Source organism: Monodelphis domestica, chromosome 2 (assembly GCF_027887165.1).
Source record: "Monodelphis domestica isolate mMonDom1 chromosome 2, mMonDom1.pri, whole genome shotgun sequence".
NCBI classification, from domain to species: Eukaryota; Metazoa; Chordata; class Mammalia; order Didelphimorphia; family Didelphidae; genus Monodelphis; species Monodelphis domestica.
Genome location: NC_077228.1, coordinates 280,291,913 through 280,436,091, shown reverse-complemented (window position 1 = coordinate 280,436,091; position 144,179 = coordinate 280,291,913).

The following is a 144,179-nucleotide window of genomic DNA, read 5'->3' as shown; positions in this document are numbered from 1 at the left end:
GAAATATTTATATTTTTACCTACTGTGTGTAATGCACTCGATAGTCTTTGACAAGAAGACATAAAGTATAGATAAAATCTAGCCTCTTTATATGTTGTCTTCATAATAAAAATGTAAACTTCTTAAGGGCAAGGATTGTTTCACTTATGTCTTTATAATGCCAAACCCTAGCATAGTGCCTAGCACAGAGTAGTTTAAGAGATAATTGTTGATTGACTATAGTCTAGTAGAGAGATAAAGCATCTTTATAAAAATATTTCACCTTATCACAAAAATAATTATAATATATACTAATAATAACCTGGCTAAATCAGGTTGAAGGTAGACAACAGACCTTAAACCCATCATTGAATTAGTGGGATGCCTATCCAAAGCATGTGAAGACCCTTCACTGGCAGAATGGGTAGATGCATATAATTTTTTTCCAAGACCATGAAGCCAATACTGTGGAGCACTTGGTCAGACATCAAAGACACCAAAGTCATTCACTGCAAGACTTTTGTCTGGTCACTGGACCACAATGACTCTGGGAGAAAGAATGAGCCTGAAACCTTCGGGCAACTCTATCTTATTTAAATCTAATTCATACTGTGGAAAGGAAAACTGAAGCAAGTTTTGGACTTTCTGCCACTCAGGTGGAGCAAACAGCAGTTGGAATGTTAGAGAGAAGATATTAACAAGAATGACAGTTGGTGGGGGAGGGGCAACTGGGAATGGCAGTTGGTCTCGTGGCTCTCACTTCCTAGCCCTTGGACTAGAAGGAGTCTCTCTCCCTGTCTCGGGATAGAAGTACCTCTATTCCTGATTTTCCCAGCTGTGTGCTCTGCCTAGATTTCTGTGATCATGTCATCGAACAAAGGGATTTAAGGGGAGCAGTTTGAACTATAAGGCCTGTCTTTTAGGGCATCAGCCTGAAGAGACAGGTCCAACAACTTTGAAGGTCAGAATCTTTCCTTCCTCTTACTGGCTACTGCTAAAGACTTTGAATTTAAGAAAGCTAGTACAGATTAGCATAGACAGGAATAAAAGAAACCCTCCACCAGTCTGTGAGGCCTGGCCTCAGCTCAAAACCTGAGAGAGACTCAAACCCAATATAGGGAAATCCTGATTCCCTCTTCCCTGATACCTCCCCAATCCAAACCTGTTATTAAATTCATCTTTATTTAAATAACCCACAGTCAGATAAGAGGGCTATCATTTCAGGTGGACATAGAGGAAGTAAAACTCAAAGACAACCATTCAACCATAAATGGTCCTTATTGGACCCCTGCTGGGTGACCTTAGTTTGGGGGGAGGCTTGTCCCTCAGGGGTATCTGTGCTTACCTCCTCTGGGTATCTTCAACATCAATCAATAGAGTAGACATCCCCTCAGGATATCATAGGCGACCCATTTCTTGGGAACCCCAGTTTTCAAAGATAGCCTCTCAGCAAGGGAGTATTTCCTTTTACCTCACCAGGAGCCATATTCCCTTTCTCCCTTCAACTCCTTCATTCCTTGTTACAAAACCTTCATACTCCCTGTACCTCTTCAATTCCTGTAATTCCTTTAAATATAACAAGTCAAAACATCATTCTGTAATGTCATTGGTCCTCATTAAAAATGAAGAATGAACAATATAGTCTAGCAGGGAGATCAGACATTAAAAAAAGTTTGACCTATCTTATCATGAAAAATAATTATAATACACACGAATAATAATGTATATTTATATAGTACTTTGCCTACAATACATTTTACATGGATTACATATGTCATTTGATCTGCACAACTACAGGCACTCTTATTCCCATTTTATTTGTACAACAGTCACAAAGAATTGTCAGTTGCCCAAGTGCACACAGCTAAGAAGTATCAAAGGCAAGATTAGAACCCAGGTCTTTACTGATTCCACTTCTGGTTCTCTTTCCCCTGTATGTATTGACTTTCACTATTATTTAAGGGATTTCAAAGCTTCAAAGGAATGGGCAACATGTGGTATGAGGCAAAAAATAACTTATTGACTGGTAATATCAGAGAAGACTGTCAAAGAGGGAAGAGATTTGATTGAGTTAAATTTCAAAGAATGGGTAAGACTGCAGCAAGCAGAGAGAGAATATTCAAGGCATGGGAAATAGCATGACAAGGAGGCAGAAAAGTTGGGTGGAAAGTCCTTCTACTGACAGATGCTGGAGGTGTCTGTCTTCTGTTAATAGCTGGCTATAGATTTTCTTGAGTGTCGATCATCCTTATTGTAACTCTCCCTTGTCTGACCACCACCCACAAGGTCCTGTTGTAAAGTTTACAAGAAGAAGACAAAAGTAGGAAAGCACAACACTAAATTCTTTCTAGTTGAAGGAAGAAAGGCCACAAATGCAAGTAAGGTAAGTTTTGGTTGGTAAGGATTGGAAAGGGACTTAGCCTGGTATTTGGAATTAGGATAATAATGATTCTCTCAAGAATTCTATCCTTGATGAACAAGAATAGTCGCAAGTCCCCTTGTTATGAAGATATGTATGTTCAGCAACACTTGATACTTCTTGTGTCCCCTTGACTAGTAACATCATGTCAAAAATAAAATTCACAGGACCAGATGGATTTATAAACAAATTCTAGCAGACATTTAAAGAACAATTAATCCCAATGCTACCTAAAATACTTTTTAAAAAATAGGTAGGGACAGCTAGATAACTCAGTGTATAGAGAACCAGGCCTAGAGATAGAAGATCCTGGGTTCAAATGTGACCTCATATACTTCCTAGCTATGTAACACTGGGCAAGTGTCAATTGCCTAGACCTTACCATTGTTTTGCCTTGGAACTAATATTTAGTATTGATTCTAAGACAGAAGGTAAGGGTTTAGGAAAAAATAGGTTAAAGGAGTCCCACCAAGTTCTTTCTATGACACAAATATGGTTCTGATACCTAAACCAAGGAATGAAAAAAAAAACAGAAAAAGAAAACTATGGACCAATTTTGCAAATGAAAAAATTTAATAAAATACTAGTAAAGTTACTGAAGCAATATAATGCACCATGACAAAGATAATGCACCATGACCAGATGGGATCTGTACCAGGAAAAGCAGGGCTGGTTGAATATTAGGAAAATTATAAGTAGAATTGACCATAACAATGACAAAAACAACAAAAATCATAAGATTCTTTCAATAGTCACAAAAAATCTTTTGATACAATATAGTACCTATTCTTATTAAAAACTCTAGAAAGTATAGGATCAATGGAGATTTTCTTAAAATGATAAGTAATAGCTATCTAAAACCAAAAGCAAGCATAAAATGGGGATAAACTAGAAGCCTTCCCAGTAAGATCCAAGGGGGGAAAAGGATGCCTATTATAACCATTATTATTCAGTATTGTACTAGAAATGCTAACTATAGCAATAAGACAAGAAAGAGACACTAAAGGAATAAGAATGGGTATTAAGGAAACAAGGCTATCATTTTTTGCAGATTATATGTTGGTGTACTTAGAAAACTCTAGAGAATTAATGAAAAAACTGGTCAAAAACAATTAACAACTTTAGCAAAGTTGCAGGATATAAAATTAGCCAATATAAACCATTAGTATTTTTACATATTACCAACAGGAGAGAAAGAGAAATTATTTTTTAAATAATTGCAGACAGTATAAACTAACTTCTTGGGAGTCTCCCTGCCAAGATATACATAAAAAATATGAACATAATTAGAAAACACTCTTCCCGTAAATAGACAGATTTAGAAAATAAGAATCATATTAATTGCTTATAAGTAGGCCTAATTAATATAATGAAAATGAAAATACTATGTAAATTAATTTATTTGCTTAGCATCATGCATAATAATTATTGTATAGAGCTAGAATGATTAAAATTCATCTGGAGGAACAAAAGGTCACAAATATCAAGAGAATCGATAAAAAAAAAAGGAAAGGAAGGCAGCCTAGCATTACTGGATCTCAAACTATATACTACAAAGCACTTATCTAGTACTTGAAAAGAAATGAGTAGTTGATCAATAGAACAGATCAGGTACAAAATACACAAAAATAAATGACCAAAGTAACCTAGTACTTGCTAAATCTAAAAATCCTACCTACAGGGGCAAAAACTCGTTATTTGACAAAAATTGCTAGGAAAACTAGAAAGCAATCTGACCCAGAAACTAGGCATAGACCAACATCTCACATTGTATGCCAAAATAAGATCAAAATGGACATATACTTCAAACACAAAGGGTGATATCATAAGCAAATTAGAAGAAAATGGGAAAAAATTACCTGTCAGATCTATGGATAAAGGAAGAATGCATGACCAAACAAGAGATAAAGAAGATTTTTAAAAAATACAGTCAAAATTAGAAAGAAAGTAGAAAAAAACTGGGTATGGGACAGGATGTACAGCAAGTTTCTCTGACAAAGGTCTCATTTCTCAGACATAGTGAACTGAACCAACTTTGTAAACAAATAAGAGCCATTCTCCAATTGACAAATCAAAGGTTATAAATAGGTAGTTTTTAGAAGAAATCAAAAGTATCAATAATCATATGAAAATGCCATAAATCACTAATTAATTAGAAAAAAAGACAATTTAAAACAACTCTAAGGTACCACCTCACATTTCTTGGATTGACTAATATGAAATGAAAGTAAAATAAATGCCGGAGCAAGCGTGGAAAATGGGTACATTAATGCATTGTTGGGGGAGCTGTGTACTACTCCAACCATTCTGGAGAACAATTTGAAACTATATCCAAAGGACTATAAATATATGCATACTCTTTGACCCAGAAATCCTACTACTAGGTCTGTATCTCAAAGAGATCAAAGAAAAATAAAAGACCCACATGTGCAAAAGATTTCTAGTCACTCTTTTTGTGGTGACAAAGAATTGGAAACCGAGGGACTGACAATCAATTGGGCACCTGAACAGGTTGTGATATACAATTGTGATGGAATACTATTGTACTGTAAGATATGACAAAAGAGACAATTTCAGAAAAATCTGAGCTGTGAAAAGGGAAATGAGAAGGACTAGGAGAACATTGAACATAGTAACAGCAAAATTTTAATAACAATCAACTGTGAAAGACTTAGCTACCCTGATCAATATAATGCTCCATGGCAATTCCAGAGGAGTCATAATGAAAAATACTATCTATTTCAAAAAAACTAATAAATTTAGAGAGTTCAAACTGAAGCATATTTCCTTTTATTTTCCTTATTTTCCTTTTTTTTCCCTCCCCACAACATGAATAATGTGGGAAAATGTTTCATATTACTTCATGTGTATAATGGGTATTCTATTTCTTGTTTGGTAGGAGGTGGAGTAAGGAAGTGAATTGGGAACTGAAAATTAAAATTTTAACATTTAAAATTTTAAGAGTTAAAAAAAATAATTGGTCACTGAGCTAGGAAGAACCACCTACCTTGTGATTTGCAAGAATTAGAGAGCCAAATTCGAGAATCATTCAGAAATCAGGCTCTCTGGTGTTATGCAGATAATGCCAGCTTCTTTTACAGGAGCCACTGGTTAATTTTGTCCTTAAGCAAGAAGACAGAGCCTATAAGCCCACTGGAAGCAGGGCACATGCACAATTTCTTCATCCCCACTACACTAGCAAGAAAGCTCAATGATTCCCAGGATTGGGATTGAAGGAAGAAATTCTGTTCTTAACTCGAGTTTGCCACTGTCTCTTAATAACCTGTGACACCTCTCTCTCTCTCTCCTCTCTCTCTCTCTCTCTCTCTCTCTCTCTCTCTCTCTCTCTCTCTCTCTCTCTGTCTCTCTCCCCTTTTATCTCTGTCTCTTCTTTCTGCCTCTCTCTGTCCTTATCCTTGTCTGTCTGTCTTCTTGTCTTTATCTGATTCTCTCTGCCCTTCTCTCTCCCTGTGTCTCTTCTTTATCTGTACCTCTCTGTCACTCTGTCTCTATATCTTTGCCATTCTCTCTGTCACTCTCTTTGTCTCTGTCCCTCTCTGCTTCTTTCGATCTTCAGCTCTATCTCTCTATCTGTGACTCCTTATCTTGATCTGTGCCTTTCTCTCTCTCCCTGTCTCTCACCCTACCTTTCTCTCAATCTTTTTCTGTCTTTCTGTCTCTCTGTGTCTCCCTCCTTCTCCCTCTACCCATCTCTCTCTCTCTCTCTGTCTCTCTCTGTCTCTCTCTCTCTCTCTCTCTCTCTCTCTCTCTCTCTCTCTCTCTCTCTCTCTCTCTCTCTCTCTCTCTCTCTCCAAGTTGCTTCCTCTATTTGAATCTGTTTTCTTGTCTGTCTGTTTCTCCAGTCTCTGTCTCCCTCTCTCCCTCCTCCCCTTCTCTCACACACATACACACATACACACACTTTTTTTCTTTTCCTATTCCTCCCCTACCCTTGCTAAATCTTTCTCAATTAAACAATAGAAAAAGCGATCAAGAATCTTCTCTCCAGAACTGGCAAGATTCTTCTTGAATGTCTTCTCTGTGAATCTCGCTGTTTTCAATTACCTCCTAACACACCTCTGGGGAGCTGGGCCAAGTGGGAAGATTAGCAGAATAATGAGTTTAAATTATTTAGCTTCTCTCTGTCTCCCTTCTCTCCTTTTTTTTCAGTGGCAATATTGTACCTAATCCAGGTCCAGATGCACTGGATAATACATGACAGGTTTTAGCTAATGACATCTTTTCAAATTAATATGTGGATTTCCGCTGCCCCTCTCAATAGAGGAACAATAAAAAAGGAGATTGGTGGGAAGAGTAAAGAGAAAGTATATGAGTATTTTATTTTCATCAGAGTTAAAGTTTAATTTATAAATAAGTGGAGAGCAGGACATGCTGGGATGGAGAGATATTTTCAGGAATCATCAAGGGATTCACCCCAGTTTCTAAAGATTAAACAGAAGCCTTACAAATGTACTTATATATTCAGAATCACAGCATATTGGACACTAGAGCTAGGAAGGACTTAGAGGCCATTAATCTCCCTTTACAGATAGGGAAACTGAGTCCAAGGGAAAGGAAGCGATTTTCTCAAAGTCACAAAGCAAATTTGTGACCAAGCTGAGATCTGGATTGCATGTGTGGCTACTTTTGACACCACTGTGTCACCACTGTTTACAACAAAGATGGGGAGACAATAAAGTGCATTTGGAGGTGGCTCCTGCTAACTGAAGATCAATCAGAAATAAAGCTCTCTGAAATGATTGGCAATGAAAACAGAATTCAATTCACACCCAGCTCTTCAAGAACTCTGGTCTGCTCTGTCAACGAGCTCTGCTGGGCAATCTACTCTTTGATTATGCACATCCACAGGAGGGGGAGCCGTGGGAACAGATAATTAAAAACAGCAGATGTCAGTAATAACAATCTCTTACATTTGTACAATACATTATACTTCCCAAAACGCTTTCAAGGGTCTTGTCTCCCTTGACGAGTTGGAAGAGATGATCCCCACCAAATCCCTCCCTGCTCTGACAGTCCATTGTCCTATGATCTTGGAGCACATCAATCTCACCACACCACAACTGTGAGCAGGTGGGTGTGAGGCAATAGTCCAGACAGGCAATGAAGGAACAACACTGACAGGCAATCTCCTTGACTCCCCTATTGGAAATTTTTATTTCTCTCTCTATTGGCTCAGTGGCCCCGAATAGAGGTGGCAGGGGGAAGAGGGGCTCCTACCACAGAAGTTTCCACTAGTCCTCGCCTAGCCTCAATTTCTGCTAATTCTCAGCTCCTCGTAGTCCTACTCCCAGGACGGGGCTAAGGTCGCTAATACTGAAACCTGCAGAAGGATAACAGGACTTTGACCAGAGTGCCAGCATCCAGAGGTGTGTGCTTCTTCCCTGAAATGAGGACAATAAACATGCAATTTCCTCCCAAATTCTGTCCCACACGCCTTGCTTTGTTGTTCTCCAGTGTGCAACCCAGTTGTGCCTGTTCCCTTCTAGAGTTTGCCCACTGTGAGGTTGAGGGGTGAAGCTCCCTAGAGAGGGGGTGTCTTTTCTCCCAGTGTGTAGTCTTTGTTGCTCCTCCCACTTATCCCTTATCTGAACTTGCCCCACTAGTTTTGGCTCTGGGATTTCACCTCCTCGCTCTGCCCCAGGTGGTCTGTGATGCTAAATGAATTCTGCTAGAGGGGCAGCCAAGATGTTTTAATGAGTTGGAGGCCAGAATGTCAGTGAGTACAAACCCAGACCAAGAAATGGACAGACAAGTTGTGAAATGGAAAGGGCTAGAGGTGAGCAGACTGTCTGAAGTGGAAACAGGGTCAAATTAAGTAATCACCACAGTCCAACAGAAGGACAGCAAGAAGTGAAGTCCAGGATTCAGGCTGAAAAGTACGTGTTCAGCTAGAAAAAGCATCTTTTCAATTTGCTGCAGCCACTTCGTGGATGTGTGCATGTTTTTTACAACTAGCCCAAGTGTGCTCCCAGCTTGTACTTAAGCTCCTTTAGCTAGAGAGTCCTGCCTCCATCATCTAACATTTTTCCCCATGTCAGCCTTCACCTGTGACCTTAGGCCTTCCCCTTCACCTTCACCTATTGGCCTCAGTTTCCTCAGCTATAAAAAGAGCACTAGATCATCTCTAGAATTCTGTCCAGCTCTAAATCCTATGACCTTATGATCTTATGAGCTGAGTCCTCATACTAAGAACTGTCTATGAACAAGTTCTTTCTCCTGACTCAATGAGGAAAAGAGCTTTTACTAGGTAACTAAGAATTAAAGTAAAATAAAACAAAGCATCAAATTTAGCCTCAGACCTATCCTAGCTAGTCACCCCAGTTGCCTAGCCCTTATTGTTATTCTGCCTTGGAACTAATACTAAGTATTGATTCTAGGATGGAAAGTACAAGAGGAATGTGAGAGGTGTTTTTTTTTTTTTTTAAGCAGTGAGTTTTGTCTTTTTTTAAAAATAAAGTAAGGTAAGATGAAGTATCAAACCAGAGGAAGGACAATCAGTGGTGTAATGATAATGTTTAAAATCCTGTTCTAAAAAAAAAAAAACAAAAATTAAAGAAGACTTACTTTAAGTTTTAATATTCATTATTAACACTTCATCATTTTCTTAAGTTTAAGCAATCAATAAAACAATAAATGATCCTGATTTATAGCATTTGTCGATTTTTCAAGGCAAAAATTAACAATCCGCTCTTGAGAGCTATCTCTAGCACACCGCTGGAGAGAATACAGGACTCTCGTCCTATGACAAAGTTATAGCTGGTTGACATAATTTAAAGAGCCCAACAGTCCCAATTTCCTCTTCTTTTGTACGGATTCTCAATTACATTGGTGTATGGGAACTCTGTGTGGAAAATCAGTCCACCAATGCAGATCAGCAACTTAACTATGATTTATCAGAGAATTTCCTAAGGTCCTGAGAAGTTAAGTGAATTGTACATGACCATATCACTAATATGTGTGAGGGGCAAGACCTGATTCCAGTTCTCTATCCCCTGTGAAATAAATTATTTCTCTTTTGTAGTGCTACAATCACAAATGCTGGTCATTTGCATCCAACAAAGGTTGCTCTTCTTCAGATGAGTCCTCAAATTCCTCCTTTTTGTTCTTGTCAATTAAGCCTTCCCTTCACCTATTTGATCCCAAAGATTCTTCTATCCTGCTTCCATGCTATTTCATATTAACCTTGAAGAGAATTCATTTGTCCTTCTTTTGGAGGTCTCTGTGGCCCATGCTCCCAAGAGATTTGTCCAGTTTCTAATTTGGGGAGAGTAGTTTAAAATAAAGCCATTAGCCCATTGTTAAGGTCTGATAGCCTTATTCCTTGAGCTAATTAGGCTAGTCATTCTATTGTCTTCAATAAAGTTCTTCACTAGTTCTTTTGAGTTCAGTTTGAGCATGACTGCTCCATCAATCAATCAACAAATATTTATTAAGCACTTACTCAGACCAAAAGACAAGCTTTCTTTTCTTGTTTTAAAACTCTTGCCCCTTCAGTTACTTCCCACGGGAAGAAAATGAGATCCAGAGAAGGGAAATGATTGGCTCAAGGTCATATGGGAAGGACAAAGGAAAGTCCTGGGTTGGGGAATGAGTCTAAATTCCCACTTATTGGAAGTCATAATGATGCCCACATCCTGAATCTAGTGATAACCATTTATACCCTTCCTAGACTGAGTTACCCACACTACTGATAGCCCATGTGTTATTTTAATGCTTATCACCTTTGAGCATTGATTTTCTTAATTTCACTATATGAGTAGCCTAAGACAGTGGAAAGAATATTCACTTTGGATTCAGAGGTCTTGGGTTTAATCCCAATTCAATCATTTGTTATATAACCTTAGGCCAGTGACTACCCTTTCTTGGACTTTGGTTTCCTCATCTGTAAAATGAGAGGTTTGGACTAGATAGTTTCTTTTTCTTTTTTCTTTTTTTTTAATCTCTTACCAGATATTAGTTCTAAAGCAGAAGGGTGGTAAGAGCTAGGCAATGGAGGTTAAGTGATTTGCCCAGGGTCACATAACTAGGAAGAGTCTGAGGTTAGATTTGAACCCAGGACTTCCTGTCTCTGGACCTGACTCTCAATCCACTGAACCACCCAGGTACCCCTGGACTAGATAGTTTCTAAGGTTCCTTCAAGCTCTAGATCTATTATTCTATTGTTACTCAGTATTATATCATGAATACTATAAATACAGTACAACAACAGGAATGGGAAAGAAGAGAAGGGGGAGAAAATGGAAAGGGGACGGGAACCATAATTTATATTGCACCTACTATGTGTCAGGCACTGAGCAAAGTGCTTTTACAAATGTCATCTTGTTTAGTCCCACACAAAAACCTTGCAAGTTAGATGCTATTATTATCCTCCCTTTAACATTTTAGGAAATTGAATAATAATACAGTCCATTAATGTTAAAAGAAAGGCCATTTCATCAAAATTTCCCCTTCTGAATCACAAAACATAAGATACATCCCATTTCCTTGTTAATTATATCTTAAAGCCCATAGTCTTTGCATTTATACTTTAACTGTCTTGCAAGGGCCAATTCAAAATTCAGTTCCTCTGGAAACAACCCATCCCCAGGTTGATAATGACCTTCCCTTCCCTTCAGATGTCACAAAGAACTTTGTTTTGCTCCTCTGGAACAAATGTTGATCATGCAATGTCATGTGCTATAATGCTCTATTTGTAACTAATCCTCCTAATAATGTACAGTCTCTTTAAGATCAAGGACTATGGCATTGAAACTTTGAATCTCCATTAGTACTTAAGATGCTGCCATTGTTGTTGTTGCTGTTCAGTTGTTTTAGTTGTGTCTGACGCATCATGACCCCAGCTGGAGTTTCCTTGGCAGAGATACTAGAGTGGTTTGCCATTTTCTCCTCCAACTCATCTTATATAGATGGGAAACTGAGGCAAATGCAGGATTAAGTGATTTTCTTAGGTTCACACAGCTAATAAGTATCTGAGGTTGGATTCAGACTCAGGAAGATTAGTCTTCCTGATTCCAAACCCAGTGTTCTATTGACTGTGAAACCTAGAATAAATGGTAATAGCGATCACAGCTTTAGGGCTAGAAAAGACTTAGATGTCATTTAGTCCATTCCTCTCATTCTACAGAGAAAGTAGTTGAAGTCCTGAAAACTAAATTACTTGCCCAAGATAACAAACAGAGGGAGCAATAAAGCCAAAAATTGGACCTTTGCCCTCAGAGCTTTATCCCCTATGCCATGTCTATTGATATTATTGGCAAATTCTGACTCTTCTTTGTCTTCACTTCTCAGTTTGAGTTGTATCTTGCCAATCAACAACAAACAGGACATTGGTCTCCTTCTACTTCTCCTGGTTTCAACAAACAAGTACAAGAAAAAAAAAAGAAATATTCCTCAGAGAAAACAGAGTTTACAGACAACAGCTCTGCACAGACATAATCAAAGGCAATTGATGTCTTTGATTTTTTTATTGATTCTATTTGATGTTTTTATTACAACATCACTCAGAGAGACTAAACATCTCCATTCTAAATTACGTGGAGGGCTTGTTCCTAAATACTAGGGAAAAAATAAAGATTGAATGACTGGCACATCTAATTTTTCTGGTCCCAGAAAAGAACCCTGGTATCTTCCTTCCCTGAAACACTGGCTGTGAATTTGTTCCTCTCCAGCAAAAGGTCATAATTTTGACACTTGCATAAGAAGAATAATCTCTTTTCCAATCCCAAGCCAACAGGCTTTTACCAAGAACCTACTAGTACTATTAGGAAGGCACAGTCCTAGACAATAGAGATACAAAGATAAAGTTTTTTTAAGGAGCTTACATATTACTGGAAGGTAGGTTGTTGCATATAGATAAAGATAAAAAAGATAATTTGAGGAGGGAGAGAGAATTAACTTATAGGAAAATCTTCCTGTAGGAAGAGGCAAATAAGTTTAACCTTGAATCAAGCAAGTGAGCCTAAGAAGCACATGATAGAGGTATAAATGTCAAACAGGAGATACAGCTTTTACAAAAGCATGGAATCTGGAGATGGGAAATTGAGTTAAGGGAGGGGCAAGTAGACCAATTTGGGTGAAATAAAACCAGCTTCATACACTCACTTTTCTCTCCTTGGGAGCCGCTTAGGTGGCTCAGGAGCCAGGGTTAAAAAAAAAGTTTCTTTCCTTACCATCTCAGGGAGAATAAAGCTTAGACTCTATGAGGGGCACAGAATGTAATAATAATCATGTCTGAGCCAGAGACTATAGCCTGAAGCAATATATATGCAACTTAAGAAGGAATTAGTTAAGCCTGAACGTTCAATGACAAGATTTTGGAAGCCTCTCCTGTTCCCCCCACTGCCCACCTCACCCAATACTCCAGAGGTAGGGTATTCCGAATTAAAGATCAAGATGACCAGTTTCTCAGGGTGAGACCCAGCCTTAGACTTTTCTGTGCTGACTTTGACCTGCAAAGCTCTGTTGATAGATGGAGCCATTCTACTGTATTGAGCTGACAGCTATGTCTGTTTTTGTCTCACTTTGATGTGGCCAGGTATTTAGGAGATCAGTGAGAGTTACAATGACTTGGATTCATGCCCATCAGGGCTGCTATGACAACCCTTCAGAATGACAAGCTGAGCTCATAACTCCTACTGTTTCTATGCATCCATGACGGCACTGACTTCTCTCCCTACACATTCTTCCCTTGTTATTTCTTGGGGAAAAAAGAAAAAATCCTCAAAGTCAACTTTCAGGAAAGCCTGAGTTTCCTAGCTGCTCATACCTTCCTCTATGAAATCATTTTCATTTATTCTATATTTGTCTTACAGGTATTATGGGGTACTAGCCAATAGAGAAGGTAAAAATAATAACTAACGTTCATGTAATATTTACTGTGTCAGGCACTGTGCTAAGCACTGTACAATTATTATCTCATTTGGTTCTTACAGTTCTAGGAGGGAGAAGCGATGTAGCATAGTGGACAGAATATGAGGCCTGGAATCAAGAGGAACTGGGTTCCAATCTTGCTTTAGACACATCTTAGTTGTGTGACTCTGGGCAAGTCACTTAACCACAATTGCCTAGTGCTTGCTTCTCCTCTTTCTTAGAAATGATGCTAAGAAAAGAGGTAATGGTTCAAAAAAAAAAGAAAGAAAACTCTATGAGATAGATGCTATTATTATCTTCATTTTATAGATGAGGCAAATAGAGGTATGGAGATTGGATTTAGCTATCTCCTGATTGTAACAATGAAGATACTTAGTTCTTCCTTTATTGTGAAGATTAAATTATAATCCCCTGATTGTAACAATGAAGGTGCTTAGCTCTCCCTTTATTGGGAAGATTGAATTGTAATCCACAATCTATTTTTAGATTTTAACCCAAAAGGTGATAACGCATTATTTTAAGTAGATCTACCCATTTTAACTACAAAAGGGTGTTAAGTAACTATAAAAGGTGAACTAACCAAGGTGTTAAGCAACCCAAAAAGGTATAATCTAACCAAAGAAGGTGTGAACTAAAGAGTGGGAAGTCCTGGAGAAAAGAGTCTGCTGTGATTGGTAGACATGAAATTTAGGGGAGGTGACACAAGAGAAAAAGATCAGATGAAGATATATTCGATTGGAGATTCGATTTGAGGAGATCGAGGAGATCTCTGACTCAGAGTTGGACTGGAGGAACTGGACCCCTGGAGGAACTTGTGCAGGAGACCTCAGACTGCTTTCCTTTTAGATGCTCACCATCAGTAAGTGAAAGGCTGACTTAATGACATGAAGCCTCCAGGAAAGGCCCATTGTCTTGAGACTCTCTTCCCCTGATTGGGGCTTAGAAATTCTATCTGGTATTAGTGGAAGCCAGAGCTCTATCTCTCTCTCTCCCCTTTTCTCTCTTCCTTAAAATTTCCCCTCTATTGTAAATAAACTACCATAAATTTCATTTACTTTAGTAATTCATTTTGGGATTTTAGAAATTAAATACCTGGTGACCACCCAATTAAATATATTCAAGTCTCACCCACAAATAAATTTAACAGAGGTTGAGTGGTTTGATCAGGGTCACACAGCTAGTAAATGTGAGACTATATTTGAACTTAAGTCTTCCTGACTCCAGGCCAACACTCTATCCTACACCACCTAGTTCCATGTTGGCAAGCCTATAACATGTCATAGGGGACTGCTCCCCTCCCCATCTCCATTGTGCTGGAGAACATTTTTCACATCACCCTCCCCTCTGCCCTGAAGTCCAATGGGACCACTTCCTCCCTCCCCTGTTTGGGATAAGGGGGCAGCTGAAATGCAATGTGAGGGTTTCAGTTTGGGCACTCAATCTCTAAAAGTTTCACCATCACTGACTTTTGAGCATATACAATGTGTTTTGTCTGCTGCCAATCCATGTGGATGCCTACAAACCTGCTATCAGAAATACATGATGACTGGTAATAGATGAGCCCTAACTCCAATTGAGAGCAGGCTAAGATATTCTGTCACTGTTCCTTGTCTATATACTGAATGATGAACAAAAATTAGTTAATGGATTAGAACTGAGTGTGCATATAAAAGACACAAACAGGCAAAATTAGGGACTCTTCTGATGGTGACAAGAGGCAAAAAATGCTTCCAGATGAGGAAAGAGGTATCACTCATGGCCTATATTCTTCCCACCTGGGCTGACATGTGGCCATGAACATATGGAGCCTCCATTGCATTGCCTCTGCTTTTGTTTTCCTGCCCCTGGGTGAATAAGAATTGAGATAAAAGACCAGGCGGTGATTCTGTTAGCCTTAAAAGATCAGAAGAGCCATCAGAGGACCAGTGAGAACAGGCCATGGCAGAGACTGTGGGAGCTGCCACATTAGAGCTAATAAGGAACCAGAACAGCCCAAAGAGCAAAGTGAATGACCTACCCCAAAAAGCAAGAGGGTAACTCATCCTTCAGCTAGATGGCATTCTGAAGTAAACTTTGTGGGAGGAAGTTTGTAGCAACTGCTGTAAATTTAAGTCCACTGTCTTTAGGGACCAAGGGAGTAAAGGGAAGAGTGTACCTATTTTCTGGAGAAGGTGTTTGCACTTCTATCCTTCCTTTGTAAATGTCCCTTTGTTAAAATTAATTAGCATTCATTTCTTATTGATGGTATCCATTGATATTTCCTATTAAATGATACTGGAGTGTATGGGGTGTTCAGGGAGAACTGCTGAGCCTTCTGTATTAATAAGAATAACTAGGTCTTCCACAGTTGATTATCTTTAAAATAATACTATTACTGTGTACACTGTCTCCCTGGTTCTTCTTTCTACACCTTGCATCAATTTGCTGTTGAGGTCCAGCCTCCCACAGGGTCTTGGAGGCGGGATGGTGTCAGTGTTGGCAGAATGATGAATGGGACACAGCTTTTGTATTCAATCTACAGCACAGGTTTCACAAGATAAACTGCTCCACCTTGGCTGAGGCTTGGCTTTATTTTATACCCTATGATCACACATCTACTTGGCACACAATTTCATTCTCAACATACATGTTTCCACAGTTCCTAACAACACGCGTGAAGCCTAAGGAGATAGTCAACAAAACATTGTTGCTAAGTGTGGGGTCAGAGGATAGAATCAACATGACCCAGATTTAGGTTGGGGAATTCTGAGCACAGATTTGCCAGAAGTTTTAAGCCTAGAAAAGAGGGTTCTATCTAAGTGGGTACATGAGAATCCTTAGGTTTAATTTTGTGAGTGGGATCTCCTGGTGATATTCTGGGGGAGCAGAGTGGGACATCTGTATTAATCCTGCAAGCATGTTACTCTCATCTATTTTTCCTGGGGAATAATCATAGCAATTCCAATAATAAGGGGATGTTAATAAAGAAAGTCACTCAGGAGGAGGGGGATTTCAGTGGATATTTCCATCCTTCCTAGGAGCCACTTTGTGACCTTCTAGTTTCCACAAGTGACCATGTCAAAACATCATGGCTTAATGGCTCCTGGCATCAATTCATGCAAGTTTTCTCATATTTTTCTGAAACCATATCTCTTGTCAAAAGTTTAATCTTTGCTTAACATCATAAAAATTGTAATTAGCAGAGAAAAGATTTGAATTCATATCCTCTGCTTTGAAATCCAGGGCTCTTTCTATTATACATACCACTCTGAGTTGAATACACAATGGAGAGTAGACCTCCATGCACAAAGTCAGGGATCATTCATTGAGTGTTGTCCAAACCATCCACATGATAGATCATACAAAATCCATGGTTTCTTTAGTAACCTATCAGATAGCTAAGTAGAAAAATGGAACGAGCACCAGGGCTAGAGTCAGGAAGACTTCATTTCAAATCTAGTCTCAGACATATACTAGCTGTATGACCATGGATAAGTCATCTAACCTCTGATTACTTTCCTTATATGTAAAATGGAAATAATAATACCACCAATCCCCTTAGAGTTGCTGTAAGGTCAAAGTGGGATAAAAATTGTAAAGTACTTGGCATAGCACATGACACATAGTATTATATAAATGTTATCTATGATTAATATAGAGCATTGGACTCAGAAAGAACTGAGTTAAATTTGGCCTTAATCACTTTCTAGTTGTATGACTCTAAGCAAATCACTTAATCTCTATTGCCTTAGTTTCCTAATATGTAAAAAGAGAGTAATAATAGCACCTACTTTTCAGGGTTACTATGTGGTGCAAATGAGAAAAAATCTGTAAAGTGCTAAGCACAGTGTCTGGCACATAGTAAGCATGTAATAAATGTTTTTTTTCTTCCTTCCTTCCTTCCTTCCTTCCTTCCTTCCTTCCTTCCTTCGCTCTTTTCTTAGTTAAACTGAGACAAATTACTTTATTAAATGATCATCACCAGAGATCTCTCTGATGATGGTTCCCATTTTATTTTTTGATTCAGTCCCATAAGGAATTCCTGGTAAGGAAACTCCCTCTCTCAATGCAATTCACTCATCACTCTAGAACTTTTAGAGACATGGAGAGGTCTAGTGGCTCCCCTAAGGTCAAAAGAACAGTATGAGTCAGAAACAGAACTTAAACTCATCTGAAACCTCTATATCTGCTATGTCATGTTATTTCAACTAATTCCTACCAACTCCCATACTGCTTTCTATCGTCTGGAATTTTTCTATGAGGACGCCCACTGAGGAGAACAAAATGCAGCTGCAATGTCTAAGGGGTTATACTACAGTAATATCTGTTAACCTTTAACATAGGCCTTTGTTAATTATAATTACATTGTAGACCTGACTTTCATTGAGTTCAAGTCAAGTCAAGTTGACAATTATTTATTGTTAAGTATTTTCAGTCATATCCAACTCTTTATGGCCCCATTGGGGTTTTCTTAGAAAAGATACTGGAGTGGTTTGCCATTTCCTTCTCCAGATCATTTTGCATATGAGGAAACTGAGGCAAATAAGATTAAATGACTTGCCTAGAGTGACACAGCTAGAAAGTTTCTGGGGCCAGATTTGAACTCAGGAAGATGTCTTTCTTAGTCCAGGTTCAGTACTCTTATCTACTGTACTACATTAATGCCACACATCCCTCAAGCAATTATTAAATAACTACAATAAATCAGGTGTTATGGTAAATGTTGAGAATGCAAAGAAGTGGAGTGATCAGTCCTTGCTTTCACAGATCTCCAAGTCCAAAAAGAGAGATGACATTCAAACAAATATGTATAAACAAGAAATACACAAGATAAATTGGAGATAATAAACAGTGGGTAAGTCAACTTTAAGGGAATATGGAAAGGTTTTTTATAGAAGCTGAGATTTTTATCTGGGACTTGAAGGAAACCAAGAAATCTAGGAGGTTGAGATGAGGAGGGAGAGAATTCTAGGCTTAAGACAATAACCATCAAAAATGGGCCGAGTTCACAGGTATTTGTTTACTCTTTGTCAGAATCTGCTTCTGAGGACTTTGGAGTGATCCTCTGTTGTCAACTGTGATCTATTTGGATCACCAGTAGCAACTCTCGACAGTAATTGCTTCAATTTCTCTTTAGAGCTCCAAGGAATTCACCATTTCATTTTGTTGACCTTAGAGCAAGAAAAGGTCACAAAGAGATTGGATATACCATCATCTCCCTCTCCTGCTTAACTACATCCATTCTTTGAGACTTTTGGTCATCTAAAGCTATGGGTAATTTACCTTCTAACCTAACTTCAGCCAATCCAGAAAGCTCTTCTTCTGCCTTTATCAGGAACAAAAAAAAATTCTAAAGAATGAATTCCCCCACCCCAATGTAACCATACAGGGTGTCAAGGAATTCTACACTTCTTTCTCTGTCTTCTTTGAGTTCTATAGGAGCCAAATCTCTAGGCTATTGAGCTATTGAACAAATGATTGACACCAGGGCTTCTTCTAGACCTCCTGTCAGTGTTACCTGACCTCTCACTACTGACTTCTCACTTTATCATTCCTTATTATTATTGTTGTTAAATCATTTTCAGTTATGGACACTTCTTCATGACTACTTTTAGGACTTTCTTGGAAAAAATACTGAAGTAGTTTGATATTTTCTTCTCCAGATCATTTTATAGATTAAGAAGTTGAAGCACATAAGGCTAAATGACATGCCCAGGGCCACATAGCTAAGACTGGATTTGAAATCAGATCTTCCTAACTCTGGGCTAGCTGTGCTTATCATTCTTAGTCCCTTCATTTTTAATAGCCATATGCCTACAGGTTTCTTGGTTCCTTGATTCTTTGAGAGCCAAATAATTCTCCAGCAGTATGTATATCTCTTGGTTCTGCTCACCAGTACCATGTTGGCAGGGATCTTGAATGCCTTTGTCACACTCTTCTGTTCTCTTGTCCTACCTACTGCCTCTGTCATATCTTGAGAAACTTTAAGCTTCAGATGAACAGCATTCCCACTGAGTCCATCACTGGATGACCAGAGTCCCTGACACAGCCATTCCCTTATGATGAGGAATTTGGAACAGAGAGTGTATTCTCAGGGAAGCTACATGATTTGACTCTGGCCTTCTTTTGTCAACATACTCCCATTGCTACATGCAGGTTTAGAATCACAGACTTAGAGGTGGAAAGAAATTTAGAGGTTATCTAGTCTAACTTTCTCTTTTTACAGATAAGGAAACTGAGACCTCTAAATGTAGTGACTTATCCAAGGTCACTTGGTCACAGTAAATACTAAGGGAGAGAGCTTAAATTCAAACTCCTCTGAGCCCTGGCAGTAGATGAGAGACATATATAAGGATGTTAAATGTATTTATTTATATCCCTTATATAAATGAGTATAAATATTACCACCATCCCAGGCAACATTCCCAAAGAGAAAGCAACCAAGAGAACACATGAAATTTGCCATCCACAAAAGGCACATCTATTGAATCACATCCCCCCGAGGCTTGGAGAGAGAGAGAGATGGGGCTTACAACATGTTAAAGAAAGGGAATAAGCTCCATGGTTTAATGTGGAAACATGAAAAGAAAGTTTTGACATGTCAAGTTGGAATTTATAGGACTAGTCAAAGAAAAGGACCTAAACAGTAAAGTCACCGTGTCAACAAGCATTTAAGTTCTTACACACCAGGGTCTATGCTAAAGATAGAAGCAAAAAAGAAAGATAATTTCTTAATTTAAGGAATACACATTCTAATGAAGAAAGACCATTATCTTTATAAGAAAAGGTGAAAAATGAAAGTGGAGGAGATATCTGGTGAGATTGCAGAGAAAGACTCTCAAGAGTAAAGAGTAAAGGGGAATGAAGGAGGGAACACAGCTGGCCTGGACTTTTCCTTTAAAAGGAGGCTCTAGTAGGACCTAAGCAATCTGAGGAAGGGACCTCAGGGATGGAAGGATATTCCAGTGTGAGAAGACTGCTGTACATAATGTTGAAGGCATCTTCAAGTGTGAGAAGTCTACTGAAGAATCAAAGAAAATGAAATCTAGAAATTGAGAAACAGTATCAAGAGACGAATAAGGAAAAGGGAGAATATGTATGCATGTGCCAGTTAAAGTGGCACAGTGGATAAATAGCCAGTCCTGGAGTCAGGAAGACCTGAGTTCAAATTTGGCCTCAGACACTTACTAACTATAGGATTCTGTGCATGTCTGCTTCAATTTATGATCTTGAAAATGAGCTGGAGAAGGAAATGGCAAACTACTCAGGCATCTTTACTAAGAAAATCCCAAATGAAGTCATAAAGTCAGACATGACAAAAATATTTGACCAGCAACAACAACAAAGGGTCTTTAGTGGAAATCAGGAAACATACCTGGAAAATGATTAGTGCCCTTCAGTTAAGTCATTGTTTCATACAACTTAATCTAAAGCATGCTCTCTTATTGCAGTTGCGTATTACTCACAACCCTTAAATGAAGTCCTACTACATTTTGTGTTTCCACGGACCACATTTTTTCCTAAAAAATTTCTCTGAAATTCAAAGTCATTGTTGATGATAGAATTATTCAATGAGCTCCTGGGCTTAGGTAGTACACACTGGTTCCTAAACCCTTTCCTTGGGCCCATTATTGTCTGAGGCCATTGGATATTAACAATGACTCCATTTGGTAAATCTCAAAGTTTCCAATATATTAATTATTCTTTCTTGTTCAAAATTAGCTAATAGTGAGAATTTTGTGGATCAATGTTGGAGGTCAAGGTGATGCATTTGTAATCACTTGGCTTTTCATGACCACTGGAAAACTTTGGGAAGTATCACTGAAGGACAGAAAAGGGCACTCTCAAATGAAAAACTTGGAAATAAAATGTCAATAGCATCCTATAAGACCTCACCAATGCCTAAATATGACCTCTACCTTATACAAGATCCATGGAACTATTCAATTGTACTATTAAGTGACACATATTGATTCTTATTTGGATCCTGAAATCATAGAATTTAGAACTGGAAGGAATTAAGGAACATTTAGTAAACACTCTCAAATTATATCTCCTCCATGTAGAATTTGTGCTTCTCTAACTCAGTAAATAATCTCTGCCACAAGGTCTTGAGAGTATTTTAGACCAAATATGGTGCTAAACTGGGTCCTAGGAGTTGATAGATAAGTGATCATTGAGAGAGATCATGGTCTTCTAATATGCTTTAAAATAGCATTTGTGGCATTTTGGAAAAGTATAAGAGCCTTACATAGACCTAAGGACATAATTAAGGATCCATCCCAGATTTATATTACAGTATCTAGAAAGCTGTTTTTGATTCAGTGCCTTCCAATACTTCCTATATCCAGAATCTACCCTCCCTCTCCTCTTCAAGATCTAATTTTATGAATATCATTGTCATCATCAGAGATCCAGGAGGTTAGGTAACAATGATTGGAGCTGCCAATATCAGATGATAATGGCTATAACTGTGGCAAAGCTGAAATTCTCTATTCTTTTTCTTTATAAACATGAGAGAATTCAATGTTTATGAACTGAAGAAAAGAGAAGGTTGTCAGTAGTTTCCTCAAACTTCTGGAAGAAGCATAACCATATATTATGTAATAGATAGCTTTTTTTCCTGCTCTGTCAACATGTATTTTTATTTAATGGTTATGATGGTTTGTCTCTTCAATCCACCATTATGGGTCAGCAAAAGCACTTGGGAAAGTCAGAGTAACAGCTTATACCTTCCAGCAGTTTACAGAGGAGGTAAGAGAAAAAAAAATGTTTCCTCTCCAACCTAGTTCTACAGTGCAGGAATAGTTCCCCAAATGGGTTACAAGATTAAGAAAGTGACTTGCAATCACAGATATAAAGAAGAACTTCTTTGACCCTATGTGTTCACTAAGAAGCCAGGTGGACTGGATCAAGGGAGATGGTTTTTAGCTTCTTTAATGGGGGCCAGACCTCACTCATTCCAAACTAGTACTTCTCACTTAGAAAACTCACAACAGAAGTCATTGACTATCTGTAAAGTAAATCATAGGTGAGGCTTTGAGTCCTAGTGGGAGGATACATGACTAAGTATCTGTGACTTTCTAGAAAGGAAGCATTAGGATTATTTGTAGTGTTTGCTCTTGATTTTTGTTCTCTCTTTTCCTTTTTTTGAGTGATCCATTAAACTTGACTGACTCTGTTATGAGCTCATATCCTATTGAAAGATGGAACAGTAGGGAGCACTCGTCCCAACTGCTTTGTAGCCAGAAATGATTTGAATTCTACTCTTCTGGTGAATGGAAGAGTAATAAAAAGTTGGTTTATTCCCTTTTCTCTCTTTTTTACTCATTCTTAGACTGGACTTGGAAAATCCAAGTGACTTCATGTTTGGGCAAATTCTGTTGTACCAAGAAAGTGTATGAGTCTTTTTTATGTGATTAAAATTTGGGGGGTTCAGAAGGGAAGTGTCCTTTCCTAATCTAGATAGAGAATTTCATCAGGTGAGAAAAGTGTCAGAATGGAAATTCCACTTATGCTTATCTGCTACTCACCTCTAACTTACTGTCTAGCAAGACCTAGAATTTAGCTGGTCTCTGCCTGAGTTCTTGCCACACATACTTTCAGCACACGACCATCCCAAAGTCAGATGGATCACATGTATTAGATCCATTGCCTCTCTCCAACCTCTCTAATTATTCTTGCTTCAGACTTAGATAAAGGTGCTAAAGTTGTCAACATACCATTCTACTCACTTTCATGGCCCCATCATAGGGTGGTGGATCATAGGATCACAGATTTAGACCCAGAAGAGTCCTTAAAGATAATCTTATCTGACCCATCTTTTCACACAAAAGAACCTTTTGATCCAAAAACATGAAGTGACTTGCCATGCAGTTCCAATGTCTGTCCAAGATACAAATACTAATGCACAATAGCCATTTTGTCCACTTTTTATTCTGTGTAAATTGTTAAAAAAAAAAAAAACTTGAGTAAGTATATATCTAATTAGAAGATTGAAATGTTCTGGAGCTTGATACATTCAGAAAAATGTTGTTCTCAAAAAGGGGCATCTTTAGAAATCAAAATTCTGGAAAGTACACAGCTAGCAATCATAACTCTGAATGTGAAAGGAATGAACTCACTCATAAAATGCAAGTGAATAGCAGAGTGGATTAGAATCCAAAACTCTACCATATGCTGTCTACAAGAAACACACATGAGGAAGGTAGATACGCATAGGGTGAAAGTAATAGGGTGGAGTCAAATCTATTGGGCATCAACTTATAAAAATAAGGCAGGAGTTACAATCATGATATCTGACAAAGCCAAAGTAAAAATAAATCTAGTTAAAAGAGATAGGAAAGGTAATTACATCCTGATAAAAGGCAGTATAGAAAATGAGGAAATATCTGTACTCAATATGTATGGCCCAAATGGCATAGCATCCAAATTTCTAAAGGAGAAACTAGTGGAGCTCAAGGATGAAATAGATAGAAAAACTAGTGGGAGACCTGAGCATTCCTCTATCAGAACTAGATAAACCAAACCAAAAAATAAATAAGAAGGAGGTAAGAGAAGTGAATGAAATCTTAGAAAAATTATAATTAATAGACATATGGAGAAAAATAAATAGGGACAAAAAGGAATACACCTTCTTTTCAGCAGCACATGGTACATTCACAAAAATTGACCATGTATTAGGGCATAAAAACATTGCAAATGAGTACAAAAGAGCAGAAATAATAAATGCAATCTTCTCAGACCACAATGCAATGAAAATAATAATTAGCAAGGGTACATGGAGAGGCAAATCAAAAATTAATTGGAAATTAAACAATATGATTCTCCAAAACTGGTTAGTTAAAGAACAAATCATAGAAACAATTAATAACTTCATTGAAGAAAATGACAATGATGACACATCCTTTCAAAACATATGGGATACAGCCAAAGCAGTACTCAGGGGGAAATTTATATCCTTGAGTTCATATATTAACAAATTAAGAAGGGCAGAGGTCAATGAACTGGGCATGCAAATTAAAAAACTAGAAAGTGAAAAAATTAAAAATCCTCAGATGAAGACTAAATTAGAGATCCTAAAAATCAAAGGAGAAATTAATAAAATTGAAAGTCAAAGAACTATTGCACTAATAAGCAAGACTAGAAGCTGATACTTTGAAAAAAACAAACAAAATAGACAAAGTACTGGTCAATCTAATTAAAAAGGAAATAAGAAAGGCAAATTAACAGCATCAAGGATGAAAAGGGGGACCTCACCTCCAATGAAGAGGAAATTAAGGCAATCATTAAAAACTACTATGCCCAATTATATGGCAACAAATATGGCAATCTAGGTGATATAGATGAATACTTAGAAAAATATAAATTGCCTAGACTAACAGAGGAAGAAATAAATTACCTAAACAACCCCATATCAGAAAAGGAAATTGAACAAGCCATCAAAGAACTCCCTAAGAAAAATCCCCAGGTCCAGATGGATTCACAAATAAATTCTATCAAACATTCAAAGAACAACTAATCCCAATATTATACAAACTATTTGACAGAATAAGCAAAGAAGGACTTCTACCAAATTCCTTCTATGACACAAATATGGTACTGATTCCAAAGCCAGGCAGGTCAAAAACAGAGAAAGAAAACTACAGACCAATCTCCTTAATGAACATAGATACAAAAATCTTAAATAGAATACTAGCAAAAAGACTCCAGCAAGTGATCACGAGGGTTATTCATTATGATCAGGTGGGATTTATACCAGGAATGCACGGATGGATTGATATGAGAAAAACCACATAATTGACCATATTAACAAGCAAACCAACAAAAATCACATGACTATCTCAATAGATGCAGAAAAAGCCTTTGACAAAATACAACACCCATTCCAATTGAAAAACACTAACAAGCATAGGAATAGAAGGGCCTTTCCTGAAAATAATGAACAGTATGTATCTAAAACCATCAGCAAACATTATCTGCAATGGGGACAAACTAGAAGCCTTCCCAATAAGATAAGGAGTGAAACAAGGATGCCCATTATTACCTCTATTATTTAACATTGTACTAGAAACACTAGCAGTAGCAATTAAAGAAGAAAAAGAAATTGAAGGTATTAAAATAGGCAAGGAGGAGACCAAGCTATCACTCTTTGCAGATGATATGATGGTCTACTTAAAGAATCCTAGAGAATCAACTAAAAAGCTAGTGGAAATAATCAACACCTTTAGCAAAGTTGCAGAATACAAAATAAACCCACATAAGTCATCAGCATTTCAATATCTTTCCAACACATCTCAGCAGAAAGAATTAGAAAGAAATTTCCATTTAAAATCACTCTAGACAATATAAAATACTTAGGAATCTATCTGCCAAAACAAACACAGGAACTATATGAATACAACTACAAAACACTCTCTACACAATTAAAACTAGATCTAAACAATTGGAAAAACATTGATTGCTCATGGGTAGGATGAGTTGATATAATAAAAATGACAATCCTACCCAAATTTATTTACTTATTTATTGCCATACCCATTGAACTACCAAAAAACTTTTTTTTTACTGAATTAGGAAAAACCATGACAACATTCATTTGGAAGAAAAAAGATCAAGGATATCCAGGGAAATAATGGGAAAAAATGAGAAAGAAGGAGACCTTGCAGTCCCAGATCTCAAACTACTCTATAAAGCAGTGAGTCATCAATACAATATGGTACTGGCTAAGAGACAGAAAGGAGGATCAGTGGAATATACTTGGGGTAAGTGACTTCAGCAAGACAGTTTATGATAAGTCCAAAAACACCAGCTTTGGGGACCAAAATCCACTATTTGATAAAAAAAAAAAAACTGCTGGAAAAATTAGAAAACAGTATGAGAGAGATTGGGTTTGGATCAACATCTCACACCCTGCACCAAGATGAACTCAGAATGGGTGAATTACTTGAATAAAAAGAAGGAAACTATAAGTAAATTAAATGAACACAGAATAGTATACATGTCAGATCTTTGGGAAAGGAAAGATTTTAAAATGAAGCAAGAGTTTGAAAAAAACACAAAATGTAAAATAAATAATTTTGACTACATCAAATTAAAAAGTTTTGTACAAACAAAACTAATGCAACCAAAATTTGAAGTGAAGCAACAAATTGGGAATCAATCTTCATAACAAAAACCTCTGAGAAAGGTCTAATTACTCAAATTTATAAAGAGCTAAATCAATTGTACAAAAAATCAAGCCATTCCCCAATTGATAAATGGGCAAGGGACATGAATAGGAAATTTTCAGATAAAGAAATCAAAACTATTAATAAGCACAGGAAAAATATTCTAAATCTCTTATAATCAGGGAGATGCAAATCAAAACAACTCTGAGGTATCACCTCACACGTAGCAGATTGGCTAACATGACAGCAAAGGAAAGTAATGAATGTTGGATGGGAAGTGGTAAAGTTGGGACATTAATGCATTGCTGGTGGAGTTGTGAATTGATCCTAACATTCTGGAGGGCAATTTGGGACTATGCCCAAAGGGAACTAAAAGACTGTCTGCCCTTTGATCCAGCCATAGCACTGCTTGGTTTGTATCCCAAAGAGATAATAAGGAAAAAGACATATACAAGAATATTCATAGATGCGCTCTTTGTGGTGGCAAAAAATTGGAAAATGAGGGGATGCCCTTCAGTTGGGAAATGGATGAACAAATTGTGGTATATTTTGGTGATGGAATACTATTGTGCTCAAAGGAATAATAAACTGGATTAATTTCATGGGAACTGGAATTACTTACAGGAATTGATGCCGAGTGAAAGGAGCAGAACCAGGAGAATATTATACACAGAGACTGATACACTATGGTACAATGAAATGTAATGGACTTCTCCATTAGTGGCAATGAAGTGATCCTGAACAACCGGGAGGGATCTATGAGAAAGAACACTATCCACATTCAGGGAAAAAACTGTGGGAGTGGAAACAGTGATGAAAAACAACTGCTTGATTACATGGGTCGAGGGGGATATGATTGGGCATGTAGACTCCAAATGATCATCCTAGTGCAAATATCAGCAATGTGAAAATAGATTTTGACCAAGGATACATGTAAAACCCAGTGGAATTACACATCGGTTATGGGAAGGGGGGTTGAGAGGGGAGCGAAAGAATGTGATTCTTGTAACCAAGGAATAATGTTCTAAATTGACTAATAAAATGAAATCCCCCCCCAAAAAAAGAAGACCTGAGTTCTATATATTTGCCTCAATTTCTTGAACTAGGGAAAAGGGGGGGAGGTACCTACCTCATCAGGTTGTTGTGAGGAAAAGGTGATATCTATAACGTACTTAGAAGAATCCTTGGCACATAATTGTTGCTATATAATTACTTACTCCATTTTCCTTTCTTAAGGATAGGAACCATAGACTTTAGAGCTGGAAGAAATCCTATACCTAACAGTCTCATTTTGCAACAGAGAAAAATAAAGGTCCAAAAAGGGAAAATGACTGATCTGAAGGTGCCCAACTGGGTCATAAGAGAGCTGGAATCAATCCCTTGGTCTCCTGATTCCCAGTTCAGTATCCTCTCCACTGTTTCTTTGACTTCTCTGTATTCCTCATAATATATAGCATAGTTCAAAATATACTGTGGACATTAAGTAAAAACTGTTAATTGATTCAGTCTTAACATTTACTCTTTACAGATGAGGAAACTGTGATACAGAGAGGGAAGTATCTTGTTCAATGGCATATAGTTAACTGATGGAGCCTGGACCACAATCCAAAGACTGTAGGATTCTTTTAACTCTAACATCTTGCCTTTTCTTTCTTTCTGCTGGGAATTCTGTTTTGTTTTTTTTTTCTCCTCCAACAATTAGTGTTGCCTAATTCTGTTTTACTTATTATTGCTCAGTTGTAATCTGATGGAAAACTGGCTGGTGTGTGTGTGTGTGTGTGTGTGTGTGTGTGTGTGTGTGTGTGTGCGCGCGCGCGCATGCACACGTGTGTTTATATTGGGCAGGGGGTGGGAGGGTGGGCGGTAACTTTGCAGAATCCAGTCAAGGGAGATAGCTTCTTAGTGGGGTAATTGTGGAAGAAGAGGGAGTTTGATAATGGAAAATGTGGAGGGAAAGAAGAATGGATTGGGACTAAGGATGCCTCACTAAACATAAGCCACAGATAAATAATAGAGAACTGACACTCTAGCTGTGAGCTGCTGCCCTGAGTGGGAGTAAACCAACCCTGTCTAATGTAAAGATGTCACATTTGGCAAGATTTTCCCAGCAGGACACACATTCCTGTTAATCACTTAATCTTCATGTTGGTTTCGTTAATGCATATTTACCCTCCTGACTCTTCTCCTTCTGGGCTTCAGTCCAAAGATCCTCTGCCTCAGCAGCCAACTCAATTCAATTCAATTCCACAAATATTTATGGAACAAATGCACCTAAGGCATTTTGGTTTGATCCTCTCCATTCATTCAGTAAATTGAAAAAATACTTATGAAGTACCTACTGTGTTCCAGACACTGTGCTAGGCTACAGTGGATATAGTGACAAAAGGAAATAGAACCTGCTTTCAAGAGGCTTGCTTTCTGGTGGCAGCTAGATGACTCAGTAAATTGTGAACCAAGCCTAGAGATGGGAGGTCCTGGGCTCAAATCTGACCTCAGATACTTCCTAGTTGTGTGACGTTGGAAGTTGTTTCTATTTATGTCCTTTTTGGTTCTTTCACTCCTATGTTCATTTTGTGGTGGGATTTTAGTTTTTATATTTATTGGAAGGGATTCTGATGGTGAACTTGAGCTGCTCTGTGTTACTCTGCCACCTTTACTGTGTAGCCTTGGGCAAGACCATTAATTTTTATTGAGAAGCCCTTACCACTCCATTTTCGAAAATGGAAGGTAAGCTGATAGCAAAGAATTGGAAATTAATGGAATACTATTGTGCTATAAGAAATGATGAGCAGGATGATTTCAGAAAAAGTTGGAAAGATCTGCAGAAACTGATGCAGAGTGAAATAACAGAACCGGGAGAGCATTGCATATAGTAATAGCAATATTTTAGGATGATTGACCATGAAAACTTGACTACTCTCAGCAATGCAAAGATCTGGAACAATCCTGAAAGACTTATAATGGGGAATGCTATCTACCTCCAGAGAAAGAACTGTTGAGTTAGATAGATGTGTATCAAAGCATACTATCTTTCACATCAGTGTATTTACAGTTGGGTGGGTGTGGATTTTGGTTTTGTATCTGTGTGCTCTTACAATAATGCCCTGTGTCAAGGAAGTTTATCCCCTCCCCCTCCTCAGTATCCTGATCTGTCCATCAAACATTTTGACATACCACAGTTGCCCCAGGTTTGCCTCTGCATATGTTTGGTACATCAATAAAAGTCAAGAATTGAGAAAAGAACCTAGATGAGAACAGAGGAGGCAGGTGAGGGGAGGGTGGGGAGTGGAACGAGACATGTGGGCTAGGCACCACGTGGTTAGGTTACTTAGAGGAATAATTGTCTACTCCTTCCTAATAAACTTTATAAAATATATATCTGGGTAGAAATATTGTTATTTCAATTCTAATAGCAATTTAAATGATAAAATAATTTATCTAATCAAACCTAATAGCCATTTAAATGATAAAAAGTAACATTTTTTAAAAAAGGCTTGTATTCTATTGGAAAGAAGAACACAGATCATACTGCATATATATGTGGATATGTATATATATATATATATATACACATATACACATACATATGTAATATAAATATAGAATACTATTGAAATACATACAAAAGAAGCAGTGTGAGATATAGCATGGGACTCCCAATCCTGGGAGTCAAGATGACTAGAATCAAATTCCACCTCTAACACATTTTGGCTATGTGACTCAAAAATAGTTTCTTAAACTCTCAGTGTCTCAAACAACAAGCCTGAGAATTTCAAGCCAAAAGACTAATTTGCCCAGAGACTGACTATTCAATACTATGCATGAATAAGTGGGTTAGAGTTGTTGAGCATTTGAGAGAAGAGAGATCTGACTTCTGGCTTCTACCTCCAAGAGAAAATATACATAGTCCTGGTCTTTCTTTAATGAGAAACTTCTGAATGGAGATCAAGATTTTAAGAAAAAGCTGGAATCCAATTCTTTCCTTGATGGAGGCAAAGATCGTCAAGTCTTCTTTCCAGTGAGCAGGATCTTATGCAAATGACCAGTCTTGAAGTTCAGATTGCATAAAACTATACATTACAGATTAGTTGCAAATCTATACAGGGAAAATAAGTTTCTGTATGGAAGAGCTCCCAATACTGATGAAATCATAGGTCCAGACAAATAATATTAAGTCATTGAGAGGTAAGTGTGTAGGAGAGGAATTGAAGAGAATAAGCTTCCTCTAGGAGGTAGGAGTTGGAATAAGTCTCAAAGTGAGCAATGGGCTCTAAGATGGAGAAGTAATTTTGTTGTTCAGTCATTTTCAGTTGTGTCTGACTCTTCATGACCCTATTTGGGGTTTTCTTGGCAAAAATACTGGAGTGGTTTGCTATTTCTTTCTCCAAAGGGAATAGAGAAAAGAGATTTTAAATTCCCGGCTTCCTTCTATATTCAGCTAAATGCTATATTCAGTAGGAAGTCTTTCCCAAGCCTCATAAAAGCTAGAGATTTCCCCTCTAAGGTTACCTTCAATCTACTCTGTATTTGTGTTGTATTTACCTATTTAAACATATATTTTCTCACCCATTTATTATTGTTGTTCAGTCATTGCTGAGTCATGTCTAACTTTCATGATCCCATTTTGGATTATCTTGGCAACAACATTGGAGTGGTTTGCCATTTCCTTTTCAAGCTCATCCTACAGATGAGGAAAAGGAGGCAAACAAGTTTAGGTGACTTGGCTAGGGTCCCACAGCTATGATGTGTCTGTGACTGGATTTAAACTAGGGAAGATGAGTCTTCTTGATTTCAAGCTCAGCATTCTATCCACTGCATTGCTTAGTTGCCTGATAGAATATTCCAAATGCAAGCTTACTAAGTACATATTTTTGTCATTCTGCATATTCTCAGCAGTTAGTACAGTCCCAGGCACATAGTAAACACTAAACAAATGCTAGAATAATTGATCTGTTTTTCTGATACTATACCTCATGGAGACAATGAGGAATCATGTTTCATCAAAAAACATGAGAAGTGGAAAGACTCAAAGACCACCATCCCAGAGGTAAAAAATTGTTGGGAGTAGACCTAATAAGAAGGTAGCCACAGGCACAGGATGAAGTGAAAGAGGCTGTCAGGGCATCCTGAAGCATTGTCAAACAAGTGGAGTAAAGAAGGAAAAAAATGAGAGCACAGTCACTGGAAGCTATGTGTCTGGATCTGTGAGCCCAAAGACTTTCTGGATCTATGATTCATTGTCATAGCAAACTTTCCAGAATATACAACATTTTATGGGAGAGAGAACATACTGGAGTAGGAGTCAGGAGTCTCTTAGTCTTGGATCTGGCACTTAGCAAAGCCAATTTCCTTAGAGGGCCTCAGTTTCGTTATCTTTAAAATGAGGTGCTCAGATATCTAAGATCCTTTCCAATATTCTTATGATTCAGAAATCCCCAATCCACCAATACCCCTGTATTGTCTGTGGCTGGGGAGGCCCCCAAGTTAGTTTCTTTGGAGCTGAACTAGCTGACACATTGAAGTTTTTGTTAAGATCTTTGTTATTGATTAATATTGACCAAATGTCTAAAATGAGCTAAAATTGAGAACCTGTCCCTGGGTCCTCTTTGAAAACCCATGTGTTAGAGAGAAGAGACAGATTAGCTGGGGTATAAAGCATTCCTTACAGTTTCTCTTCCTCTCTGAGGGCCTCCAAATGGGAAGTGAGATCAGCTTTGACAGTGATAATATTTTTAACTTAGTAATTCTAGTAGTTCTCTTAACCAGATTTTAAACTCCTTGTGGGAAGGGATATGGTCTTATATTTCCTTTGCATGCAACTTTGAAACCTTATTTATTTTACCTCATTGATTTGCTCTCCTCCCTATCTTCCCCAACACTCTGCCCCACTGTATACTGCAGTAACTTTTCTAACATCCACACTACCTTCTAGTTGTAACCAAATGGAAAGATCCTAATTGATACCTATCAGGGAGGGAGAAAAGGAGGGAGGGAGGTACGGAGGAAGGAAGGAAGGAAGAAAGGAAGAAGGAAGGAAGGAAGGAAGGAAGGAAGGAAGGAAGGAAGGAAGGAAGGAAGGAAGGAAGGAAGGAAGGAAGGAAGGAAGGAAGGAAGGAAGGAAGGAAGGAAGGAAGGAAGGAAGGAAGGAAGGAAGGAAGGAAGGAAGGAAGGAAGATTTTAAGTAATGTTTTCCTGACTCCAGGCCCAGTGTTCTATCCATTTAGCAACACTGCTGCTTTTTTCTAGGGAAAAAGATGGAGATTCATGGGGTTTGAAGAGGCCCGAATATGGCTTAGTAGTGTCTGAAGATTCAGTCTCCTACCTTCAAGTGGATTCAGTCAGCCATGGCCTAGCTGAATGAATGAAGTTCATGGAGAAACAGCTGAAACCTGACTGAAGAGGTTTAAAAAATGTTATTTCTTTGTTGAATTTCTAGAGCTACAGTGATTAGTTTCAGAGCATGGTTTAGAAATTGTTGCAAATTGATTTGTGTGAACTTAAGTTATGTACATTGTTTATCGATAGAAATAATTTGCATCCTGAGTTCCTTTCAGTCCTCTGCATTCGCTTCAGTCTCTAGGAACCCTGAAGAATGACATGGTCCCAGAGTACAAAGCTAGGGCCTCATTGATTCAGTGATGACTTTATTCAATAGGATCTTTTGGGAATGGACTCTTGAAGTGGATTGGCTTAGACTAGAGTGAAAGAATCAAGGGAGGTCACCTATCAATTCAATTCAACATTGTCAGGAACTTACTAGTGCCAAATACTGTAGACATTTTAGACATCTAGACAAAATAAGTTATAAAAACATCACTCCTTACCTTCAAAAGAGTTGGAGTCTAGTGAGTCAGATAACCATGCTATAGAATAAAGAGGACTCTATTTAGAATCAATGGGCCTAGATTTCATTCTAAAGCTGATATAACACTACCAATAAAGCCTTAAACAAGTAAACTGAGTTTTGTCCCTTATTTATAAAATTAGAGAAATAGCCAGATGATCTCTATGGTCCCTTACATCTTTAAGCCCTATAATAATTTGTAATCCACAAATAATTACAGAAGGCAGAAATGTGTGACCTCCAGTATGGCTAAGTAAAGATCCAGAATATTAGCCCTAGTATTAGTGGCCAAAGACTATAAGGGGTAATTTTAGGGGTTTTTAATTAATATATTATCCTTATGGTCACCAGGGATTAATTCAAATCCCAATAAAAATACTCAAGTCAGTTTGGGAATTTAATGGTGGTTTAATTAATATAGAGGGAAAGAATTAAGAAGAAGAGAGAGGGAAAAGGGCATAAGATTTCTCTGGCCTAGCCTGAGCCAAGGGGAGTTCAGAGACCTTCCAGCCACGAGGCCTTCTCCAAGATGAGGGGCCTCATAGGAGGATGGCATTTTTAGGAAAGGTAAAGGAAAAAAAGGAATCAGCCTAAATTCTGAGAGAGCTCAGGGAAGATGCCTCACCTGAAATATGCTACTAAGCTTCTCCCAGTTACCTCATCAAGGACACTCACCACCAGACATGGTCAAAAGCTGCAGGCATGCAAAGGCACCTCCAAAGCCAAAGAGAGCCAGAGTCACCTCTCTGTGAAAAGAGGCCTGAGAGAGGAAGTGATGCAAAATATTTAGACCGTTTTTTACATCACTTCCTGCATCTCACATGTACCAATGGTAGCTTAAGCTTGACTTAGGACAGCCCAGGGGGTCTGTCAGTTGTTTCTGATTTGTCACTTGCTAGGACATGTCTGTTATAAGCAATCCTCCTCAATACTTAATCCTTAAGTAGGGGTGTAGACATTCCTGATTGCTAGACTAAGCAGGGTGGAGTAAATCTAAAATTCACAAGACATAATGGGAGTTGAAAAGAATATTCTTACCTCAAATAAAATACCAAGCAGCCCAAAGAGGGTATGGAGAAAATAAGAATGATCAAAAAGATACATGGTGACAAGATGGACTATGGAAAACCCAGGATAGGTATGACTGTGTGTATAACAGGTGCATACAAAAAAAAAGTTTAGAAGAGCCTTGAAATTACAAGCTGGTTCACAAAAAAAAAAGCTGAAATGGAGCAGCTAGGGAGCACATTGCAAAGAGTGAGGAATGGAGTCAGGAGGACTTGGGTTCAAATCTGGTCTCAGACACTTTCTGGTTATATTCCCTGGTCAAGTTAATTAACTTCAGTTACCTAGCCCTTGTCATTCTTCTGTCTTAGAACCGATATTAAGATAGAAGGCAATGTTTGTTTTGTTTGTCTGTTTTTTGTTTGTTGTTTTTTAAGAGCAGAAATAATATTCTTTAAAGCAACTATAGCATAGTAATTCCTCACTGGAAAAGCAGCTGATGATAGTAACAGCTGTTCTGAGAAAGCAACCCAGCAAATGACATAAGTAGTTCTTCAGGAAAACCAACAAGTGGTATTCTCAAATGCACAGCTGACTTTATAACTGGGGGATAACAGCCAGGTTTGTCTGGGCTTAACTTTCTCTCCAGTGCCTTGGAAATCTATAGGAAAGTGTCCTTTTGTATATGGGATTGGGAATATTCTTCCCAGTTTTTACCTTATTTTTCAGTTCAATTAAAAGTCTCTGAGTAAATTTGTTCACTAGTTTTGTTTGATTAAAGAGAATTGGACAGTATTATAAGCCTTGATAAGCAATAGATACTATCCCAAACAAAATATCAATCATACTCAGAGAGGTTACAGAGAAAATAAGAATAGTCAAAAAGATACATTTGACTGGATGGACTATGGAAAACCCAGGATAGGTGTGACTGTGGCAAGCATCCCTTGAACTTGGTAGTAGATCTTAGGAAAATATGTTGAGAGAAGCCTAATCTCTATAATGATAGCATAAACCATAATGGGGTAAGTAGAAGCACCCATAACATGTTATGAGAATTCAGAGAATGAAGAGGTCACTTCTGACTAGGAGACCAGAAAAGATTTTATAAAGGAGGTGATATCTAGTTTAGGCCTTGAAAAAGCAACTGAGGTAGAGATGGTTGAGGTTAGGGTATAATAAGAACACAAAATAGTATGTAAAAAAAAAAAGTGTGGAGACAGAGAAGCAAAGAATGTTCAGGAAACTAGTCAAACTTGATCAAAACAGGGGGTATCTGCAAGGGATTAGGGGTATATATGTCTGGAAAGTTAGCTTGGACTCAGCCTGTGGGGAGTCTGGAATGCCAGGTCAGGGAATTTGGGCTTGCTATTGCATAAAAACCCAGACTACTGAAGAATTGTAAGCAGGAGAGTGAAGAGGACGGAGTTATGTCTTAAGAAGGTTACTTACTCTAATGAGGATATGAAGAAAATATATTAAGGGGAAGAGAATTAACTTAAGGGGATCATTTAGAAGAAGCTTGAGGCAAGTGTTGATGAGGACTTAAACTAGGATAATGACAGTGGGGATGATAGATTAGAACTCATCATTCTTCTTAGCCCACAAGACAACTCTAATAATCACAATTATTTGGGAACAAGTCTAGAAGATTATTGATATTTCTTCCCCTTTGAAAAGAAGCAGATAGAGCAAGTACCCTTATACCCAGATAATCCTCTTTGTTGCAACCTAGACCCTTCTCTCAGCTTCCACTCCACCTATGGGTAAATATAGACTAAAGGCCTTACAGGATAAAATGGGATATGCCATGGGGAAGGGAGAAAACACACCTTCAGTCTTAGGAATTCTCTTGCCTAGAGGGAAGCAAGCAGAAGATAAGGATGAAGAGGGCAGTAAACTCAGGGGAGTATTGGTGCCAATTTTAACCAAGTTGACTGAAATTTTTAGTGTGAATATTTACACCTCAGACAGCAACAATCATACATGTCATGGTTTTATTTATTATTTTATTCATTATCTAGACTTTGTTGTTTCAGTCATATCCAACTCTTCAAAACCCTATTTAGGGTTTTCTTGGCAAGGATACTGGAGTGATTTGCCGTTTCCTTCTCCAGTTCATTTACAAATGAAGAAACTGAGGCAAACAGGGTTAAGTGACTTTTTCAGAGCACAGAGGTAGTCAGAGGCCAGATTCAAACCCAGGAAGATGTGTCTTTCTCATTTCAGGCTTAGCACTCTACACACCACACCACCTAGCTACCTAGAGAGAGAGAACATCATTAATGTAGAAATTTATTTTGCTTGACTTTACATATTAAGATGATGGGTTTTGTTTTTCTTGATTTTTCAGGGGATAAGAAGGGAGAAAAGAGAGATGGAATTTGTATCTGAAAATTAAATTTGAAAATAAAATATACTCAACAAATATTCAGTCTTCTTTCAAAAGTTGTATATTCCACTTAGCAGGGACCTACTACTTCTCAGGATGGCCACATTAATTGGAAATGCTTAAGGAGTATTTCCTTATCTAGAGCCAAAATTTGCCTCTTTTTCAACTTTCACTCATTGTTCTTAGTGTTTTCTCCCCCTCTCTGTATCCTCCCACATACATAAACACTCCTGCCAAAAAAAAAAAAAAAGAATTTCTACTTAGAGCTCTAGCTAGGACTAGAATGATTTGACTGATTCATACCAAACCAAAAGGAAACATTAGATAAAGAAGAATGCAAGCCAGGCTCCCATGCCCAACTCCTACCCCTATAGAGAAAAGAGTGACAATAAGACATCTCAGTGAGTTAGTTGTGGCTGAGAGTTCTCCAGAAGTTGGAGACCCTATGGTGAAAATCTCCCTCTTTTCAAATCATATGCGGATAGAGAGTAAACCCATCTGGAATGGGAGATATTGTAATGCAAATTAGGCTTCACAAATTCTATTGTTCATACCAAAGAGAAATAAGAGCAGAAAATTCATATTTTCCAAGACCCAGGGGGTAGAGAAGTATAATGACTCAGAAGAGGAGATCCAAAGGCTTGAATAAAATGATGGGATTAAACTAAATAATATGGAAGGTCCTATCTAGCTCTAAATCTTCTTTTTTGCTTATTTTTTAAATTAATTTATTTGTTTGCTGGTTACATTAAAATTCCCAGGTATATCCCTCCCTCCTTTCCCCTCTCTTCACTAGAGAAAACACCTCTTGAAACAAAAATATATGTGTGTATATATAAACTATATCTCTCAGTTCTATTTATCAGTTCTTTCTTTGGATGTGATTATTCACAAGTTATTCTTTAAACATTCTGTAGCTGTATATAATTATCTTATGGTTCTACTTGTTTTGCTTTTCATAATTTGATGAAGTTCTTTCTATGTTGTTTTTTAATTAACCTGCTTCTTATAGTGTAGTAGCATTCCATCACACTCATATGTCACAACTCTTATTCAGCCATTCCCCAGTTAATGGACATTCTCTCAAATTCCAGTTCTTTGCCACAACAAAGAGAGTTGCTATCATTATTTTAGAACATACAGGCTCTTTTCCTTTTTCCCTGATCACCTTGAGAAACAGACCCAACAGTCATATTGCTAGGTGTAAAGGTATACACAGTTTTGTAAGCCTCTGGGTGTGATTCTAGATTGCCCTCCAGAATGCTATGATTAAAATTCTCTAGAAACTGTATATTTAATTTATTATTATTTATTAGTAAAAGCTGGAATAAAAGGTAGTCACAAAATCACCTGGCAGCACCTAAATCTGAGTTTGCTACTTGTCTCCCTTGGCCATGACAAGAAGAGTCTCCAGCCCAAGAAAGAGCGAAACTTCCACCAACCTCCCTCTTAAAACCCCTGGTGATGTCACTCCTCCTGAGCCTCTCTGGTTAGAGCCAGTGTTCCACATGCCAGGAGTCATGCAGGATTAGGGACCAGCCTCTTCCAAAATGCTAGAGAGCCACAAGACCTCTGGCATCTTCCCATAGTACTCATGAGTGCCCAGTCAAAAGGTGGGGATGATACTAACCAAAATGGGTTCTCAAACAGAAGAGGTACAATTTATATTAAATTCACACAACTGGGCAGGTCTGATTCCTCAGTTCCACTATGAGCCAGTCTGTGATACAGTTAGTCAGAAGGCTTGAGTTTCAATTCCTACCCAATTCCAATTCACTTGTGTGTCTTTGAAAAAGTCATCTCCTCTGCCTGATTCTTAGTTTTTCCATCTGGTACATGAGGGGGTTGGGTCTAGAATGATCTCTAAAATGCTTAGTATTTTCCACTTTGTCCCATGGACCTACTTTCTCACTTTCAGTGATAGTGAGATGACACCCCCTCCAGCCTCTGACCCAGTAATAAGCTAATAAATGTTTGACTATTGGGACTCAAAAAAACGTATTCTGGAACCACTTTTAAAATATATTCTGCTTGAACTTTCCCCCCATCACTTTCTTTCATCTAGAATAGATAATCAATAAAACAATGAATCAAACCCAAATGCATAGGATTTGAAATTTCCAAAGTCAAAAAACTCAGACTGAAAATTTGACAATCATCTTTCTAGAGCAGAATTCAGCATATTATTGCTTTGAATACATGTAATATCCACCCCTAAGACTCCTGAATCTTGCCATTCTCTCTGAAATAGAACTCTCCTAAATGTGTTGCCTTTCCTAATTAGAATGTGAGTGCCTCAGCATCAAGGATTAGCTTACTTTCCCCATTTGTATTCCAAAGATTTAGCCCTGTTCCTGGCACATAGTAGGTGCTTAATAAGTATTTATTGGTTGATTGATTTTTTTATTCATTTATCAGTTCTTTCTAAATCTATGATCCCATTAAGAGAACTAGATCTGAAAGCACTTTGAGCAATATGGGACACCACAGAAAGAATCTAAGAAAAATAAAGCTTAGAGACCTAATAGAAGTAGGTGCTGAATGGATACATGGTTCTGTGGAAGAAACTCAGTTTTAGGAGTCAGATTATCTAGGCCCACATCCCAGGACTGCCACTTCTTACCTGTGTGATTCTGGAAAAGGTTTGGTTTTCTTATCTATTAAACTAAGCATGTTGGACTCAGTGATGATCACTGAGGTCCCTTCCACTTGACCATCCTATGATCCTATCTCAGTGTCCAAAGGTGACATGGGGACCTCACTACAAAGCTGGTTTCCATGCTTATTATTTAATAGAGACTCATGCTCTCAACTCATTAATCAAGCTCTTAACAGTCCCTCCAGTTCCCCATCTTAGCTACCCTTTTGCTTTTACTATTAAATAATAAGCCAGTACCTATAATTACATCCCTAGAATAGTTTGGACTCCGTGACCTACCAACACGATAAGCATGGTCACATGGTATAGAAAAGAGCAACAACACCTGGGAGAAGGGCAGAAATAGGAGCCATTGTTATTAGGCTTCTTAAAAATGGAGTTTGGGGAAGATACCCTCCCTATTTTCTTGGGGTGGTGGGGACAGAAAAGTTTTTCCTCAAATACCAGGAGAATGAAAGAGAAAACTCTGGCAAAAAGTAGGAAGGAAAATCAAAAGGGGAGACCTTCACCCTCCCATCTTTTTCTAAAGAAATGAGTAGTGGATAGATATTATCTTATAGGGAGGAAAAGCTAAGTTCATGTCTTATGCCTGATGCATACTGACATGGTGAACCTGGGAAAGTCACTTACATTCCTAATGTGTCTAGGTGACTCTCTAAAATTCTAAATTGAAGAGAACATAATAAACTGTGTTGAAGGACTTCCTTACAATAAAGATAGATAGATAGATAGATAGATAGATAGATAGATAGATAGATAGATAGATAGATAGATAGAGTACTAGTGGGGGATCAGGAACCAAAGCTTGACAGGCCTAAGAGAGGGAGGGAACAAATAAATAGAAGCACCACTTCCTCTCCTAGGCAGGATTGCACAAGGGAAGGTGAATTTGGATCAATGTCCAGAGTTGAAAGGTAAAGAGGAAATCCCCTTCGGTCTCTGGTTTCTGTCTTCTTCCCTGGATGGATATTATTTTGGTCCCCTTAGTACATTTAGAAGAATGAGATGTCCAGTTCTTCTGCATTAATAAGATCTATTTATTGTTTGGAGATTCAGGAATAGTAGATTTAGGAAAGAGGGAAAAAATAGGAAGTCCCTAACTCTATTTCAACCTAAATTTCCTTCATGAATTGAGGACTCAGGTCTAGGGACCTGGGTCTCTGAGGATGTTGTGGAGTCAGCCTGGTGTAATTTCCTAATATAGAGAGATACAGCTATTGAAGATATTAATGAAAATCTTCTGGGTGGATAATCTCTTGTCTATCCCAAAGGGAAAAAGTCTCTATACACCACTATTGAGGAAAGATGGCTAATTTGAGTTCTTTAGCTCAATGAGGGGTCACAGCAGGTTAAGCTTAGTGAGATGATCTTCTCCCTTTCAGTTCAGAAGGGAAAACAACTCCTTTTCAACTGTTCATCTGCTTTTCTTGACTAGAGGTTCTAGTCCCATCCCCTGTTGTCAGCCAAAGTTCCATTTCCTTCCTGCATGAGGTTTCCTTGTAAATCAAGTCCTTGCAGTGCATTCTGTATCTCATTCATCCACAATAGATAGATAGACACACACATGATGTGTGTATGTATTTGTATAGCAAATAGATGATATAGTGGATAGAATGCTAGGTTTAAATTCAGGAAGATGTCTTCATGAGTTCAAGTATGACCTCAGCCACTAGCTGTATGACCTTGGGCAAGTCACTTCCCCTTGTTTGCTTCATTTTCCTTAGCTGTAAAATGAGCTGGAGAAGGAAATGGCAAACTACTCCAGTATCTTTGCCAAGAAAACCCCAAATAGGTTTATGAAGAGTCATACATGACTGAAATAACCAAATAACCAAAAATATATGCATATATAATATATATACACATATATAATACATATGAAGTTCCCTACAATAAGAAAGTCACTATATATTTATATTTTATTTGTGTGCATATATGTATTTATATAATATACAGATACTTATTTTAATAGAAGAAAATGGAATAGCATATTCATGGGATCAGATTTATTTCAATGAAATCACAGTTCCATTCTGTACAAGTGGGAGGATATATTTGGAAATGAAATAGATATAAAAACAATAAAAATAAGATTCTTTAAAATTAAATTTAAAAAGGAATCAATAAATATTAAAAATTCAATGAACCATGGGAAGATTTATATGAACAATATAAGCAGAACTAGGAGGAGAATATACAGTTCAGAAATATGAAGAAAAACAATTCTAAGAGGCAACCAAATTCAGATTAATTGCAATGACCAATCTTGGTCCAGAAAATTGATGATGAAATAGATTTCCTTTCTCCTGATGGAGAGGTGGGGAACAACAGAATCAGAATATTGTATAATCTGCTATATGCTATTGTCATATTGGTTGGTATTATTCAACTGTTTTTAACTGTTACAGAGGAAAAGTCACTAGGGAGGGAGTTTGTGTATCATGCCTTTATTGTAGTGGGGGAAAGTGTATCAGTTAAACTTAAAACCAATAAAATGAAAGACTTACATTTTAATTCAGGTAGTTCTACCACAATCTATTTAACTATGGACAACTCAATCCATTCAAGCTTTAATTTCCTAATCTGCAAAAATCAGATAATAGTTTTTGTTCTATCTATATTATAGGGACATTTTGAGGGCCAAATTAGATACAGATTTGTGGCATGTTTTATAACCATAGAGATTACTATAAACTCATAATCCCAAACCCAGGTTGTTCACTTTTCCCCCTCAGGGTTTTAGAGGTACCCTTGAGATGTTAGGATGTCCCTTCTTTAATGCCATAAACTTTAGCACCCTTTCCAGGTGTGTTCTCCCTATGAGCCCCTAATGTCTAGCATACCAGTTCCATTTAACCAATTAAAATCAACGATGTTTTAAAGGGAGTATACTTTGCTGATACAGAAAGAACAGATGTAGAAATATTTCTTATCACCATCTCAGGGGAATACCACTTCATTCTCTGGGGAAGAGTGGGCTCTAACTTAATACACTTTCTACATATCATTGGTGAAGTTCACATTCAAATGCAGTATCACTTTCAGATGAGTCCTCACCTCGGCTACCTCTAAGCTGGGTTCTGAAGGTCTTTTCTCATGCCTTAGGGAAACAGTGCTGCCTGGGCAGGCTGCAGAACACATCACAGACTCACCTTCTAGATTTATGGATCTCGTGGGGCACACTCTCCTGACCTTTTGAAACTCACAAGGTTGGAGCTGACAGATTAATTTTCACCTAAAATCAATGAACAAATACTGAGGCAAAGAATTTAGTCTTATATTCACTGACCAAACATTAGCTTCAATGGGAGAGAACCCAGGACCTCTCCTCTATAGCATGGTCCCTCTTCTATCATCAGAATGCCTTTATCAGAAAAGATTCAATCAAAAAGAAGAGATCAAACCAAAACAGAGATGAGGCCGACTAGAGCCTTCGGAATGCCCTTACTTCCATCTATGTGACTGCAGCTAATCAAAGAGGCTACTTCCTATTGATCACATTATTAGAAGACTGGAATCAGTTACATACAGTCTAAATATGTTCCAAATCTTTCCAAGGTACTTCCATTAAACATTATCATGACTTTCTCAGAAGCAGGACCACTGAATTTCCACATGGGGAGTTCTATCAGCATCATTCTATTTTTGCTCATATAGGACTGGGTTCAGTGGTCAGGCTTCCATTACACAACTTATATAGTAGTCATTGTGTATAACTTTTATTTCCCCTACTAACGTGTAGGTCTCTTACAGTGATTATATTTTATTCATCTTTGTTTTCTTCCTTCTTACCTTGAAAATAGTAGACTCTAGAGAAATTTTTGTTGAGATATTAATATTCCAGTTTGCTCACCCATTCTTTATTTGTTGAGCACTTGTGTTGTTTCATTTTTTTTACTAATATAAATAGCATTGCTCTGAAAATCCATTTACAAAATACTTCCCACCCATCCTCCCTCCCCCTTAGGTTATTTCCTTGCCTAGAATAGTTCCCAAAGTGGAATTACCAGGTCAAAGGGTATGCATAGCTTTTTTTTTTTTCCCTAGCTCTTATTCCACTCTGCCAGATTGCTCTGTGGGAAGCCTGGACCAATTTAGAGTACCAGCAATAATATATAAGGAGAGCTGTTTCCCCACAGCTCTGATGAAGGTCAGCCTTTGACATTTTTATTTATTTTTGCTTCTTTAATGACAGGTATATAATAGCACCTTAAAATTGTTTTAATTTGTATTTCTTTAATTGCTAGTGAGGCTGTGCATTTTTTCCATGTGATAGTTTACTTTCTGCTTTCTCCTGGGGGTGTAAAATCTCTGTTTATTGACTGACCATTGTATCAAAGCTTTCTATCTCTTGGCTTGTATGCCTTTATCAGTCATGTTTGCCACATATCTTTGATCACCTGGTTGGTTTATTTATCACATTCAATGGTATAGAAATTTGATTTTTTAGGTATCTCTATATTCAAGCATTTCTGTTGTCTTAAGTGATAGCTTTATTCAGTAGCCAGAAATCCACCCTTTAATGTATATACTCTCTGTCTTTCTATCTCTTGGCATGTTATAGCTCTGTGTTGCAGAACAGCTACTCAGATTTGTTGGTAGATGTCTCCCATACTGGGAATTCCCTATAACTAGGAAATCATAGATTCAGTTTTTAAAAAACTTCACATTTTTTAAAACTAAAAGAAAATAAATAACATATTCACAGGATCACAGATATAGAGTTGAGAAGACATGTAATCTAAATTTTGTATTTTTACAGATGAGAAAACTAAGCCCCAGAGAAGTAAATTACTTGCCCAAGGTCACGTATGTTAAAAGGGTGAAATCTAGGATTTGAACAGACTTCAAATCCAGGACTCGTTCCATTATGTCATAAGAATTATTGGAGCCCTCTACTAATACAGTTGGGTAAATGTTCTGCAACATAGAACTATAACATGCCAAGAGACAGACTGACACAGAAAAACAGAGGCAGAGACAAGGAGAGACAGAAACAGAGACCCATACATAAAGGCAGAGTCAAAGAAATAGACAGAAAGAAATATTGGGAGCGACAAAAACACAGAGAAAAATGACTACCAAAAAAGACAGAGAGACTTTAGAGACAAAGATGACAAGAAAAAGAGATAACAGAGAGACAATGAGAAAGAAAGAAATAAAAATAGAGACACAGAAACAAACAAACTACACAGAGGTAAAGATACAGACATGGAAATAGACATAAACACAGTTAGATAGAAAGAGAGCTGTACTGAGAGACATATATAGACAGTCAGAGAGAAATAGAAACCAGGAGAGACAGAGACTAAGATATAAAGACAAAGAGAGAGTGTAAGAGAGATGCAGAGGCACAGACACAGACAAATAGAGACAGAAACACAGACAGAAAGTCAGATAGAGAGTAATACAAGGAGAATCAGATACACAGAAAGAGACAGAGAGGGGAGAGGGAGAGGTTGAAAGAAACATGAACTTATAATCAATGGACCCAAATTAAAGTCACTCTCTCTCTCTCTCTCTCTCTCTCTCTCTCTCTCTCTCTCTCTCTCTCTCTCTCTCTCTCTCTCTCTCACATACACACACACACACACACACACACACACACACACACACACACACACACACACCTTCCTACCAGCCATGGAAAGGCTAAATATACTATGATAGGGCAATCACCAGAGTTGAAGACAAACCCTACTCATTGGGGAAATCCTACTCATTGGGGAAAGAGTGAAATTGTCCAAAACAGATTTCAAATATGTGTAAACCAAAGACCAAAACAAGGCAGCACTCAGGTTCTCTCAGGATGCTAAAATCCAAGTGGTCTAGGTAAAAAAGCTAGAAATCTGAATGTTGAAAGATTTTTCTGGCTAGAGATTTCTCTGTAGTCAGGAGGAACTGTATTAGGATTGGCAACAGAGTAACTGTCTGATGAGGTCTGCCTCTCCAGAGGTTTGATCTTTGATGTCATTATCTATTGTCTGCCCCCTGCTCTGGTGTCATGATTTGGTCATGAATCAGGTCCACACTGCCCTCTTCTGACTCAAGAATGACAGTGAGCTATGGACTTGGACAATGAACCCTAGAGGACAAACCCCCTAGAAATTAGCTCCTATCGCTACCTAATTCTAATAAAATTGCTTTCTTCAAAGTCTTCTTTGACCTGTTAAGTTCCTAAATTCAATTACCTTTCCTCAATCCTAAATCCTTATTTTCCTATATCTTTCTAATGTACTTGAGACTTCTGAATGTTCCTCCTCTTCTTCATGGCCTTTCCTTAGTTTCTATGATCCTATTTTTTTCCTTGTTCTCCTCCAATCTCTAAGATCACTCTTCAGTCTTATACACTAGTTCATCTTTTTTCCTTCTTCCCAAACACAGATGTCACCCAAGGTTTTTATCTTTGGTGCTCTGAACTCTTTCTACCTTCTCTTCTTAGGTAATTTCATCTGCTCCCAAGGCTTCAGTTGTTACTTCCTGGCAGCTTATTTCTAAATTTATATATCCAGTCCCAAAACTCTCTCATAGCTTGGCATTTCCAAAATTCCATTGAAATTCCAAAATTCCATTGACATTTCCAACACTGACATGTTGAACATTTTCAAATGCCTACTAGATTTCTCCATCTGGATAGCCCACTGCCATCAACTTCCTATCATGTCCTCAGGCTTGAAAATTGGGGGGGGGGGAAGAGTGGGGATTTATTTCTAGGAAAGTCCATTTCTTATGAATCAATATCCTTAGTAGAGAAGTTGACCTTGGCAAGGATAAGAGCCACCTTTTCATCTAAGACCTAAGTAAAAGAGAAAAGATTGAAAAAAAAATCAATTTTTTCTCCCTGATGTTATATTGCTGAAAATCATGTGGCATCATGATTCTGGAAAAATCACTGAAACTAGAAAAATTTTAGAATTGGAAGAAACCTTAATGACTATCTAATCTAATTCAGGCTCCAAAAGAATTCCCATCACATCTTACCTGAGAAATGGTTATTCAGTGTCTTCTTGAAAACATTTAATGAAAAGGAAATGACAACCCCCCTGAGATGGTAAATTCCACCTCTTCACAACTCTACATGCTAGAAGGTTTTCTTCCTGACATCAATCCTAAATATTCCTATTTAGAATTTTTTCCCCCATAGCTCCTAGTTCTGACCTCTTGAACCAAAAACTACAGGTCACCCAAAAGGTAATAATAAATACTGACTTACTAATATTAAACAGTGCCATGAGATATATCATTAAGGACACATGATACAAAATGGAGGTGGTCCAGTTATGTAGGAAAAGGAAATGATAGACAACCTGACTGCCACATTAGTATTCGCAAGATATTAAAAAAATCAAAAGGCCTACCTCTAGCATTTTGGTTAGATCCTTAATGAAAGCTTTATGGAAAGATTTTAAAAAAAGCAAGATTCAATCACTCAAGACAAAAATACAAGGAGGAGCTGATATATGAGATGTTGGAAAGAATACCCATATGGATAGGATGGCGTCTGACAGAGTATCCAAGAGTCACTGTTAGGGTCTATTACCAAGAGAATTCTTCCTTATTCTATGATATGCAATCCCACCTACATCCAAATGGTGATGAATAAGTAGTTTATTCACCAACCCAATGACATAGCAGATAGAGAACTTTACTTGGAATCAGTAGGACTTGGGTTCAAATCCCACTTCCTTACTTGTTGTATATTCTTCTCAAAGTCGTTGAATTTGACTTGGCCTCCACTTCCTCATATATATTATGGAGTAGGAGAGATTTGGTTAAAGCACTTTCTCCCATAGAGCTAGGCACCTACCAGTGAAATATAATAGATATACTCTGGCACTTTATATATATGTATCCATATATATTCATGTATTTTATAAATGTTACACACACATATAAAAATGGGTAGATGACTAGAACCTATGATTTCATCTATATAGACAGCATCTTGTATAGAAATTCCATCCACAAATACAGGTCAATGATTCATCTGTAACAGCTAATTAGGTAGAGTACTGGTCCTGGATTCAGGAAGACACACATTCAAATCTATCCTCATACCTGTGCTAGTAGTATGACTTTGGTCAAATAACTTAATCTCCTTTCTTCAATTGCAAAAATGGAAATATAATAATAATACCTACCTACCAGGATTTGTTGTGAGAATAAAATGATATAATATTTTTTCATTTTTAATTGTCATGCAAAACACACTTCCATTTTGGTCATTGTTATAAGAGCAAAGTCATACCAGCCAAAACTCCAAAATAAAATAAAAAATACACTGATCTGATATGTAAGACAATTCCAACAGTTCTTTCTTTGGAGGTAGATAGTATTCCCAAACATAAGTCTTTCAGGATTGTCTCAGATCATTACATTATGGAGATTAGCCAAGTTTTCACAGATAATCATTGTCCAAGATTGCTGTAATTGTGTATAATGTTCTTTCAGTTCTTCTCATTTCACTATGCATCAGTTCCTACAGATCTTTCCAACATTTTTTGAAATCATCTTGTTTATCATTTCTAATAGCACACTAGTATTCCATCACCAACATATATCACAATTTGTTCAGCCATTCCCCAATTGATGGACATCCTTAGTGAGATAATATTTGTAAAGTACTTAGCAAATCTTAAATCTCTCAGCATCTTTGAATTGCTTATTTATTGTTTGTGGCACTAAAGATTATAATCAGTAAATCAGCCAAGATTTATTAAGCTCCTACTATGTGACAGACATTATTAAAAACACTAGATATACAAAAACAAAAAAATGAAATAATCCCTGATGTTGATAAGTTAATATACTATCAAGGGAAACCACATGTATATGTATAAGTAAATGCAAAATATATGCAAAGATTTACTTCCAGGTCATGTGACAAAATGTAGGGCTTTACATTTATTCCAATTCTCATGGACTCTCAAACCTCTCCAAAATGGGAATTTTGTACAAGAGACAAAGTAATCTCACCCATCTCCATGGCTTAGAACACCAAAAAACATGACCTTACAGCAGAAAAGAGCAATCCTGTAACATACTCACTCAACATCCACAGACAGACAGACAGACAGACAGACAGACAGACAGATAGATAGATAGATAGATAGATAGACAGACAGACAGACGGACGGACGGACGGACGGACGGACGGACAGACAGACAGACAGACAGACAGACAGACAGACAGACAGATAGATAGATAGATAGATAGATAGATAGATAGATAGATGAATAGACAGACCTATATGCATGTATGTACATAAATATGAATGTGTACACATATTTTACATATATTGTCTATATAGAGATATAGTATACACATGCACATATATATTGCATATAACATATATATTGTTTTGTTTGTGCATACACATGTGCATGTGTAATTATGCATATGTGTATTTTTGCTATGTTTATTATTCTTAGCCATCTTAATCATTTATTAATTCCATTTATTCCTTACCTTCCTCATTCTTTCCATTAGGGTTTTTTAATTTTCTCTCAGTAAATCTATTACTGACCTGGCTTGTTACTACCTCAGTAGTATATTTAATATTTTGGTTCGCTATCATGAATGGAATCTCCTTTTTCTTCATTTTGCCAGCTAAATGTCACTAGCATATAGGAGTGCAATGGATTGTTGTGACTTTATCTTATCGCCTATAATGTTGCTGAGCTCATTTATAACCTTGACTGGTTTTGTGGCTGAGTTCGTTGGAATGCTTTTATACAATCATGTCATCTTTAAAAAGATGCCATTTTGGGGGGCAACTGGGTAGCTCAGTGGATTGAGAGCCAGGCCTAGAGACTGGAGGTCCTAGATTCAAATCTGGCCTCAGACATTTCCCAGCTGTGTGACCCTGGGCAAGTCACTTGACCCCCATTGCTTAGCCCTTACCACTCTTCTGCCTTGGAGCAATACACAGAATTGATGACTCCAAGATGGAAGGTAAGGGTTTAAAAAAAAATGCCATTTTTATTCCTTCTTTTCTTATATTTACATGTCTTTTTCCTCTTCCTCAGAAATAGCAAATACCAGCACTTCTGGTAATAGATTATGTAGAAGTAGTAACAGAAGCATCTTTCTGCTATTCTAACTTTTTAAGGGTATATCTATAGTTCTTCTCCATTAAAAATATCACTGATATACATGTGAAATAAATTTTTGGCCCTTGATTTCAAATACATATTCTTTATTCATTTAAGAAAAAACACTATGGAGATGTTTAGTTTTAAGCAGAATTAGAAGTTGAGTTTTACTAAACAACAGTGTGACATCTAAAAGATAATTTCATTAGTGTCATTTTTTCTGTTAATGGGATGAATTATGTTCATGGTTTTCTTTGCTATGCCAACTCTTGAATCCTAGCAATAATCTCTGCTTAAGTAGGGTGAATAATTCTTTGAATGTAGTGGTGTATTTTGTTTGCTAGAATTTTACTTAGGAGTTAAGCACTATAGGTGAAATTACCCTATAATTTTTTTCTTAGAATTATCTTTGCTAGGTTTTAAGATAAAAATAAACTTTACTTCATAAAAATAATATGGGCTATGCTTTTCCAAATTTTGGAAAGTTTATGCAATATAGAGAATAAATATAATTCATCACATTAACAGAAAAAATAGTAATACTAACTAAATTATCTTTTAAATGGCAAGATGGCATTTGAGCTAATCCTCCTCCCTCATGGTAAGATGAAGAAACTGAGGCCCAGAAAAGGAAACAGATTTGTTGACTGTCTGCAATCTAGCAATGGGAGAATTAAGATTCCAAGTCCAATGCTCTCTCCATGTTAATCTACAGGAGATCCACTGGGGTCTGAGACCTTTTTGTGGGATCCTTACTCAATTTTTTTTTCCTAATTGTCATTCATGCTCAGCACCTTGCATCCATTTTATTTCTTTTCTATCTTTTTATCCAGTCAGGCATTTCTACATAGTTTGGGAATATCTTGGTTTAGCAGAAAAAGCAAAGGATTTTAAGTCCAAAGAGCTAGATTCATATCCCACCTCTGCTACCTAAAACTTGGTTGTCCTTCAACCTAGATGCTCTGCAAGTTGGATATTCTTAAGCAAGTTATATTGTGTCTCTAGGATTTAATTTCTTCATCTATAAAATGAGGAGGTTAAATTAGATAATTCTTAATAATGATTCTAGCTCTAAATAAATTATATCCAATGCTTAGCACAGTGCCTGGAATATAGTAGATGTTTAATCAATATTAACAGATTGATTATATGATCTAATTAACTGATACAGACTAATAGTTCTCCAAATAAAATTTTATTTTGTTAGATTTTTTAATTCTCTTTTTTCTAATTTTATTCCATTCTCTCATTTTTTAATGGGATGCTTGTCAATCTTTATTACTTTTCTCAAATTAACTTGTTTTTAGCACTTGTTATTTTAATTTTTGCTTGCTTCCATTATTAGTTTTGTTACTTTTTGCATTCTCTTTTTTGAGTTTTTTGTTTGAATCCTTTTCTAGGTCCTTTAGTTAAATAAGAATCTAAATGTTCTGGCAGAAAGAGTGCTGGTCTTAGAGTTAACAGAGATGAATGTTGACTCTTCTGTTTACCAGTCATGTGACTTTGACATGGGCATTGTACCCCCAGAAACTCAGGCAAACTATTATCAGAGAAATTCCTTTGCTCCCTTATATCCTCATGACTCCTAATCCAAAACATCTAATGGCCCCTATAGGACCCTGGGAGGATCCTCCTTTAGATTTAAAATGGACAGAGAGATGCACCTCCAGGCCATACCTCCATAACATCGAACTGAATCTCAGACATCTGTCTGTTCCCTAAAACTAAAGAATCTTTTATGAGGGTCACTCCCTATGTCTCCAGGCAGACCCAGTCAGATGACTCTAGAGTCACATCCTCACCATGATACAGCATCTGTTGTAAAAGTCTAAAATCCCCAGAATTGATGTCATCTGGGGGACTGTTTTTCCATCCATGCTGTCCTCCCAAGGAGCAGCCTTCCATCTTGCTGTTCTTCCTGTACTATCCTCCTGGCCATTCTCAACATTACTCTCTAAATTGATAAATTTCTCTTTTTATTTTTAAGCTAAGTTTTGGAGTCTTGTATTCTTGCAAAAGGTATCCTTCCGGAACCCCAGGGGTGCACCTCCTTACCCCCATAACAAACTTTTGTAAAATATTTGTTTTTATTAAGCCTCACTGTTCTTATTTGTAAAATTAAATTCAAATCCCATTCCTCTAAGGATTGTAAGGAAAATGATGTGTGGGGCAACTAGGTGGCTCAGTAGATGAGTGCCAGGTCTAGAAACAAGAGGTCTTGGGTTCAAATATGTCCACAGACTCTTCTAAGCTTTGTAACCCTGGGCAAGTCACTTAACCCCAGTTTTCTAGACCTTACCATTCTTCTGTCTTGGAACTGATACTCCTATAGATTCTAGGACATAAAATAAGGGGTTCTTTTTAAAAGCAACTTGCAAACTTTAGGCTCTAAAACTCAAGACTATTCATTAAGCATATAATTAAAAGTTCACATTTATATAAAATACTTTCCACACAATGTCTTAACCCTACAACAGACTTGTGAAGTAAGTGATATTATTAACTCTATTTTACAGATGAAGAAACTTGGGCTCAGAAAGAACAAGTGACTTACTGAGGGTCATATAACTCTTGAGCATTTGTGGCAAGATTTGGACCTAGGTCTTCTTGATTCCAAGGCAATGCTCTAAGCACTACACTGCATGGGCTTTCTATGTACAAGGCAAAGTGATAGGTACAGGGAATATTGGGGGAAAAAAAAGGAAAACAGCCCTTGACCTTGAGAAACTTGCATTCTACTAGAATAATATAGTGTGTGCCCAAATATCTTTGTAGTGAGCAGCTAGTCTTTCTGTGACCCACTCTTCTAGTATGAGTCCATCCACATCTATCCCTCAGGTTTCTAAATGTAACTCAAGTAGTTGGGGTATCTATTTCTTCTCCATTGATATCAGTTTGAGTCCTTACCAATTATGTTTTCCCCACTGTTTGACCACCAGCAACTAGCACCCGAGTCCCATAATATCAATTAGCTTTTATAACGAGATTTACTTTGAAGATATAGCAAGAACTTAAGTGCCAACATTCTCCTCCAACCCTGAATTCAGGTTCACACTCTCCTCCATATCACTTCCATCTCTACATAGCCTTGGTCACACCAAGTTCCCTTCCATATAGGAAAGACTGCTGGATGAGCATATCACTCAAGGGCATTGATTTGGGGCTGGCTGCAAAGCCTAGTGTGGACTCAATTCCCAGAACTCTGAACACAAAGTCAATTCATTTTCCTGACCTTCAGACTACAGAAGGGTACCGTCTCAAATCCCCTCATCTAGATTAAAAAAAAAAAAAGCACTCAGGCTGGCAAAGAACCAACATCCATATTCATGGGACTACATGACCACCTCATATAGAGACTAAAGAATTTCTCCCCTACTGCATTGTCTCTTACTAAATGCCACCAGCAGGGAAGTCCAACCAAGAGCAGAGATCCCTCAAGAGGATCAAGATCAATTAAACCCTTTTTAAGGTGTCCTTAGATCTCGTTCCACAACTGCAACCAGTCTAAGAAGTTTCAGTCCATTACATGGTTCATGGACCAGCATTAGTTTCAGAATTACATATAATTACCACTTTCCCCCAAACAGACTCCTCAGGCTCTACCACATGGGGAACAGCAATAGAGGCTCCAAACAGCAGAAAAGTAAAAATGAGGTCCACTCACAAGTGCTGGATTATTACATTAAAATGTGATTGGGGGACAGCTAGGTGAATCAATGAATTGAGAGCCAGGTCCAGAGAAGAGAGGTCCTGGCTTCAAATCTGACCTCAGACACTTCCTAGCTGTGTGACCCTGGGCAAGTCACTTAACCCCCATTGCCTAGCCCTTAGCACTTTCTGCCTTGGAACCAATACACTGTATTGATTCTAAGATGGAAGGCAAGGGTTTATATATATATATATATATATGTTTGGAAAGTATTTAACATAAATAAAATAGAATATAGATAATATAAATGAATATAAATATGTGATTTTATAAGACAATATGCAGCCTTCAGAGATGATTTAGTGACTTCTGTTTCTTTTTGAGTTAGACACCATTCTATAGTGTGACTAGCTCCCCCATTATCACTTAATATGAAATAATTTGAGGAGAGAGAAAATACAAGTATCTGGGGGTCATCAAGCTTCATTTAGGAGATAGCACCTGAGCTTATCCTTGTAGGATTCTAAGAGGTAATGTTGAATGAGGAGAGAATTACAACCATGAAGGATAATGTTTAAAGGCATTGAGATGGGAAATGGAATGTCAATTTCAACAACTGGAACAGAGTATGCATGAAGGGACTAAAATCTATGTAATAAAACCAATTCCTGCCATACACACACTTGCACACACACGCACATATGCATACACACACACGTGCACACACATTTCTGTTTCCCCAATAAAATGGAGTTGTTGAAACTGATGCTGCTGTTCAGTCGTGTCCAAATCTTCACGACCCAGTGGACCCCAGTACATCAATATTACCCATTGCGTTTTCTTGGCAAAGATACTGGAGTGATCTAACATTTCCTTCTCTAGTGAATTAAGGCAAAAAGAGGTTAAGTGACTTGATAACAAATATAGCTTTTTTTTTTCACTGTCCCACATCATAATATGAAATTAGTCAGGCAAGTTAAAGTGGAACCAGTTTGTAGAAGGTTTCCAATACTAGGCTGAGAAGATTGTTTTTATACTAAAAATAATAGGAAGTGAGCAGATTTTTGAGTAATAGAATAACATGGCTACCTAGTTCCTTCCTGAGATTATTTTGACAGCTGTGTGAATGATTAATTAGAAAAGAGAAAGATTAGAATCAGAATGACCAATAAGAAAGCTATTAGGAGAGATGAGATTAGAGAGAATAAGGGCTTAAAATTATATAGAGGACCCATAGTGGAAAAATAAGAACTGCTGCTAGTAATGTCCAAGAGATAGACTTGACAAGACAAGATTTGAGAATTATCTGGGTATGGGGGCATATGGAAGAGGCAAGAACTTTGAGCCTGCAAACCAGGGTGATTAAAAGGATGAGGGTATCCTTCACAGAAAAAGGAAAGTTTGAAAGAGGGGGAAAGAAAAGAGGAAAGGGAAAGAGTGATGCGCTGCATTTTGGACATGTTGAGTTGGAAAGGATAATGAGATGTTCAAGAGGAGACATATCATAAGTAATTGTCAATGCTTGATGAGAGTTCAGGAAGGATATTGGATTGAATATGTATTGTTGATTTGAGAGTCATTTGTGTGGAAATAATCATCTTGTCCAGGTTAGATAGAGAACCCAGAAACAGTTCTTAGGATATGTCCAAGTTTAAGTAGTCTTTAATAGACAATAATTCACCTCTTAATGAGGAATTGTTGAAGCAACTAAGAAGAAAAATGGATAGAATCATGGACCTGAAGTAAAGAAGACCTAGGTTCAAATCTGGCCCCAGACACTTTCTAGCTGTGTGATCTTGAGCAAGTCACTTGACTTCTAGCTGCTTTAGTTTCCTCATCTGTAAAGTGGAAATACCAATATCTATCTTCTAGAGTTTAATCATATTATTTTATAATCCAAAGTGAGATCCAGATTAGATAGGTAGGTAGATAATTCTATAGACAGATAGCTATTCTGTGAAAATGGCATGTAGAAGACATGTCTTTTGTATTCGCTGAGTTCATAGTTTAGGGGCAGCTAGGTTGCACAGTGGATAGAGTACTGGGCTTGAAGTCAAAAAAATGTCTACATTTAAATCTGTTCTCAAACACTGACTAGCTGTGTGACCCTGGATAAATCACTTAAAATTGTTAATCTCAGTTTTTTCCTCTATAAAATGTCCTGGAGAAGGAAGTAGCAAACCATTCCAGCATCTTTGCCAAGAAAACTCCAAATGAGGTCACAAAGAGTTACAACTGGAAAATGGCACAACACAACAAAAAGTTCATAGTTCTGTAAAAATGGACTTGAATCCAGGACTTCAATCCCCAGAAGTCCTTGCTCCACTTCCCCAGAATGCCCTTTAATCTCACTGAAACCTCACCTGGGCCGAGAGTGAGATGGGGTATTTAACCTGGTTGTGAATAGGCTCTGCCCTTTGTTTTCTACTTCCCCTTCAGATCACATGCAGCTCTCCACCTAGCAGGCAAGATGTGAGTGGTTGTGAATAGGCTCTCTGGACCTAGACATGTGCCTTTCTTACTTGTGTTTCTTTATATTTTAACCTTTAATAAACCTCATACAAATAATACTCCTTGCAGAGAGAAACTAATTTCTACCTGCCTCAGCTTCCCCAAATTTTAATCTTTACAGTTCATAGTATAACATATTGTAGGATAAGGCAATTTTGAACTAGAAATCGCATTAGTGTAAATCTCATCTAATACTATCATTTTACTGAGGAGAAAATGAGACTTAGAAAAGGGAAATACCTACTTTTGTAAATAATTGCTTTGTCCTACCAATTAATTTCCTCCATGAGTAAATTAATTCTGCCATATTTATTATATTTCCCAGCTCTAAAATTTCTTAATATATGTATTTCCAAAGTCACATTTTAATAGTAGAGAGTTGAAATCTTGAACTGTTAAAATGTTAAATTTTGAATTCTATTTCTTCTTGAATTTCTCTCCCATTTTAGGGATATTTTGTTTGTATTTTGTTGAGGGAAAAGAAAGTTATTCTTGCTGGGGTTTTTCATTGTTTAATATACCTTCTGCCAATATAGAGTAACCATGATGGTTTTGATTAATTTATTTTACTATAAAATCTACTTTATTTGACATTTTAGAAACTTTTTTATATTCACAGACACATGATAGACATTAGATTACTCATTTATTTTTAGCCTGTTACTATCCCTTGGTTTTATGTGCTGCTCTTGTAGGCAACAGATTGTTGGATTTTGTCTTTTAATCAATCCAGTCAGTGACCCTTCTTTTATGGGAGCATTCAGTCCATCTATATTTAATGTTATAATTGAACTACTGTAGTATAGCAGAAAGAGCACTGGACTGAGAGACAAAAGTCTTGAGTTCTCCAGCTATTCCCCCCAACTACCATATTTGTATATTCTTGGGTAAAGCATTTCGCCCCCTTGGGAGTATTTTGTTATCTGCAAAGTAAAGATTCCCATGGTACTAGTACTAGTATTAATAGTCTGTGATTCTAGGATACATGTATATGTATTGACTTGCAAAGTTGATCTTTTTTGAGCTATAAATACTGTGTAAATTTAGGTAAAGTCTTAGGCAAATGTGAGGTAATATTACTGCCATTTTGTGACATTTCTTGATTTCTGCAGAGAACTTCAAAATCTCTATATACAAATCCAACAAAAATATTAAATATTACATATTTTTCTATCTAAATTTTATACATTTTAAAACATCATATTTTTCTCAGTCCTTATCCTCCTTCCTCTCTGTAGCCTTAGACACTGTTGTTTACTCTCTCCTCAACCATATTCACTTTTAACTAGGTTTTTTGGATATCACCCTGTCCTGATTCTCCTTTACCTATCTGACCATTCCTTCTTTTTTTATTTTGCTGTTTCAACCTGGAAAAACACAGAACCACTAAAATAATCAGCAAAGCCAAAATCTTTAATCAGGAAATAGACAGGTCTATTAACATTCATCCACCACACAGAGCCAAGCCCTAAATACCATACAGAGTTCAAACCCTGGGGACTCTGGGGACCATGTCTCTGAAAGAATCACTGTGCTAAATGATTCTCTAAAGAATAATAGGACATAGGAATCTTATATACATTTTGGGAAATTAAGCACAGCTAACATACACTGACATGTAAACTTAGCCAGAGGCTAGGTTATCAAAGAGTGTTCTACTACAATGGATACAAATAGGATGGTTTCTGCACAGGTGTTAGTCTTCTTGGGAATGGGTGTCTGATACAATGGGGCAAACTTCTAAGACTAAACAGGTGACTGAGCATTTGAGCATTTCTATTACTCCTATTCAGGACACTTAATGGGTACTGGGAGATCCCTTATTCAGTCTAAGACAAAGTCACTTTGGGACTTCCCTTAAAGGCAAGTTCTCAAGGGAAATGGGCAAACTTGTGGCTTCCAGAATTCACATTGACAGCTGGATCCTTCTCCAGTTTAAGCCTTCTAATCTTAGATGGCCTTCAAAGTTCTGCCCTAGTCCCTCTTCTCTTCTCCCTCTATAGTACTTAATATGGTGATCTTATCAGGTCCCATGCATTTAATTACCATATTTCTGTTGATAAATCTCAAAACTACCTTTCTTAGTCTTCATCTCTCAGCTGACTTCTTCTCTCATATTTCCAGCTGCCTTTCAGATATCTCAAACTGGACATTCAGTAGACATCTTAAACTCATTATATCCAACACAGAAATCATTATCTTTTCCCCTAAGACATTTCCCACTCCTATATTTCCTACTACTATAGAAGGAATCTTTCCAGTCTTTCAGATTCTCAATATAGAAGTCCTCCTGGATTCCTCACTATTTCTTATCTCCATATCCAAGCTCTTGCCAAGGTCTATAGATCTCATCTTTGCAATATCTCTTGAATATGTTCTCTTCTCTTCTCTGGCACTGCCACCAGTCCAGTGAAGACCCTCATCTTTAATTATTGCAGTAATCTTCTGATTGATGTGCGTGCCTCAAGTCTCTCTCCACTTCCCATTCTTTATTCAGTCACTGAAATAATTTTCCTAAAATGTGGGTCTGATCATATCATGAACCCCTTCTCCTGCAATAAACTTTAATGACATCCTATTGCATCCAGGAGGAAATACAAAATCCTCTGATATTTAAAATCTTTCATAACTTAGCCCCTCCTATCTTGCCAGTTTCCTTACTCCCCAAAATGTACTCTTCAATCCAGTGACATTGACCTACTGACTGTTCCATGAACAAGACACTCCATCTCTCAGTTCCAGGTGTTTTATCTGGCTGTCCTCCATGCCTTTAACACTTGCCCTCCTCCACTCCTACTACTGACCTATCTGAATTTCTTTAAGTTCTAACTAAAATCCCACCTTTTACAGGAAGCCTACCCTAATCTCTCATAATTTCAATGCTTTCCCTCTTTTATATTTCCTATTTATTCTGTATATAGCTTCATATATATTTGTTTGTGTGTTGTCTCTTTCTGTAAATTGTAAGCTCCTTGGGGGCAGGGATTTTCTTTTGCCTTTTTTTGTAGCCCCAAAATTTAGCATAATGACTGGTACAAAATAGGTGCTTAATAAATGTTGGTTGGTTGATTGATTGATTAAATTAAACTCTTTACATGAATCCCTACATATCTTCCTTTTAATTTTTATCATTCCTCTTCCACGCTTCATCCATAGTATGGGGAGGTTGATCCTGGGTTCTCAAAGATCATGCCAACTAAAGAAACAGATTTGTCAAGTGCTGCCAAACACAAAGACTTTGAATACAGATCTGGTGACTAAAGGTCTGTCTATGGTCTAAGAAACAATCCAGCTAAGTACCAAGAGGTTTAGCTCTAGAAGTTTGCCAACTGGTGGTAAAATATTTTGTCTGTAACAACTTGGGAAGACCAACCTAGTAAGGTGCAATAGGGTTGTGATCTTTGATGACACATTAAAATGAAATCATGGTCCTTGAGGTATTGAAATAATGTTACTTATTAATCAAACAAACTTTTAACTCTTTTTAAAGGCTAATGAGTAATTTAGCCTTTTCAATTAAAGTTAACACTAATCCTCTTCCTTATATCTTAGTTTTATGTCCATAGTCTGGAATTTTTTTTTAATGAATCAAAAAATAGAGAGTTGGAAGAGACCTTAGAGACCATCTAGCTCAAACACCTCATTTTACACATGAGGAAATGAAGGCCCAGAAAAGGAAAAGTTTATGAAATTGTGTGACTCTTCCTCACAATATCTCCATTTCTTCCATTTCTTGATACAATTAATCTAAGATTTGTTAAAACTAAAATCCATGTCACCTCGCCTACCACATGCTTGATTTTCCCCCCTCAAGGTCATCTGTTACCAGTCCTGCACTTCTTGTGGGCATCTTGGCAGCTATGGGAGTTTGTTGATAAATTGTTTCAGGTCTTGCAACTCTAGTCTTCTTCCTTCAAAGGGAAGGGTCAGCATGGCCCTTTGCTCTACTGTTGGTAATGTCAGTACTTCTCTTTGCTTTGTGCAGATGGGAATTTAAATGTTTTTTAAAAAGGGCAAGGTTAATGGTGAGAAGAAAAACAATCAATGGAAAAATTAGGTTACATGTAAGAACTATAAGGTAGAAACAAAGAAATTTCATAGACAGTTTAGGATTACTGAGCTATAAAGAAATGACTATCACTAAACTTCCCACTTTTAAATATTATTTCTCCTTTCTTAAAAGTATTGAATATTTTGTCTTTAAATTATTAGTATTTTTTAACCCTTACCTTCCATCTTAGAATCAATACTGTGTATTGGTTCCAAGGCAGAAGAGTAGTAAGGGCTAGGAAATGGGGGTTAAGCAACTAGCCCAGGGTTGCATATCTAGGAAGTGTCTGAAACTAGATTTGAACACAGGACCTCCTGTTTCTAGATCTGGCTTTCAATCCACTGAGCCACCTAGATGTCCCATGTTCTTCTTAGTACATTTTAAGAACAATTTAATGCAGAAGGTAAGGGTTTTTATGTATTAATAAGGGAGTTCTAAAAAAAGAGGTTATTATAATAGAAGAGAAACTAGATCTAGAATTAGAAGATATGGGTACAAATCCTGGTTTTCTCACTTTTTTTAGTGATTAATTAGTAATCAGCTCACATTATTCAGATATCTTTCCCCTCTCCACAATCTATATCTCTCAGATGAAGAAATGCCAGTCCCATATGAGAGCAAAGGAAAGTAATGAATGCTGGAGGGGATGTGGCAAAGTCAAGACATTAATGCATTGCTGGTGGAGTTGTGAATTGATCCAACCATTCTGGAGGGCAATTTGGAACTATGCCCAAAGGGTGCTAAAAGACTGTTTGCCCTTTGACCCAGCCATAGCACTGCTGGGTTTGTACCCCAAAGAGATAATAAGGAAAAAGACTTGTATAAGAATATTCATGTCTGCACTCTTTGTGGTGGCAAAAAATTGGAAAATGAGAGGATGCCCTTCAATTGGGGAATGGCTGAACAAATTGTGGAATATGTTGGTGATGGAATACTATTGTGCTCAAAGGAATAATAAAGTGGAGGAATTCCATGGGGACTGGAACGACCTCCAGGAAGTGATGCAGAGGGAAAGGAGCAGAACCAGGAGAACCTTATACACAAAGACTGATACACTGTGGCACAATAGAACATTATGGACTTCTCTACTAGCAGCAATGCAATGATCCCAGACAATTCTGAGGGACTTATGAGAACGAATGTTATCCACATCCAGAGAAAGAATTGTGGAAGGAGAAATGCAGAAGAAAAATTGATTGATCACATGTCTCGATGGGGATACAATTAGGGATGTTGATTTTAAATCACTCTATTGCAAATATTAATAATATGAAAATGGGTTTTGAACAATGATACATGTAAAACCCAGTGGAATTGCTCCTTGGCTCCTGGAGGGGGGGAGGAAAAGAACATGAATGATGTAACCATTGAAAAATAAATAAATAAATAAATTTTAAAAAATAAAAATAAATTAAAAATAAATCTAGCAACCTAAAAAAAAAGAAAGAAAGAAATGAAAAGAAAAGAATTGCCACTTCTTTTCCAAGGCTAAGATCAGGAACTTGGGATCCAATAATTCTTCTTAGTTCACATAGGCAAGAGTCAATTTAACTCCCATGTACTTCTGACCATGATGCGATCATTAAAAAGATCTTGGCACCGGGGACCACAGATCCCTTGAGGGTCTAGTCCCCAGGACAAAGGTCTACTCTTTTCTCTGATACTCCCTCAGGAAGTTTTAAATGTGAAAGGGTGGAGGGGGGAAATAGGTGGTTCAGTGACTAGAGAGCCAGGTCTGGAGACAGGAGGTCTTGAGTTCAAATTTGACCTCTGATATGTCCTTAGCTGTACGATCTTGAGCACTTAACTCTTATCAACTAGCCTATACTGTCCTTCTGCCTTAGAACCAATAGTTCAAAGTATTGATGTTGTATTGAATAGTATTGATTCTAAGATGGAAGGTAAGAGTTAAAAAAAAAAGAAGGTAAGAGGGGAGGGATACTAAAAGTCCAAAAATGACTTCCCTTTTGTAAAAGCAGAAAAAAGGTATTATTTCTTCCAACCACAATCTGCACAGAAACAATCCAAGTCAAATAATCCATCCCCAATCAATCTACAGTTGGTCCAGGATGCATCAAAAATTGACATATCTTCCCCTTGGATAAAGACTTACCTTCCAATTAGCACATCAAATTGGTCCAGATACTTCCCTAATCAACTCCCTACATGTGTTCTAAGGCATCTTCTAGATCACATAGTCTATGTACTGTGTTTTATCATTCTGTGTTCCAAGGTCCCTTCCACTCAGACATTTTATGTTCTTTGTCTTGACATTCTATGTTCCAAGGTCCCTTCTAATTCTAAAATTCTATGTTCTATGAAAAGTGCTTTGGTTTGAAATTCTCTCTCCATAACCATACCAATGTTATTTTCAGTTAAGGAAATTGTTCTTTATTTCCCCAATTACTTTTTCCATATTGCTAGCTTTTCTGTTCCTCTGGGCCCCTTAGGATTCTCAGATTAGCAGACCTTGATTTACTTTCTAGGCACCTCAGTTCCTTCAGTGTTATTATTTTTTTTTATCAGTTAAGAGTAATTTAGCTGAGATCCAAGTCTGCTGTATTATCTACAGGATCATGAGTTTTTTGCAGCTGCAGCATTTCTGCCATTTGCAGCCTCTAGCCATGTTTTAGTTCTTGGGAGTTTAGCACCATTTTGCTATAATGCAATATATTCCTTTTTTGCATTCAGTGTGTTTTCTCTAATCTTTTAAAAATATTTTTAAGTAGGTAATATGTAAACATCACCTATTATTATTAAATTTTCACTGTATCATCAGCTGGCTGTTTGCTGACCAAAGACAGCATGACTGGATAGAAATATTATTTTAAAATTTTTTTACTAGTTTATTTTTTTAGAATATTTTTCCAAGGTTACATGATTCATGTTCTCTCTTTCCTTTTTCCCACCCCTCTTCCGGAGCTGACAAACAAATAAGTGGAAATATTATTGGTCTTAGAATGAAGAGATAAAAACACAGAATATCAAAGTTGGAAAGGGTCCTTGGAGGGCATTTGGCCAATGCATACTACCAAGAAGCTGTTCTATAACACTGACAATTGGTCATTCAGTCTACACTTAAAAATGCCAGTTAGAGGGGAACCCACTTCCTCCTGAGGCAATTCCACTTTTGTAGTTTAATTATTTGAAAGGAGTATTCAAGACAGCTCAACTCTTGGATCAAAGAGCATACTGTGCATGACTTAACCCTTTTAGCTCCAAAATTCCTGGAGCCTAAATGGTGAGGACTTCACTTGCCCTTCTATAGCTTGGCAGTTCCAGCCATGCTTCACTGTTCTCTCTGGTTATCTCCCAGCCAGTCCCCTTTGGTGAATGTAACCATCTAGTCTAATACTAGCTTTTCACCCTCTGCTGCCCTTCTACTCCCTACTGTCACTTTCTAATTCTACAGTTATAGTTGAATCAATATTTTTATTACAAATTGAAAAAGTGTGTCAGTCTCTACCCTTATAATCCCATTTACCAATCCTCTAACTTTCCTAACCAAAATAACTTTCCTGGCCATCCCTCTGCCATACAGGTTGACTCTCTCATTAGAATGTAAGTTCCTTGAGGGCAGGGCCTGTCTCACTTTTCTTTTTGTATTCCAAGAGTTTTGCATGGTGATTTTTTTAACTCTTATTTTCTGTCTTAGAATCAACATTGGATCCATGGCAGAAGAGTGATAAGGACTGAACATTTGGGGTTAAGTGCCTTGTCCAGAGTTGCTCAGTAAGGAAGTATCTAAGGTCAGATGTATAGTGATTTAAAAGTCCATAGTAAGAATCTAACAATTTTTTTTATTCATTCATTCACTCATTCATTCATCTGTTTCTGCAACTTCTTCCTATTGCTTCTAATTCTGCACTTTGGAATTAAGTAAAGCAAATCTAATCCCTCTTCTATAAAACAATTCTTCAAATACTTGAAGAGAGTAAATGTTCATTTTTTTTAATTGATCTTCATATCTCATGATTTTTTAGCTCCCTCATCCCTGTTGCCTCCCTTAGGTTTCTTTAGTTTATTAAGAATCATTTCTAAAACCTAACACTCACTTAGAATGCTGAACTGAAATACTCGAAGTGTGGTTGGACTAAAGCAGAGTATAGTATCATCTTATTGCTTATTACTTGGAAAAGTCACTTAACCTCATTGAGTTTCAGTTCCTTCATCTGTAAAAAGAAAGGTTTGGTCTACATGGTCCTTACTCTAGATCCTATTCCTATCAGTTTCCAACTAGGCTTAGCATTTTGGCCTACTCTATTAAATTTTGACTTATTTTAAGACTACAGTCTACAAAAACCTCTAGACAATTTTCAAATACATAGATTCATAGAGAAAACTCTTCTTTCTGTACTTTTGAAGGGATTTTTTTAAACCCAAGTGTAGGACTTTATATTTAGATCCTATTAAAATTTCATCATTTCAGATTTGTTTTCTCATTCTTAAATTGTTGGTCTCCTGATGAATTAGCTCCCCTCCCAACTTCTTGTCATCTGAAATTGAGAGCATACTATCTATGCCTTTATTCAAGGCATTGGTTAAAAATATGATATTAAATAGCATGGGACCAAACCCTGGAAGCATCCTACTAGAAACTTCCTTCAGAGCTGATCAGTGACTAGGTATTATATTTGGTGATGGAGGCAGTTTTAAACTAACCTACTTTATCTATGAAGCCCATATCTTTCCATCTTGCCCACAAGGTTAACAAGAAAGATTTTGGTAAAATACTTTGCTGACATATAGGTTTACTGTCTAAAGAACATTTCTTTGATCTAGTTATGATGTCAAAAAAGTAAATAAGGTTATTCTAACTGTGACTTGTTCTCGATGAAGATAAACTGCTTTTAGTGATCAACATTTCCCTTTCTAAATGCACATAGCATCTTTCCATTAAGTAATGTGTCAGAATTTTAACAATAATAAAAGTCAATTTTATGATCATATGAGTTTTTCTCCTGGCTCCTGCTAGCTGTGTGGGATCCTTAGAAATCATTATCATTTTAAATAAGAAAGAAATGTTATTGATCAAAACTCAGTCACTATTATTTTACAAAAAAGGAAACTGAGACCCATATAAGCTAATTTTTTTTCTTCCAAAAGTCAGACAGGGAGTCAGTGGTAGACCTAAGAGGAGGACCCTTGTCTCCTTACAACCAAAATAGAATTCTTTCCAACAGACCATCCTTGCCCTTAATATTAAAAGAAATGATCTTCATTTTTTATCATTATCTTTTTTTCAAGCTTGCTAAGCTATTCCCCTTTCTCCTACCCCTTCATGCTGTTTTCTCTTTGCTTAGAATAATAGATTCATTGATATTCTTAGAGCTGGAAGGGACCTTAGGGACTTTATAGTCCAACTCTGCCCTTCATACTCCTACTACATCCTTACCTGTAGGAGAACAGAAATCATAAATTTTGTCTCCTACACTAACAGAGCCTAGGACAGGGCACTCCAAACAGTAGGTTTCAAATATATTTGTGGTATTTGTATTCAGAGAAGGAAAGAGAAACCAGATGTATAATATTGAGTTAGTTCTAAAAATAGGACTCCAGTAGAATCCACCTTTCCTCACCGTACAATTTAGATTTTTGGGGTCCTTTCCCCCCCTAGGTTTCCTACTGCTTGGATTGGAGGCAGGGGGAAGTTTAAAGAAAAGGAGGCTTTCTATTACTTTTTTTAAAAGTCCTTTTCTTCCATCTTGGAATCAATACTATGTATTGGTTCCAAGGCTGAAGGGCAGTAAGGGCTAGGCAATGGGGCTATCTATAGTGATTTGTTCAGGGTAACGGGTGTAGGAAGTATCTGAGATCAATTTTGAACCCAGGACCTCCTTTCTCTAGACCTGGTTTTCAATCCAATGAGTCACCTATCTGACCCCTCTCCATTACTTCTCCAAGATTTCAGATGTGTCTCAAGGTTCCTTCCCACCATTGAATACACTCCTAGGTTTGCATTTGTAAAGTCTGACCCTAGCCTCACCCTATTCCTTCACCCCTTTCACAGTCTCCAGTGCTACCCACCCATATCTGTTGGGTTCCATTTCGATTCTCTTCTTCATGAAAGGAAACTGAAGACAGTGGAGTGGTGAGGAGAGGGAAAAGATCTTTCTGTTCCCTGGCCTCTTCTTCAGTTCACCCTGCTCATCCTCCCTCTCCTTGTTCCTTTCCCCTATTCCATCCCAAGACCTCCTCTCCATCCTCTCCTCTTCCCAGACCCCACTCCCCACCCCCTTCTTTCCTACTACTAGTATTGCTCACTAATATCAGATTGTAACACTCCCCGAAAACTGCCAAGTAATAGGTTTTCCCAGTCACTGGCCAATTCCAATTTCCTGTCTGGCCGAGTCGAGTAGCCGCTACTAGAGCCAGTCCTTAATAAGGTCCCACTTTTTGATTCTGTTTGAAAGGGCTCCGGGTCCCTGCAGGTCGAGACTCCGCTATTAATAGAAAATGTAGTCCTTGCTTAATTATTCCACGAGCCCCAGAGGCAGGCGGGCAAGTAGGGGAAGGAAGAGAAATTAGCTCGGAGCAGAAAGTGACACCGACCCACGGAGTCCCAGGGGCCTCCAAGGAAAGAGGGGAGAGCAAAGCGGGCATTTCGGGAGAGGCGAGCTGCTGATTCAATCTGGAAACTCCTCACAGTTTATTTAATCTCTCAAGGTTTCAATCACCCAGGCCCTCCACTTGACTAGCTCCAGGGCCCTGAATAAAATCACATTTCCTGGTGAGTGAAGCGTTTCACAGAGCCTTCGGCAGCAACGCAATCCTCAAAGGCTCACACAGATTTCCCACCCCACCCTTCACCCCTCACCCCTCACCACTCCGAGTCTTCTCTGGTTTTCTGAGCATCCGCTTCCTCTCCACTCCAAGTCCCTCTGTTTCTGTCACTCTTGTGGCTCATAGCCCCTCTTTCTCTAAATCCTTTTTCACTTTCCAGGCTCTAAAGATGACTGTATTTTTGTTAGTTCCTATTTTATAAGTGCCCCCAGCATCTTGCCAACCCTCTACAACCTCCCTTTCTCTGAACTCTATTCTTCCCTCTCTAAGCCCATTTTTGACTATGGCATGAGTTCTTGATCTACTTTGTGTCATGAAACCCTTTAGTAATCTGATGAACTTCTCAAAATAATGTTTATTTGTTTTTGGTTTTAATACATAAAATAGGCCACATTGGATTACAAAGGAAATTGATACATACATATATATATGTGTGTGTCTGTGTGTGTGTACATATATATATTTAAGTTCATAAACTAAAGTCAAGAATTCAAGAGAACAAGTATAACACTGGAACTGGAATCCAGAGAGACCTGGATTTGAACATCATCTCCAACATTTACACCTAAGGTGACTCCCCTTTGGGCCTTGGTTTCCTGCTCTCTACAATTTTCCAGTAGCAATGCATGGACTATAAGGAAAGCTGAGGACCACAGAATCAGTGCTTTGAAATTGAGGTACTGGAGATGACTTTTAAGAATGAGATCAAATCATTTAATGCTCATAGTAAATAATTCAGATGATTCTGAATATTGAAATATTGGTGAATGTGGAATATTCATACTGGAAGGTCAAATACTGAAGATGAAGCTTAAATACTTTGGCCACATAATGAGAGGACAGGACTCGGTGAAAAGATTCCATTGTTGGGAAAGAATGAAGGCAAGAGGAAAAGGGTACAACAGAGGATGAGATGTTGAGAATGTCATGGAAACAACAAACATGAACTTGGCCATGGAGAGTGGAGGAGAGAAGGAGCTAGTATGTTATGATCCATGGGGTCCTGGACAATGACTGAACAACAACAAAAAGGTGCTTTTAATGCTCTTAGTACCATCTATAAAGGATGGTCTACAAATATATAAATATTGACTATTATTCTCTTTTTCTAAGTCCTCCTCTCCCACTGCCTTTGGGACTCCTTCCCCTCCCACCCAATCTCTAAGACCCTTGTCTCTGCTTCTTTGACCTAACTGCCTCTTCCTTCTCAGAGGGTCTATCTCTACTTGTTCAATCATTTTTTTCAGTTGTGTTCCACTGTTTGTAACCCTATTTGTGTTTTTCTTGGGAAAGCTACTGGAATTATTTGCCATTTCCTTCTCTAGCTCATTTAACAGATGAGGAACTGAGGTAGTTGGAAGAAGAGTAGGGCATACAGCTTAGTAAAAAATAACTCTATAGAATCAATGTTAAAAGTGGCAAAAACAGACAGAAGTCAGGAGTGAAGCTGAACAGCCAAGGACAACCAGGGAAGGTCTCTGACTTCATTGGTCTAAGTCCCACTACAAGTCACTGGGGTCAGGACCAGAGCAAGCAGCATGGAATCACAAGGCAGCCTGAGGGGAGTTGGAGCAGGACCAGCAACCTCACTTAGTATGCTGAGCCCTAGAGCTTGCATTCTGAAAGACACCAACGGAATTGGGAGGTGGGGGCAGCCTTCTTGTGAACACTGTGTGGGATACAACCTTAACTCTGGAAATCCCTGCTGGCCTACAGCTGGAGTTTGAAAGAATGGACTCTAAAAAGTCTATGTGCACCAAATCCTGAGGACAGGAATTTGAATATCTCTGCTACTAAAGGAGGAACATTGGGGTCCACTCTATCTCTGGCTGTGACAATAGGAGAGAAGGAGTAAGGAAGGAGTGTGCACTTCTGAGTGTAGTTGCTGAGGGATTGGGTCCCCATCAGTGGTGGTCACTACCAAGGGAGTAGAGTCCCTGGTTGTTGCCTCACAGGGAGGTGGATTATATGCTTGTAGTTACAGTAGCAGAACTGCCTGTGGGCTCTGGTTGAAACACCTGAGGACAACCATAGACCACAGAATGAGCAGGGAGCCCAGGATTATACCAGACTCAGTACTATAAAAACTGGAATAACTATGAATAACCTATGAAAAACAAACATGAAAAAATTCCTAACATCTGAGGGAAGATACCCCAGCAAAATAGGAACCCTGGAATTCCAGGGAAAAAATTCAATAATTAAAGCTATTGGCCTGGCTAAAATGTAAAAAATAAAAATTTTAAAAATTAGCAACCAAAAGAGAAAGACCCTTTAGTAGCAGAGAGATTCAAGTTCCTGTCCTCAGGATTTGGTGCACATAGAGTCTGTAGAGTCTATTGATAACTACTGAGGGGACAGAGAATACCTTGGTTAAAACTTAGTGGACAATGAAATAAAAAAAAAAACCTACTTCAGAAATAGCAAAGAAACACACGAAATGATCACAAGCTCAAAAAAGGCTTTTGGAAGTTTTTAAAGAGAGAAGTCTTTAAGAGAGAAGTTGAAGAAAAACTAAGGAAAAAAATAAGAGCAATGCAAGAAAATAAAGAAACTTGTGAAAGATCACCCAAATGGAAAAAGAGATCTAGAAATTCACAGAAGAAAACAATATATTAAGAACAAGAATTGGACAAGGGGAAGCTAATGATTTCCTAAGTCAACAAGAAATAATGAAGCAAAATAAAAAGAAAGAAATAATAGAAGAGAATGTGAAATATCTAATCACAAAAACAACTGACCTAGAAAATACAATAAATAGATACAATATAAGAATAGTTGAACTGGAAAATTACAATCAAAAAAAGAATTTAGACACCATACTCCAAGAAGTCATTAAGGAAATGTAGGGTTTGAATTAATGTCCAATGCTTCAAGTATTATTTTTATATAGTTTATTATCTGACAAAACAGAACCACATGACTAAGTTTTTTCTACTTGCTTTGATAGAGGTTGTAAACCCAGGAACTAGAGTTATAGTCTGGGAAATTGATGGAGTCTCAGCCACAGTGGGGGAGGGGCCCCAGAAGATCTTCTGAAATCTTGGGAGAGCAAGAGTTCCTGTCAGAGAGAGTCAGTTAGATCTCTCAATCATGAGAAAGCCTAAGGAGAGGTCTGGTCAAGACTTTACTCCTGAGGAAAAACTTACATCTTTCTCCTGGTGAGTAGACACCCTTCCCTCCATGATTCCCAACTGAAGTGGCCAGTGTTGGAGAAGACACCAAGCAGCTGACAAGACTACCTCACAGCTTCTGGTGCCCTGGGTCTGAACTGTGCCCCTGGGGCCAAGACCAGGGCCATCCAAGCCTGAATCTCTCAGGAACCCAAGGCTGCAAAGGCCTGGGTTCCCCAACTTGAAGAGGGAGGTAAGGGTAGCTATAATAGGGATGCCTTTTCCTCTTTCCTCACAAAAACCCTCCTGGTAGCCATTTCCTTGTGTTATTCCCAAATTGATCAGTTAGAATAAAGTTTGTAGTCTTTCCTCAACTGACTCTAGTATGAGTGGGAAACCGTTCCAGCTTGAGCGGGGAGGGTAACTCTCTCTTTCAGGAAAGACATTAGTAGTAGTAGTAGTAGTAGTAGTAGTAGTAGTAGTAGTAGTAGTAGTAGTAGTAGTAGTAGTAGTAGTAGTAGTAGAGGGAAGTCAAGAGGCAGTTAGGGTGAGCAGCCATAGCTGAGGGGAGGCTGAAGGGGGGAATTACTCACTCCCCCTCTCCTCTCCTTTGGCCAAGTTAAAAAGCAGCTGTCTCCCCTGAACCCTGCTTTGAGAAGGGAGGTCTCTATTCTTTCTCCCTCTCTCTCTTTACCATCAGACTAACCCTCTATTACACTGTTCAAATTTTCCCACTCCACCAAAACTGCAACAGGAAGGAAAAAGACAAAGAGACAAACCTCCATCCAATTTATATCCTGTCTACCTCAGCACATAAGGACAGGAAGGGAGTGGGGTTCTGGAATCATAGTTTTTGCTGGGGATGGTAGTTTTTAGGGTAACAGATTCTAATTACAGAGAAAGTTGCCCAGAAATTCTAGAATCAGAGGGTAGAATAGAAATGGAAAGAATCTACTGATCACCATCTCAAAGAGACCCCCAAAATAAAAAAAACATAGGAACATCATTGTGAAGTTCTATAGCTCCCAGGTTAAGGAGAGAATACTAGCAACAACAAGAAGAAAAAAAAACAATTTAAATATTATGTAGCTACAATTAGAATTAGCAGCCACAACATTAAAAGAAAGCAAGACAGAACACAGCATTTTGTAGAGCAAAAGATGTGTTCTCATAACCTAGAATGACATATTCAGCAAAACTAAGCATAATTATAAAAAGTAAAAAAATGGATGAGCTAAAGGAGTTTCAGCTCCTCCTGGGGGAAAAACACAGAACTTAGTAGAAATTTTTATTTATAAGAAATAAAGTTAATGATGAAAGACTAATCATAAGTGACCCAAAAAGGTTAAATTGTTTTATTCTTGAATGGGAAAATATCATCTAAGGCCCATAGGAATGGAAATTGCCTACATATATATGAATGGAAGACTGAAGGTCAAAATGAATACAACAGAATGAGTCAAAATGATACTGGAGTAGACCAGGGGGAGTTAGGGTGTGATGGCTATCTCATATGGAGGAACTGCCACAGAGAAGAGGAGGAGGGTTTGGAAGACTAGTAGTACTAGAACCTAACTCTTATCAGATCTGGGATAAAGAGAAAAGAGCATACAATTAGAAGGGTAAAAAAAAAATCTTATTGTACAGAGAAGCAGGAGAGAAGGCGGAATAGAATAAGGGAAGAACTGGGATAGGATAAAGGAAAGACCAAGATTTCCCTTAAGGGACTGAGGGACTAAGAAATGGAAGAATTAATTAAGAGAAAGGAGGCAAAGGGGATAAGAAAAGACAGGGATACCTAGAAAGGAGTACATATCAAGAAATAATGGTGCGAGGTGAGGGTATAAGGAAGGACTCAGGATAAGATAAAGGAGGGATTGTTTAAATTGAATCCATATCAAGAAATAGAAGGACACAGCAAGGGGGTGGTGATGAAGAAGAGACTTTTTGAAAGGCAGATAGAATAAGAATTAAAAGGTTAAGGGGAAAAAGACAAGGAAGAGAATAATGGAAAATTTCTAAGGAGTGTGAATTGGATAGACTAAAAAAATTGGACATCTGATAAGAAATATAGCAAAAAGAAAAGAAGAGAATGTCAAGCAATGAGGAAAAACAGAATGGAGGGAAATACACAACTAGTAATTAAGACATTGAATGTGAATGGTATGAATTCACCCAAAAAAACACAAATGGATAGCAGAATGAATTAATAGCCAAAAACTTGACAATATGTTGTTTAAAAAAAAAAAACAAACCCTAAAAATGAGAGACACATATCAAGTAAAACTAAAGAGCTGGAGCCAAATATTCTATGCCTCAGATGATACAAAGAAAATAGGAGTAGCAATCATGATGTGTGACAAAGTTAAAACTAAAATGAAGAAAGAGAAACAGAGAAACTATATTATGTTAAAAGGCATCATAGATAATAAAGAATTATCAATACTATATGCACCAAATATTATAGCATCCATTTAAATTTTTTTTATTTTTTATTTTATTTTAATAACAAATTTCTACATAACTTTTCCAAAGTTATATAATTCAAGTTGTCTCTTTCCTTTCTTCTCTCACCCCTCCCAAAGCTGACAAGCAATATAGTCTGGGTTATATATGTATTATCAAGCAAAACACATTTTCATATTATTCATTTTTGTAAATGAATAATCTTATAAAACCAAAACCTCAAAATATATACCCATATAATCAAGGAATAAATCACATTATCATCTGCATTTATACTCCAACAGTTCTTTCTTTGAAGGTGGACAGCATTCTTTTTCATAAGTCCCAAAAAATTGTTCTGGATCATTGTATTGTTGTTAGTAGCAAAGTCTATCACATTTCATCATTCCATAATATTTAAGTTCCTGCATATAATGTTCTTCTGGTTCTGCTCATTTCACTCTACATAAGATCACATAGGTCTTTCTAATTCTTTTTTAAATCATCCTGTTCATTATTCCTTATAATATAATAGTATTCCATCACCATTATATTCCACATTTTGTTCAGCCATTCCCCACTTGAAGGACGTCCCTTTTGTTTCCAGTTATTTGCCACCATAAAAAGCAGTCCAATTTTTTAATGGAAAAACTAAATGAATTACAGATGGAATTATATAACAAAAAATAATAGTGGGGGGATTTAATTTTCCCCTCTCAGAACTAGATAAATCTAATAAAAAATTAAAAAGAAGTCAAGGAAATTAATAGAATCTGATGTAAGTTAAATATGTGAACTATCTGGAGAGAATTGAATGAGAACAGAAAACTGTATGCTTTTCTTTCAGTAATACATGATACCCTTACAAAAATTGACCATATATTAGGGCACAGAAATATTGTAGTTAAATATAGAAAGGCAGAAATATTAAATGCATCCTGCTCAGACAGAGCACAATAAAAATTATAAATAAGGGACCATGGAAACAAAAAATAAAAACAAATCAGAGAATAAATAAATTAATATTAAAGAATGAGAGAGTTAAAGAACAAGTTACTGAAACAATAAATTGTTTGATTAAAGAAAATGATAATAATGAGGCAACATAAAACCTATGGGGTATAGCAAAAGCAGTAATTAAAGGAAAATTTAGATCTCTAAATACTTATATTTATAAAATAAAAGATCAAATAATTGGAAATCAATTTTTAAAAAATTAGGAAAAGAAAGTAAAAATCCCCAACCAAACACTAAATTAGAAATCATAAAAATTAAAGATGAGATCAATAAAACTAAATGTAAGAAAATAAATAAAACTAGGATTTGGTTTTATGGGGGTGGGGGGGAATTGATAAACCTTGTTAACCTGGTGAGAAAGAGAGAAAGAGAGAGAAGAAATTCAAATCACTAGCATTAAAGATGAAAATGGCAAATATACTACCAATGAAGATGAAATTAAATTAAAGCAATTATTAGGAGTTATTTTGTGCAATTATATGAAAACAAATTTAACAATGAAAGAGAAATAGAAGAACATTTTAACTGCCTAGACTATCAGAGCAAGAAATAGAATATCTAAATAAATTTGTTTTAGAAAAAGAAACCAAGCAAAGCATAAATGAATTTCCTAAAAAGAAAGCATCAAAATCATATGGATTGACAAGTAAAATCTTCAAAACATTTAAGAATCAACTAATTCCAATATTAAACAAATTATTTGAAATAACAGTTAAAGGAGTTTTACCAAAATCCTTTTATAAAACAAATATGGTGTTGATACTGAAAGCATGAAGAGCAAAAACAGAGAAAGAAAATTATAGCCTAATCTCAGGCCTAATAGCCTTCTTAATAAGTATGTTTGTAAAAATCCTAAACAAAATACTAGCTAGGAGACTACAACAATATATGACAAAGATAATAACATATATTGACCAAACGGGATTTATGCCAGGAAGGCAGGAATAATTTAACGTAGGGAAAACTATCAATATAACTGATTGATCTATAACAAAATTAATTTTACAAAACTTATGATTATAGCAATAGGTACAGAAAAAGGTTTTGACAAAATACAACACTCATTCCTATTAAAAACACTGTAAAGCATAGGTTCAAATGGATTTTTAAAAAGGATATGGAGTATCTACCTAAAATCATTAGCAAGTATTATTTGTAAGGGTGAAAAGGTAGAAGCCTTCCCAATGAGATCAGGAATGAAACAAGACTGACTATTATCATGAATGTTATTTAAAATAGTATTAGAAATGTTAGCAATAACAATGAGAAGAAAAAGAAATTGAATAAGAATGGACAAAGCAGTAATAAAACTATTTCTATTTGATGAGAACATGATGGTATATATGGAAAATCCTAGAAATTCAACTAAAAATAGTTGAAACTATTAATAATTTTAGCAAAGTAGCAGAATATAAAATAATAACACATAAATCATCAGCATTTTAATATATTACTGACAAAGTCTTGTAAGAAGTGATAAAAAAGAGGTACTCAATTTAAAATAACCACAGATAGAACAGAAACACAGAAGAAAAACAACTGCTTGATCATATGGGTTGATGGGGATATGATTGAGGATATAAACTCTAAATGATCACCCTAGTGCAAACATAACACTGTGGAAATAGGTTTTGATCAAGGACACATGTAAAACTCAGTGGAATTACATATCAGCTATAGGAGGGTTGGGGGGAGGGGAGGGAAAGAACATGACTCTTGTAACCAAGGAAAAATATTCTAAATTGACAAAACAAAATAAATAAATGAATGAATGAATGAACGAATGAATAAATAAATAAATAAATGAATGAATGAATGAATGAATGTATCAATAAAATGGTTTAAAAAATTAATAAAATAAAATAACCACAGATAGAACAAAATACCTGGGAGTATACCTGCCAACACAAACCTAGTAACTACATGGACATAATTATAAAACACTTTTTACACAAATAAAATCAAATCTAAACAACTGAAGAAATGTTAATTGTTCATGGGTAGGCAGAACCAATATAATGAAAATGGCAATCCTAGCTAAACTAATCTACTTTTTCAATGCCATCCAAATTAAATTAGAAAAAAATGTGTCTTATTGAGTTAGAAAAATAATAACAATTCATTTAGAAGACAAAAATATCAAGAATATCAAAAGAATTAATGGGGGGAAAGCAAAGGAAGGAGGTCTAGTAGTTTCATATTTTAAAGTGTATTATAAAACAGTAATTATCAATAATATCTGGTACTGACTAAGAAGCAGAAAGTTGGATCAGTGGAAAATACAACAAACAGCAGTAAAAGATTATAGTAATCTTGTAATTCACAAAAATATAGATCCCTGTTCTGGGAAATCATATTTTGATAAAAATTGCTGGGATAACTGGAAGTTAGTTTGGCAGAAATTAGGAAAAAAATATTATCTTATACCATTCACTTGGTAAGATCAAAATAGATACAGAATCTAGATATGAAAGGAGACATCACAAATAAATTAGAACAAGAAGCATATTATGTATCAAATTGATAAATAGAAGAATTTATGAATCTAAAAGCAATGGAGAGCATTATGAAATTTAAAATGGACAATTCTGAGTACATTAAATTAAAAAAGTTTTATATAAATAAAAACAAGTACTATCAAGATTAGAAGGAAAGAAGAAAATGAGGAGGCAGAATTTATAGACAGCCTCTCAGGTAGAGGTCACATATCTAAAATATATAGAGAGCTTTGACAAAAAAGAAGAGGCATCCCCTAACTGATAAATGGACAAAGGATATGAATAGACAATTTTCAGATGGAGAAATAAAAGTCATATGTAGGTATATTTTTAAAATTCCCTAAATCACTACTGATTCAAGAACTGCAAATCAAAACAATTCAGAGTTATCATTTTACGCCCATCAGACTGGATAAAATGACAAAAGGGCAAAATGAGAGTGTTGGAGGAGATGTGGAAAAATGGGGACACTAATGCACTCTTGATGGAGCTGTGAATTGATCCAATCATTTTGGAGAGCAACTTGGAATTATGCCCAGAGAGTTATAAAAACTATGTATACCCTAGATCATTGCTGGGTCTGTTTCCCAAGGAGATCAGGAAAAAAGGAAAAGAACCTATTTGTTCAAAATATTTATAATAGCTCTTTTTGCGGTGGCAAAGAATTAGAAACTAAGGGAATGTCCATCAGATGAGGAATGGCTGATTGTTATGGAATACTGCTATGCAATTAGAAAGGATAAGCAGACTGATTTTTTAAAAACCTGGGAAGAACTATATGTGAGAATGAACAGTGAAATGAGTAGAATCAGGAGAACATTACACATGGCCACAGAATTGATGCTGAAAGAAGAAACTGTCAATATTACTTCCAGAAAATTAAGAGAAAGGTGAAACATGAAATATTTAATTTATATGTACATGTTGATCTCCCTGACAATATCTTCTGTGATGCCAGGAGGGTAGGGAGGGTCTGGGACATTTGTGGACAGTATTTATTATGTAGATATAAAAAAAGTAAACTAAACATGGAAGATTTGTGATTTCATTTGCGCATTAGCTTTTCTTTCTTTGTATATGAAAATTCTTATTTGGTTTTGTAAAATTTGGAATAATCTTTTTTTTTTTAATTTGTATAAAAAAAAACAAAAACTGACGCCAACAGGGTTAAAACTGACTTGCCCAGGGACCCATAGCTGGTAAGTGTCTGAGGTCAGATTGTGCCTCTCCTACACAGTGATGCTAATATACCTTGTCTGCAGGTATCTTTTTTTTTTTTTTTGGATCATTTGCAACATATGTGGGTGGAGCCTGTAGAATGTCAGAGATTTATATGCAAATAGATCCAGAATTTCTATCTCTAGATTTGCATTTTTCTTCCTGGGAGATTTGACCCTATCCTGCTTCTTACAATGAAGCTCAGCATTGTTCTGAATAAAGCTGCAATCACCTGATACCACCACTTTGCATCCAGGCAAGCAGTCTATTCATTGGACATTTTAGTGGAGCAGACAAAAACCTAATCCTCCAGTATTAATCTTTCTTAAACTTTGTATTTCTAATGAAAGCAGCCCAGTTTAATGAAAACGTTCCTGGATTGGTAGTAAATAAGACTGGACTCTAACCTTGACTCAATTATTGGCTATTCGTGTAAACTTCAACAAGTCATTTCTCTATCTCAGCCTCAGTTTCCTCAACTGTTGGGGAGGAGAAGATATTGGATTAGATTGTTCCTTAAGTCCTTTCTAGTTCAAATGTTTTATACTTCCACAAAACACCAATTCAAATGGGGAGGTGATGAGATGTTCTCTTTGGGAACTACATCCCCCAAAAGCCTGTGCAGAATACTGCAGGTGATAATAGCCCTCCTTTGGACTATTGTTGGAGGAAAGCATTTACAACTGGTGAGAGGATAGGTATGAGCACTACTAAAATAGAAAAACAAATAAACTCTTGAGGACTCAAGTTGGATATTGGAAGATAGAAAAGAGGAAATTAGCCATAGAACCAGAAACCCACCTTGCTGCTATAACTGACTCCTGCCACCACTATAAGGAGGCTTTTTTACTTCTAAATGGGAATGACAAATTCTCTCTTCTGAGAAGCTATGTTTGCAAGACTTCAGTACTTCAATGACCCAGTTCTAATATGCAACAACTTTCAGACCCTGAGGCTCCTGGGTTTGAATATCAAGCAAGCTGCAAAAATCCTTCTACCTTTCTCTAGATTTCTTTAGTCCAGCATGCCTCAGGAAACTGGGGAAAGGCAATAGGGTATTGGCAACTTCTACACTGATGATATTAAGAGGGGGACAAGCACCTTTGCCTTTTGCCTATCCCATCATTCTTTGGTGATCCATCCCTTCCCCAGCACTCAGATAGTCCTCCAGACTCCAGTTCTACTGTGAAATTGAGGATCTGTCTGAAGGGTAACATCCTTTGGGGTCCTCAGAGAGTCAACATTCTGTCCCTAGATTTGTTAAGTCCACATAACACTCATAATACTAATATTGTAGCCCCATGTTCAGGTCTGCTCTTCGACATCATAGCTCTCACTGGCTACTTCTCAACAATGGTCCAAGAACTCAGTATTGAAGGTGAATTCTTCCTTTTCTTTCCAGAAAGATCCGTCCTAGAAGTCCCCTACTACTCTGCCTCTGACCAGTACTATGTCTGTGACCTCTTCTCTTGGGACAAAGCAGTGACCTTTCTCTTAAGATCTTTACACCCTAGAACACATTTTGCTCAAGGGACCACATAACCCACCAAGGGTCTGTGTGTATCTGACTCACTTCACAGAATATAGAACTACAGAATTAGAAATTTGGAAGGGACTTCAGTAGACATCTGGTCCAATTCATACTTGGAGAAAATTTGCATTTTAGCAAGTAGTCATTCAACCTCTTTTTGAATTTTGCATGTTATCTCTCCCATTAGACTGTAAGCTCCTTAAGAGAAGGAATTTTTTTCTTTTCCTTTCTTTTTTGCTTCTCCCCACACAACTGCTCCATATATTTTTTATCTCCATCACTTAGCACAGTACCAGGCATATAATTGACATATAAATTCTTGATGACTTAATGATTTGACTGATTGATGATTTCCAGTAAAGAGAAGCTCACCATCTCTTGAAATATGTCATTTAACCTTTGGATATTTCTTGTAAGGGTAGGAGTGCTCCCTCATCCCCAAATGATCACAGAAGTCCCAAACATTTTGATTATATCAATCTTTCAAAATTAAATTAAGTATGAGTAAGTCCTTACTCAATTTGAAATGATAAAAGGGCAGTTAGTGTCACTGGATGAAGTCTGATAATGCCATGTAGAAAATATTTTATGAATTTTCCAAGAGAATTTTCCATGTCCTGTGAGGCTATGGATGAAACAACAAGGCAATTCAGGAGCTTGACCATTCAAGCAGCTAGTCAGCTCCATGGTGGTAGAATCCAAGGCAAAGGATTCTTGAGAGGGAATTGCCTGAAGTGGACAAAAAGTCAATTTTCACTTTTCCTTCCAATTTACTTTGTGGATTTTGAAGTCAAAAGAGGCCTTCTCTATAAGGGAGGAGGAAGAAGGCAATTACCTGAATATTTGAATGTAATAAATAATTTTTTAAAGAAAAAATTAGAATTAGTTGCACTATCTAGGGGAGTGCACTATCTAGGAGGATCTGGGCAGTGGATGATGACAGCATCAGTTTGGGGTGCTAAGAGTAACCCCCCAAAAATGACATATTTCAGGAAAGATAGCTTCAAGACTTCACAAACCCACTGACCCTAAGTCTAGCAGAGAGCTTATCTTAAGGAAACCTTCATGAGGACTACAGGAAAAAAGGAATCTCAGTAACCAGGAAACAGGAGGGTCATGGAGCTCAAATGAAATAATAGATATAAAGTGTTTTGCAAACCTTAAAGCTTTATAAAAATCCCTCTTATTATTATTATTAGCCTGTTAGTCAATAGGTATATGCTCTGGTGATGTCTTTCTTTGGCGAGCCTTCCCTGAATTTTTGCTGAGCTCAAGAAATGTTCATAGAGCAATACAGGAGTATGATAGTGCCTATAAAGACAAACAGAACTAGTCTAGTTTTTCTTCCACATACCAGCCCTTCAAATTCTTGAATACAATTATCCCATCCCTCCTGAGTTTTCTCTTTTCCATCCACCTTGGCTTAAATCCTTTCCAGGTCTCTGGTTCTGTGTCTGCTTTGTCTCTTAGAAATCAACCCCAAAGTCATTTGTGGCTCAAGTAAATGGCTAGACTCAATGATTAGGTGTTGTCAATAGACCAATGAGCACCCTTAACAATACCATCAGTGTTGGATTTTGTTGGTATTTAGTCATGCCTGACTATTTGTGACCCTACTTTGAGATATTCTTGGCAGAAATTGGAGTGGTCTGATATTTCCTTCTCCAGCTCCTTTTATAGCTGAACAAACTGAGGCAAAGAGGGTTAAATGACATGCCCAGGATCACATAGCTACTAATTATCTGAGGTGGGATTTGAACTCAAAAAGGTGGCCCTATCTGACTCCCAAGTCTGGCATTCTATCCCCTACACCACCTAGCTACTCTGTTATACAATGAAGCCTCAGCTCCTGTTTTTCTTTTGCACTGAGCATTTTTATCACAGCAAACACATGAGGAATGGTGAGGCTGGGATGAGGGGAGGGAATATGGTAGAGAAGCTTGGGAGAGATGATTCCTGACTGGCTTCTCTAGTCCATTGTTGTCACACACATATTGGGTTCTAAGGAGAGGAGAAGGAAATAGGTCAAGGCTGAGCTATTACATCATGGCACTCTAGATTTCAAGCTCCAGGGGACCTCAAAAGTCACCTCACCTAACCCCTTTCATTTTACAGATGAGGAAATTGGGTCTCAGAGAGGTTAACAAGGTGGCATGGTTTTTTGAATGTTAATTGGTAGGGAGAATAAGCAACTTTCAATTACTTACTAGGTAATCTAGAGGAGAAATGCCAAGTGGTAATAATTAAAGCTAGCATTTCTATAATGTTATGATATAATTTATGTAATGGTTTCAAATTTGCAAAACACTTTGCAATATTATCTTGTCTTATGCTCACAACAAACCTGGTATCAAAATATTCATTTTATAGATGAATAGACTGAGACAGACAGAGATTAAATGACTTTTCCAGGGTCACACAGCTATTGAGCATCGGAAGGTAGATTTGGAGTCCTCTTTATTACAGATCTAGCTATCTATCCATTATACTACAGAGGAATCTCATTAATACCCACCTCAGTGAGCTTTCAGTCTGATGAAAGTGACAAAATGCCAACCTTATAAGAAATTAGCATTCAACTCTTCCATCAGAATCAAAGGGTGGAGAGAAGTAGGTGATTCTTTGGATGGAAAAGTATAAACACTTGAATATCCTCCAGGATGTGTAGTGGTAGGATTCCTTTTATCATTTATCATTATTATTGAGGTCATTTCCCCAAGTGTTCCCAAGGAGTCACACCATCAGGAGTGTGATTTGCAAGTTTGGAGACTGGTCTTACCCATTCTGGTTGTAATAATCCAAAAGGAGACAACGTATTTTATCAAACATCCAGCCAGCATTAAGCGTATCCAAGCTCAAAATGAATGTAGACTGGATTTTTGTCGTAAGTCATTCATTTCAGTCATGTCCTACTCTTCCATAACCCCACATTTAGAATTTTCTTGGCAAAGATATTAGGGTAATTTGCCATTTCCTTCTCCAAATCATTTTGCATTTATACTTTACTGAGGTAACAATGGTTAAGTGACCTATCCAGGGTCATATAGCTAGTAAGTGTCTGGGGCCAAATCTTTCCAATGAAAACCCCAAAATGGGGTCACAAAGAGTCCAACATAACTGAAAATAACTGAGCATCAACATATAGGTAGAGATAAAGAGTACCTCTATATGTATTGATACATGCATATGTATACATGTATATAAATATATACCAAAGGACCACATATACACACACATTATACTATAAGTATGTCTTCATATGATCATTAACATGAAATATCAGGCATCAGGTACCATATATATTCTTACAATCCTTCCTCTCTCTCCATGTCTCCTAGACAGCTGCAAATAATCTCTAGCCCACAGATATTACCTTCAGAATAAAAAAAATAAATGTACCCCATGTTTCCTGGACAAATATTATCTAGCCCTCTCTTAAACCAGGTTCATTCACTGCATAGGCAACTTCTACTATGAAGGTGTTTCGGTGATGTAATGGATGAAGTCCTGGACCTAAAATCAGGAAATTCTAAGTCAAATCTAAGTTCAGACTCTTATTAGATGTGTGGTCTAGGGCAAGTTATTTAACTTTTCTGCCTCAGTTTCCTTAACTGTAAAATATGAATAATAATAATAGCATCTACCTTCCAGGGTTGTTATGATAATAAAATGAGATAATATTGGTAGAACACTTTGCAAATCTTAAAACACAATGTAAGTGCTAGTTTTCATTATTTTTATTACCTTCTTCACCTATTTGATTTCATCTTACTTCTTCTAGCCATAACTGTACATTCCTCTTCCCCATAAACGTAGATCCCAGATGTGAAATGTTGGCATCAACTAGTCATTACCTAAGTTACCTTCTGCTTTCCTTAGTCCTGAGACTTGGACTTCTTCTGATGATATAAAAATTAGTCAGTCAAACATTTACTAATCACTTACTATGTACCAGACACTACTAGGCAATGAGAATTCAAGGACAAGTTGAAACACAGTCCTGCCCTCAAGTAGCTTTCATTCTAAAGGGAGAAGTTGTTTTTATTGTTGTTCAGTCTTGCCCAACTGTTTGTGGCCTCATTTACAGTTTTCATGACAAAGACACTGGAATGATTTGCCATTTCCTTTTCCAGCTCATTGTACAAACGAGGAATCTGAGGCAAACAGGTTAAGAAATTGCCCAGGATCACACAGCTGGGAAGAATCCAAGACCATATTTGAACTTAGGAAAATGAGTCTTCCCAACTCCAAGTCCAGTGCTCTATCCACTGTTCCACCTAGTGGCTCAAGGAGGGAAGATAATACATAAAGAGGAGCTAAAAAGATTGGGGGGGTGGGGGGAAGCTGAGGGGATAAGACAAAGGTCCCAGGTTCAGGAGTATTGTAGAAAAAGTCTTCTGTGCAGCTTTGAAAGGAATGACACATGACTGGGTCTTGTCTTCTTAAATGTAGTACCTGGGAAGAACCATCCAATTAGAGGGAGAAGCTGAAGGGACAAGGATCATTTTTTTTAAACCCTCATCTTCCATCTTAAAATTGATACTATATATTGGTTCCAAGACAGAAGAGTGGGTAGGGCACTAGGCAATGGGGGTTAAGTGACTTGTCCAAGATAACAGAATTAGGAATCATTTGAGGCCAGATTTAAACCCAAGCTATCATCATCATAATCATCATCATCATCATCATCATCATCAAAAAAGCTATGTCAAGACTTATAGGATTTAGACTTTTTGTCCTGGTATATAGCCTATAGATATCACCTATGAAGTTGGTATCAGGAGGAGCAGAATTTTTCTTATTATTTCTCTATGTAAGGGGGTAGCCATGGCAAAATTTCATTTCTCTTATTGATTATCTCTAGGAGTCAAGTAATAGCCAAGAAATTAGTACTCAGAAGGTTCAGAATGATGATAAGAAGAGTGAGTTGCCAGGAGATCCAGATTTTGGCCTCAGTTATGTTCCTGGTCCATTGTGGGACTTTGAGGAGGCCATATTTTCCCTATGGTTCTGAACTTCCTTACATTTAAATGAGAGAGTTGAATAGGATGGATTCTTTATTTTTTTAACCCTTACCTTCTGTCATAGAATTGATACTATGTGTTTGTTCCAAGACAAAAGGCGGTAAAGGCTAAGTAAATGGATTTAAGTGACCTGACCAGGGTCACACAGTTTTCACAGTCACACTCCATCTCTATTCTAGCTTTGCTAGCCACAAAGGTAGTCATAATTTGGACCTCATTAATTTACCTTGCTATTAATTGTAGAGACTCAAGAAAGTGATGGAGGCATTAATGATGCAGAATTAATTTTACAATGTCTCCTGGGTATATATTTTTTCAGTCAATTGTTAAATCTTTATCAAAATATCCCTAACTTCCACCCATGCAAGAGTGGAAAGAGTCCAGATTGAATGATGGAAAAGTGAGTTCTAATCACAGCTCTAGAACTAACTCTTTGGGTGACTTTGGGAAATAATTTCTCCTCTTGGCACCTCAGCCTCCTTTACTACATGAGGGGTGGCCTTGATTTTTAGTGTCTTTCTAGCTCTCAAAGTCTATGAGCAAAAACCTGAGAGCGTGACAAAGATGCTATAGAACTGCAAGGAATCTCTCTCTCTCTCTCTCTCTCTCTCTCTCTCTCTCTCTCTCTCTCTCTCTCTCTCTCTCATCTCTGTCTCTGTCTCTTTCTCTCTCTCTCTCTCTGATTGTGTATCTTTCTGTCTCTTTCTCTACCTATCTCCATGTCTCTGTCTCTGTCTCTCTGTATTGGTGTCTCTGTCTCTATCTCTATGTATGCTTCTCTCTCTTTTTCTGTCTGGCTCCATTTATCTGCATCTGTGACTGTCTGTCATCTTTCTACTAAATTTGAAGGGATAGTAACTGCACAAAAGTTTTCACAGCCTGTCCCCAGAGAGTAGACCTGAGGAGAACACACATCACTGCCTCTTCAAAGGCATTGCTGTCCCATCATTTCCCTTTGTGAACAAGCAGGAATTAAGTCTCCCCTGTGAAAAAGCATTTCACATATCATTTTGCTTTGGAAAATCAAAAGGGGACAGGAAATGCTTCAAAGCCATAATTGCATTTGAAGGGCCGTAGACCATCACACATGAACATCAACTCCCAGATGTACCCATGCCCACCCACTTGTGTGGGAGCTCGGATGTATGGGACAGAACGTAGGTACATGTACCTGCACAAGTCTCTTTCTCTCTCTCTCTCTCTCTCTCTCTCTCTCTCTCTCTCACACACACACACACACACACACACACACACACCCCTCAAAAAGCAAAACCAGAAGTCAACAGAAAGGGCAAAGCCTTCCCTACACAGCCTCCAGACACCAATTTCTAATCACGTTCCTCCAGCCGTTAGTGGGGCAGGGCAATAAAACTGGAATAGAAACCGTTTATTTCTACTGTGCCGAGTTTCAAATTTTCTGAGTTTTCCACACAATCATCCTTTATTATCTACAGTAAAACCACATGTTTACCAAGCATCTGCCTCCCCAAAGCCCCGAGCCGTTTAGCCACATTATCTTATGTAACACCTGGGGTTTCAAGTGGGGAGTGGGAAAGATTCCCTGGGATGCAAACATACATAGACAGATAATCTTGTATTTCTCAAATGTGCCCATTCCTCCTTGTATTAGCCAAAGGCTCTTTCAGAAGAGAGCTCCTCCCACCTCCCAGGTGCTACCTCCAAGAACAGATATCCCCATCCTCCCTTTCTCTCCTTCACACACATATTCTCATTCAACCTTCTGGGAATATTTGCTTCTAAAATTCCTCCCACCCTTGCAGTAGCATTGAAGCCAATGCTGATCTCATTTTAAGATTCTGAATGAGCCCTGTTATCTACATCTCTCCATTATGGAAATGGTCCTTGGTTCCACAGTTACTGTCTACAATAAAATGACATTGGCACCTCCACTTTCCTGCTCCCCCAAAGCTTGAAGCTTGGAGTTAGCCAAGATTTGTATTAAAAGATAGTGGTAGGGTGACCCTGGGCAAGTCACTTGACCCCCACTGCCTAGTCCTTACCACTCTTCTACCTTGGAGCTAATACACAGTATTGACTCCAAGATGGAAGGTAAAAGTTTAAAAAAAAAAAAAAAGATAGTAGTAGGGACAGTTAGGTGTTAGAGAGCAAGGTCTGTAGATGGGAGGCCATGTATTCAAATCTGGCCTTGGATACTTCCTAGCTATGTGACCCTGAGTAAATCATTCTTCTGCCTTGGGACCAATATTTAATATTGATTCTAAGACAGAAGGGAGGGGATTAAAACAACAAAAAAATAGGTATTTGTGAGTATTAAATAAGATACAGACTTTATAAACTTTGTCAATTGAGTCATTTTTCAGTCCTGTATGATTTTTCCTGGCCTTATTTGGTGAAACCTTAAATGAATCTTAAATCAGTATCTAAATTCTAGCTATTTTTATTATTTAAATAAAAGGGTTAAGCTAGGCAGCCCTTGAGGACTATGAAGTTTTAAACTCCATTTTTCTAGGTCATCTATATGAAACCCATTATTGTTGTTCAATAGTTTCTAAGACTTTGGCCCCATTTGGAGTTTTCTTGGCAGAGATATTAGAGTGGTTTGCCATTTCCTTCTCCAACTCATTTGATAGATGAGGAAACTGAGGCAAACAGCATTAAATGGCTTACCTAGGTTCACACATCTAATGTCTGAAGCCAGATTTGAACTTGGGAAGATGAGTCTCCCTGACTCACAGCCAAGATCCCTATCCCACCTGGCCACTTAACTGCTCTTGACAACCCTACCTCATACTTTACTGAATGTAAATGTGAGGGTAATTACATTATTATCTCTATTCTACAGATGAGGAAACTGAGGCAAGTTGGATTAAATTACTTACCCAGAGTCACAGCTTGTGTCTGAAGCCAAATTCAAAATCAAGAAAAGTGAGTCTTCCTGACTCCCTACAGGTGTTCTATGAAACTTACCACCTAGCAGCCAACTAGCTTCACAAGTCCCCATCGTCATATGCAGGTATCAGAGAGGACTGTCCCATGAGTCTTGAAGTAGCTGTTCTTTCTAGAAGGAGTTTAGAAGGATATAGGAACCATTCCATTAAACTAAGTTTCTAGAGTTAAGTTGGAGCTCACAATATAAACCATAAAAACATAGTTTCTTCTCACCAGGACCTTACAGTCTAGTTATTGATGTTGTGTTCCTGCTGCTTCCACCCTGGTTTAGAACCTTATTGCTTCGTGCCTAAAGCCCCCTAATTGGTCTCTTTGCTTCTAGTTTCTCACTCCCCCCAAGCTAATTCATTCTGCCCACTGCTTCCATCATGTCACTCCTCTGTTCAAACATGTCAAAAACCTCCCAGTGCCCTACAGAATCACATCCCAACTCCTTAGCCAGCCATTCAAGGCTCTCCACAATTTGATCCATTGGGAATTGTGCTGGAGCCAGATAAAAAAGTATTTGGAGAGCCTATTTTTACATATTCAGTATAAGCATTGATATCTCAGAATGAGCAAATACTTCAAATCAGAGCTTAATTTGTAGTTTTGTTAAAGGTCCAAACCTAAGAAAGAGATGGTGGAAATGATAGATTAAACTTAGAAGTGTGTCCCAGAGGTAGCTAGGGGGCTCAGTGGATAGAGAACCAGGACCAGAAAAGGGAGGGTCTGGGTTCAAATTTGACCTAAAACACTTCCTAGTTGTGTTTCTGTACAAATCACTTAATCCCCATTGCCTAACCTTTATTGCTCTTTGCCTTAGAAATCTATGAATCTAGAGTATTGATTCTAAGATGGAAGGTAAGGGTTTAAAAAAAAACAAACCAGAAACAACTATATCTTGGATACCAATTAAACATTTACCAGCATACTCCTGACAATGGAACTCTTGACTCTTTAAAGAAGGGACCCTTGACCAGATTGGACCAATGCTGACAGTCTACAGGAGCCCCAGTCCCAGCTGAAGGCTTCTATACTGGCATTTTTTATTAATGTAGGAGGAAAGGAACACTCAGTTTTTTGCAAATGGTATTCTACACTAAAATACATTGATAACTAACCGATAACCATCGAAAGAATCCTACATTTAGAATCCAGGATGTGGGTTCAAATCCTGGCTCTGCTACTCCCTAGGTGTGTTACTTTAGACCATTCACTAAATGTCTCTAAGCCCCAGGTTCCCCATTTGAAAAATAATTGGATTCAATGACCCCTTCATGTCACTTCCAACTGAGAATTTGTAATCCTTTGACCTAGTGCAGGCAGGCCACAACCTAGAATTCCCTTCTTGGGTTCTCTTGGCCTTGATGTCTCTGCCAGGGACATGGGAGGGAAAGGAAGGGATCCAATTAGGGAAATAATAAACAGCTTTATGGAGGACAAGGCACCACAGCTCTGGAAAATGAGATCAGACACAATGTCCTCTAAGGTCTTTTTCATCTTGAAATCTATGGTTCGGGAGCAAGGTGAACAGGGTTAATCTAAGACATGGTTAGGAACAGTATTCATTCCTGGAAAACTTTCATTGGTCTTGTTTTTACATCACATTCCTTTCTGGATATATTCCTTCTCCACTCCCATCCTAGCCTGTAGTGAGTTTCTCTTGGAAATACAGAAAAACAGTAAAATAAAATTGGTGAATACAGAGGATGGTATCTGATAGCAAATACAATATTCCACCCCTATATTCTCCTTTCTCTCCATTGAAAGGAGGCTGAGTTCTCTTATCATTTCTCTGGAGCTATATTGGTGATGACAATTATTTTATTTAAAAACCTATAAACTTAAGAAATTGATTCCTCCCCTCCTTCATGTCTTCTCCTTAACCTTCTCCTCCTAATTTTCTCCCTTCTCCATTTTTCTCCTTTTTGTTCTCACCTTCCTCTTCCTTTACCTCCTCCTCCTTTTTTCTTCTTCTCCTCCTTCTCCTCATGTCCTTCAGCCCTATCATCCTGACACCTTAAGTCACTTCACTGAGAAAGAACATTGAGGATTTAGATGTTCCCTTCTATCCACATTGTAAATTTTATCAAAAAAGGCAAGATTATTTCCTGGGGTCATTTTATTTCTTTTGATGAGAATGACAGAGACAAAGTCAGAGAGGCAGAAACAGAGACAGACAGACAGACAGACAGACAGACAGACAGACAGACAGACAGACAGAGACCAACAGAGAAAGAGAGGCATACAGAGACAGAGGAGGAAGAGAGAGACAGAGAGAGATAGGGAAAGAGAGAAAGAGAGGAATAGAGAGAGAGACAGAGATGTAGGGAGAGAGACAGAGAGAAGAAGAAGAAGAAGAAGAAGAAGAAGAAGAAGAAGAAGAAGAAGAAGAAGAAGAAGAAGAAGAAGAAGAAGAAGAAGAAGAAGAAGAAAGAAAGAAAGAAAGAAAGAAAGAAAGAAAGAAAGAAAGAAAGAAAGAAAGAAAGAAAGAAAGAAAGAAAGAAAGAAAGAAAGAAAGAAAGAAAGAAAGAAAGAAAGAAAGAAAGAAAGAAAGAAAGAAAGAAAGAAAAGAAAAGAAAAGAAAAGAAAAGAAAAGAAATCTGGGACAAGACTATCTCTCAGTTAATTCTATATGATTCCACTACCTCTTCTTGACCCACCAAATGAATTGTCAGGGTCTAAAAACCGAGATGTGTATGTTCCAATTTTTTTTTTTTGCAACTCCTTCATTGTCCAAGCATAGTCTAGGGTCAAGAGTAAGCACTTGATAGATAGGATTTTAGGAATGTAAGCTAAAAGAAAGCTTAGCATCTAGCCCAGCCTCTTTACTTATAGCCAGAGAAACTGAGAGCTAAAGAAGGGAAGTGACTTTTCCAAGGCCAGAGAAGTGAGCAAGAATCAGAGCAGATTTGGATTTAACTCCTCTGACTCAAACACATGGTTCTTTCAACTAATCCATATTTCCTAAAAAAAAAATAAAGACTGTTGGATTAATATGTATGTGCTAGTTCCCCTAGAGGAATGCAGCCCTTTCCATTCATTTATTTAACAATTCATTCAAAGGTTATTTATTGATAACTACTTTGTTTATGCCAAATGCTATAGTGTACACAGAGTTGAATAAGACACAGAAGTTTATTGTCAAATATGAGCAATGAGGTTTTCACAGATAACAGTCCAAGGAAGAATGTGTTAAGTTCTCTCCCAGACAAGGGTGAGAACAAATCTGGGTTGGACTGGGGTGATCAGGGAAGCTTTATTTCAGGAGAAGTCATTTGAGTCCATTGAGGAAGACTATTTGATCCTTTTTAGGATAAGGATAGAATAAAGACAAATATTATCATATACTATATGACTAGACTGAGATTGAGGAAAGAGGACAGACTTCCTTCCCACAGGCTGAGCCATTAGACTGGGGCTTTGAGCTTTTTTGATAGTACTTAGAATCCTACAGCTTTCAAGCTAGAAGTCACCTCAGAAATTAGTTCTGCCCCTTTGTTTTGGCCCCATATTTTCTGTTTTTAAAAGAAAATAGCTTTACAAAAATCAACAAATGTGAACTTTTCTAGGTAAAAAGAGGAATATAGATAAAATAATTACTCTCTCAATCCTTTTTTTACAGATAGGGTAACTGAGGACCAGAGAGGGAGAGAAGCTTGCCCTAAGTCACACAGTATTATTGCCAGGATTTAGAGGCTTGGGCTTCAGAACCTGTGTATAATGTTCTTTTTGTGAATTGTGCTGCCTCTAGGAGTTTGTGAATCAAAAATACCCTGCCTTTAACAGACAGGTTTAAGTAAGTAATAAGTTTTATTCTGCAGGCTATTAATCTCTTGCTGTGATTTCATCAGCCTGTGAAATAATTCTCTGCATAATATATATTTCAAATCTCTCCCCTCCAGTCCAAATCTGTGACTTGCTGTGCTGATTGCCCCATGTACAATACTGTACATGGGATGAGTTGTTGTTCCCAGCAGCTTCCCTTGGAAACCAGTCCTAAACCTGCTGTGTATGGAACTCTGTACTGGGCACTGGCATTGGGCAAGAGAGACCCAGAGACATGAGGAACAGGCCAATAAATCCCCTCTTGCCCTTTTTGGACTGAACCAAAAATGTTGTCTTTTCTTAGAGATACAGCTTGATCTGATAGAAAGAACTCACCATTTGCAATTTGACTCACAGCAAGGTGTGCCATCTCCCTGATTTTTAGATTCATTGCGTATAAAGGAGGAGGCAAGTTGGATTGTTGATAATTATCCCTGCCCTGACTCACTTGGAGGTTACAAGGATAAAATAAAATCATTTTTGTGACAGTGTATTATAACTGCTTTGTAGTACATCAGTAGCTTGGCAATTAATATTTTCATTATTCAGATTATCACTTTTTTTCCTAACCTCCATTCTAGTCTCTCTTCAACCTACCAGGTCCCCAAGGCCACCCACCATCCAAACCCCTATATTCCTGACAACTCTTCAAAGTTCTCTTTTGAGACACTTCTCTTTAATCCACTCTCCCTGGACATTACTGTATATACTCTAGCACCCCCACCATTTAAATCCTATCACGATCTTGTATCCTATCCTGCTTGACCCCTGCACTTTCCTAGATAACAACTAGAGAATAAGATAAATTTATTAGTATTAATGGATACTTACCTTTTCTCCTTGCCTGGTCTATTACCATGCCTTAATCTAAAATCCAAGTTGTAATCAGGAGCATTTCAAGCATGAGGCCAGACCAAAAAGAGAGGAGCCATATTATAGGAACTATTCACATAGCACCATAAATTTGTGAAATCAATTCATTTCAATTAATTAAATACTTATTTTGTACAGGGTACTATGTGTACTAGGGGTACAAAACTAAATGGGATAGTTTTTGTCCTTGTAAACTGAGTTCTGGAGTTAGAATAAGCCAAAGATCTGGATTTGAACCCTGCCTGTAATACTTATAAACTATGTGACACTGACCACTAAATCTTTCATAGTGTCTGTTTCTTCATCTATAAAATAGGTAAAATAAGGCCTGTAACCTTCAAAGAGATAAAGTTATGAATGCATACATGTGTGTATGTAATGTTTATAAATTTTAAAGCACTATATAAACTTAGATATTATTGATGAGGTATCGATAGTCTAAACAGGGTGTATACTATTATAATATGAGGTAGAATGTATCTAGTACCATGGAGAACTCCAAAGTGCAAACTCAAAAGTATACTTTGAGCTGAGAAAAGTAGGAAAGCTTCAGGGAAAGAGCATTGGATGTGTGGGGAATAGCACAAGCAAAGACAAGCACAGGGAAGGGAAGGGAAGGGAAGGGAAGGGAAGGGAAGGGAAGGGAAGGGAAGGGAAGGGAAGGGAAGGGAAGGGAAGGGAAGGGAAGGGAAGGGAAGGGAAGGGAAGGGAAGGGAAGGGAAGGGAAGAGGGAAGGGAAGAGGAGGGAAGAGGGAAGGGAAGGGAAGGGAAGGGAAGGGAAGGGAAGGGAAGGGAAGGGAAGGGAAGGGAAGGGAAGGGAAGGGAAGGGAAGGGAAGGGAAGGGAAGGGAAGGGAAGGGAAGGGAAGGGAAGGGAAGAGGGAAGGGAAGGGAAGGGAAGAGGGAAGGGAAGGGAAGGGAAGGGAAGGGAAGGGAAGGGAAGGGAAGGGAAGGGAAGGGAAGGGAAGGGAAGGGAAGGGAAGGGAAGGGAAGGGAAGGGAAGGGAAGGGAAGGGAAGGGAAGGGAAGGGAAGGGAAGGGAAGAGGGAAGGGAAGGGAAGGGAAGGGAAGGGAAGGGAAGGGAAGGGAAGGGAAGGGAAGGGAAGGGAAGGGAAGGGAAGGGAAGGGAAGGGAAGGGAAGGGAAGGGAAGGGAAGGGAAGGGAAGAGGGAAGGGAAGAGGAGGGAAGAGGGAAGGGAAGGGAAGGGAAGGGAAGGGAAGGGAAGGGAAGGGAAGGGAAGGGAAGGGAAGGGAAGGGAAGGGAAGGGAAGAGGAAGGGAAGGGAAGGGAAGGGAAGGGAAGGGAAGGGAAGGGAAGGGAAGGGAAGGGAAGGGAAGGGAAGGGAAGGGAAGGGAAGGGAAGGGAAGGGAAGGGAAGGGAAGGGAAGGGAAGGGAAGAGGGAAGGGAAGAGGGAAGGGAAGAGGGAAGGGAAGAGGGAAGGGAAGGGAAGGGAAGGGAAGAGGGAAGGGAAGAGGGAAGGGAAGAGGGAAGGGAAGGGAAGGGAAGGGAAGGGAAGGGAAGGGAAGAGGGAAGGGAAGAGGGAAGGGAAGGGAAGGGAAGGGAAGAGGGAAGGGAAGAGGGAAGGGAAGGGAAGGGAAGGGAAGGGAAGGGAAGGGAAGGGAAGAAGCATTTATTAAACATCTACTATGCATCAGGCACTATAGTAAGTAATCACTTTATTATCTCAGTTTAGCCTCACAACCTCCCTGGGGAGTAAGGGCTGTTATTATTCCCATTTTAGAGTTGAGGAAAATGAGATAGAGAGACATTGAATGACTTACCCACTATCACACAGTGAAGTACCTGGTGAATCGATCCCAAGGATGAAACGATGACCAACAATGTAACGCACAAGAGGGAGTTTATTAAACAAACTGCAACTTGGGCTCGGCACTCTAAGATGGCTCGAGCCCTGAGTCTGAGGCTTGAAGGTCCTTTTATACACTGGAATGACCAGGAACTTTTGTGGTAGGGGGAGTGCACAGGAATTCCTGGGGTGAGGGGAGTGACCAAGAACTTGACAGGAACTTCTGGGTCTGGGGTCGTTATCAGTTCCTGGCATATGTCAGGAGGGGGAGTGACAGGTCTATGGGTGAGGGGGACAGGGAGGGGAGAAAATAGGTTCAGGAGCTGGTTCTTCATTCCCTACTTCTTCTGCTGGACCCTATCATTATAAGGGGATTCAGTAGGAGTCAGTGTTTGATAATGCTGGCAAAGGACCATTAGCTGGACAGTATTAATGCAATCTTGACCAAGGCTACTAGGTGGTTAAGAATGTATGGACCAAAGGTTAAGGAGAAGGAGGAGGATCAGGGGACCTAATAACATAGCTATGAGGGTTGTCAGTCAGGGAGAGCATTGAAAAATTTGTTTATACCATGATTCTTGTGACTCCCACTCCTTTGGGCATCTGGCAAGACCTTCTCGTAGTTTGGACATAGAGTTCTTAACTAGCCCAATACGATCAGCATAAAAGCAACATTCCTCTTTTAAGGCCACACAGAGGCCACCTTGCTGCAGAAATAGGAGACCTAATCCTCACCTATTTTATAATTTATAAATTTATATTTATAATAAGATTTATAAATCTCACCTCTGACAGGGAGGTAAGAGATTTTTCAAGGTGGGTGATAAAAGCCTCAGACCTAGCGAGATCTTCAGCTACTGATGCTCTAAGAGAGACTGCTCGAGAGACTCTGATGGTGTAGAGTGAGAGAGGCAACACTGTCCCTACCCCAGCAAGGCCAAAAATGGTGGCGATTCTTGGCTCTCTGCATGTTCTAATAGGAAAACCTGACCGGGGTTCCCAAAATCCAAGGACATCATCCTCAGTGTGATACAGGACGCAGGGCATGACGATAGTAAGGAGGCACATCTCGTGTGTCCATTGTAAGGTGCTGAGGGCGATACACGAGGTCAGACTGGTAGTCCTGCATAACCACTGGGCTCCAGTGGGAGGGATAAGGGATTTACCGGTCATTGGGGTAGAATGTTAGGCATAGACGTGAGACTGTGGGTGGGAATTATTCCTGTGCAGTGACCAGTGCCTAGAACAGACTGCATAGTCAAGCCTGACCTCCTATCATTCCAGTCACACTCAGGTGGGGACTCTTACTGGGAGGTATTAAAGCTTGAAGTCAGGGCAATAGCATCATAGTAGGGGGACTGGGTGTCAAGGCAGAGCCAACATGAATCAGTCAGATTCAGCACGGTCTGATTTAAGGAAGTGTATGAGGTGTGCAAGAGGGACCACAAGGGGTGTGATTCTTGGGGTACTAGGATGGGGCCAAGGGGGTTAGGTATAGCCATGGCTAGCAGGGATGTGTGGGTAGGGTAGGTTTGCTGGGGTTGGCAGGGATTTGTGGGGGATTCAATACTCTAGTGGGGCCTAATGGGGGCATGGGCTGGGTAGGGAAGGCGGGTTCCTTCTTAATCACAAACAACCCTCCAGGATCCGCACAACTCATGTAGGCACGTATGCCCCAAGTGCGGCCAAAATCCCTGTGGATCCTGTGGCCTAAGGACCGTCAAGTTGAGGTACTGACAATCTATCCAGAATTTCATCCTTCCTGTCGCTATGTGACACCCTAGCTCTGTGTGGGGTTTACAGCCCTATGGTACCCAGGAGAGAGAGAGAAACAGGTCCAGCCTAGCTGGAGACCAACCAGTTAACTGAGTCTCACATCCCCAATAGGAGCAATAGTAATGTTCTGGGGAGTTACAATAGGACAGTCCTGGGTTTGAGGCAGGGCAAATATAATAGTTGTTGTAGGTGAAGTTCATATGTGGGGCCCCAGGGGACCTCATCCGCACAGGGTTCAGCTGTGACAATAAAGTGGCAGGGGAGGAGAGTAAAACTAGGAGTGCTAGAAGTGACATAAGTTTGTAGGATAGTAGAGGAGTCCCAACTTCTGTAACAATTAAAATTTAGGGGAGACTGAGGCAGGTAGAAATTAGTTTCTCTCTGCAAGGAGTATTATATTTTTAGAGGTTTATTAAGGATTAAGGATTAAAGAAAATACAGGATAAGGAAAACGTGCCTAGGCCAGAGGCCTAGACAAGACCTCACCTACATTATGGAAAGAGCCATGTCTGCTCCAAAATGGAAGTCCAAAAAGACTGCTCAAAAGCCTTTGCAATCAGCTTAAGTACCTTTTTGATCTCGCCCACCTCAGCATTCCATGAGATTACAAAGCATTTTGGGGAAGTGGAGCAAGGACTTGTGGGGATTGAAGTCCAGAGTTCAAATCTCAATTTTACATTTCTCCGTTTGATCCTCTGGGAAGAAGTCCTTCCCCAAAGGATTATAAAAGCATAATCAATTTAAAGATTACAATAATTTGAGGATAAGAAAAAAACAAAACAAAACCAATAATTGCTGAACGCATTGACAAAAAGCCAGTTAAGGGGCAGTCCCCTTTGGCATGAAAGTATACATACAAATAAATGTTCAATCAACTACACCCAAAGTTCATTTTTGTGCAGCTTGTGGTCTGGAGGTTTTTTCATGGTGGCTTCTCCAACAGTTCAGTTCTGGATTCAGAGAGGTAGCTTCTTTTTTACCTAAAATTCTTCTCAAAAGGAATTTAAACTTTGCAATTTATATAATATTTTTTACATTCCCCCCATTAAGAGGGCAATTGACAAATACAGGATCACTTAGGGATGCATGGCTGAGGTATGAGGTATATGAATCAATTGGCAAGAGATATTAAAAAGATATCAGAAAAATCAAAAGAAAAAAGAAAAATTTCTGGATGAAAATATAGACTATAAAAGCCTTATGTGTAAAAATTCCAAGTAAAAAGAAAAATAAATGTATAACAGGTCCTTGAATCAGGGCCCAATCAAAATGATCTAAGCAATGATGCATTTACCCAGTCAATAGCCAGGACTACAGAAAGGTACCACACTATGAGAGGCAGAAAAGAAAGGGACCAGATTATAGAAGCCAAGTAGGAGCCAAGTTTGGGGATACTCGTCTGTGAGTATCTTCAGAGTGAGTGTGGACACAAGGAAAGCTTATGTCTTAACACGTGTTAAACCTAGTAACCTCAAGTCTTCACACTAGATTCAAGACCTTTGTATTGGCCTAGAAGTGCATCAATCCATCCTGGATTGGCTTTTCTTTGGCTTTGTGCAATGGCTCCTGTGTGTATATCTTGTCCTGGAATCAGACAGAATCATTAAGCAAAGTCCCATAATTTATTTAAATAATTAGTCGCATCGTTTTTATAGTCACAAGCCTTTTTGGGCATGCATTAGCAAATGTATCTTAAATTTATATTACTGAAAAATCAAAAAGTTTAAAGAAAATCTAAATGCTGGTGAAATGTGCTTGAAACATAAAAAAGAGAGAAAAATAGTATATTGCACATGCAAGAAAAATATAATAATAAAAGAGCTTTAAAAATTCAAAAATGTAGCTTATAATCATTGACACTCTGTGTCAGCTAAGAAAATATAAAATGCAAGGCTTTCTCACCAAAAATGAGATCCATTTCCTCTTCATGTCTGGCCATGCTCTACTGTGAGTATAAGGCAAATGAATTGAACAAGGTTAACAATTTTTTCATTTTTAAAAATACAGTAGTACAAATATGTAGTTATCAATATTCCCAAAATTCTCAATAGCCCAATTAAATACAATAGCAAACAAACACACTTTCATATTTCATATAAGTTGTTATATGACATTTTTAAAAACCTATGAATTGATGGATATTTGTCACAATTTTTACAAACGTAGCAATCTTTCAACCTTGGTAATAAACATATTTTTAAACAAAGTAAAACTCATCTTGGGTTAAGAACATAATCAAGAAATATCATTCTGGTGGAAGTAAAATAGTGAGCTGAAGAGTATAAATAAAGGGATGCTCCTTTTGGAGGCTTTTTAGGGGTACATGCCCTGAGATTAACTGCCCAACTTCCATTCACATACTTAGAAATGTGGGAAGGTTGGGGTTTATAAAATGCATTTCACTTAAGCTACTAGAATGGGCCTTACTTCGTGGTAGGGGCAGGCAAAAATAACCAGAGATTGTTAAAAAATATTTCAAAAATCATATTTAAGAAACCCTTAAAATCATTTGAGATATTTAGCATATTAAATTTTCCAAAGGTTGTTAAACAATTGTAACCAGTTCTGCCTCTATATGACAATTTACAAAAGCAAAATAGAAAAAAGCTGTTTTTTTTTAATATGGGCTTAGTCAATAATATTTTTTCAGCACAGTTATAAGGGGAAAACAACAGAATTTTTAAAACTCAGTACATTAAAAATAAATTCAATCAACCTTCAGTGTAACAATAATATTCAATCCAGTAATATATGAATTTAACATCACAAAGTTAAACCTTAAAGCAAGCAAATATCAAAATGCAATAGAAATACAGAGATTTGTATAAACCATTGGAGTCTGAAATGTCTTAGAATATAGCCTTTAGTCTCTTCAAAGTTCCTTGGGTTCTTATCCATTTAAATGTCTATTGTCAGAAGGCAGAGTGGTAAGGGCTAGGCAATGGGGTTTAAGGGATCTGCTTAGGGTCCCACAGCTGGGAAGTATCTGAGGCCAGATTTTAACCCAGGACCACATGTCTGTAGGCCTGGCTATCAGTTTGCTGAGCCACCCATTTGCCTCCCCAAAGTTGAATCTTTGGGCTGAATCTTTCTTCTGGCACACAGGTGAAATCAACGAAATTACCAGAACAGTCAAAAGGTATCCTTTTAAACAGCTCATTACTTTTTAAGTTTCTGTTTGGAAAATCTGTTTCTTCTCCTCTCCCTTTTTCTCTCTCCCTGCTATGATACAAGTCTGACCACTAGACTTTTCTCTGCATGACCTGAACCCAGGAGACAAAGTTTATATTAAGAATTTCAAGTGTACTGGAGCAATTCAGCCTTCATGGGAAGGACCATTCCAAATATTGTTAACTACTCCAACATCCATAAATATTGGAGAAAATGCTCTTGGATTCATTGCTCACATGTGAAGAAAGCGTCTTCTGCTGAGACTGTAACCTATCCCATGCATTGGAGATAATAATCCATAGACAAGTGGATGCTGTTTTTTTGAGAACACATTGAATTACTAATTTTTCCTTAATTTTTATTATTGCTTTTCTTTTATTTTTGATTAGAATATTTGATTTTTTCTCATTTCTTGTACTAAAGATACACATAAATAATATTTTTTCCTGCAGTAATAGAAGTTTAATATATATACTTGCTATAATGTTAATATATACCCAAAAGCTTTAAACTATGGGAACCTGCCATTTATTGATGAAATATTATGGGACTGTGATTAATGTTTGTATCTGATTCCAGAAAAAGGGATAAAAAAAAACAAGGAGCACAGACTTAACCTGAATAGTGCCAAAAAGAGCACACAAGAAATACTAATGTGAGACTCAAGGTTGCGATGCTTGACATATGTTAAGTCGTAGGACTTCCTTGTATCTACACTCTTTACGAAGTACTCATAAAAGTACAAAATTTGACTATCATGCTGGCTCCCTATATCCCTGAGAATGAAAAAAAAAAACTCAGACAAGGGAATAATGCTTCCCTATCAAAATAGAATTCTAATTCTTCTCTTCTTATATTATGGCAACTTCTTATAGTCTTGGCTACAAATAGCTAAGTGAAATATTACTGCATTGCATCCTACATACTTGTGGGATAGAAATTACTTTAAATTGGACCTATACAAGAACCTATTTTGAATTTTTCCTTATGTTTTTTTATTATTTTTCTCTTCTTTTGATAATTGACTCATACACCCCCATAACTGAATATTGCATTCTGAGCTAAAATTGATGTTTTTTAACACCTACTTCAGGGGGATTGTATTTTCATTTAAAATCTAAGAATTTTTGAATTTTTTGTTTGAGATTGTATTTTTATAAAAATCCAAGAATTTTGATTTTTTGTTTAAGATTTTACTTTTATATCAAATCAAGATTTTGATTTTGTTCGGGAAAAGATCTTCAAGAAAGAAGCTTGAAACTTTTATATCCAGAGAATGAACTGTTGCAGAAAGATGCCAGAAAACCTACAAATGGGATGCTAGGTACCTATAAAGGTCGGGCAACTTGTAAACTTGCCAGGAGCAAAGAGGTGAAACTTATTCAGAGGTTTTCTCTTGAGGGGATTAGTCAACTCAACTGTGTTTTCTCTGGTTCAGACTTACTCAGAGGTTTTCTCCTAAAGGGATTAGTCGACCCAGCAGTGTTTTAGAATGGGTTGTCCTTTGGAAAACGTCTACTGTGATTGGTAGATGGAAGAACTTAGGGGAGGTGACATAGGAGAAAACCCCCTATATAAGAAAAAGCAGAATCTCTTGAAGGACAATCCTTTTGGAGAAATCTTTTATGAGGATCGCTTGAAAAAGGATTTTGGAGGCTTTTGGAAGGGAATCCTTTTGAAGAATCCTTTTGGAGAATCTCTTGAGAGAGGCTCTGGAGAAGGGAAGCTCTTGGAGGACAATCTCTAAGGAGGTCTTGCTGGAGCTCCTCTGAGGGGAGTCTGTCCCTCTGGAGGCTCTTGAGAGAGGCCCTTTGAAACAGTCTCTGGCTGGAAGGCTCTTTGAGGAGGACTCTGGCTGGAACTCTCTCTGAGGAGACTCTGTCACTAGAATCATTACTAAGACAGACCTTATGGTGAGTGATAAAAGACTGACTGACTGATCTCTCTCTCTTAAGACTCAGGTCTAGGCCATATTGGCTTAAGGCCCTTCATACTTATTTCCTTTTTCTCTCTTTCTCTTTTCTTTAATTCCTCATTGTATTATTAATTAAAATCTCTATAAAACCCAGTTGATTTGGGTATATTCATAATTGGGAATATATTCCCTGGCGACCACCTTATATTTGATTTAAAAACCAAGACACTGTAGTGAAACATATTTTCTGTGGTCAAATTTACTCACCCACTCTTATATCTATCACAATTTAGTTCTTCCACCATTTTAATTATTACACTTCCCAGGGTCCATTTCCAGGGCTGGTGGAGATTATGGAATGACCCTCTGTGAAGTTGATAAAAGAAACCAATCTGGATCAAGCCCAACACCATGACTAGGGCACACAGCAGCAGCATGTGTTTCTGTCCTGAGTGATGCACACCTTAAGTGGATCATTTGAGTGCTGGGTTACTTTCCACCTCTTCCTGACAGATGTCGAGGGCAGAGCAGCCAGATGGACGTGAGAATGATGTATCCAAGGTCCAATTCCATCTACCTTAAGAACAGAGGGGATTACAAAGAGAACAACATAGGGTCCTTTCTAGCGAGGCTGGAGGTTCCCCTTCCTATGCCTTTTGACCCAAACCCAGTCCCCAGGGTGGAAGCCATGGGAAGTATGTGGTGCTGCATGAAAAAGCACCCTTAATCAGGGCCATATATCTTGATGAAGGGTTGCAGTCCCAACAGCATAGACCTAAGGTCTCTTGGGATGGAGGGTTAGGTAGGATCAGGGGAAGGGAGCCAAAACAAATCTCATAAGGGGAAAGATAATGTGGGCCAGGGGTGTTTTGGGCTCGGAACAAGGCTAAAGGAAGGAAAGTCACCCAGTCTATGCCAGTCTCGAGGGACAGTTTAGATAAGGTCTTCTTGATTGTCCTATTCATTCTCTCTACCTGTCCACAGCTCTGGGGATTATATTTGTAATGTAATTTCCAATCTATTCCCAGGGCTGCTGTGACTGCCTGCATGATTTTACTCATGAATGCTGGTCCAAGTGAGGAATCCAAATCAGGGGATGATTTCTTCCAGGAGCTTTTTGGCCACTGTCCGAGCTATTTCAGTTTTAGTTGGGAAAGCTTCAGGCCAGCCTGAAAAGGTGTCAGTAAAAACAAGGAGATACCTGAATCCGAACCATCCAGGCTTTACTTTGGTAAAGTCCACTTCCCAGGACTGACAGGGACAATGTCCCCATAGGCAGTGGCTGATATGATTGCCAGGTTTGACTGAGCGCATTAACTGACAGGCTTGACAAGCCTCCATGAGGTGGGCCTAGAATTTCTGTCTCCCTGGGAAGCACAATTGTCCTTTTTCCAGGATTTGGGATAGTTTTTTGTCCCCTAGATGGGTAAGGTGGTGCAGGTGGGTGCTCAGCAGCTGCCCCAGAGTTTCAGGGAGAGGTATATTGCCCGCCAGGTCTTTATACCAGAGACCATCCTTCTTCCACTGCTACTTTTTGTATTCACATGAGGTCTGTCTCAGAATACTGGCGTTCCCCTTCAGGGGGAGGCAGAATCACCATGGGAAGGGTTAAAAGGGGAGGATTGAGTGCTGCTTCTCGTGCTGCCTGGTCTGTTGCTCTGTTCCCTCAAGCCTCCAGAGATTCCCCCTTCTGGTGTCCAGGAATGTAAACCACCGACACCTTCTTTGGCAGACATATGGCTGATAGAAGGCCCTGGATTTCAGTCAAATGTTTAACCTCCTTTCCCCCTGGCCATCAAGAACCCCATTTCCCCAGTAGATGGGTACGTAAACATGTAGGGTGGCAAAGGCATACCTGTTGTCAAGCATTTCCTCTCTGCCTCTTCCAGGGCTTTCTGCAGAGCGATCATTTCTGCTTTTTGAGCTGATGTACCTTTGGGAAGGGCAGCTGCCCAGATGAGGTTACTTGAAGCATCAACCACCACAGCGCTGGCCCTTCCTTGCCCGTTTATGATGAAGCTGCTGCCATCCATAAACCACACATGGTCTGCATTCAGGAAAGATATGTCAGAGAAATCCAGACGGGCAGAGGTGGCAGTGGCTAGGATTTCTTGACAGTCATGTAGGGGCCCACCCGGTTCTGAGTTGGGTAGCAGGGTTGCAGGGTTCAGGGAAGAAGTCACTTGGAATGAGATTCAGGGGGCATTGAGCAACAGACTCTGGTAGTGGGCAAGGTGAGTGTTGGATAGCCACCTGTTGGGAGGCTGTCTAAGAATCCCCTTGATTGCTTGAGAGGTAGCCATGCGGAGGGCCTGCCTGAGTGTTAGTTTGTCAGCATCCTGTACTAGGAATGCTACTGCAACCAGAATCCACAGACAAGGGGGCCACCCCAGAGCTACTGGGTCCAGCCATTTGTAAAGGTATGCAATAGGTCTACCCCACAGACCCAACCTTTGCATCAAAACCCCTTTAGTTATCCCCTTCCTCTTGGCCACATAAAGTTGGAAAGGTTTCTCAGGGACAGGGAGAGCCAGTCCCAGGGCAGTTAGAATGCCATCTTTCAGTACCCAAAAGGCAATGTTCATATCGGGGGACCAAGTTCATCCCTGGCTTTTCCCTTGAACCCTTGTACTGGGACTGGGCCAGCTCAGCAAACCCAGGAATCCAGAGGTGGCAATATCTAATGGACCCAAGAAACTCCCTGACTTGTCGGGGTCCAGTTGGGGTGGAGATTCCCAGGACCTTTTTCTTCATAGCATGGGTTAGTCACTGTTGTCCCCCATGAAAGTTTGTATCCCAGATATGTGACTTCCCTTGACACTATGACGGCCTTCCTAGTGCTGAGTCTGTAACTGAGCTGCTCTAGAGTTCTTAAAAGGGCCAAGGTGGCCTCCTTACAAGCGGCCTTGGTGGGGGCAGCTAGTAGGAGGTCATCGACATATTGGAGGAGAGTGATGTGGGGGTGTCCTACCTGGAACTCTCGAAGATCTGAGGAAAGAGGCTTGTTGAATATTTAAGGGCTATTTTTGAACCCTTGGGGCACTTATGTACAGGTCAATTATGTGTCTTCTGCATTTGGTCATTGTGCCATTCAAAGGTGAATAGGGGCTGCCTAATGGGGGCTAGGGGCAATGTGTAAAAGGCTTCCGTTAAGTCAGGGGTGGTATACCAAAGGAAGTCTGGTGGCAGTGAGCTAAGCAGAGTGTATGGGTTAGGGACTGTGGAATGAATGTCCTCAATCTTCTGGTTGACCTCTCTCAAATCCTGGACTGGGTGAAAGTCCTGGCTGCCGGGTTTGCAGATGGGCACGAGGGAAGTGTTCCAGGGGCTTTGGCAGGGAATGAGGATGCCTGCTGCTTTAAGCCTGTTGATGTGCAGGGTTATCCCCCTCCTGCCTTCAAGGGTCATGGGGTACTGGCGGACCTGAACCAGAGTTACTCCTGGTTTCAGAGTGACCATGATGGGAGGCTGTTGTACAGCCAATCCTACACTGGCCAACTCTTCCCAAACCCCTGGGATGAGGTCAATCCAAGGGCGGACCTTCTCAGGGACCTCCCCTAGAGTGGGGTTGGAGTGGAGTCAGTATTCATCACACAGAGACAGAATCAAGATGTGGAGGGGGGACCCATGGGAGTCTGTGACTGACACCCTGGAGTCAGTGAAGTAAATGTGGGAGCCTGCTTTATGCAAGAGATCCCACCCTAATTGTGGGGCCTGGCAATCAGGGATCACAAGGAAAGAGTGAGTCACTAGGTGGCGCCTAAGGACTACCCAATGGTTGGGAGTCCAATTATAGTACTTAGTGCCCATGGCACCCTGTATACAGCTGGCCTTGGAAGAGACAGACCTGGTCAGAATTTTAGAACTAAAAATTGGGGGAGGGGTGTAGTCAAGATGGCAGCCTAAAAGCAACAGAAGTTCAGACCTCTAAATACCCTTCCTTAGCAAACACAAACTGAATGCTCCCAGGGGACTGAAAATCAAACCAAACAACTAGAAAGAGCCAAGGAACCCTCCTGCTGAACTCAATTCAAAAGGTTAACCTCCCCCCAAAAGCCAAAATCCAAGAACACTCTGGTTTAAGGGGAAGCCAGAAGGAAGGTCCCAGGACCCCACCCACCACCACCACCTAGGGCGCTAAACCTCCAGGAACAGCAGGAACCTCTGGGCAGGCAAAGGTGCTGGTCTGGAGGGTGTACCTTGCAGACAGGGCTGTGCCAAGATCAGAGCATCAAAAACAGCTGGTGGGGAAGGAGCTGGAGAGGGAGCATAGAGCCGAGAGCCTGGTCAGAGCTGTGGAGCCGCTCCATATTGTTCCAGTCTTCCAGGAGGTTTTGGCCTCAGAGCATACCCAGCCCAACCTAGCAGAACTTAACCCCACCAAAAGTCTTCAGAGGTCAGGGAAGCTCAAACTCCAACACCCATTCCCCACATACTGTACAGAGAGATCTCCTGACAAAGCTCCAAGAGGGGAGACTAACAGAAAGCCCCAAAACTAAAAAAATGAGAGGAGCAAGAGCACAGACAAATAAGGGATGCAAATAAGGAGTAAATATGAGCAAACAACAGAAAAAGAAGAAAGAAATTAAAATCGACTGCTTCTGTACTAGCAACAAACTAAGAGTAAACGGAACAGAGGAGGAGGGATCAGCAAACAATAAATCAGAAATCCCAGTGGATTGGAAGCAGGCTTTGGAAGAACTCAAAATGAAATTCAAAACACAATTAAGAGAGGCTGAAGACAATTGGGAAAAGAATTTTAGAACTAAGATAAGTCATTTGGAAACAGAAAATAGTGTCTTGAAAGCCAAAATCAACCAGCTAAAAAATGAGGTAAAGGAGATGAAAGATGAGGCAAAGAAGATGAAAAATGAGGCAAAGGAGATGAGAGATAAGTTAAAGAGAATGAAAGATGACTTCCAAAAAAAAATCAAATGAGAAGGAGAAGGATGACCAAAAATCCAGGGATGAAATCCGGTCGTTAAGAACCAGAATACAACAACTAGAATTAAGTAACCGCACAAGGCAGCAGGACATTATAAAACAAAACCAAAAGAATGAAAAAATTTAGGAAAATATTAAGCATCTCATTCACAAAATGGAAGATTTAGAAAATCGTTCAAGGAGAGACAACTTAAGAAACATTGCTCTAGGGGGCAGCTGGGTGGCTCAATGGATTGATAGCCAGGCCTAGATATGGGAAGTCCTAGGTTCAAATCTGGCCTCAGACACTTCCCAGTTGTGTGACCCTGGGCAAGTCACTTGACCCACATTGCCTAGCCCTTACCACTCTTCTGCCTTGGAGCCAATGCACAGTATTGACTCCAAGACGGAAGGTAAGGGTTTAACAAAATTTTTTTATTTAAAAAAATTAAATAAAAGAATCATTGGTCAACCAGAAGACCATGACAAAAGAAAAAGCCTGGGCATCATACTACAAGAAATTATCCAAGAAAACTGCCCCAATATTCTAGAACAAGAGGAAAAAGTAGAGATTGAAAGAATCCACAGATCACCTCCTGAACTTAATCCCCAACTGATGACACCCAGGAATGTTATAGCCAAATTCAAGAACTACGAGACCAAAGAAAAGATATTACAAGTTGCCAAGAAATCATTCAGGTACCATGGAACCACATGAGGATAACAGGATCTGGCTGCATCCACACTGAAGGACCAAAAGGCATGGAATATGATATTCCTGAAAGCAAGGGAACTAGGTCTACAACCAAGAATCAACTATCCAGCAAAACTGACTATATTCTTACAGGGGAAAGTATGGTCATTCAAGAAAATAGAAGAATTCCAAGAATTTATAAAGAAAAGACCAGACCTGAACAGAAAATTTGGTGTCCAAGCACAGAACTCAAGAGAATCATCAAAAGGTAATTTAAAAAGAGGGAAAAAAGAAAAACAAAAAAAAAATTTTAAGAGACTCGATAAGTTAAAATGTTATGTATGTCTATAAGAAAAGAGGTCATTGGTAACTCTTAAAAATTGCTATTATCACCTGGGCAGCTAGAAGAATTACACTTGGAGGGAACATGACAAGACATAAATAGGTATATAGATATATCTATACATAAATGCATATAAAGGTATATGTATGTATGTGTATATATATATGTATATATATACAACTAGAGCTAAAAAAGAGGTTATTACCAAAAGAAATAGGAAAAGATACAAATGGGGGTAAATTTATATGTCACAAAGAAGCTCATGGCGGGAGGGGGGAGAATATTAATATACTGGAAGGGTAAAGAGGTTTGAGATAGGAAATACTCAACTCTTACATGCATGGAAATTGACCCAATAAGGGAAGAACAATTCAGTCCATTGGGGCAGAGAATAGATTTGTGCCCTATAGGGGAGTAGAAGGGTAACAAACAGACTGGTGGGGAGAAAAGCAATACTAGGGAGAGAGAGGGTGGGGGGTAGTTTTAGAAAGACTACAGGGAAAATAAGGGGGGGAATAAGAAGGGAGGGGAGTAGAAAGGGAAGTAAAATAAGGGTGGGAACTAGGGGAACTGAATAAAAACAAACATTGGTGTAAAAGGAAATAGTGAAAGAAGAAAAGGCAGGACCAGGCGTAGAAATCAAAATGCTGGGAAATACAACGCTAGTAATCATAACTCTCAATGTGATTGGAATGAACTCACCCATAAAATGCAAGCGAATAGCAAAGTGGATTAGAATCCAAAACCCTACCATATGCTGTCTGCAAGAAACATACGTGAGGAAGGTAGATATGCATAGGGTGAAACTAAGAGTATAGAGCCAAATCTATTGGGCATCAACTGATAAAAAGAAGGCAGGAGTCGCAATTATGATATCTGACAAAGCCCAAGTAAAAGTAAATCTAGTTAAAAGAGATAGGGAAGGTAATTACATCCTGATAAAAGGTAGTATAGACAATAAGGAAATATCAGTACTCAACATGTATGCTCCAAATGGCATAGCATCCAAATTTCTAAAGGAGAAACTAGTGGAGCTCAAGGATGAAATAGATAGAAAAACTATACTAGTGGGAAACCTGAACCTTCCTCTATCTGAACTAAATGAATCAAACCAAAAAATAAATAAGAAAGAGGTAAGAGAAGTGAATTAAATCTTAGAAAAATTAGAATTAGTAGATATGTGGAGAAAAATAAATAGGGACAAAAAGGAATACACCTTCTTTTCAGCAGCACATGGTACATTCACAAAAATTGACCATGTATTAGGGCATAAAAACATTGCAACCAAGTGCAAAAGAGTAGAAATAATAAATGCAACCTTCTCAGATCATAATGCAATGAAAATAATAATTAGTAAGGGTTCATGGAAAGGCAAATCAAAATTTAATTGGAAGTTAAACAATACACTTCTCCAAAACAGGTTAGTCAAAGAAGAAATCATAGAAACAATTAATAACTTCATTGAAGAAAATGACAATGATGAGACATCCTTTCAAAACCTATGGGATGCAACCAAAGCAGTACTCAGGGGGAAATTTATATCCTTGAGTTTGTATATTAACAAATACAGGAGGGCAGAGTTCAATGAATTAGGCATGCAAATTAAAAAATTAGAAAGTGAACAAATTAAAAATCATCAGATGAAGATTAAATTGGAGAACCTAAAAATCAAAGGAGAAATTAATAAAATTGAAAGTCAAAGAACTATTGATTTAATAAATAAGACTAAAAGCTGGTACTTTGAAAAAAACAAATAAACTAGACAAAGTACTGGTCAGTCTAATTAAAAAAAGGAAGGAAGAAAACCAAGTTAACAGTATCTAGGATGAAAAGGAAGACCTCACCTCTAATGAAGAGGAAATTAAGGCAATCATTAAAAACTATTATGCCCAATTATATGGCAATTATATGGCAATCTAGGTGATATGGATGAATACTTACAAAAAAATATAAATTGCCTCGATTAACAAGAAAAAATAGACTACCTAAACAACCCCATATCAGAAAAAGAAATTGAACAAGCCATCAAAGAACTAAGAAAAAATCCCCAGATCCAGATGGATTCACAAACTTATTCTATCAAACATTCAAAGAACAACTAATCCCAATATTATACAAACTATTTGACATAATAAACAAAGAAGGAGTCCTACCAAATTCCTTTTATGACACAAATATGGTACTGATCCCAAAGTCAGGCAGGCCAAAAACAGAGAAAGTCAACTATAGACAAATCTCCTTAAGGAACATAGATACAAAAATCTTAATTGAATACCAGCAAAAAGACTCCAGCAAGTAATCACAAGGGTTATTCACTATGACCAGGTAGGATTCATACCAGGAATGCAAGGAAGGTTCAATATTAGGAAAATCATCCACACAACTGACCACATTAACAAGCAAATCAATAAAAAACACATGATTATCTCAGTAGAAGCAGAAAAAGCCTTTGAGAAAATACAACACTCGTTCCTATTGAAAACACTAGAAAGTATAGGAATAGAAGGGCCTTTCTTAAAAATAATAAACAGTATCTATCTCAAACCATCAGCAAACATCATCTGCAATGGGGATAAACTAGAAGCCTTCCTAATAAGATCAGGAGTGAAACAAGGATGCCCATTATAACCTCTATTATTTAACATTGTAGTAGAAATCCTAGCAGTAGTAAATAGAGAAGAAAAAGAAATTGAAGGTTTTAAATTGGCAATGAGGAGAAGAAGCTATCACTCTTTGCATATGATATGATGGTCTACTTAAAGAATCCTAGAAAATCAACCAAAAGCCTAGTCAAAATAATCAACAACTTTAGCAAAGTTGCAGGATGCAAAATAAACCCACGTAAGTCATCAGCATTTCTATATATCTCCAACACATCTCAGCAGCAAGAATTAGAAAGAGAAATTCCATTTAAAATCACCCTAGACAATATAAAATACTTTTTTATCTATCTACCAAGACAAACACAGAAACTATATGAACACAACTACAAAATCCTTTCCACACAATTAAAATTAGATCTAAACAATTGGGAAAACATTGATTGTTCATGGGTGGGATGAGCTAAGATAACAAAAATGAAAATCCGAACTAAATTAATTTACTTATTTAGTGCCATACCTATTGAACTACCAAAAAACTTTTTACTGAATTAGAAAAAAAAATAACTAAGTTCATTTGGTAAAACAAAAGATCAAGGATATCCAGGGAAATTATGAAAAAAAAAATGCAAAGGAAGGAGGCCTTGCAGTCCCAGATCTCAAACTATACTTAAAGCAGTGGTCATCAAACAATTTGGTACTGGCTAAGAGACAGAAAGGAGGATCAGTGCAATAGACCTGGGGTAAATGACCTCAGCAAGACAGTCTATATGTCCAAAGATCCTAGTTTTGGGGACCAAAACCCACTATTTGACAAAAACTTCTGGGAAAATTGGAAGGCAGTATGGGAGAGATTAGGTGTGGATCAACATCTCTAACCCTACACCAAGATAAACTCAGAATGGGTGAATGACTTGAATATAAAGAAGGAAACTATAAGCAAATTAGGTGAACACAGAATAGTATACATGTGAGATCTTTGGAAAGGAAAGACTTTAAAATCAAGAAAGAGCTAGAAAAAATCACAAAATGTAAAATCAATAATTATGATTATATCAACTTAAAAAGGTTTTGTACAAACAAAACTAATGCATCCAAAATTAGAAGGGAAGCAACAAAATGAGAAAAAATCTTTATTATAAAAACTTTTGACAAAGGTCTAATTACTAAAATTTATAAGGAGCTAAACCAATTGTACAAAAAATCAAGCCATTCTCCAATAGATAAATGGGCAAGGGACATGAATAGGCAATTTTCAGTTAAAGAAATCAAAACTATTAATAAGCACATGAAAATGTGTTCTAAATCTCTTATACTCAGTGAAATGCAAATCAAAACAGCTCTGAGTTATCACCTCACACGTAGCAGATTGGCTAACATGACAGCAAAGGAAAGTAATGAATGGTGGAGGGGATGTGGCAAAGTTGGGACATTAATGCATTGCTGGTGGAGCTGTGAATTGATCCAACCATTCTGAAGGGAAATTTGGAACTATGCCCAAAGGGCGATAAAAAACTGTCTGCCCTTTGATCCAGCCATAGCACTGCTGGGTTTTTACTCCAAAGAGATAATAAGGAAAAATCTTGTACAAGAATACTCTTAGCTGCTCTCTTTGTGGTGGCAAAAAATTGGAAAGGATGCCCTCCAATTGGGGAATGGCTGAACAAATTGTGGTATATGTTGGTGATGGAATACTATTGTGCTCAAAGGAATAATAAAGTGGAGGAATTCCATTGGGACTGGAACAACCTCCAGAAATTGATGCAGAGTGAGAGGAGCAGAACCAGGAGAACATTGTACACAGAGACTGATACACTGTGGTACAGTCGAATGTAATGGACTTCTCCATTAGTGGCAATTCAGCGATTCTGAACAACTTGGAGGAATCTACTAGAAAAACCACTATCCACATTCAGAGGAAACACTGTGGGAGTAAAAACACCAAAGAAAAACAACTGCTTGAATACATGGGTTGAGGGGATATGGTTGGGGATGTAGACTCTAAATGAACATCCTAGTGCAAACAACAACATGGAAATAGGTTCTGATCAAGGACACAAGTAAAACCCAATGAAATTGTAAGTTGGCTGTGGGAAGGGTGAGTGGAGGGGAGGGAGGGAAATAAGGTGATTATTGTAACCAAGGAATAATGTTCTAAATCGACTAAATAAACTAATTCAAATGGGAAAAAAAAATAAAATACAATCACCCTAGACAATAAAAACAAACAAACAAACTGAAAATTGGGCACCAGTGTCTACCAGGAAATTCATTGGTTTCCCCTCCACCTTTAAGGTTACCCAGGACTCCAGGATGGGCTCAGAGTCCCGTGCCCCTCAGTCCTCTGTCTCCTAGGCCCACAGGACCTTCAGGCACTGATCACAGTGGGGGTAACAGGGAGACATTGGAGGGTCTTTCTACCCAGAGCTGTCTCCACGGTCTCCGTCAGAGGGGTGGTCTTTAGTCAACTGGGGCCATTGCCTCTTCCAATGACCCTCCTCAATACAGTGAAAGCAATGGGATTGGGGGTATCCTCCACAATTTTGAGAGGGTCCCCAAGGAGGGGGATGATTCATGGGGTGTTGGATTAGCCCAGCCACTAGAATTCTGGTGAGGTCTTTCTGGCTTTTGTGATCCTGTGTGGCCTTATATTCCCAGTCCTCCTGCCAGAGGCGCTCTGCCCAAAGAATGTCAGGAGCTGACTGGTTAACAAAGGCCAAGAGTATGGCAGCACAGCTTATTTCGGCTTGGGGGTCCATTTGGAGTATACAGGCAGAAAGCCTCCTGCAGTCTCTCCAGAAAGGAGGCAGGACTCTCCTCTAGTCCCTGTCTAACTAAATTTACCTTGACCAAATTGGTGGGCTTTCGAGTTGCAGTATGGAGACCAGCCATGAGAGTCTGGCGATAAATTCGGAGACACTCTCTACCTTCAGGTTGATCAAAATCCCAGTTGGGGCGGTTCAGGGGGAACACATCATCAATGAGGTTGGGCTGGTTCATGGGTCTGCCATCAATTCCAGGAACATTTTTCCTGGCTTCCAGGAGAATCTGTTCCTTCTCCTCAGTGGCAAAGAGAACCTGCAAAAGCTGTTGGCAATCATCCCATGTGGGGTTATGAGTAAAAAGAATAGAGTCTAGTAAAGAAATTAATTTGGGGTGGTTGTTCAGAAAAGGAGGGGTTCTGCATTTTCCAATTATAAAGGTCACTGGAAGAAAAGGGCCAATATTGATATACTCGGGGCCCACCTGGAACCGTGGGTCCGACGACCCTGATGGGGAGAGCAGTGGTGGAGGTGGGCTCCTGAGGCTCCTGAGGCTCCTTGTGTGCCCCAGCTACAAGTGCCATGAGCTGGCCCCCCACCTTCTGCCTCATTCTCAGCCCCTAAGTGAGGGCATAAGGGGGCATAAGGTGGGGGTAGTGGTGGCAGGTCCGGAGGCTCAGGGGCTGACTCTGGCAAGACAGGTGGGGCTAAGGCCTCTGGCTCAGAAGATGTCTCAGGTTGCCTGTGTCTCTTTTCCCTCCTATCCGTCGAGAAGGTCAAGGCCTTAAGATCCCTTTGAGGGAGCAGGGAATCTGAGGGAAGAAAGGATTGGAGCCACAAAGGGGGATCCAGGACTAGGTCTTGCCAGGTAAGAATATAAGGAATCTGATTAGGGTGGCTTTGTGGGCCAGGTTCTAAAACCTGGGCCCAGACTTTGGAAAAAAACCTCAAAGTTAAGGGTCCCTCCCTTGGGTCATCCCAGACCAAATGCTGGCCAGCCTGAAGAGCAGAGGGTAACACATTTACTCTTTTTAATGGATGTGGAGAGGTTGTGGGCCCTCGCCTTGAAGACAGGGAAATGGGTAGTCATGAGGGAGAGCAGAGTGGACTCTCCCTGTCCCATAATGTCCTATAGAATGAAAGGAGTTACTAGGCTATACACAAAGATGGTGAACACGAAAGCAAACAGGGCAATAGGTGACAGACTGGACAGCCAAGACAGACACAACAAATATGAACATTGGGTTGGATGTGCTCCTCTACTCACTCCAAGGGGCCAGGGGTGAGCAGTCCCCAAAATAAAGTGGTGTGGCCAGGCTTCCCCTGGGGCCGCATCTTCTTCCTCCAGTGTATCCACTGGATTTTCTAATTCCAACCAGGGGTCTCTAACCACCCCAATCCACGGACTCAAACTCTGGACAAGAGCCTTTAATCCCTGCAGTGGGGACTCAAACCCCACAAATAAAGTTGACTAAAATCAACTGGCTTAAGGGAGTTGAGTCCAATGGGTCCTTCCCATGGTTCATCCAAGAAAGAGGGAGTAGGGGATCCTTAAGTGAAGAGAGCCAAGAGGGTTGTCACAGTCTTTGTCCACACATTTCCCAGGATTTCGGACCTATCCCCTCGCAGGAAATAGGACCTGCATACTTTTCCAGTGCACACTCAGAAATAGGTGGGTGGTTCTCTCGAATGAGTTCAGCTTGGCAATAGGCTGTCTCCATGTAACCCCCGGGGAAGGTGACCAGCGGTCAACCACTTTACTGTATGTCGATGACTCAGGAGACCTTATCCCATCGCTCTCACACAATATTCTCCACACATTCATTCAACACCTTCAGAGGCTATTCACCAGCTCCTACCATCTTCCACCAAGATGTGACGTGTTCTGGACCCCTTCGTCTCGAGTTGCCCCAGTGACAGGGATCCCCTCCTTCTGTTGGTCAGACTCTGCTTCTTTTGTGGGATCCTGGGCAAGCCCCCATATGAAGCACCCAGTGAATTGATCCCAAGGATGAAATGAAGACCAACAATGTAACACACAAAAGGGAGTTTATTAAACAAACTGCAGCTTGGGCTCGGCACTCTAAGATGGCTCAAGCCTTGAGTCTGGTGTTTGAAGGCCCTTTTATACACTGGAGTGACCAGGAACTTTTGTGATATGGGGAGCACACAGGAATTCCTGGGGTGATGGGAGTGAACAGGAACTTGACAGGAACTTCTGGGGCTGAGGTCATCATCAGTTCCTGGCATATGTCAGGAGGGGGAGTGACAGGTCTATGAGTGAGGGGGACAGGCAGGGGAGAAAGTAGGTTCGGGAGCTGGTTCTTCAACAGCTAGCTCATGAGTATCTTAGGCCAGATTTTAATTCAGATATTCTTGACTTCAAGCCCAGAACTTTATCCACTAAGCCACCTAACTGAATCTGCAGGAAATATTTGGATGTATTCAGAGGGAACTGTGGGATACTTTGCTTGGAGTATATGCAGTACATAAAGGGAAATGATGTGAGATAAAGTTAGAAAAAGTATTTGAAGGCAGAGGGCCTTGAATGCCAGGATGAAATATTTAGACTTTAACCAATAGATAAAAAGGATAGCACTAAAATTTCATGTCATCAGCTCCAAAGCCATCAGGAAATAAATTTGGGATTATCTGTGGTTCAGAAATAATCTTGCCTTTATATCATCCGCCTTCCCATTCCATTTTTTTCCACCTCCATTATCAGAGATAATCAACATTAAAGGGAATACTTCCCCCAGATTCCTTTAATCTCCCTTATTCCTTGATAGCATTATACAGAAAGACCATGGTTTAGTACTGTTATCTCATTAATTTTCTGATTTTTTTTTTGGTCTGGACACCAATTAAATACTTTCGTATTCCTATCTCACAGCTTGAAGAGCAATATTGGTTTAATGTATTAAAAGGAAAGTAATTAAATATTTGTTCTGGGGTAATTATATATAAATTGCATGACAATTCAGTTGGTGATGTAATTAGTAAATCTTAATTAGGAGGCACTTTTACAATCAATGTTTAATTTACTAACAACTGTTTTTGTTTAAGTGAAAAAATAATTATCTCTGACCCTCTGGTTCCACACTTCTATTCCAGTCTCTTTCCTGGAAGTCTGAGAAGGGAATGGGCTTTAGAGTTTTTATCTGGGAGTCATAAGAAATGTATTCTAGTCTTGACTTTGGCTCCATGTATGACCTTGGGAAAATTATTTCCCTTCTCTAGGCTATAATTTTCTCATTGGAAAAAATGAAGGAATTGGCCTTGCTGATATCTGCGGATTCTGTAAGTTTCTCACCCCAACTTGTCTTCTAAAGAAGGCAGGTCAGAAGTACTGGCTCAAATAGTGGTAAATGCCCATGTGATTTTATACCAAATTGACAAACTAAATGAAGATAAATCACTAGGCCTGGATGGCATTCACTCAAGAGTACCAAAGGAACTCAAGGGTGAAATTGGGGAACTGTTGTCCAAAATGTATAACTGTTCTTTCCAAATGGCCCCTGTGCCAGAGGGTTGGCAGAATACTCTGACTCTCATTCATAAGAAAGGTCCCATAAGGAATTCTGGAAACCTGGTGTGTCTTACTTTCATACTGGACAGGCCAGTGGAAGTTATAACAAAAACTAGAATCATTGAGCACTTGAGTTCTTAAAGAAATGTAACCTATTGAGGGCAAGGAGAAATTATCTCTAACTAATGTCAGAAGTCTGCAAGGAGGAAAAAAGCAATAGATAAGACCTAGAGGAGGGGGGGGAGTCAAGGGTGGTAGAAGCTATTTATTCAGACTTCTGAAGGGAATTGAGAATTCTTCATTCTGAAGCCTACTTGAAAAACACACACACACATTCACCAGAGCTTAGAGGAAAATTTATCTTGAATGAAGATTGAGGTCAAACCAACAGGCCTACTCTGTACCTTCTATGTGTCTGCTATGTATCAGGCACTCTGCTATGGGTTAGGAATATAAAGACTGGCAAAAAAAAAAAAAGAAAATCCTTTCCATTCTCAAGAAACAAGAAAATCACTTTGTACAATGAAGATATATTTAGGATAACTGTTGAGTAATCTCACAGGGAGGGCACCATCATTAAGGAGGTCTGGGAAAGGCATCTTGCCAAATTTGGATGGAACTCTCATTGGGATTTGAAGGAAGCCAGAAGGCAAAAGAGTCCAAGTGTGGAGTACAGCCAGAGAAAATTCCTGGAGGAGAGATGGAGTGTCTTATACAAGGAACATCAAAGAGGTCAGCATCACTGGATTATAGATTATGTAGAAGGGTGTAAGGTAAATAGAACACTAGAAAGTAGGACAGGGGAGGTTTATGAAGGGTGTTGAATGCCAAAAAAGAGAATTTTATATTTTATCCTGGAAATGATAAAGGGCCAGTGGAGATTTTTTAATGGGTAGCTAACATCATCAGACATGGGGTTTAAGAATATCTTTTATTTTAAATCCTTACTTTCCATCTTAGAATCAATACTAAGTATTACTTCCAAGGCAGAACAATAAGGACCAGGCAACTGGGGTTAAGTGGCTTGCCCCGATCACACAACTAGGAAGTATTTGAAGTCATATTTGAACCCAAGACTTCCTGTCCCATTTCTGATGTTCTATCCACTGCGCTACCTAGTTTCTCCCCTAATTTGGGGAATATTCATGAAAAATAATAACAGCAACAACAGCAAAAATCTCTTACATTTGTCAAAGTCTTTGCACTTTATGAAATTCTTTGTCTATTTTGATTCTTCAAGAATTATAATGTTCTGTGATTCACAACCATTCAATGTTACCAGAAAAAAATCATATTAAAAAGATACAGTTTATCTTTCTTGTACAGAGAAGCTGCTTGGTATCATTATGTCTCAAATGCCACCCAGACTATTCCTTCCTCTTCTTCACTTCTAAGCCCAACCTATTGCTCATGTATAGTAGTTATCCCAGATATCTGTACCAATATGTTAACTCAGATATTTGGTCTCCCAACTGCATCTTTATAATCATTTAGTTTTTTTTGTATAGATTCTTAGAGCAACACCATTCCTCTCTGTCCTTCAGACTCACAATTCAGGAGTCGTCCTGGATTCCTCATAATCTTTGACCACCCCATATCTAAGCTATTACAAAGGCCTGCCAATTTCATATTTTGAACACCTTTTGAATACATCCCCATCTCTCCTCTCTGATTTTGCCAGACAGAGTGCAGGCTGTCATCATCTCACCCCTAGACTATTACAGTAACGGTGGATCTGTCTGTCTCAGGTATCTTCCCCTACCACTTGTCCTCCATTCAGCCACTAAAATGATTTTCCTAAAGTGTAAGTCTGACCATGTTACCCCCATCTATTCAATAAACTTCAGTGGTTCCCTATTGCTGTAAGATCAAATACAAAATGCTCCACTTGGCAACCAAAGCCTTTCATAACCTAACTTTCTCCTACCTTTCCAGTCTTCTTATATTTCATGCCCCTACACATACTCTTCAGTTTAGTGACCTGACCTCCTGGTTGTTCCAAAAACAAGTTGCTCCATCTTTTGGTTCTAGGCATTTTCTCTGGCTGGTGCCCATGCCTGGAACACTTTCCCTCCTCGATTCTGACTTCCTTTAATTTCCAACTAAAATCCTACCTTCTAAAGGAAATCTTCCTTAACCCCTCCTAATTTAAGTATTTTCCCAATGTTTAATATTTTCTATTATCCTGCATATAGCTTGCATTGTGTAGATTTGTTTATATATGGTTTCCCCCATTAGATTGCAAGTTCCTTGAGGACAGGTACTATCTTTTATCCCTTTTTGCATTCCTAGGACTTTGCAAATACCTGGCAAATAATAGACACTTAATAAATGTTTGTTGATATAAATTGCCCATTATCACATAGATAAAATCTTAACTAGTTAGTTTGAAGACATAAATTCACAAGGCAAATTCAGTTTTTATGTAAGAAAAAAAATAATATTTAGATATGAGCCACTTGACAAGGTAGTGGGTTTCCCATCACTGAGAGTCTTCAAGCCATGACTACATTACTCTTGTATATTGTAGAGGGAATTATTGTTCAAATATATCTGAGCTGGACTAGATGATCTCCAAAGTCCCTACCAATTCAGATTCTGTGATTTTGAGCAAGCAGGAGTCTCATTGAAATTATCTCAAAACTAGTAAGGTAGGAAAAATAATAAATTTGTTTAATATTGTAACACATGATACATGTCCAAAACCTAGTTACCATTATGTTTGCTATTTGTGAAATGGAAACATAAATTACATGTACACTTCTCGTTGTTAGGAAACTTTATTAATCAGAGCATGCATTAGTTTACCTTATCTTTTAGACAATGCAAACATATAACCCCATTAGGAACAAACCACCAATACGATTTCTTAAGGTATCCCCATAAATGTGTCTTCCAGTGGTATTTAATGACTGGATTTCATTTCTGCCCAGCACGAGGCTATGTGTCTCCCTACAAAGTAATTGCCTGGCAAGTAGGCAAAATCTCCATCAGTTAATCAGCACTATCTTCAAGAAAACATGGAGAAGGCTGAAATCTCAAGAATAGAGGATATAGACTTAGTTGCAATCCAAGAAGGATTTCTGGTGAGTTTCTTATAATTCTAACTCTGGCCATTAGCTGGTTATACCCAAATTCTGTTTAGTAGTGAGTGACCTAATTTATTTACCAATTAATTTGATTGATTCCTGATTATATAAGGTAATGTTGAGGTTGTTGAAATGTTCTTATTAGTTATCTGTCCTAGCCAGGGATCCTATTTATTTATTAGTTATTTATGAGCACACATCTGTTATTTACTAACCTATACCAAAGTTATACTTATCTTAATATAAAAAATATCATGAAATATCACAAAGTGGCAGGCTATGTAATCATAAAAACAAGTACAAGCTAAGAAATGGAGTAATAGATGAGTGGAATAGATTAGCTACATAATGCATAGTAGTAAATGACCATAGTTATTTAATGTTTGATAAACCAAAAGATCCAAGCTTTTAGAATGAGTAGTTGTGACTTGACAAAACTAGTAGGAAAACTGGAAAATAGTGTGGCAGAGACTATATATAGATCAACATCTCACACTGTATACCAAAATCAGGTCAAAATGAATACATGATTTAAACATAAATGATGCTAAGTTTGGCAAATTAGTGGAGTGTAGAATAGTCTACCTGCCAAATCTTTCTATAGGGGAATAATTTATGACTGATAGAAAGCCTTAAAGGTTATAAAATTAATCATTTTAATTATATTGAACCAAAATGTTGTTGCACAAACAAAACCAATGCAACCAAAATTAGAAGAAAAGGAGAAAGTGGAGAAAAAATTTTTGCAACAAGTATCTCTGATTAAGGCTTTCTTTCCCAACTATACAGAGAACTGAGTCAAATTTATAAGAATACGATGCAAAAATAATTCACTAATTGAAAAATGGTCAAAGGGTATAAACAAGCAGTTTTCAGATAAAGAAACTAAGGTTATATACAGTTACATTAAAAATATGCTTTAAATCACATTACTGAATGCAAATTAAAATAACTCTGAAGTACCACCTCATACCTATCAGATTGGCTAATATGACAGAAAATTTACAAAAAAACATGTTTGAGGGGATGTGGGGAAATTGGGACACTGATGGTAGAGTTATAAACCATTCTGGAGAGTGATTTGGAACTATAACCAAAGTGCTTTACTGAGAATACTTTGGTCCCAAAGAGATTTTAAAATGGGAATAGGATCTATCTGCATAAGTATATTTATAGAAGCTCTTTTTCTGGTAGCAAAAAATTGGAAATTATGGAGATATCCACCAGTTGTGGGATGGCTGAACAAGCTGTGGGATATGATTGTAATAGAATACTATTGTACTATAACAAATGATGAGAAGGATTATTTCAGAAAAAATCTGGAAAGATCTACACAAACTGATGAAAAGTGAAGTGAGAAGAACCAAAAGAACACTGTTCACAGTAACAGCAACATTTTATGATGAACATTTATGAATAACTTAGCTACTCAGCAATACAGTGATCCAAGACAATCCTCAACAATTAATGATAAAAATGTCATCTACCTCCAGAGAAAGAACTGATGGAGTCTGAATGCAGAACAAGGCATGCCAAATTTCATTTTATTTCTTTGCTTTTCTTTTGCTTGTTTGAGTTGTTTCAAAAAATAATTAACATGGGAAAATGTTTTATACTATTACACATGTAAAATATATATAAGATTGCTTGCCATCTCAGGAAGGAGGGAGGGCAGTAAGGGAGGAAGGGTGAGAATTTGGTTCAAACTTTAAAAGAAATGAAGGTTTAAATTTTTTTCATGTAATTGAAGAAAAATATTAAATATTTTTAATTGGTAGCCTAATACAAAATGAACTCATGTTAAGAACCAATTTATTCTCTCTCCAAGTACTTCTCAAATGAATGTTAGTATTTACAAACTTCAGTGACCTTGCTTTCAAAATTTTAATGCTGACTTTGGATCCCCATGAAACTGGTAAGAAAGTTCATATAAGTCAGATAAAGAAAATGAAGCACAATACTAATAGATTTGGACATAATCACGCAGATGGTTAATGACAGAGCTAAGACTAGAATCTGGGTTTCTTGATTTCCAATCCTTTTCTCTTACCAGTTCTCTCAATGGAAAAGTGTAAACAGTCTTGGAGGATTCATGTTAAAGGGGGTTTATGTAATATTTTAATTAATTATTTAGAAGAATATGTGCACAGTGTAATTTCCAAATTTGTAAAAGACATGGAGTCAGCCTAGTTTAGGGGAAGCAGCATCAAATAAAGAGACAGAATCTTTGGATTCATATTCTATCTGACACTAATTACCTTTTTTTTTTTACCATAAATAAGTCACTTAATTTGAACTATATCTCTTCCAAAACAAAATCCTATGGTATTGTTAGTGTTTATTCCTTGTGCTGAGACCTTTCTCATATTTCCCCTTTTCTAAAACAAATGATATTCTTACCTGTAGGCATTGCAATAAGAAGGGAACTTAATTAATAAAAACTAGAACAAAAAAAGCAAGTGAGAACCAATGAAGGGATGAGGTACAATTGGGAGAGAGAAGTCTAGAGATTTTGAGTTTCCTAGCAAAATTAGAATTTATAGCTTAACACTTAAAACTAAAGAGTTATCACATTTTCTGGCCTCCAAAACTGAGGAATTTTTGACTGAATCATTGAGCCAGAAAGAATGGTTAGAATTAGAGAAAGAGAAAGACAGACAAACAGAAACAGAGAGCCAGAGGAATTCTTTCACTTCTTTGGAAAGCACCAGAACCCCCATATACACATGCTATAACTAGCCCTGGGGATTTTTAAGCATTGTAAGGACAGATGATTACTTTTCTACATTCCTATCTCAATGTCTTGCATTCAGTAGGCATTCAATAAGTGTTTACTGAATTTAACTTTTTAAAGTCTATGGTTAGTGCTTTGTTTTTCTTCTTTTAATAAAAATTTCTCCCATAAGATTATGAACTGAATACTGGCAAGTGGAGAATTGGTCTTGTTATTCTTAGGAGAGGGAGAGGTACTATAAATCCATTTTCATAAATTTCTTGGGTAGAATCTAAGAACCAAGATAGCAAGAAAATTCCAGAAAGTATATTCTGGCTTTCTAGGTCATGAAAAATCCAGAATAACACTATGATCTTCAAAAAGATAAAATGTCAATTTGATGAAGATAACTATAGGAAAACCTTTAGAAAACATGGAAGTGTACAGAAAAGTAGAAGCAAATGGTAATTTAAGGGGGGGGGGGAATCATAGAAACTAAACTTATAGAATGGTGATCTATGAAATATCAACTAAGGGACATGATAGAAGTGAATTATTTCCTAAATATAAGAATCCAATGAGCTAAAGTTATCAAAAAGGCTATCTCAGTACTAGGTATGCTCAAGAAAGGAACTGGAAGCATCTCTTTCTTGATTTAGCAAAATTTTGCATCTGTCACTTCTGAAAGGTCAAGTGTGGATTAGAAAAATGAAAGCTGAAAATTAAAGATGGAAGGTGAGAGGCAAGGTTAAGAATTATAAAAGGATAAGGAGTGGGTGAAAGGTAAATATATAAAATGAGAAGGAAAGGAGAGAGGGAAATATGAAGAGATGGGAAAAAAGGTAGAGAAGGGAAGTGAGAAAAATGAAAGCATGAAGGAATGGAGAGCAGGAAGCACTGAAATGGGAGGAAGAGGAGTATGGAGGGATTGAAGAATGGACAATGAAAAACAGAGAGAAGAAGAAGGAAGAAGAAGGAAGAAGGAGAAGAAGAAAGAAAGAAAGAAAGAAAGAAAGAAAGAAAGAAAGAAAGAAAGAAAGAAAGAAAGAAAGAAAGAAAGAAAGAAAGAAAGAAAGAAAGAAAGAAAGAAAGAAAGAAAGAAAGAAAGAAAGAAAGAAAGAAAGAAAGAAAGAAAGAAAGAAAGAAAGAAAGAAAGAAAGAAGGAAGGAAGGAAGGAAGGAAGGAAAGAAAGAAAGAAGGAAGGAAGGAAGGAAAGAAAGAAAGAAAGAAAGAAAGAAAGAAAGAAAGAAAGAAAGAAAGAAAGAAAGAAAGAAAGAAAGAAAGAAAGAAAGAAAGAAAGAAAGAAAGAAAGAAAGAAAGAAAGAAAGAAAGAAAGAAAGAAAGAAAGAAAGAAAGAAAGAAAGAAAGAAAGAAAGAAAGAAAGAGGATAGGGGGAAAGGGGGAAAAAAGGAAGAAAGTAGTAGGAGAGGGATAAAAATTAAGAAAGACAAAGATCTCTTTACCTCACCAATAACAAACTGTGACCCTAAAACCTGAGGTACAATGAGTTAGGATATCCTGTAGTATCAAAGAAGTTGAATGATATATTGCAATTTAGTTCATAAAATGCTTATGAAATGCACCCTATGTTCAGGGAAACATGCTAGGCTCTTGAAAAATTATATATATATATATATGTATATATATACATATATATGTGTATATATGTATATATATACATATATATGTGTATATATGTATATATCCTAACATTTCAAGGAGCTTATTATTTAATGAAGGAGGACCCTAAAGGCATGTGCCAAAAATATTTTCTATCAGGTAGGATGTGATAAGGAGGAAGGAGAGATGTAAAGTGTTCAGGAATGATTAGGGAAGGGAGAGATTACTTTCAATTGAAGTTGTCATAGAGAGTTAATGGAGAAAGTAATACCTAAGTTAGTCCTTGAAAGAAAGTATGGAAAGATGGGAGGAAAATAAAGGAAGGAGGGGAGATAAAGAGGCCTGAAAGGATGGCAGGTCAGAGAACCATCAAATCTCAGAAGGGTCATCAATACCTATCAAATCTAAATCCTGCCTAACCAAGAATCTCTGTGCATCTCTAACAAATTGTCATTGTCACCTCTTGAAAACCTCCAGTCAATGGGATAATCTCTCAAGGCAATCCATTCCCTTTTGCATATTTATAATTGTTAGGAAGTTTTCTCCTGCATCTAAGCTAAATTTGTCTTGACAATTTCCACCCACTATTTCTTTTTCTGCCCTTTAAGCCAAGTATAATAAGTCTAATTGATCTTCCACATTACATTCATTCAAATACTTGAAAATAACTACTACATTCCCTCTTTCTTTTATCCTCTGCTCCTGAATTCATTCAATCTTTTTATGTCACTATCTCCATTTCCTTACTCCTGCTTCCAGGACAGACTTCTCTCCAAGGCAACATACACTCAATATTCACTGGATGTGGTGGACTGAGTAGTTCTGTTAAAGCAGGAACTGATTATTCTTATTTATTTTTTTTATTTAGAGTATTCTTCCATGGTTATATGATTCATGATTTTTCCCACCCCTCTTCCCTCTCCTGCTCCTGGAGCTGACAAGCAATCCCACTGGATTATATATGTATCATCGGTCAAAACCTGTTTCCATGTTATTCATATTTGTAATAGAGTGATCTTTTAGCATCAGAACTGTAATCACATCCCCATTGAACCACATAATCAATCAATCATGCTTTTCTTCTGCTTTTCTGCTCCCACAGTTCTTACTCTGATTGTGAATAGTGTTCTTTTTCATAAGTTCCTCTGCATTGTCCTTGATCATTGCATTGCTGCTAGTATAACACTCTATCCTATTCGATTGCACCACAGTGTATCAGTCTCTGTGTACAAGGTTCTCCTGGTTCTGCTTCTTTCACTCTTCATCAATTCCTAAAAGTCTTTCAAGTTCACTTAGAAATCCTCCAGTTCACAAGGAACTGATTTTGATGAATCCATGCAAGTTCTTAGTGATCATCATTTTCCTTCCTAAAACTTCAGACTATCTTTTGCATTCTAAACTTCTGCCAAGAACTCAAGTCCAACTTATCAACTTGGACCTCAAATACTCTCTCCTTTCTTCTCTATTTTTAAAATAAGAATTTTTACTTTCTTCAACATTTCTCCCATTCTCTTTGATCTTCTGAAGATGACACCAGTAGTTAGAACCCTGCTTTCTCATTTTAAGGGTGAAGAACCTTAGGAGAATTTGGATTATTACAAGGGGTCTTCAAAAACTTATATGTATCAAACATTGTCATTCTGGTTATTTGGGTTTTTTTTTAAACTGCAATAAAATATACATCATGAATAACCAATAGACAAACTATAAAATCTTGGTCCAAATACATATTTTTCCTAGAGGCAGCTATATGGCAGAGAGCATAGAGTGAGAGACTTGAAGTCAGAAAGACCTGAGTTCAAATTTTGCCTTGGATACTTACTAGACATAAGACCCTATGCAAATCAATTAACCTCTACCTGCCTCACTTTCCTCATCAGTAAAATGGATAAAATAATAGCCCCTATCCCTAAGACTGTAGATAGGATCAAATAAGAAAATATTTATAAAGTGCTTTGCAAAGAACCATATAAACATTATCCATAGACTTGCTTTACTTCAAATGTATATAGTTCCTATTGAGATGAACAAAAATACAATTTTTACTGAGTAGTGACTATCAAGTCACTCTTTGTGATTAAACATTTTTTTTAATTAAGAGAGTCAAATAATACAATTCCTACACCATGGACTTCCATGAGATATTCTAATGTTCAAAAATGACACACAGCCTCCCTCCCCACCCCATCCCCAACCCCCCACAGTTTCTTTACTAGAAAGGCAGAGGAACCCCACTGGAGCTCCTCCATTTTTCTTGAGCATTGGTCCTGTGCCAGAGCTTTGCTCCTCCTCCTTGCTTCCAATATAGCTTTAAAAAGCCTCTTTTTTTTTTAGCATTGGTTACCAAGCTCATCTCATTCTGGCATTTTATGCCCCTCTCATTACTCTTATAGGACTGTATAGATTTCTGAATTCATCCTCAGTTGCCTGACTTTATGATCCTATTTACTTCTTTTTTACATTGGTTTATCTTGGGGGAAGGGAGTGAGGTGGGAAGCTGGTGGTATTGAGCTTTATTATACATTGGTGAAGAAATTCTCTCTACCAAAGAAGATCAGCTCCTGCAGTTGATTATCTTAGTTTTCTGAGGGCCCTGAAGGATTTAGTGATTTGACCAGGTTTAAACAGCCAGGAGAAATTAGAAGTGGGGCTTGAATCCAGGTCTCTAGTAGGTCACTTACAATGGCTTCCATAGCTGTCTTATAAATCTAAGGTTGTTTGATTCAGCCATTCACAAGGGTTAAAAAAATACTAGTGATTAAAAAAACAAACAAACAAACAAACAGCAACAACAACAACAAAAAAAACCCTTTATAAACCAGTACAGACTGAGTCACAGAGGAAGGATAGGAGTCATTGGGATCCAACTGTGTTTCCGTATCTTTCTCAAGGTTTCCTCTTTCAATAAAATTGTGGTTCCTTAAGATATAAGAGGAATAATAAAGTGGATAGCTTTTTTATAAATTCCCAGAACCCTAAAAGACCAAACCATGGCACAGAGTATTTAGGGGCTCAGACAGGGGTGACTGTCTCCCTGAGAATGGGAAAACAGGACATCATCCTTCTTCATCTAGATTAATCCAGGGCACGTTCCCCATTGCCCTCCTGGTACCCAGACAGCCTAGCACACATGCTCCTTGAGAGACAGGAGGGGCAGGTGGGAGGTGGGAGACTGGTATGGAGTAAAGTACTGATTCTTCCCCACGTGGGCTACTCTGCACCTCACTGAGAACAAATAAATGCAGTGGCACATACATTATTAAGTGTAATTACATTGTTACTTATAGGTTCAATTAAATACTCTGGACATTTTTATAACGTAATTTGAGGCGTGATGTGTGCAGCGAAGGTATTAACCTTTAATCATCATCCTTTCCCTTCGCATTGCGGTAATGACCGTATTAATTAGTAATGGAATGATTAAATAGAAGAAGAAAGCTTAAGCTTATGAATCTTTGCACCCAAGCCCCTCCCCAGACCTGGGTGGTTCAGTAAGAGTCCTCCCTCCCAAAAAAAAAAAAAGGAAAAATCAATTCCGAGGATGGAAGCTAGAATATCCATGAATTTACTGCAAACCTGCCTCTCCCCAAAGGCTGCACAGTCTCTGGTGCAGAGAAACGAAGGTCCCTGCCTGACCTAAGTGCCCACTTCCTTTTTTCTCTTCTGAATTCCCTAAGACTATCTATTTATTTGTTCTCCTGCCTCGCTTTACCACTAAACAAATATATATTCCATTCCCAAGCCTGTCCATCCATCTGTACCCCCACCTTCTTCCCACTCACTCCATCTACATGCGGTAGAAGATTGTCAGAAATAGAATATGTGTAGAATAATGCATAGAAAATGCAGTGATCCTGAAGTCAGAAAACCTGGGCTTGAGAATCTGTCCACCCTCCCCCTCTTTCACCTCTTTGGTCCTCCATTTCATAGACTCAGCTATAAAATGAGAGCCTCAAACTAAAATCCAGAGGTCAACAAACTACAACCCAAGTGTCAAATCCAGAGATTTTTTTTTTTGGTATAGCCTGAAAGTTAAGAAAGATTCTTACATTTTGGAATAAAGTGTTATTCTATTAAAAATACAAAAGCCATACTTCACTCATGTTGTTATACAAAAAAGAGGCAGGCAGGGAAGGGCAGATTTGAGCCTCCAGTAGTTGTTTGTAGACCTTTGGACAGAATGATTTTGAAAATCCCTTCTAGGGTAGCTTGGTTAGGCAGTGAATAGAGCACTGGGTCTGAAATCAGGAAGACTCAACTATATGAATTCAAATTACCAGCCATGTTAACCTGGGCTAGTCACTTCATTGTGTTTGCTTAAGTTTCCTCATATGTAAAATGAGTTGGAGAAGGAAATAGCAAAGTCTTCCAGCATCTTTGCCAAGAAAACCCCAAATGGGACCATGTAGAGTTGGATAAGATTGAACAACGGCAAATGGTCCCTTCTAGTTCAAAATCCTTGATTTTGTGAATTTTAAAGCTTCTTGTAGCCCTTAAGGAATGTTAAGTTTGCACCCTTTTAAGAAAATATGTTCTGGACACACTGAGATGGAGGTCAGAGGACCAAAAAGCATGATCAAATAATTATATATTTTTATAGGTTGTAATGGATCTGAGAAGTCTTCTAGTCTAGCTATCTCATTGATAGGATGAAGACACTGAAGCCCCCCAAAATTTAGGAATTTACTCAATGTCATGTAGACTGGAAACAACAAAGCCAGGATTTGGTGATCTGCTACCTAGTGGTCCCCTCCCTAGTAACAAAGACCAATCCACAAATATTTCTTGGTCGTTTACTATTTTAACAAGTATTTCTCAAGGATCTTCTCTGTTGGCACACCTTGCAGGCACTAGGTACCATGGAAGGATTTTGTAATAAATAATTTTTCATTCCATAACAGATAATAATATGGATAATTAATCATTAATATATTATTTTATATATTTATATAATATACAATATGTTTATATATCTATAATTATATATGTGATATATTATATAGTATACATATAAACTTAATATAATAAACCTAATATTTCTTTATTATATATTATATAATAAAACATATTTATTACATGATTATAATTAATTACATTGATTATAATAATAATAGAAACATTTATGTAGTGCTTTAACATTTTCAAAGCACATCACAAATATTATATTATCTGAATCTCACAACAGTCCTGGGATATATGTGCTATTATTATCCTCATTTTATAGATAATAAAATTGATAATATTTATATAGCATTTACTATGTGCCAGGCACTATGCTAAATGACCTTATAATTATTATCTCATTTGATCCATGCAACAACCTTAGAAGGTAGGTGCTATTATTATCCTCTTTTTACAAATCAAGAAACTAAAGCAGTCAGTGAGTGACTTTCCCGAGATCACACATCTAGTAAGTGACGGAGACCAGATTTGAATTCAGATCTTCATTACTCCAGGCCTAGAATTCTATTCAGTGAACTACCTGACTGCCTATTGAGTACAGGAAGCTGTGGTATGGTGGATAGAGAGTATATGACCTTGATTTGGGACACTTGGGTTCATCAGCCACCAACACACAATGACCATGTAACACTGGGCAAGTAGATGATCTAACTTCTCTGGGCTTCAGAATTGTCATCTGTAAAATGGGCTAAATATCTTCTGCAAAGTTACCAATTAATTTTTTAGGCCCTTACCTTCTATCTTACAATCATTACTAAGTAGCAATTTGAAAGCAGAAGAGTGGTAAGGGCTAGCTAGGCAAATGGGGTTGTGACTTGCGCATTTTCACATAGCTAGGAAGTGTCTGATATTGGATTTGAATCCAAGCCTTCTGTCTCTATCCACTGAGTCACCTAGCTGCCTTTCAATGAATTTTTAATTGCCAAATTGTTTGGTCTTTTCTCAACTGTCCTCATCCTTGTTGGCCTCTGCCTTCTTTGACACTATTGACCATTACTTTCCAATTCTGCTCCTTATTCTTCCTTCCTGGATCTATATCTGGGCAAAGTTCATTAACTGTGAATATCCCCTAAGATTCTGTCCTTGTCCCTCTTTTCCTTTCCCCCTATATTTTCTCCTTTGGTGATTCATAAGCTCGCAAAGGTTTAGTTGTCATCTCTATGCAGATGATTCCTATATCTGTGTAGCTATGAAAATGACTAAACAACAAAATTTGTATCCTCAGTGGCACATTTTTTGTTTGTAGAATCATTTTCAGTTATGTGTAACTTTTTATGACCTTATTTGGAGTTTTCTTGGCAAAGATACTGGACTGGTTGGCCATTTCCTTCTCCAGCTCATTTTACAGATGAAGAAACTGAGGCAAATTGAAGTTGAGTGATTTGCCCAGGGTCACACAGCTAGTAAATGTCTGAGGCTGGATTTGAACTCAGAAAGCTCTATCCATTTATCACCTAGTTGCCACCAGGCACATAGTAAGACCTTAATAAATGCTTGTTTCTTCCTTTCCTTACTTCCAGACCAGTTACTATTTCCCTACCCATCTCCCTTCCAGTTTTCTATATGAAGTTGTACCACAACCCTTTCTTCAATTCTTTTGATTCCTGGGAGTGAGGAAAGTTATGAAAAGTGTACATCACTATTTGGAATGAAGGAATGAGGGAAACAAAACCATGCCTAATTCAATTCAAGCATTTTTTTTGGTAGATAATTACATCCCTTACTTTTTTCAGTAAATTTCAAAGTAGCATATAACATCTATTTATGTTGTTTTCATTAATACTTGAAGTAATGTCTCCAACTAAATAGATTACATAATTTTCCATTCTGCTGGTACAAAAATTATATTCCACAAATGAACTTGAGGAGATATGAGAATGTAGTAGATCCAATCAGACTGTCAAACTAACTGCTTCATTTCTTCCTCATATTTAGTTTTCTATTCCATTTACTGTTGTTTCTTTCAAATTGAAGCAGAAAACACCAGAGAACATTTAAAATAACTTTGAAAGTTCATGGATATACAATATCCTAATCAATGAACACATTACCCATAGACATTTTAGAATGAACTAGTAGAAAAATTTTAAATCAGATTTATTTCCTTCAGTGTCATGGAGCAGTTCATTAAATTGTATTCATTGAAATGTCATATTCATTATTCTTTGCATGAAAAACAAACATTTTGGGTGTATTTTTTATAGGTGCAAGCATGGAGAGTAACTTTGAGAAACTTCTCTCTTTTCTCTGGTGTTTATTCTTTTGATGATTCTCTTGAGTTCTGTGTTTGGGCATCAAATTTTCTGTTCAGGTCTGGTCTTTTCTTTACAAATTCTTAGAATTCTTCTATTTTGTTCAATGACCATACTTTCCCCCTATAAGAATATAGTCAGTTTTGCTGGGTAGTTGATTCTTGGTTGTAGACCTAGACCTAGTTCCCTCGCTTTCCAGAATATCATATTCCATGCCTTTTTGTCCTTCAGTGTAGATGCAGTCAGATCCTGTGTTATACTCACTGTGGTTCCATGGTATCTGAATGACTTCTTCTTGGCAGCTTGTAATATTTTTTCCTTGATTTAATAGTTCTTGAATTTGGCTATAACATTCCTGGGTGTTGTCAGTTGGGGATTAAGTGCAGAAGGTGATCTGTGGATTCTTTCAATCTCCACTTTTCCCTCTTGTTTTAGAATATTGGGGCAGTTTTCTTGGATAATTTCCTGTAGTATGACATCTAGACTTTTTCTTTTGTCATGGTCTTCTGGTAGATCAATGTTTCTTAAGTTGTCTCTCCTGGAATAATTTTCTAAATCCTCTGTTTTGTGAATGAGATGCTTAATATTTTCCTAAATTTTTTCATTCTTTTGGTTTTGTTTTATAATGTCCTGCTGCTTTGTGAGGTCACTTAATTCTAGTTGTTGTATTCTGGTTCTTAAAGACTAGATTTCATCCCTGGCTTTTTGGTCATCCTCCTTCTGGTCTGATTTTCTTTGGAGGTCATCTTTCATTCTCTTTATCTCATCTCTCATCTCCTTTGCCTCATCTTTTGTCTCCTTTGTCTCATTTTCAAACTGGTTGATTTTGACTTTCAAGATACTATTTTCTGTTTCCAGATGACTTATCTTAGTTTTTAAGTTCTTTTCCCAATAGTTTTCAGCCTCTCTTAATTGTGTTTTGAATTGTATTTTGAGTTCTTCCAAAGTATGTATCCAATTCACTGGGTTTTCTGTTCTATTGCTTGATGTTCCCTCCTCCTCTGTTCTGTTTGCTCTTTGTTCATTGCCTGTATAGAAGCTGTCGATTATAATTTCTTTTTTTCTTTTTCTGTTGTTTGCTCATATTTTCCCCTTCTTTGCTCCCTGCAGTTGTCTGTGCTCTTGCTCCTCTCATTTTTTTTTGTTTGGGGGTTTTCTGTCAGTCTCCCCTCTTGGAGCTTTGTCAGGAGATCCCTCAGTGCAGTCTGTGGGGGAGGGGTGTTGGAGCTTGAGCTTCCCTGACCTCTGAAGACTTTTGATGGGATTAAGTCCAGCTGGGTTGGACTGGATGTGCCCTGAGGCCAAAACTTCCTGGAAGGCTGGAGCAATATGGACGATCTCCACTGCTGTGATCAGGCTGTCTGCTCTGTGCTCCTCTAACTCCTTCCCAAATGCCTGTTTTCAATCCTCTTAGCCTGGCACAACCCTGCCTGCAAAGTATTCCCTCCAGACTAGCACCTTTGACTGTCCAGAGGTTCCCACTGCCACTGGAGGCTTAGCGCTCTAGGTGGAGTAGGGGTCCTGGGACCTTCCTTCTTCCTTCCCTTTAAACCTGAGTGTTCTTGAATTCTGGCTTTTGGGGGGCATACCTTTTGAATTGAGTCCAGCAGGAGGGTTCCTTGGCTTTGTCTTGTTGTTGGGTTCAATTTTCAGTCCCCTAGAAGCATTTAGTTTGTAACTGGTAAGGAAGGGTTTTCAGAGGTCTGAACTTTTGCTGTCCCTATGCCTCCATCTTCCAATTCAAGCATTTTAAGCGTCTACTAGGTGCCAGGCATTGCAAGCATTGAGAAAATTTTTAAAATAAATACAGGGACATATCTATGGCTGAGAGAACTGTCTGGAAATAAGAGGTATTGGGTTTAAATCTAACCTCAAATACTTCCTAGCTATGTGACTCTGGGCAAGTAAGTTAATTCTCATTGTTTAGTCCTTTTTGCTTTTCTATCAGAATTCATGCTAAAACAGAAGGTAAAGATTAAAAATTAAAAAAAAAACCTTAAATATAGTTCCTGACCACATGGAATTTATATTCTGTTGGTAATAAAGATATCAGCAACTAAATACAAAATATATACAAAGTATATCTAGTAAATATAAATATTTAAAGGAGACATTGAATTGGACAGTTTTTAAGATTAATCATTTCTACTCTCCAGGACTCAGCTGAACTGACAGTTTTTGTTTTGTTTTGTTTTAATAGCTAGAAGAAATTTTCAAGTTCTTCTAGCACAGTGATGGAAAACCTTTTAGATATAGAGTCATCAGGCTCTACCCCCATCCCAGAGACTATATGCAAAGCCCCGCCCTCCCTTACCCCACACAGGGGAGGGAAGAAGCACTCTCATTGGGCTGCTGGGTGAGTGGCAGGTGAAGTGAAGAATATCCTCAGGTCCATGGAGAGGGAAGGGGAGTGGCCTAAGTGCTCTGCTCCCCTCCAGCTCTACCTCCTGTGAGCTGCCCACCTTACCCCCTATGCATTCCCATTGGTTGCTAGGCAGAGGGGCATGGATGGGGGAAAATGACATCAGGCATGGTGGAGAGAGGAGGGGAGCAGCTCCACCCAATTCCCTCTGTCTTTCTAGTAACCAACTCTGGTGGGGTGGGTGGAGCAGGTGCATGCCCACAGAGAGTGCTTTGTGTGCCATCTTTGTCACCTTTGCCATTGGTTTGCCATCACTGTTCTAGTCTAATCTCCTCATTATATAGATGAGAGAAAACAAGAGAGGCCAAGTGTGTGTCTAAAGCAAGATTTGAACCCAAGTCTTCCTGACTGTGAGTATAATATTCTATTCACTATACCATCTCTGATGTCAAATGCAGGAATCTTTCCTCAATACTAATCTCTGTATTTTCTGGTAGCAGAGATGGATATGTGACCTTGGGTAAGTAATTAATTTTTCATGGCCCTTGGTTTCCCCTTCCAGGCTGTGAACTTTAGATTACTTCACCCTACTTAATCTAACAAAATCAGGAATGTCTACACCCATACTTAAGGATTAACTATCTACGAGGATGGCCTATGATAGACATGTGCTGGCAAATGACAAATAAGAAACAACTGACAGACCCCTGGGCTGTCCTAAGTCAAGCTTAAGCTACCATTGGTACAGGTGAGACACAGGAAAGTGATATAAAAGTGTTTATATATTTTTTATCACTTCCTCTCTCCTTTTGCAGCGGAGAGGTGGCTGGCAGCAGCTAACTGAGTGTCTTGGCATCTTGGCATGGCGGTAGCTATTGTCCAGTTTAGCGGTGAGTTTCCCTTGATACCATACTGGAGGAAGCCTAGTAACCTAGTTCAGGTGAAGTTTCTTCTCTGAGCTCTCTCAGAGTTTAGGCTGATTTTCCCTTCTTTACCTTCCAAACACTATTCACTTAGAAGCCTCTAATTTTCTTCAGAAACCTCGTGGCAGAGGACTTTGAACACCCCCTGACACAGGCCAGGCAGGTGAAATCCTATACCCTTTCACTCTCTCTTCTCCTTGATTTCTTCCCTCTATATTGATAAAAAAAAAAAACCACCATAGATTTCCAAATTGACTTGGATATTTTATTTGGGATATCCCCTGGTGACCAAAAATCAAACTCAGATTATCCTTACAAGGTCTAAAAGCCCACCATGCTATATTTATCTGAGGCAGCATAGCATAATGAAAAGGGCATTGGTCTTGAAATCAGAAAACCTGGATTCAAATGTCACATCAGAGATTTACTATCCATGTGACCCTGAGCAAATAATTTTACTGCCCTGAGCCTCAGTTTCCTCATTTATAAAGTGTTATGTTTGGGCTCAATAGTCTCTAAGACTCCTTACAGTTCTCAATCTATGATCTTATGTATCAAAACAAGGAAGGAATGGAAAGGGAATTCATTTATCAATGTCAAAACGATTTTGTTGAGATCCTGCTGGGTACCCAGCTCTATTTAGGCAGGGGCAGGAATGGTGGGAATGGGGCATTAGGTGGTTCAGTGGATAGAGTGCCAGGTCTGCAGTCAAAAACAGCTGGATTCACATCAGGCCTCAGACACTTACTAGCTGTGTAACCCCAGGCAAACTGTTTAACTTTTGTCTGCTTCTATTATTCTAAAATGGGGGCAATAGTATTTATCTTCCAGGTCGTTTGAAGTATCAAATAAAATATTTATTAAAATGCACTTAGCATAGTACCTGGAACATAGTTGGCACTGTATAATGCTTATTCCCTCTATCTCTCTGTCTTATCTATCTATCCACCTGTTTGTCAATCCACCTATTAATCTTTCTATCTGTCTGTCTTATTTATCTGTCATCTCTCTACCTATACATCTATCTGTCTTATATATCTGTCTGTATTATCTATTTGTCTGTTTGTCATATCTATCTACCAGTCTATGAATCTATTTATTTGTCCATCTGTCTTATTTATCCATGTTTTCTTATATACTTGTATGTTTTTCCTGTCTGTCTATCTATCTATCTATCTATCTGTCTGTATGTCTATCTGTCTCTGTCAGTTTATGTCTGTCTGTCTATCTATCTATCTATCTATCTACCTATCTGTCTGTCTGTCTATCAGTTTGTCTATCTATCTGTCTGTCTATCTATCTATCTGTCTGTCTGTCTATCTGTCTTTGTCAGTTTATGTCTGTCTATCTATCTATCTATCTGTCTGTCTGTCAGTTTGTCTGTCTATCTATCTATCTATCTATCTATCTATCTATCTATCTATCCATTCATCCATCCGTCTGCCTATATGTCTAGCTGTCTATCTATCTATCTATCTATCTATCTATCTATCTATCTATCTATCTATCTGTCTGTCTGTCTGTCTGTCTCCATCAACCTATTTCTATCTGTCTAGCTATGTACTATCTATCCAATCTATCTATATCCAGCCATCTATATGTAAATCTATATATCCATCCATCCATCTCTCCCCATCTGTCTGTCTTTTTGTCAGTACATCTATCTGTCAGTCAGTAACCATTTATTTATCTTTGTCTATATCTATCTATCCATCTGTCTATCCATCTACCTATCAAATATATATATATATATATATTCATCTACCTATTTATCTATCCACCTATCTACTATCTAACCTATCTCTATCTATCCACCTATCTATAGATCTATATATTCATCCATCCATCCATCTGTTTCTCTCTGTCTTGCTATCCGACTGTCTGTCTCTCTATCTCTTTATCTCTCTATCCATCTATCTATCTAATCTATCTATCATATCTAGCTATCCATCGATATCTAGCTACTACCTATATATTTAATCTACAAAACCAGTGGCTTCAAACCCCCTTACTAAATATTCTCCTTGCTCCCTTGTCCCCTCATTTCCTTGCCTTCTCCACTTCTCTTGCTCCCTTACTCTTCTTCCCTCACCTCCTCCTCTTATGTTCTACACTTCCCAGTCACTCTCCTATTTCTTTCATTCCCATTTTTTCCTCCCTGCAGTCCCCTCCCAAGTGTGTTCAGGAGCCATAAGAAAGATTGTTAAATTTTTAGGATGAGCATTTGCATCTTAGAATCGGCAAACACTACAAATCGGGGCTTGTTTGTGAGTTGTTGATTGTCTGGACTTAATAAAGTAATGGAGAAAATGTTAATAATGCAGATTAAACTTAAAATTGTGTTGTAGATGATTTTCCCCCCAGAGAGTTTTTGGTTTAGCATTACCAACACAGCCCTCCTCTCCTTGTCATTCTATTTGATCCCTCCACCCAATCCCACCCTTATAGAACTATAAAATACAAAATGTAAAAGAACAACAGAAAAAACATTAAGAGACATGGGTAGGTCTTAATTCTGACTTTGCCACTCAATAGCTATGCAATCTTGAATAATTGATTTTAACTCCTTTAAACCCCAGTTTTTATACCTATAAAACAAGTATAATGATACTTATATAACCTACCTCAAATGACAAAGAGAAACTGTTTTAAAAGATAAAGCAAGAGGCAGCTGGGTAGCACAGTGGATAGAACTCCAGGCCTGCAGTAGGTAGGGCCTGGGTTCAAATCTTGCCTCAGATACTTTGCTGGCTGTGTGACCCTGGGCAAGTCACTTAACCCCAATTGCCTACTTACTATTAAGTAAGGGGTACTTACTGTTCTTTTGTCTTGTAACCAATATTTGTATGTATTCTAAGGCAGAAGGTATAAGGGTTTAAAAGAAAAAGCATTAGCTATGTAACCTTAGACAATTAATTTAATTCTTCCAAGCCTTTGTTTTTCCATCTATAAAATGAGTATAATGATATTTGCATGTCCTACCTCAAATTAAAAAAGAAAACTGCTTATAAAAGTAAAACAGTATAAGGATAATTGCCATTATTATGAAAGCTAGTTGATAATTTAGAGATCATTGGCCCCTTCCCCATTTTGTAAATAAGGAAACAGACTCAGAACAAGAAAATATGTCCAGAAGAATGTAAGCTCCTTGACAGCAAGAACTCTATGGATTTTGTATCTCCAGTATTTGATACAAAATCTGGCATAAAGTCAGCACTTAATACATATTCATGGATCAAGAAGTTGTCCAAGGTCACATAGCTTGTTAGTAGCAAAGCTAGAACGGGAATTCAGGTCCCAAGGCTCTTGGTCTAGTGTCCTCTCCACTCTACTGTCCTTTACCATCTTCCATCCCTTTGCCTCCCATAACCCAATCCCTTCCCACTTCTTCCATCTTTGCTGGCCAGCAGTCCTCATTAAAGCAACCACTGACCCGAATTCCTCATTCCATAGTGTGTATAATTATACTCTACGGTAAAGCCTTGGGGATTAGAAACAGACTTTTAATCTCTTCCACATGAATCAAAAACAACTCCCAAGAAAACAGTTTAATAGCTGCATTTAACGGAATGCCAGTCGGTAGCCGATGGAGACATCCCTAGCCCGGCGCATCCTACCACAGAGGTTTAATTGTTCAGAGACAACAAAGAACCCCCGTCCAAAAATGAGGAGAGCTTTGGGGTTTACTTTACTTTTCCCAGTTAATTAACTCAGTTTAAAAGGAACTGTTCCTGAATTCTGGATATTAAAAAAAAAAAAGCTTCCCTGCCCTCCACCCATCATCCTCCCCACTGTGTGCCTGTGACATATCCTCAAATCCCTGGAAATTCAAACTAGACTCTAACTATTGGCTGGTCATATCCAATATATTCCCAGAACCATCTCCAAGTACATGGTACTGTTTGAGGAGAATGGAGAACAGAAGAACTTGTTTAGAGCCTCTCACCCATAGAGCCTAATGAGAAGACTATATTTGGAATGAGAAGACCTGGATTCAAATCACTTCTATGTTATTTTTTACCTACATGACTAAATAAGTCATTTAATCACTGTGGATCTCACATGCCTTATCAGTGAAATGAGGCACTTGGGCTGGATGAGTTCTGAGGTTCTTGCTAGTTACAAATCTATGATCTGTGCTTCCCCTTCTCCTCCTCCCCCACAGATAGCCTGCATAACCAGACTCTTCCATACTTCATATTTGCTAAATCTAGGGGTTTTTTTTCCTTCTGGTGTCATGGAAAATGGTATGATATGGTAGAAAGAACATTGATGTAGAATCATGAAATCATAAGTATTAAAACTAGAAACCATCTAGTCCTCCTCCAAAAAGTTAAGAGAACTTGCTTATAGTCACAAGGATAGAAGTCGTCACTGATAAGATTCAAATGGGAAACTGGAGTTCCTTTCAGTCATTCAGTCAGCCAACAAGCATTTATTAGGCATTTGGTATATGCTAAGCAATGTGCTAAACATTGATGATGCAAAAAAAAAAAAGGAAAAACAAAGTTCCTGCCTTCAAGGAGCTGACATTCTAATGGGAAAGATGACGTAGTATAAATAAATAAATATAACACAATGTACAACTGTGATTCAGTGATAAGAGCCCTGGTCCTACAGTCAGGAAGACCTGAGTTCAAATCCAGCCTCAGCCATTTCCTAGTTATATGATTCTGGGCAAGTTACTTAACCACTGTATGCTAAGTGATTCAGTGGATAGAGTTAGGCAGACCTGAGTTCAAATGCAACCACAGAGCTTCCTAGTTAAGTGAACATGGGCAAGTCGCTTTACCCCTGTTGGCCTCAGTTTCCTCATCTGTAAAATGAGCTGGAGGAGGAAATGGCAAACCATTCCAGTATCCTTGACAAGAAAACCCCATGGGTAGCTAGTGGCTGTAGTTTCATGAATAGTCTGATACAACTGAGCAACACATACATTATATGTATAGAGTAAATGGAGACAATCTCAGAAAATCCTGGATTGGGGGGTGGGTGTGTAGGGGAGGAGGAGAAAGGACAAGAAAGGCATCTTGCAGAAGATGGAGTCGAGTTTTGAAGTATTTCAATATTGAAGGAAGGAATACTGAGTATTGAAGGAAGCCAGGAGGCTAAGGTAAGGGAAAGGAGTATTCTAGGCAAAAGGGACAATGGGTTTAAATACCAGGATGCAATTTGTAGCTCAAGGAGCAGAGAAAGCCTTTGTCACTGGAGTGTCGATTATGTGGAGAGTGAGGATGGAAACACATAGGAAGGCTGGAAAGGCAGGAAGAAGTCACGTAATAAAAGGCTTTAAAAGCCAAACAGAGGATTTTACATTTGATCCTGGTGTTAATAGGAAGCCATAGGAGTTTATTGAGTAAGGGGTTCAGGATTGCACTTCAGAAAAATCAATTTGACAGTTGAGTGAAAGGTGAACTGGAGTGGAGAAAGACTTAAGTCAGGGAAAACAACCAGCAAGCTATTGCAATAATCCAAGTATGAGATGATGAGGACCTGTGAGCAGGTGTGAATGGAAGAAAGGGAATGTAGAAGAGAAAAGTTATTGTTCCTAAATTGTTTAGTCACGTCTGATTCTTCTTAACCCCATGGACCCATAGTTACTACAGGGTTTTCTTGGCAAGGATACTAGAATGAGATGCCATTTCCCTCACCAGTGGATTCCTTTAACAGGCAATCAGAGATTAAGTGACTTGTGCAGGGTCACATAGCTAGGAAATGTCTGAAGCCAGATTTGAACTCAGTTCTGCCTGACTCCAGACCGAATACTCTATCAAGTGAGTCACCTAGTTGTTCCCTAGAAAGATGTTATTAAAGAAGAAATAAGACTTGGGAAGGGATTGGATTTATGGGATCAGTAAAGAGTTGAGGATAACATATAACTTCCAATCCTGGATATCTAGGAGGATGATAGTACCCTCAACATCTTCAAGGAAATTTGGAAAAGGGGAAGATTTGGAGAGAAAAATAAAAGTTCTTAAATGTTGAATTTGAGATTATTGGACATCTAGTTAAAGATACCAAAAAGCAATTGGTAATGAGAGTCTGCAGCTCAGAGCTTGAGGCTGGAAATATAGATCTGGGAATTATCTACCTATAGATGAAAATTGAACCTATGGGAGCTGATAAGATCACCAAGTAAGACTGTATGGAGGGAAAAAGAGAAGAGAGATAATATATAACCTTAATAGATACCCACAATTAGCAGATAAAACCCAGAGTAAGAACCAGGAAAGAAAATTTATCATAGAACCTTGAGCTCAGATCCCAGCTACTAATTAGTTTGTGATCTTCAATAAATACCATCTTTTTTGGTGTTTAGTAGTTTCCTTACCTATAAAATGAGAGTATTAAAACTAATTTCTGGATTTGTATTCAGAGGATCTGACTTGAATTCCCAACCTACCATTTGTTACCTATGTGACCTTAGACAAGTCATTTATGAGCTTTGTCTCTAAGATTATGGGTTTGGACTAATGACCATGATTCTTTCCAACTGTAATAATAAAAATGTGTATGTGTGGTTCTTTAAAGATCATAGAGTGCTTTAAGATTTACAAAATATTTTCCTTATAACAATCCTATGAGATAGCCAGTGACACTTATTTTTACAATCCCATTTCACAGATGAGGAAATGGAATCTGAAGAATGTGAAGTGGTTTCACATTTCACAATCATTAGCTACTAAGTATTAGAACAAGAATTTCAACCAAGGCCTTCCTCACTTCAATTCTAGTGTACTTTATACTATCCCATACTGCCTATAGGATGGAATAGGGAAAATCAAGTCATAGAGGAAGTGATCAGAGCTATTTGACTTATGATAGATCACTCAGGGCTGTGAGATGAATTCTTTCTGCCTGGACACTAGGATCATATGGCCTACTGAGTCATTCATTCAACAAGTACTTGAATTCGGTTATTTGTTGAATGAATGAATGAATGAATGAATGAATGAATGAATGAATGATTTCTTTACTCTTCCTCTCCTCTACCTTCCAAGCCTGGAGTTACAGTCCACATCAAAGTCCACCATCCTTTTAAACCAGCTTGTCAGCCATTTCACTCAGAAAGGTGACTACACTAAAGGAATTAATCCGTTACCTTTCCTAGGCTTTTAGGAAGGGCATCAGTCTCTCCACCCCAACACTCCCCTAGGGAGAAAAAAATCCCTACACCCACCTCCAGCAGGTAGAAAGCAGCAAAAACTGTTTCCAACAAGACAAGAGCTCTGCCTGCACATCCAGGAAAAGAAGCTGTAGAGGACTAGAAGAGTTCTGAGAGATAGGGGGAGTAGGAGCTGCCTCATCATTGCTCCAGCCCCTCCTCTCTTCATGGGCACTGCAACCCTGGAAAAGGCATCACTGCCAAATGAATAATTATCTAATTGCCTATCTCAGCCAAGGCCCGAGGAAGGGTAGGAGTAGTAGAGGGGAGGAGAAGGGAGCTAGGGGTGGGGAGAAAAGCAGATGTTTTCCCAAGGAATTTTGTAGCAGAAGCACACTCTGCCCACTGGTTTTAAACACCCTGTCCCCCTCCAGACACCCGCCCTGCTGCCATCTCTCCTCTCCACCCCCTCCTTGTCCTCATCTTGCTTTGTCTGTGCTTCTCCCCTAGAAAGATTAGGACAGCTATTACAGCTCTTGGGTTTCCAGAAACCTCTTCCAGGACCTAATTAGAGACTAATGAGATTGCTTCATGTTTTATTATTATTGCCATTATGCTCCAGATCCAAATATTAATCATTTATAATATATGGCATCACTCTCCATAAGGCTGGAAACCAGCTTCCTTGCTGATAAGACTACAAGCCCATCAGAATTCCTTCCCTGAGTCAACCCAATGGCTGCCCCTGACCAAGTTCTGTCCCTCAAGGCGCCTTCTGGAGTTAGATACTATGGGGGGCTTGGATATCCTTAATGATAGACCTCACTTCCCCGAACAGCTCATAATGACTCTGTCATCCAGGAATTTATCTTACACATGGGGTTCCCTTCATCTCTGGGGGGATGAGGAACTGATTCTATAAACTTGCTCCCTGTTTTATCAAAAAAGGTTTGGGGTTTCGTGTGTGTGTGTGTGTGTGTGTGTGTGTGTGTGTGTGTGTGTGTGTGTGTGTGTGTTTTAGTTACTAAATGGAATAATTTTTAACTTCCAGAGAGACCATGATTCTGCTAGTTTCCTAATCCATTCCTCCTCCCTTAATGGAGGAATATAAGCTGTTTTCAGAACAATCCAAAAAAGGCTTCCTAGAGGAAGCCTAGTTTTTAGAGCCAGATATAGTAGACCTCAGAAGCCTGTGGCTAAGAAACCGTTCAGGTAATAGTCTTCAGCATGTAGCCAAAGACCCAGAGAGCCAAAACTTATTGAGGTGCCCCTAAATCCTTGCCCTGAAGGAAGATTCTCTACCCACTCTTCCCATGGATGTTGTATATATATGTGGAATAGCATCCACCAGGTTTATGGTGAGAAGGTTTTATAATAAATGAATTTTTTGCTCTATCATCTGAGTAAATGCCTTTCCTAAGAGCTAATTGAGTCTACTTGCTGATGGCTTGTGAGAGACATACCAGTGGGGACTTGTGAGTTGTACCTTTAAGACTTAACCCCCCTGACTTATGAGAAAGAACTATCCACATACAGAGGAAGAACTGTTGGGAGTAGAAACACAGAAGAAAAACAACTGCTTGATCACATAGGTCAATAGAGATATGATTGGGGATGTAGACTCTTAAAGGATTACCCTAGTTCAAATATCAATAATATGGAAATAGGTCTTGATCAATAACATGTAAAACCCAAAGGAATTGCTTGTTGGCTATGGGAGGGGAGTGGGAGGAGGGGAGGAAAAGAACATGAATCATGTAACTATGGAAAAATATTTTAAATTAATTAATTAAATAAAAATTTTCAATTCAAAACAAAAAAAGAATTAGCCCCCACAGAATAGCCAACCTCTGGGAGATAAGTTGGGGGTAAGATCCTAAATAGCTATGTTACATATAAATGGGTATAAATTTAATGCAATGTCATGGAGGGGAAGGACACTAGAAGTTGAAGGGATCAGGAAAGGATAAGTGTATAAGGCTGTGTTTGATATGAGTTTTGAGGGAAGTAAGGGATTCTAGAAGGTTGAGAGGTAAAAAGGGAATAGCCAGTGCAAAGGCATATAAGAGATGGAGTGCCATGTGGTTAAACCATGGCATTCAGGAAAGCAAGAAAATAACAAGTCTGAAAAGGAAGGTAAGAATGAGGTTATAAAAGACTGTGAAGGCCAGTCTGGAGTTTATACTTGCTTGTAAAAGCAAAAGGGAGCCACTGCAACTTTTTGATCAGATAAGTAACATACTCCAATGTTCATTTTAGGAAAATCACTTTGATAAGTGTGTGTGGTAGAATGGGAAGGAATTTAAGGCAGGGAAACCTGTCAGAAGATTTAGAATAGTGCAAATAAAAGACACTTTCTCTGCCAAATCACCATCCCAAAACCAAATCCCATACCAAAATATTTTGAAGCTAGAAACTTTAATTCCCTAATTGCCTAGAACTTCCATGTCTACGATTTCAGAGGTGGGAAACCAATCAGATAGACCGTACCAATTTGTCCTGTCATTTCCAGTAACATCCAATTCTTTGTGACCCCATTCTGAGTTTTCTTGACAAAGATACTGGAGTGGTTTGTTGTATCCTTCTATAGCTCATTTTGCAGATGAGAAACCTGAGATAAATAGGGTTAAATGACTTGGCCTTCGTATCTATTTATTAATAGCTATTATCATTAGCAGGAGCATCTGGGTAGCATGGTAGATAGAGTACTGGACCTAGAGTGAGGAAGACTCATCTTCTCTGGCCTCAGATAGTTAATTGCTCTGTGACCCTGGACAGGTCACTTAACCCTGTTTGCCTCATTTTCCTCCTCTGTCAAATGAATTGGGGAAGGAAATGGAAAACCACCCTAGCATCTTTGCTAAGAAAAAACTGAATGGGGTCACAAAGAGCTGATCATGACTGAAACAACTAAAGGATAACAATTATCATTAACCACTTGTGAATGCCCACTTACAAACCTCTTTGCTTCAACATTTCCCAGCTCCTATTTACACAACCCAAAATGTAATGTTTCCTAAGGCTTGGAAAGTATCATTCCACCCTCTCCCTATGGTGCCTGGGTGCATAGGCTACCTTGTTCCACAAGTGTCCCTGGAAACACATGAACATCGATTCTTTAAACTGAATCCTATTTTAGACACACTAGGGGAGCTCACTATTCAAGGGACCCTGCTGTGAACCATTTGTAAACAGGAATCTTCAGTCACCTTGCCAAAAAAAAGGAAACCTTCCCCAGAATGACCTTTTTTTCCTGCCTTTCTCAAGAATTTGATTTTCCTAAGTGGGATTTCTCTATGCTTTGCATTCAAACGTGTATACAGTGTGGTATGGAGAAAAATACTAGGCAAGATCTTGGGGAACCTGGTTTTCTGGTTGAAGTTCTTTCTTTGTGACCTTGAAATACCCTCCTATGAACCTCAGTTTTCTAGTCTGCAAAGTGAAGGGTGTGGTTTAGCTTCTAAGCTCTCTTGCAGCTCTACATCAGAGACCAAAGTTCCTTTCCCTGGCTATCACTTCTTGATAGATGTTGTATCTCCCTGATAGAATATAAGCTCCACGAGGACAGGTTTTATAGCACTTTTGCATTTGTTACAGTTCCTGCTATGGAGTTCCAAGTATTCTGATAAATGTTTTACAAGTAGCTCTTGGGGAAGGAAAGAAACAATACAGGACACACTTTTACGTTTAATTTACATTATTAGCACTTTATTGAATCTAGACAATCAACAAAACAATAAATCAAGCCTGGATGTGTAGTTTGCTGATTTCTGAGGTGCCGATGCTCACTAGAAGAGCACATCCTACTAAGGGATAGAAGCTAAACTGCACATTGTCTGCAACTTCATTGGTGTTGGGAACTCCCAGGTGAAGAGATGCCCTCTGTCAATGCACAGAAGGTGAAAGGTGTGACCTGCAAGTATGGAGGCGGGGCTTAAAATGAGGTCTTTGTGACTCCAGGGCAGCAAGGTAGAGCCCTGGGCACAGAATCAGAAAGATCTGAATTTAAATCCAGGCTCTGGCACCTATTTTCTAAATGACCCTGGGCAAGTCACTTAACCCTTTTTAGCTTGGTTTTCTCATCCTTAAAATGAGCTGGAGAAGGATATCGCAAATCACTCTAGTATTACTGCCAAGAAAACCCTAAATGGGGTCATGAAAGAGTAAGACACGACTGAACAACAAACCTCATGACTCCAAAACCAGCTCTCTAACCACAAGTATAACATGCTGTCTCTCTCATCGTGTCTGGCAATGCAGTAGGCACTTAAATCAAGCTTTGGAATGATTCATTGAACTACAAGATCAGATTGTAAGAATTTCCCCAGAAAATAGAACCAGGAGCAATGGTCACATTGCAAGTTACAAGGTTAGACTTGTCAGGAAATATATCCTAGCAATTAGAGCTATACATAAACAGAAAGGACAAGCGATAGCAAGGCTTCCTTTAAGATGGCTCATCTTAGGTTTTAAATGATAATATATGTATAACCCAATGGAATTGCTTGTAAACTCCAGGAGGGGAGAAGGGAGAGGAGAGGCAGACAACAGGAATCATGTAACCATGGGAAAAAAAATTTTTTAATAAAATAAATAAATAAATGAGTAAGACAGCTCAAATCCTATTTTCTTACGTCCCTAGTTGCTATTATCTTCCCCATTCAGATTATCATCATCTACTCTGTATATATTTTGACTATACCTTTTATTCAGTCATCTCTGATTTTTCATGATCTCATTAGAAGTTTTCTT